This window comes from Ochotona curzoniae, unplaced genomic scaffold, assembly GCF_017591425.1.
Source record: "Ochotona curzoniae isolate NIBS_2020 unplaced genomic scaffold, NIBS_Ocur_1.0 patch376, whole genome shotgun sequence".
NCBI classification, from domain to species: Eukaryota; Metazoa; Chordata; class Mammalia; order Lagomorpha; family Ochotonidae; genus Ochotona; species Ochotona curzoniae.
In genome coordinates, this window is record NW_024466946.1 from 1 (window position 1) to 114,538 (window position 114,538).

Sequence of the window (114,538 nt, forward strand, 5' to 3'; positions counted from 1 at the left end):
AGGAGGGAAAGATAAATAAATAAACACACACACACTATACCTCTACCTACCTGAAGGTACTGGAGACCGGCCAAGGTAACAAAGATTAGCAGGTTCTAGTTCCAACAAGCTAAACTAGCCCCACTCTTCCCTGTTCCATTCAAGGATTTTCTAGTTTGAATCTGCAGCTCACAAACTGACAAACTCAAGAGTTTGTGTTCAGCAATACCCAATTATTATGGAGAGAAAATCAAATGATGAATATGTATGTACTCAGTAAATAATACAGCACTGACATAAGTTATACACATATGCCCGTGCAAGTCTGTACTGTCTGTCTCTAAAAACTAAGCGACTCTCTCCTTTCCCTTCGGAAAAAGTAATTCATTAACCTCACAAACATAACTACAGTAAAGAAAATTCTTAGCAAAATGTAGATACTTCAAGAACAACAGACTACAAGTTATAGTATGTTTTAAACCTGATGCTAGGAAGCTTGGCAGTAGCCCTAAGTTATAGTAGAATCTCAAATCAGTCATTTAAATATTATGTGCCTTAATTTCCTTTCCTTGGAAGTGAGAATATTAGATTAAACCTTTTTTATAGCTCCTGTTACTAAACATGATGCCATCTCTCAGCACAGGGCTAATGTTTTAGGTAGAACTGCCCAAAATCCATGGCTTGATTGGGCTGAGAAGGTAGGGAAATTACAAATAATGATTTACATACAATGGAATTATACCTATAATTTACCTATTGGTGAACAATACACAAATACTTGACTGTACTTGGCTGTTCTTTCTTTCTTTTTTGACCACTTTGTTGTGAATTTTTCACTGACATATACATATATATATATATATATATATATATATATAGTTTCTCTTTGAAATAATTGGCTCAATTGCAGCCCTGAATCTCCCTCTTCCTGGATACTTACAAGGGCCATGAAAATGCAGCACTATACCTTTAATTTGCCCATGGCCATGATTCTTATCACTTTGATTCAGCAATTTATCCACTTTTTAACCCATACCACTAATCTGTCACTGCCAATTTAATCATTTCTTAGTATAAGTTATTCAATGCTTTCTTTATCTGATAAATTCTGCAATGAGTGAATGATACATTCATGTTGTTGTGTCTTTAATATTCTCATGTCATAAGTTGTGTATTTGATACAGTTTTATTCTATCTCTTAACTTTGCCACCCAATAATCTGGCACTTTTTATTTCTGCCTTAATTTTGTCATCAAAACAATATGGCAGTATTTCGTGACTCAATTTCTCTCCTTCTCTTATATGAAATCCAGAAGTCTGTTCAGTGATTTAAAATGACCTTCTCCAACCATAACCATGTCTCTCCTTATTCAGTTGCATATACCTATCCCTGTGTGTGCATTTTTATCAAGCAAAAATTAAGGAAGGAATTAATTTTGAATGGTATATGGTATTTTTAAAGGTGAATTAAATATTTTACTCATTGATTTAACAAACACTGTTAAATATCTACTAGATACCAAATGGGAGTACAAATCCAGAGATAGCAAAGATGAACACAATTACTTACCTACCTTCATGTAGTATATTATCACCATAGGGGACTAAGAAAATATTAGCGCTACAGGACAGCAGTTAAAGAAATACTGTGCAAACAGATGGAGGGGCAATAGATTCAGAATGGGCTTCACAGAGGCAGTGAATTCTGCCGACAAATTCATCATAGCCTGGGACACCAAAATAAAACCTACATATACTACTAGCATTTGTCAGAGATACATATGATCCAGCTAACTATTGTAATTATTCTTTTTATACATATCAGTTATTATTTTTATCAAGTTCCTAGTAACAAAATATTGTGTCATATGATTCAAAAATGAATTTTCTAAACCCACTGAAATATCAGTTTAACAGAAGGATAAAATGATACCAAGCCAAACTTTTGATTGTACAGTATATTAGAAGTAACAGATTTGAAAAAGAAAAAATAAGAATTCTGGCTCTAAAGTCTTTCAGGACTTCACAACATCACTTGCTTTTTTAAAAAATGGACAGGATTTATTCCTCAAATTGCTACTCAGACATAGCTACTTAAAATATCAGCAATTTTATCACTTGATAAAAATAGTGGACATACTAAAACGAAATGATTTATGTTACACTGAACTTAGAACTTTTATAGTTTTGAAAACAGCAATAATAAACACAATCAAGAAGAAAACTCGGAATCATACCTGAAGAAGCTTCCAGTCTCTCCAATCTGCTGATCAGCCAGTCAAGGGAGCCAGAAAACTGAGCACAGTTTTTACGATTCCCTCTAATTAGAGCCGCTGCAAAAGATACAAAAAAATTCCATACTTATGTCATTTTCTGTTTCAAAAATCAAAGTAAGCTAAAAGGAGTCCTAAAATGTTACATTAAAAAGTAATCGCCTCCCCAACTGCAGGCAACTGCCTAGGTTGCCTTGTACTTTAGCAAATAAATGTTACACTACTGGGAGACAAGCAGCCAATGGCTAGCAGCCAATATTCTGGGCCTGGTTAATGCTAGTATGCCAGTATACTTGTCCATTCTTTTTTTTTTTTTTCAGATATGAAGATATGTGGGAGGAAGTTGGGGAGTCCCAGGGAAGTTGAGACCAGGTGGTTTAGAGAGAGGAAACCAGAGGACATGTATAGGTCAGATCAGTGTACCTACCCATGTGGGAGATCTGGGCTAGGACAGGTGGCATCACCTGTCATGTACCAGTGCACACTGAAGCTAGAGCTGGGGGGGACCTGCCTGGCAGGGACAGGCCACAGTATCCACCAGTGAGTGTTGGGCCAGTGGATGGGCCATAAAAAGCTGGGATGTAAAATCAACCTGAACCTGCATATGAGAGAACCAGGTGGGGGGAGATTCTGTAGGGGATATATGAGCCCAGCCCTATGAATCTGTAGTACTCATTAGTTTGCATGAGAGCCAGGGATGGTGATGGGCCAAGCTAGGCGTGACAATCAAAATCAATGACACTCATGAGAAACAGGTTTGGGAGCAGACTAGGCTGACCCAGGTTACACTACCCACAGATACATGGGAAAATTGGGTCCAGGGGCAGACAGAGCCATAGTACCCAACAGCATATGCAAAGGCCAAGACTGGGTGTGTACTATAACAGGCAGGGGTCTAGAACATGCCTGTAAGTGTGAGATCTTGTGCTTCCAGTCGAGCAATTTGGGGAAGTCCCCTACTAGGCTGAAGCTCCTACTGGTGAGCACAAGAGCCAGGGCTGGGGGGTGAGGCAAGCTAAGTACCTCTTGTCAGCATACGTGTGTGCTGACTCACAGAGTATGCTGGGCTGAGGCAGCCCAAGTTTTAGCATCCATTGGTACATGTGGGAGCCAGGAAAAAGTGTGGGCTGCACCAGGCAAGACTAATTCATTGCTGGGTTTATGTGAGAGCATAGATGAAGGCAGGTTGGCAGGGTTAGGCCACATCTACCTGCAAGAGTTGGGATTAGAGGTGGGCTTGGCTGGGCCTGGCAACACTGCAGCATCTGTTGACCAGTGCCAAGACAGCCATCAAGATCTGGGCTGGGAGTGGGACTGGTGTAAGAACTAAAAAGACTCCCTTGTTAGGTTGCAGCTTCCACTGGTGAGTGAGTGCAAGAGCCAGGACTGGGAGCAGACTGGAGTGAACATAGCTGTAGAACCCCTCAACATGAGTGTGGGTTGGGTCCAGCAGCAGGGTATACTGGCTAGGCCTCGTACCTGCCAGTGCTTGCAAAAGCCAAAAGCCAGAGTGGCTACAGGATGGGATGGGCTAGGTTTTGACACCTATTAGTCTGTCTGCATGAGAGCCAGGTTTGGGGGGTGGTCCAGGAAGGGCTTGACTGCAGCATTCATTGGTGAGTCAGAATGAGAATGAGCCAGCTGCACAGGGATGCAATGCCTGCCAGTGAATGCTGGGACAGGTGGCAGGCCTTGTCCCTGGGCACCCACCAGTGTGCATGAGATCCAGGACTTGGAGCTGATTTGACATGGGAACTTGGGGAACTCGCCTTTTAGGCCACAGCTCCAGCTGGGGAGTGTCAGACCCAAGGCTGGGCAGCCCAGGAAAGATCAGGGTGCAGTATAAACGGGCATATATATGGGCAGGGTCTGGAGGTGGGCTGGAATGGGCCAGTTCATAGCACCTGCTGACAGATGTAAGAACCAGAATGGGCTTGTTCCCACCAGTTCACATGAAGACTGGGACTGGGGATTGGTGGGGCTAGATTAGGCTGCAGTAACGCCAGCATAAACTGGGAATTGTGGTAGGCCAGGCTACAGCACCTGCTGGCAAATGTCAAGGTGAAGTAGGCCATGCCAGATTGGGCTGCAGCATCCACCAACACATGCAAAAAACATGGGACTGGGGGTGAGCATGGTAGGGGAACATCAAGAACTCCCTGCTGGGCTACTGTTCTCACTGCTGACATAAGAGCTGAGATCAGCTGTAGATCCAGCTAGGTAGGTCTATAACACCCATTCACCTGCACATACACTGGTTTCGGGGAGGGTCAGGCTAGCTTAAGCTACCACATAACTGGCTCACGCAAGAGCCATAATAATTGTGGGTCAGCCACGCTTTGCCATAGCATCTGCTTGCTAGTGCTGGGGCCAGGTGCAAATCATGTCAGGCTATACCTCAGTATCCCCTAGCAAGCACAAAATCCAGGATTGGGAGTTGGCCTAATAGGGGAACTGTGGGCATTCTTCTGCTGACCTGCAGTTCCCACTGATGATCATGAGAGCAAGGGCTGGGGATGGTCCAAGCTGGACAAGGCAATAGCACCCAGCAGCATGCATTTGTGCTGCAGGCCCCACTAGTGTACACAAGGGCTTGCTGGGTTTGTGGTGGGCTGAGTTTGGCTAGGCTACAGTACCTACCAGTTTGTGTGGGAATGGAGCTGGGGGTAGAACTCACTGTACTGCATTCACTGGTAAGTATGTAGACTAATGTATGTGATGGACTGAACAAGACTCACACTAGCTGGAGCATGCAATAGTCAGGTCTGGGCTTACCCCAGGCCATGTTTCTTGGGTAACCAAACTATATCGCTGTACTGAAAAAAAAAAATCACAGGATATGTAGTCCGAACTTGGAATGCATATATCAGGACTGGGTCTCCTCAGTTGCTGATGCCTGTGCAGTGGACAGTTATGTCCAGACACACATGGGAGACATGAGAGAAAGCTCTTCTAAGCCTTCTAAGACAACAGAGTATGTCAAGTGCCACATCAGAGGATGGAAGGCAGAAGAGGTTGGACAACTCTCCTGGGCAAGCTTCGCAGCAAGTGTCTGGGTCTGCGGATGCACTAAGGTGGACCTTGTCGACCAAGAGACATTATAGAAATGTCTCGGAACTGTCAAAACCATTCAAGTAACCCCCTTGAAACATTCTTCTCCACATCAATCTCTAAAATGACATCGAATGACCATGCCCCATATCCAGGTGTTAATGCAGTTTGGCAACAAAAAGTTGTCCCTTCCTCTCCCCCTGCCAGATAACACCAGATAAAGAAAAAAATTGAAACATCTGTCCCACACTCCTTCCTCCATAACTTGACCCTCCACACCTTAATCAGAGGCCCACATACGCATACATCCTTCTCAACTGCAAATAACATTAACAATAAAGTATAAAAGAAAGAATAAATCATCTTCACAATGCAAGGGAATCACCTTCAATGAATCACAAACACCAAAAACAAAAACAAAGGATGACATTAAAAGACAAAAATTTATTAGTGGGAACTGAAAAGAAACATTGCTCACCAGAAGAAATATAGCTTGAGAAGATGACATTTCACACTGGGAAGTAAAAAAGAAGAACGGTAACAGAAGTCCAGGTAAGTCTGAGCAGCGGCATGGGCAACTGGATCCCCCAGACACTTGGCTGTGGCTGGGGGTATCTGTGCTGGCCAGGTTGCCTGCTGGGGATCCTAGCTCCCAGCCACTGCTGCTAGGCTGGGGCAGGGTCAAGGTTTGTCCAAGCCTGAGGTCTGAGAATTTCCTCCATCCACAGCAACCATGCTGGGGACAGATCTTAGACAGCTCTGGGCATGCTCAGGACCATGGCTCTGCCCACCACAGCCATCTTGGTGGGTGAAGTCAAGATAAGTCTGAGCAGAAGCATGGATAACTGGATCTCCAAGACACATGCCTGTGGCTGGGAGTAACCGTGCTAGCCCAAACTGCCTGACGGGGATCCTAAGATCTGAAGATCTTTATGGGTCAGATTGTACAAGTCCACATGGAAGTCCTGGGCTGGGCTTGTTAGCATGGAACATGGCTGACTAACACACGCCCATGCACACAAAGCTATGGCTAGGGGCCTCTTTGGTAGGGCTGGATCCCAGTACCTGACAGTGAGTGTTGGATCAGGGGATGGGTCACATTAGACTGGGCCATGACACCAATCACCACTCAAGAGAACCAGATATGGGGTTGAATTCTGTGGCGGATATGTGGGCCTAACCCAATGGAACTACTAAAACTACAAGTCCTGCTGGTTAGCTTGAGAGTTGGGATGGTGATGAGCTGAGCTAGGCATGACCATGGAACTCACTGATGCTCTCACAGCTGGGGCTTGGAACAAATGGGGTAGGTCCAAGATGCAGCACCTACACGAACACCCTAATACAGAATGTGGGGCAGGACATGCCAGGCTGCACCAACTCATAGAAAGGCCAGGGTGAAGGGGGAAGAACATGTCAGGTAATGGCCAAGCACGCGCTGGCATGCGTGAGATCTGAGTCAGGGAGTGCCCCAAGCAAGGGAACCTGGGAAACTCCCCTAGTGGGTCACAGCTCCCACTGATGAGCACGTGGTCCAGGCCTGGGTGTTGGGCAGGCTGGGCAAGGTAGCCCTATCCCTTGGCAAATATGAGTTGCTTTTGAAAGGGACCAAGCAAACCATAGCCCACTGGCAAGTGCAGAAACCAGGATGGAGTACAGGTCATGCCAGGCTAGGCTGCTACACCTACTGGTTTGCATGAGCCAGGGATGAGAGCAGATTGAGCAGGGCCAGGGTACAGTACCCTCTAGCAAGAGTTGGGAGTAGCAGCTGGCTGGGCCAGGTCAGGCTGCAGCATCCAAAGACAAAGATCAAGACAGGGGAGGGGCTATGCCAAGTTGGGTCAGAACAACCACTGGCACATACAAGATGTGGCTGGGATCAGGCCTCATTGGGGAGCTAAGAGAATGCCCTGCTGGGTTATGGGTACCACTGGCAGATGCGAAGGCCAGAGTGAAGCCTGTTGTCTAGTCTGGGCATGGCTGCAGTGTCCCTTGGCACAGGTCAGGACTGGGTCTGGGGTACGCCAGACTAGGCTAGACTTTAGCACCAATTGGAGCTCGTGAGAACCAGGATGGGTGTAGAATGGGCTAGGCTAGGTCTCTGTCCCTGCTGAGCCATGCGTGAGCTGTGTCTGGGTATGGACCAGGCTTGGCTGGGCTGTAGCACTTAACAGTAAGAACCAGAATTGGTAAGGGCAGGTCGGGAAAGGCCATTGTTTCTGCTAGAACAGGAGGTAGAATAAGCAAGATCCATGGACATACCGGTGTGCATGAGATCTGGCATTGGGAGAGGTTCTGATGGAGGAGCTTGGGCAACTCCTCTATTGGGGCACAGTCCCTGCAGGTGAGCACAAAAATCAAAAAAGGAAGCAGCCCAGACCAGGCCCAGTTAGAGTATCCACAGGCTTACATTTGTCTCAGGACTGGGGGAAGCCAGACTAGGCCATATCATATCACCTACTGGCAAACCAAATGCCAGAATGGTGTGTGGATCATGCCAGGTTGGGCCACAATGCCAGCCAGTTCACATTAGGGCCAGGATTGGGGGCTGGCTGGGCTGGCTACGCTGTAGTCCTCACCAGCTTGAACTGGAACTGAGAGTGGCCTGGAATGGATCAGGCTACAGCACCCACTGACAAATGCTGAGGTGAGGCAGCCCATACCAGGGTTTCAACACATGTGAAACCCTGGGGAGAGTGGGCAAACCCTGTAGGGGGGTTGCAGGGAGTTCCCCTGCTGAGCTACCATTCCCACTGGTCAGCCTGAGAGATGGGATTGGGGGCAGACCAGGCCGGGCAGGGATGTTGGCTTGCATATAAGATGGATCGCGGAGAGCCAGGCTGGGTGGACTGTACCTATTGGTACATGCATAAGCCAAAGTGGGTGAGGGTTGGCTGGGCTTTGCCAGAGCAGCAGCTAGTAGATGCTGGCACAGGGGGGAAATTCTGTGGAGCTAAACTGTAGTACCACCTGGAGAGTGCAAGATCCAGGAGTGGGAATGGGCCCATTAGGGAAACAGTGGGCACTTCCCTCTTGGGTTTCCACTCTGACTGGTGAGCACGAGAACCAGGACTGGGACAGGCAGAAAGTGGCACCCATCAGCACATGGGCTGGATAGTGGGGCTGGTTGGTTTGAACTAGGCTTCAATGCCCTTTGACGTATATAAGAACTGAATGGGATGTGGGACAGACAGAATCAATCTGCAGTACATACTAGCAAGCACAAGAATCAGGGCAGGGGATGGGCCTGGTGGGGGTTATTGCAGGTTGTTCCAACTAGGCTTCAGCTCCCACTGATTTGTGTGGAACCTTAGTGTGCAGTGGGCAGGATTGGGCTAGGCTGCAACACCCATTAATTTGTGTAGAAGACAGGGCTGGAGACAACTGACCCAGCAATTGTGACTAACAGTGTGCACCTAGGCCAATTTGGGCAATAGTCTGTGTCGGACCCTGTATTGGCACACATATACAAGAATCAGATCTGGGATCACCTCAGACGAAGTTTCTTTGGGGATCTCCCCAGCTGAACCACTGGACTCAGGATTCCAAACATGGATTAAATTACAGCTTCCACGGTCTGACTGTGGAATGCATGTGTCAGAGTTGGGTCTCAGTGGCTTCTACAGAGCAGTAGACAGCATATCCAGATACACATGGAGGATACGGGAGTACACTGGAGTCTGCAGAGGACACCTAGTACCAAAACAGAGGACGGAAGACAGAACAAATTGATCGACTCCCCAGCAAAGAGTTGGAGGTGAATACATGGGCAAAGAGAGACTCTAAACTGGACTACTTCAGCCAGTTGTGTCTGGAGAGATTTCATTGTGATTGGAGCGGCATGATTGGCAGCCATACAGAACTGCTGAGCTATCAAAACCACTCGAGCAGTGCCCTCAGAGCATGCCCACATTGAAGCATGCCCCACATCGGGGACCCTGGTATGGCTGGGAGGCAGGGTGTGTTTTCTCCCCTTAATTCTCCTCTACCCCCCTCTGGATATAGAAAGGAAAAAACACAATGTCAAAACAATGGCTTAACCCACTTTCTATCTAGCACTTGTCTCTTTGCACCCTAATCAAATATGTAAAAATTATCAAAATATCAAATATGTAAAAATTATCAAAAATGAAATTTTTACAGAAGTTAAAAAAATAAAATATGGCTGAGCAGCTAAAAAAAGAATGAAGGGTATCAATGCATAGTCAGTTCATTTGGGTACTAACACTCATGACTTTTAATTAGTCATGGGACTAAATTATTTCATATCTCTCAAACCGAATGTTTTCACTTACGTAATGAAGACATTAAAAGTGCATCAGTTTCCCTACAAATGTCCCATGGAACATGAAGAGAAGTAACTAGAAATTATCACAGTTTGTTGCAAGTAGAAGTAACAAACTGACATACATAATAAATGGATGGAAAGGCTGACAGCATCTCTGAAGAATACATTTTTCTGTATCTCTTCTTCCTGTGTAGAGATTTCCAATGCATGTTAATCTTGATCTTTAAGACTGAGATCTATCTGTAGCAATGAAACTTATTCTGACTTTATATTTTCTATACCACTTTTGACTGAGAAACCTTTCTTTTTTTAAAATTTTTATTATTACAGAGAGAACAAACTTTGTGTATTTTACATGTAATATTTTAAGATGATGGCCATATTTCCCCTCTCTTTTCTTCCTTTCCTTTAATTTTTCTTTTTTTTTTTTTACCAAAATATCTACTAGATAATGAGCACTAATTTTTTTAAGAAATACATCTAGCTGAAGGCCATGGAGAAGTGAGCCCTTGAAGAACATTTTGAGATGTAGAACTGCCTTCCCTAGGTCAAAGTGGGGAACTTCCTCTCCCACAACAAGAGACTGAAAGAAGAAACTCAGGAGAAAAGAGAAGAGCATGCTCTGTGATACTCATCACAGCAACCCTATTTACTCATCAAAGATTGGGCTATTAAAAAAAATAACAAATTCTCATAATAAATTTGTATGCAATAAAAATAATTTTGAATATAATCTGTGAAGAGTTAATCTGTAGCCAAGTTATTACACAATCTCATTGAGTAACGAGGTGACAACAACACATCTTATGGGAAAAATAGGTATCCAAGCTAACTTAGAAAAGATACAGGCATATAAAAGAAAGCCTTTCAACTATATAATTTATAAATCTATAATCTTGACCAAACTAATCTGCAAGGGAAGGAAGACAGAGCTGATGCCTCAGAGGCACGCACATGTACACCAACATACACAAAGATCAAGTATGCATGTGTGCATATGAGTGTGCAAAAGGCTTGTGATTTGCACAATGTAATATACTTTTAAAACCATATCTTTTAGAATTTATTCACTAAAGTGGACAGTGAGGTCTAAAAGTCATTTATACTTTCTAATTATTTGCAATTCTTGTAATAAAAAATTTATTAATTTGGTATTATGCCATAGTGGCTTAAGCAGCTACCTACAATGTTGGCATCCCATATGGGCACTGGCTAGTTTCTGGCTGCTCTATTTCCCATTTAGCTCCTTGTCAATGGTCAAGAAAAGCAATGAAGATAGCCCATGAGTGATTGGGCTCTTTCTATCCACATGGGAGATTCAGATTAACTTCCTGGATCCTGGTGTCAGATATTCAAGCTTCATTATGGTGGAATCAACGGATGAACAATCAATCAATCAATTTCTCACTTTCATTCATATACTCTATCATCCTCATTCCCCCCCTCTCTTCTATATATCACCTGTCCCTTGTATATTTAAATTTTTTATTTAAATGCATCAGGCACTATAGCTAATGTGAAGGGAACTTAAAAAAATGCAAATATAGTGCTATAGCTTATAGGTCTTTCTGTTATATTTTAGGCTCTTTTGAATCTGAGGTTTTCTCATGTTATGCCTTTCCACGGTACATGAAACAGAGATCTTACGTCTTAGTTCCCAGACTTCTACATAATAAGAATATTAGTAATTGATCAATCATAGTACATCCCATGTACAACAAAAACATTTTGAGTGAAGTTCTTAAAAACGATGTGCCAGTACATTGAACTCCTTTGATCAATGCCAATAATTAGCTAAACCTCCAAACTTCTATCCTATCAGCATATGTAATGTAGGTAACAGTGACAATTCATGGCATAGATAGACACACATAACAACCTGATCTAATGATATTTTCATTTTATAACACTGCAAAAGCAATATGCATCCAGCTGAAATTGTGCTTTGAATGTTGGACAACCACCCATTAGTCACAACGAAATTCTATAATGTGCTGAGCTATGATATTCAGTATATTAGATGTATTAAATACATTAGAACTTACTGTATCTTTAACTTATGATAAGTGATTCCAGATATTACCCTATTATAAACTGAGGATCATCTATATTATTATAATATCCTGTGTCTTCATGCTTGACTGGCCTTCCATAAAACACTCATATAATCAATTATAAATGAATGGAGGGTTTAAAATCTCCCAAGAAAACTCCCTCACTTTTAAATTTGCACAACAAATATTGATTACCCGCTTTGTGCCAGGTCCTATCTTAGGTACTGGAGTCAACGCAGAAATCAAATGCCTTTTCCTCTTGGACTTGACACTTGGAGCCTTCCAATACTTTGAAGATGCTCAAAACAGCATGGAACATTAGGGGGTGATAAAATTGAAATCAACATTTTTTTTTTATAACTTCTTGATTAAAACGAAGACGATCCTAAGCCTTGAAAACTACACACTCAAATACACATGTGCACAAATGTTGCTGAGGAAATTAAGAAACTAATGTTATAGAAGCTTCTTGGAGCAGAACAAGAATTCTCCCTGTAGCTGGATGACCCTATGAACTTGCAGTTTGATGACTTCTGCCTAGAAAGCTTCCAAGGTGAGATCAAAGACTGACTGCTTTGCTGCCTCAGCCTATACGACTGTATTTCCTAAGGAGGCTTGAATATCTCTCATGAAAGTGGCCGCCATAGGGCCCGGCGCGGTGGCGCAAGTGGTTAAAGGTCCTCGCCTTGCACGCCCGGGATCCCATATGGGCGCCGGTTCTAATCCCGGCAGCCCCGCTGCTCCCTGCCTGTGGCCTGGGAAAGCAGTCGAGGACGGCCCAAAGCTTTGGGAGGAAGAGGCTCCTTGCTTCGGATCGGCATAGTATCGGCCGTTGCGCTCACTTGGGGAGTGAATCATCGGATGGAAGATCCATATCCGCCTTTCCAATGAAAAAATAGTGGCCGCCATAGTGTCACTGGGGTCCATTAAGAGCCATCAGAATAGGCTGGAAGACTTCAAGAAAAGGAGTCTGCACACAGACAAAGAAAAGCAATGAACAGAGTCTTACAGAATAATCACTGCCCTGCCATAGGAACTATATGAAATAGGAACTCAAACTGCAACAGTCACCTGCCAAATCCAGGAATGCCAACCTTCATTTTCTGACCATGGTCAGAGGGCTTGCAACCAAACAGCCAAGGAAAAACCGTACAATCTCTTTCTCCCCTTCTTTTACCCTGACCCAGAGTCAAACAGAAGTTTTGTTGTAAAGGAAAAGAAAAACAGCAGCATGGTGGTGATCATCTATTCTTCTTAAGAGAAATTAAGACTGGAGGAAAATCATCAGTTCGATTTCCAAGTCTGTTCTCACATACATACTATGCTACTCCTCCCCAAACACATCTTATTTGAATTGCCTTTCTGGAAGGAATAAGAAGGATGGACTCCTGATAGCACAAATCCCTATTAAGAAAAAAGGCATCTCATCAAACTATAAAATGAATCTCCATATTAAATATGTTAATGGCTGCCACTGTAATTTGATAGATAAGACTACTAACAAAAAGGAAACTAATAACATCTTGTGTCTAAAGTGCCTCCCCAAGATTTCCTGGAGAAGAACATGGGGACTATCTGCATGACCAATTGATGGAATAACATCTGGTTGGGCAGGTGTCTAGACCAGGTGCTTATTTCCTGCCTTAACTGGCCTTTCCTGTGTTTTATGCCATTTAGGAAAACCAGTCTCCCTGAAATACTAGAAACAATAATCTGGAGATATAAAAGAAACTCTAATTGCTAAATCCTTTTCAAGTCTGCAAGGATTGAGAACCTGGTCATTTTTGCCATCCGAAAAGAGGAGCAACATTCTTTCATATTTTGAATCTTCAGAAAATAAGCATTCACAGCTTCTCAAAGATCCATTCCTCAGATACATTTGGAAAGTCATCCTGGCTTAGAAGCCTCCCACAGATAACTGTGTGGATGTCAGAACAACACTGTCTATAGCATCCTAAGGTCTTGCAGATGGTTGCTCATAAATCTGCTTTTGTCATCTCCACCTAAAGCACATATTCCATATATCCATGTCATATGCTAAAATTGTTATAAATCATCATTTCTACATTCTTCATTTTCCTCCATGCTAAATGGAGGCACCATAGAAAAAAGGAAAGCAAAAGAATAGGCCTCTTGGTTTACAGAAAACCCCAAGAGAGGATTCAAAATCACAGGGAGGAAGCTCAAAGAATTTGGAGTTGATAAAAGCTTGGCAACCAAGTAAGGCAGGACAATTAGCTAAAAGCATGTCATCAGACTCTACTTATTGCTTTAGGGCTGATATTTCTCCAGTCAAACCATTATGTGCAAGGCTACCTGCATTACAATTATACTAAATTAGGCAAAAATTATCATCAGCAGGTGTTTCTTCTTTTACATATCAAAACTTGAAATCATTTTACTAATTATTTTCTGGCTATGAGATCTTTTTTTAATAAAAGCAGAATGTTAAAAGACATTAAATGAATATATTTTAAAAAACAGTTTAGGATCAGCATTGTGGCATAGCAAGTAAAGCTGCCACCCATGATGCCAGCATCCCAAATGGATGCCAGTTCAAGTTCCAGTTGGCTTGACTGTACTCCTGCTCCCTGATCTCAGCCTGAGAAAGCAACAAAAGACAGCTGAACTGCCACCCAGGTGAGACACCCAGAAGAGGCTTCTGAACTTGGCATGTCCAAGCCCTGATCATCACAGACATCGGAAGAATAATCCAGGGGGTGGAAAATCAATGAATCAATCAATCGATCTCTATCTCTCTCGTGACTGATCTTTTAAATAAGTAAATAAATCTTTCAAAGCAGTAACAATTATAATCCTATCTAAATCCCACCACAGAATTAAAAATATATTGCATATAACTGGAGAGATTCTCCTTTTCATACTTACATGTAACTATTCTAATCTTTTTTTATTAAGTTACAATTAATGTATTGTTTTTCCCCATCAATTGCCTAACACTGGCCAATATGCTAAAAAAAAACTTAAATATAAAGTCAATGCTTCTTCATAGAATAGGATATAACAGAATACATAGAAAATGAAAAGTAAAAGTTCAAGATTCCACTTCCTAGAAGTGACCATCTAAAACTTTCGTGATACATGTATAAAAATATACATTTATCTACACATTTTTAATTCTACACAGTTGTAATCTTACTGAATACATGATATATGTTTTGGTTTATTTTCTCTTAATATCTCACCACATATTACCATACTATAAACAGCAGAAATCTAGTTTGTTTCATATAATTTTCCAACACATGCTGCTTATATACATTACACTACATGAGTATCCTTTAGTTCATGTAACCAATACCCTATTGATAGGATAACTGTTTCAATTTCATGCTATTCCTAAGTAATTTTACAGTAAATACCCTTTATAGTCAGATGCATAAATATTTCTACAATTCAATCTCTCTTTTTAATAAAAGATTTGTTTATTTTTATTGGAAAGGCTGATACACAGAGAGAAGGAGAAAAAGAAAGAAAGATCTTCCATCCATTTGTTCACTCCCCAAGTGGCCACAACAGGCAGGGCTGAGCTGATCAGGAGCCAGGAGCTTCCCTGGGGTCTCCCACAATGAAGCAAGGTCCCAGGACCTTGAGCCATCTTCCATTGCTTTCCCAGGTCACAAGCAGGGAGCCAGATGAGAAGTGGAGCAGCCAGGACACAAACCAGCACCCATATAGAGCCAGAAGCCTCCCCAGAGTCTCCCACAATAGAGCAGGGTCCTAGGACCTTGGGGAGTCCTCCAGAGAGTATGTCAGGAGCTGCTGCGGATGAAGCTCAGGTGGCTATCACAAATGCCAACTCAGAGTCCATGAAACAGATTCTAATTCTAATGCTTTTATCCAGTAGCTAGCAGCATGCTTCAACAGGAGGAGGATGAAGGGAGCCAGGCAGGAAACTAGACGAGAAGTGGAGCTACCAGCACCCAAACCAGTGCACATAAGAGATCCTTGTGGTCGCAAGGTGAGAACCCAGCCATGAGACCATCATGCCAGGCCTAGAGTAGATGCATTTTTTAATGCTTTCAATATACAGTGATCATAATCCGTAGATATGAAACTGACAGCTACAGAGGATCAATTGCAGTAAGTGAACACGAGCCGACCTACACGCTGTTAAGGACTCAAATATAAGTAGTAATACTGCAATCAGAAAATGAGTAGAATAATAGGATGCAACATCTTCTGGCTGCAAAGAACTATACGGATTTTTTTTCCCCTCTATTTTGTGATGAGGAAATCAAGAACTACTGTGCATCTATAATAATCATGATCCTGTATCTTTATAATAAGGTTTCCCAGAATTCCCCCATATCATTTCAAAAGGTCCTAAGTGAAGCTCCTTTATAAAAGAAAAAAAAATACTTGAAGCAGAAACTGGAGAAGATAATTTTACTTTTGTCAACAGAAAAAGGATATTAACAATAAGTGCACATAAATGAAACAGAAATAATGAAAGAGTAATTAAATGCCATGTTAAGTACCTGATGTTTACTGCCAAATTTAAGCCACATAACTGACTGAAGTTATTGCCAATTTATAGATAACATTTGTGATAAAAACAGGTATCACTTTTTCGTGCCTGTAATTTTTTTTAAATGCCACAGATCAAACTCAAACAATGGGATAATAACCTTAAAACAGCATTTTTACTTCTTCCACTTGCTGGCTGAGAAAACAGCACCAATTATGTTGTGTAGCCAAAGTCACCCTAGTGACAGAGCTGGGATTAAGAGACCATGACAGACACTGAGAGTGTCATTTTCTCATGAGTTGTTGCCATTAGATCAAATGTTATGATTCTGTTTTGCAGGAAAAAGAAACTCACAGAAGGGTGATCAGGCTGGGTTTGGACAAGCGAACTACAGATATTGGTGGGAGGTCTCTGCAAAGTATTTCCTAAATAATTCAATAAATGTGTATTAACTGCCTTGCTAGCTGAAGCATGTTGCTAGCTGTGGATAAAAACATTCCAATCAGAATCTGGTTCATGGACATTGAATTAGCATTTGTGATAGCCACCTGAGCTTCACGCACAACAGCTCCTGTCATACTTTCTGGATAACAGCTTGGCAGGCTGAGGGTTTGATCCCAATTTCAGGAACAGGCTTCCACTCATTCAAAGCCAGTGTAGGTAAACTTCACTTCCCTTGTGAGAATGACTGGATTGGTAATATCATTAGCCATGGCTTGAGCTAATGAGAAGTGAGGGGTGGTCTAATGGGGCATTTAGAGAAATAGTATGTTCTATTTCTGGAAGATAACTTTTAGGAGCAATCTAACTTCATTTCTCTGTCAGTACTAGTAAGTGACAGAAACCAGCTGGTGACATAAAGGGAAGCCAGCTTTGGAAGAAGCTGACCCTAAGTAAGGAAGAGTGGAAACATACAGAATTGTTTATGGGAATATGGACAAGTTATTGGACCAAATGCAACCATTTGTGTGAGGCTGCAAACTCCCTTTGCTATTGAAGCTACTTTGAATGTAAGCATTTCGTTATCTCCAACTGAAAACATCCCAGTGGATACATCTCCCCACTTGCAATGAGGATTTAACTTCCTATTTAAATAGGTTACCCATCTTAAAATCACATTTCCAACCATACTGAAGTAAAGTCAAACCACAAAACTAATTATGGTGAGGAATTGTGCTAACACCCACCAAGCCTCCAGCATTTTGTAGAAGCGTTTTAATGCTGACTCAGTAAGCTCTAAAATAAATTAAATGCCCAAGTAACTCTGCGAGTTCATAGAATATACAAGCTTGAGGGAGAAGTGGTTCAGAAAGATAAAGCTTAAGTGTCAACTTTGCTGGAATGAAATTTTTCTTCTTTTGTAAAAAAAGATGATACTCATAATTCTCTCTGCTAATATTTTTTGCCATATATATCTGAGTACATGACATACGGAAGGAAACAACAAATGGAGACATTATGATGGGAAAATATAACATGCATATTACCCAGATTATCAACCATAAAATTCTCTGTACATTATCCATTCTATGCTGAAATACATGGAGATGACCCTCCTCTTTATTTTACTCACATAATTTATCCAAGGTTTTCATATTATAATATCAAGTGAAGCAGTTAGAGCGTGGTGTTAAAAAATTCTCATACTTCAATCTCCACTAGTTTCATAAATCCAGTGCTATAGCACCCACGCTTCCAATGAAACAGAACCTTTACAATTCTAGCAGCACAAAATCCTTAGTCTGATGATTGTTGCAGACAAAAATAATAAATCTAGGTTCCCATCTGGCTTCAATATTCCTGGCGTGATTTACAGAAATGCTAACCTTTGGGTTAAAAGACCAAAATAGCATGTATTCAAATAGCACAATAGCTCATCCAACTGAAGCATATCAAAAACTAGCAGACACAAAGGCTTATTTTCTAAATAATATGACTGTAAAAAATTAATAAAGTTCTATTATAGTACAAAAAATAATCAAATATTTGACTACCCTTCATTCTTCATTAAAATACATGCTCTCTTTCATGCAGATGAGTAATTTCTGTCAGGATTCAGCCATTTAATTAGTACATATCCACTGATTATCTACTGGGTACCGGACATTAAGTTAAATAACACAGATATAAAAATCAGAAACTCACTGTTCTCTTTCTTGAAATCCAACACAAAAACAAGACAGGAGATAAACGCTACTGATGCAAGCAAACACTAAATGCAGAGAAAGAAGGTAAGATTGTGCTTAAGAATTGGAAGGAATCTGAAGAGCAACCAGCAGATAGAAACATACGAAAGAAATCTTGAAGGATATATAGGAATTTCAGAAAAGGTGAGCCTAAGAATTCAATAGAGATGTGAAGTTCAAGAAGTTATCATATGGTTCAAAGTGGAGGAGTAAATAGTGGAAACACACACAACTGGAAGGGTTAGGTTGGGCCTTACACACCCGGAGAAGCACAGTGAACTTCAGTTTCTAGAAAGATAAGGAAATAGGATAATTATCTAAACAAAAGAAAGTGAAAATTAACTGTAACACACTAGATAAAACCAAGATTTGGAGGTAAGGGCTAGAGAGGAGAAAAAGACTCCTACCCATGGTGGTTTTTGTCATAAGGCATTGAAGCATTATTCAAGATTATCTTTTCAAAAATATTTGCAGCAAGCAGCCCTGGAAAGAGATCGTGTTCTCTATAGAGAGCAAAGGACAAGCAGGCTTATAGCACATTATAACCAATATGGAACCTTGACACTCGGGATTTCTTCTCTGTAACACAATCCACTCTGTGCAGTTACCATTTGTTCCTTTCACATTGTCCTATGAAAACTGGGGACCAGAGAATGGAATTTTTATAATAATGCTCACACTCTGGCCACAGTCATTGTATTAGTAATGAACTGTACCACTTTGCCCAGACTGTAGTCTAACTTCTTAGGGTGCAACTGGGAAAACTTCATATCCTTTACAGTTCTTGACAAGAGACAAAGAGGCAAGTAGAACAGTTCAGACCAAAATATCAAAGAACTAAATCTGCACAGAGCCAACAGGAATTCAGAGTAAACCATTTTTCTGTATTGCTTACTGAAAATGTCAGGCATATCTAGAAGTTGCCAAATGTAGATGCTAGAAACAAAGGAAAAAGAAGCAGGTCCTTGACGTGATGGGATTATAAGAAAAGAGACCTTTGTAGGATTAACTCTAGAACTCAAAAGAAAATACTCAACATACATCTATGGGAAGACAACTGATTAAGAGAGTGCAATGGGAAGCCTTGCCAGTGTAAAGCCACAGCCAGCTGCAATTCAGTTGAGAATACCTCAGGAGCAGTTGGTATGGAAACACACAGGCCAGGTACTCCCTAAGCCTCACATTTTAATAATAGATCCAACAGAGGTGCCCCTTACAACATGTCGTTTACTAGTAAATCTCCTCTTGTTTTTAACCTGTAAACCACATCCTGCCTCAAACCCTTCTTCCTTATACCTATGTGAACCTCAGTCTTTAAAAATCCTTTGATGTTAATAAACTTTGGGCTACTGACTGATGGTCAATAATCATGTGTATAAGGAGCGGCTCGGTGCACAAAGTCCATCACTCATCAAAGGACAGCACACACATCTCCATACAGACTTCCCTCTAAATGCCAAAACTACAGTCTAAATGTAACAACAACAAAAAAAATCTACTGCTTCTTTTTAACCAAAGGTGAAAAATGCACTGTCGTGGCTAACTTCCTCGCTTATAGATGGGCTTAGACACTAAACATCATTGAATCTAATCCAACAAAATTTAAAATTTTAACTGTTAAGAGGCATGTTATAAAATTACTGTACCTGATACAAGAGCACATTACATTTGTCAGCCTCCAATGCCTTGAAAACCCAAACGTAGTTCTTACCTAGCAACTCATACAGAGAATTCAGAATGGATTTCCAGGACTCCCCCGCCTCTCTCCCAGCAACATCAGCAAAGTGAGCTGCACTGCTGTAGACATGCAATCGGTCTACACACTCAAGCACAAGGTTGATCATTCCCTGCAAGGTTCAAAAAAAAAAATCACCATCACAATTTCACTTCTACTCACAGGCAACAAATACCATGCTGATTGGGACAATATATCTGACATAAAGCAAGTCTGTTAATCACAATCAAAATAAAATCATTCAAAGGACAAGAAATACATTTGCATGTGAAATGAAGTGATCTTCAAATAATTCAAATGAATTTTAAGAACTGAGTGCTATTCTCAAACAGCACATGTACTTAACACTTAAATCTGCAAAATCTCCTCCTAGACTAACTGAAACAGTTAATTGTGGCATTTGCTGTTTTTGTGACATAAGCATAATGGCACACCTTCATTGATTACTAAGCTTACAAGCGTGTTGCCATTATTATTGGTTTATGTGGACAGTTCCTTGGTTTTCATGTCACTGTGGTTACTGGAAAGGTCATTTATCTTGAATACATGGTAAAAATCTCTTCTAAGCATTAATGTCAATTTCAAAGATATTAGAAAATAGCTTTAGCACCAGAATAAAGATTTAGAGATTATAAGAATCCATCAATGCTCAGTAATCTTTTCCTTAGACACTTTGCTAAAGATTCTTGCCCTCAGGAAAAAAAAATCATTATTCTCCATATAACGTACACTGAAAAAGAGCTGCAGCTCTCACTGAGCTAGCCTGATACACTCCCCATCAACCAGAGGAGCTTCACAAACTCTTGACTTCACAACTCTAGCTCCAATAACAGCATTCAGACACTAGACATGTCACGTTGTCCTTCCCTTATTCAGTTTAAAAACTGTGATATGTGGACCAAGTGCAGTAGGCTTGTAGCTAAAGTCCTTGTCTTGCATGCACAAGATCCCATCTGGGCACCTGTCTGTGTCCTGGCCACCCTGCTTCCCATTCAGCTCCTTGCTTGTGGCCTGGGAAAGCAGTCAAGGACAGTCCAAAGCCTTGGGACCCTGCACCTGTGTGGGAGACCCAGAAGCTCCTGGCTTCGGATTAGCTCAGCTTCAGCCATTGTGGCCACATAGGGAGTGAATCAGCGGACAGAAGATCTTCTTTTCTGTGTATCTTGCTTTCCAATAAAAATACCATTTTAAAAAAGCATGTCATGCCAGCTCATCTTAGCACTGCAAGCTGGAGCGAAGTGACATCAATCATGAATATGTAACACAGGCTAAAGGAAAGGGTGGGTTTTTCCATCCACCACGGCCAGATAGAGCAATTTCCAGAGTGCTCTGTCCAAGACAGCTTCTACCACCTACACCAAGTTCCCTTAGGATACTGAAACCTACTGAGTAGTCTGGAAACCCTGATGTTTAAAAAACTATATTAATTTAAGTACTTTAATGTTCTGTATTTATATAATCACCAAGAAGCCAACTCTAGCACTGAGAAATGACCACATGACACATACACACTGAGCATACACACACATGAAAAAGGAAGATGTTTTATCTTTTAAGATGATCATTTATTGACAGAGAAATAAGACTAATTTTCATATTCTACAAGGCATATTTCCCCTATTTGTAACACAGCTGTTACCCTATGCTTGACACCATAAGGCTGTCCAATAGGTGCAGAAATTGCTCCATCAAGAAGCTGTTTCCCCTGGGAAGGACAGAAAAGAAAAGAGCACTGGCAGCCTTACCTCTTCCTGGAAGAGGTTCTGTCGGTTCTTCAGAGCTCTCAGTCGGTTCTGTTTGTCCTCATGCTCCAAGTGCTCATCTGGTGGGTGGAAGTAGCCGATCAGGTCTTGCAAACTCAGACTCACTGACTCAATGGGCAAATCCACTGAGGAGGCCTTTACTTTCTTGCTGAGAGAATCAAGGCCCCTAAATAAAAAGCAGAAACAGTTCTTTTATATCTATGATTCACAATTTTATTAGTTTTTACATTTAGGGATGATTTCACTGTAAATGGAACATATAAAACATTCTGTCTTTTCCTCAGGAAGCAATAATAAAAAACATTTATTCCAGACATGTGTATGTTGTAATGTGTATATAATGTTGTGCTATAAAAACCATTATCTGGAGCCATTCATGTAGAAAAAAACTAGGTGACTAAAAGAATCAATGCCTATAAAACCAAAAGCTTACTTAGGAACCAACTGCTTTTCAATGTCAAGCAATGTACATTCTCACATTTCAGCTGCATTTTTCCAGATTCACAATCTGACATTTGCTTACAGTTTGCTTGCTGAAAGGGGTTTCTTCAGTTTTGCTATCAGTGACACTAGCTTACCATTCCGTTTAACTCTTGACAGTTAGAAACAAATCCTCCAATGATGTTACCATGACATTTGGTTAGTAACTACACAAAAAAATATTTCAAGATGTTCTATTATCTCAAAGACATGATTTAGAAATTAATACGTAATGATGTGTTTTCCAGGCTTCATGGGAAATCATTCGGCATTTACTTTCTGATCCTGATTGGGCTCCCTATGACTTCTTTTTGCTTCTTAATCATAAAAACAAATATACAAAGCGCCCTCGTCTTTTTTTTTTTAGGTAATTATGTGACATAAAGACTGCATTTACATAGTTAAATTCCCAGGACTCTTAAATTTCTTGGAGATGGACTAAATGGCTGGTATTATTACATATAAAAATGTGTTAAATTGATGCAGTTTCTTTTGAGAAATTTGCATTTCATTTTCATGTGTTAATTCCATCTTCTCATGCACTGTATGTTGTACCTTCCTGTGTGTATTCACATAAGAGGACAGAACTCCCCGCTTGCTTACAAACCTGAACATGGCAGTACTACCATCATCACTTTTGCCAGGGGGCGAGGGAACAGAATTCACAGATGTGAAATCACAAAAGAAAAATGAAAATGAGAAAAGGTGAAAAGATCTTGATTTATATTCTAATAGGTAAAACAGAGATATCTGAATAGATTTTTTTCTGATTGCTTTTTGTTTACTTACTAATTTTATTGGAAAGTAAGATATACAGAAATGAGGAAAGACAGAGAGGAAAATCTTTCATCCACTGATTCACTCCTCAAGTGGCCACAATGGCCAGAGCACAGCCAATCCAAAGCCAGGAGCCAGGAGCTTCCTGTAGATCTTCCATGTAGGTGCAAGGTCCCAAGGCTGTGCACCATCCTCAACTGCTTTCCCAGGCCACAAGCAAGGGACTGGATGGGAAGCAGAGCTGCCAGGATTAGAACTGGCACCCATAAAGGATCCTGGTGCATACAAGGTGAGGACTTAAACCACTAGGCTACCATGCCGGGCCCCTGGTTACTTATTTTTTTGCATAAGAACACATTCTAGGGCCCTGCACGATAGTGTACCGGTTAAGGTCCTTCCCCTGAACACACCAGGATCCCATATGGGTGCCGGTCCTAATCCCGGCAGCTCCACTTCCCATTCAGCTCCCTGCTTGTGGCTTGAGAAAGCAGTTGAGGATGGTTCAAAGCATCGGGACCCTGCACCCGTGGGAGATTCAGAAAGAAGTTCCTGGTTCCTGGCATCGGATTGGCGCAGCACCCGCCATTGCACTCACTTGGGGAATGAATCAATGGATGGAAGATCTTCCTCTCTGTCTCTCCTCCTCTCTGTACATCTGCCTTTCCAATGAAAATAAATAAATCTTCAAAAAAAAGCACACATTTGAATAAATTTTTAAAACAGAATCTCAGCATCAAAACAAATGTGGGATTTTTAAATCAGTCTCTATATATTTTGCAAATGTGCACAAATTAAATGGATACCAATATTTTAGTCTGAAAAAACACAGTTGCAAGTAGTATATACCTACTGAAATTTGAAAGCCTTCTAATATTTTTTAGAATATAACAGAAATCTTTTACTTAAAATAATGTACTTTCCACATTATTAAGTATAAATACTGTTCAAAGTTTCTGAATTAAACAAAAATTATATGGACACAAAATAGTGATTACTAGAGGCTAGGAGGGATTGGGCAACAGAGGGAGTTTGAGTATCAGGTTCAAAGGCAGAGTTGGATTTAGAGAACGAGTTCCTGGTGTTACACAGCACTGTGGGGACACTCAAGTTCACAATAACCTGAATATATCAAGTAGAAGAAAGAAACCACAAGCTTTGTCAAAGTCAAAAGAAGGTTCAAGTTGATTACTTTGTTTTGATCAATATGCCTGTATATGTCTAATGAAATGCCACAATCAAATCTGTAAATACATATAATTATTAATAAAAATTTTAGCTTCACTAAGAAGTTTCTGAATATATTAAAAAATTACATAAATGCAGGACTTCTAGTAGAATATGACCATTTAACTAACATCCATGTTTTATGTATATGATTATCAAGACAACTAAGGTTAATAACCACAAAAAAGAAAAAACGAAATAAAACAAAAAACAAACAAGGAAATAAAACAAAATGAATTTTAATTTAAAAAAAATATGATCGGGCCCGGTGCAATGGCCTAGCAGCTAAAGTCCTCGCCTTGAACGCGCCCAGGATCCCATAGGGGCGGTGGTTCTAATCCCAGCAGCTCCACTTCCCATTCAGCTCCCTGCTTGTAGCCTGGGAGAGCAGTGAGGACGGCCCAAAGCCTTGGAACCCTGCACATGTGTGGGAGACCTGGAAGAAGTTCCTGGATCCTGGCTTTGGATCGGAATAGCATCGGCCGTTGTGGCCTCTTGGGGAGTGAATCATTGGATGGAAGATCTTCCTCTCTATCTCTCCTCCTCTCTGTATATCTGACTTTCCAATAAATAAATAAATCTTAAAAAAAATATGATCTGCTCAGTTAAATATTAGAGAAAGAAAGAGGTTTTTGTGTTGTTCATCCATGGTTTTGTTAAGGAGGTTATAAGGAACTAAGACACTTAAAAGGTAGATTTTTGATTCCTAAGAAAAAAAGTGGAATATGTCTGATGGATTGATAGTACAATGAAATCTAAAAGAGAAATACATCCATACACAATTAGCAAAGAGATGTTAGACTCACCTAAATAAGCACTGCATATGTTATGTCAGATTTCAGTTAAGTTTCAGCTGCTTTTTGGCAAAATAAATTGACAAGGACATGTCTACTTCTTATGAGACAACAGCAACAACAAAAACAGGCAACTTAAACAGCATAAACACAACACAGCACATTTTTTACAGGACAATGAATATCAAGGGAAAAGGAATCGGCACTCCTGAGAGAGGAGACACAAGGTGCCTCTGGAGCTTCCCAAGTTCACTGCCTTGAAGAATGTGCAGGCCACGGAGAAGCTGAGAGAAGCTGAGAATGCAAGGCTAATACCATACGAACAACTCCCTGAGTTGAAGAGACTTTGATAAACAATTCGGGGGATCAAGGAAACTTGAGTTTATAGACACAGCCCCCCCCAAAAAAAGTCACCCAATGGAGAATCCAGGAAATCTAAACAAGATCCCCTCAAACACGTAGTCGAAGGACAGCCAACACATCACATGAGAAAGCTATCAGAAGGAGGAAAAGAAGCTCTTGTAAGATTAGAGAAACAATCACTTTCCCTTACAGAACTGAACTAATCCCTTCTCCACCAGCCTGTGTGAGAATCTCGTAATTCACTTGACATTGGTTAGAACACACAGAGGATCTTGCCTCAATAGCGGACAATAATAAGCCACAGACTGAACACGGTTCTACCTATCAAAAACAAGCAAAAAAAAAATGCTAAAAGTTGGACCCCAAAAGAATTATACCAAAGTAACTTAAATGCACTGCAGAATTTTTCCATTGCCCAAGAAAATGACATTGTTGGCAACTATACATGTAAAGAAGCATAAAACATAATCACCAATCAGGAGAAGCATCAACATTCCAAACTGTCAATCTTGATTTGATACCCAGTGAAAACATCACTTCAAATGAAGGCAAAACAATAATATCTTTCAGACATACAGACCTGAGAGAATTACTACCAATAGGAATTTCTTTATAAGAAAGGCTAAAAGAAATCCTTCTAGCTGAGGAAAATGATTTCCCAAGGAAATACGAATCCATGAAAAGAATAAATGAGTATTTTAATTCCTAATTATGGATATTTTAGATGTGCTTATTATTTTTATAACTGTTTTCCAAATCAACTGGCTGTTTAGATATAGATGATTAAAACGGAAAATGGAGTTCATAGAATCTATGTAAGGAAAATAAATTATAAAACAGTGAACACTGGAAGGGAAGTAAACTACATCAATGTTCTTACTTTAAGCAGGTGATAAATAGTTAAGATGAATGCTTGAAGCATCAAACAACCACGGAAATGAAAATATAGAGTTAGAGCTAAGAAGCCAACAAAGGAGATTGTGTGAAACCATACAAAACACACAATCTGAAAGGGGGAATATGAACAAGAAGCAGCTGTGTAAAATAATAAAGATTTTCAAAGAGTTCATAAAAACAAGTATAATGAAAAAAAAACCTATATACAGATTGTAAGTTTTTTCATCAAAATAAATTATTCTTTCAATTCCATTTCCCTTAAACTTTGTGAGATACTCTGCTACAAAACAAAAAACAATTAAGCTTAAGTATTAATTAAATTTATTAAGCCTATTGTATTCATGAAAATGAACACAATTATAAATACTTATCAAATTAAATGAAAACCAAGATCCAATTCTTTATTTCCTAAGTGGAAATTAAGAACACTACATATTGCCTAGTATGATCTATTTGAAGCTATGTATTGCCTAGTACAATCTAAGCCCACAAATAAACTAAAATGAAAAGAATTCAGATAGAAAAAACGAGGTTGACGTCAAAGAATAGCTATGTGGCTGTATTAATACCAGAAAATATAGGTGGAGCAAATAATGAAATAAATGCTTAGAAAATGATGGTAACATCGCATACACAATACGGAGGGATGGTTTATAAAAGAAGCAGGAAATATGAAGTGGAACAGCATAATCATGAGTGGCAAGTGTCTCCTTTTTGGAGCACCAAAAAGTTTCAGGATATAACTAACATAAAAAGTGCTTTAAAATTCTTTTCAACATCCACTATGTTGGGAAAAATACTTAAAACTTATTTATGATGACAGGAAATTAATATTTGTAACATAACCAAGATTTAAAATGGTCTAAAAGAAATAATACCAAATAATATGGGAAACATTGAAAGAAAAATATGTGATGAAATAAGGTTAACAAGTATAAAATACATCCATTTTGAAATTCTCAGATAAATGCAAATTTTAAAAATGTATAATGAAATTCTTTTTTAAGAAATGTATGTTTGTATATTGATCTAAATCTGCAAATCTGTATATGTACTGTTACACATTTGCATATAAAATGTTTATATTTATATGGATAATATTTATTAAACTGTATAAATGTTCCCCATCACAACTGCACAAGCTAAAGTTACAATCATCATCAGAAATTATATTACCAAAAATATATTAACAAGTGTGATTCAGTTTGTCAATACATCAACATTTTCATTATAAAGCAGAATCATTTTATTGCTTCAATGGAATTTGAAAATGAGCAATTTTTGACAATTACTAACTGCATTGTAAAGGGAAATTAGATAGGTCCAACAAATGGACATGTTTTAGAATAATCCTGATCTGTGCTTAACAGTTAAAAACTACACAATTTCTAAAAGCACAATCTCTTTTTAGAAGTTCATTTAAAAGGCATAAAATTGTTTAAGTATACCTTTATTAGTATGTTCTGTCAAACAACCATAGTCTCATGACCATGTCATATTTTAGAAATGTCTGTCAGTAAATCAAATAAGGAAATAAAAATAAAATCCCAAACAACCACAACAAAAGCAAAAGTACCTTATAAATCTATTGAAAAGGAAGACGGTGCTCCGGATAACTCGCGCTGTGCGTGATTCTTCATGCTGAGATCTAGATAAATTTAAACCATCGTCCATGTGCCCTTCATGGTGCATAATAGCCTGTTCAGAGATAGGAAAAAGGCCATTATTTCCAACATGTCTTTTCCAAATCAGAGTAAACGAGCAGTGCATTCCTAAAGATGAGCGATAACAGCAAATTGAATCCAAAGGAAGGCAAAAGGAATTGTAAACTTGTTGTATTTAGATAAAATTATATATATGCACAAGTGCCTATATAAGCCATATATTCAATATATCCACTTTGTTGTAGTTTTAAAAGATGATTCAATAAAATGTATTGAGTTTAACAAAACAGAAACCTGAAGTATAGACACATATCAAAGCAAAACTGTGAAGAAGGAAGTAAAGAAAACATTACACAGGTACACCAGTGGCATAGCACTAAATGATGTCTCTAAATGATGCTTACATTCTAAAGAGTGAATGTATTGGTTATCCTTTCATTATATTTTATATTTTAATTATTTTTATATTTTTTTATCACACTTTATATTTTAACTCTCTTGAAAGTGAAGCAGCAAAGCATACATATTTCCATATTTATTTACTGAAAGTGAGAGAAAGAAAGCAACTGGTTTATTAACCATATGGCTACAATGGCCAGGGCTGGGCCAGGCTGAAGCCTGAAGGCACGGGCTTCCTGCAGGTCTCCCACACAGGTACAGGGGATCTGCACTTAGGCTAACTTTTGCTGTGTTCCCAGGTGCACCAGCAGAAAAATGGATTGAATTGGAGCAATAGTATCTCAAGAAGTACCTATATTAGATGCTACCATCATAGGCAGTGGCTTAAACCACTATAATACAATGACATTCTTTTAAAAGAATAATACACTATCGTGAAGCTGAGTTTACACTGGGAATTAAGTCACTGTAGCATAGCAAGTAAGGCCATTGTCCCTGTAACACCTGCAAACCACATGGGTACTGGTTGAGCTCTGGCTGCTCCAGCTTCTGATTAAGCAGATTGGTTATGTGTTTGGGAAAGCAATGGAGGAGCGTCCAAGAGCTTGGTCCCCTGCATGCATGTGGCAGACCTGTAAGAAACTCCTGGCTTCTAGCTCCTTGCTTCTGATCAGCCCAGCTTTAGCCTTCATAACTACCTAGGTAATGAATCACTGGATGGAAAATCTTTCTCATATTCACTTACACGCTCTGTCTTTTCTGCCCTCTCTGTACAATTCTGCTTTTGAAACAAATAAAATAAATCTTAAAAAAAAAAATCTATTTTGACAGAACGTTCACTACTACATCAGCCCTTCACTTTGCAGATGTCAATGTAGTTCTCCAAGACTCATAACTGTGCAGTGTTAATGTAGCTGGAGAAATGGTTAACACCAATTCAATTCCAACCCCAGACCTTAAAAAAAAAGTTTCCACTGGAGAAACATGGAGTGCCTACAATGGTTCTAGCATAAAGCTAGATACTAACACCAGTCCTCAGATTATAGGAAACGAAACCAGAAAGCCACAAGGTTTTTTCATCTCTGGCCCTTAAAATGCGCTGAGCTGAACTTGTTTATCTCTAGATCTTTGGCCTCTGGGGACCTGAAAACAAAACAGCTTCAGAATTTCAAACCTGAACACAAAACAAAAGAGACAAATGTCATGAATAGTTAGCTGAGTTAAAGAAGCCATGCTGTATGATTTCAATAATATGAGATATGACATCACAAAAATCAATCTTTGGAGGGAAAAGATCATTGAGAACATTGCCCCTGGGGAAAAGGAAGCTTGATTAACCCAGGAAGAAATACCAGACAATCTTCTGTGGGAACTGGAAAGTTCAAAATGGAGAGAAAAATATAGTGTATTTGTTGGTGGAACTCTACAGTTAAGTTTCCACAATTCAATGATATCTCCAAGTTCTTAAGATAATCTTAATCATCTCCTGGGGCATGACAAGTGGATAGAAACAACAAAAACAACAGTGAGAAAGAATTACAATGCTGAAAATGGAAGATGGACACACCAGGACTCCTGGGGTTTTTTTTCTCTCTCATTTCATTTACTTCATATTTGATTTTTCTATTAATAATTTTGTATCAACCAGGTTCACTTGTAGAAACTAAGGAATACATCAGAAATATCAAATATATCCGAGTAATTGTATACTGAAGTTTACATACTTATATCAAAGACCTTGACAAGTGATTTTCTCATCATAAAGATGACGACTCTGGAAAGAATAATGTCTGAGATTCTCATCCAACTCTCTGAGGAAGATGCTACAGGGATTCTTACAGCCAAACCCCATTAACAAACATCAGTCTCCAAGGTCACTGAAATAAACACTACCCATTCTAAACAGATCACAGTAATAGTGACTAACCTATACTAGTTGTGTATAAAGCTTTTTGATTCATATTTTGAAAATTCAATTTCTGCCTCACTAAAGCCTTCCTTTCCAAGTCTCACATTTCCAGAAATAGTGTCTTGTTATGTAGCTTTGTGCACTGTGCCGCAAGTTGTATATAAAAATATGAGCAATCTACTGCCATTTATGCCCTTAGGAACTCACCATTAAGACATAGGCTAGAACTCTGCTTTCAGACCAGAGATGGTCTCCCCAAGACTGTTGAATTTATCTGGACAATAAGATGCTAGACTCTACGCATGGTACATGCTTGCAATGAAAGAATCATGACTGCATTTGAACTGTACTAGTGCAACAAGATAGAGGAATCCACCATGGGGGAAGGGTATGGAGAGGGGTTGGGGGAACCCCAGAGCCTATAAAACTGTGTCATAAAATGAAATGGAAAAAAAAAAAAGACATGCTAGAAAATAACAGAGTATACCTAAAATTCAGGAAGTTATATACATATTTTATGAATATACAAAGGTGTGGCAAATAAGCTGAGATAGTCAAGAAGAACTTCTAAGGTAGTCTTTAAATTTCACCCCCGACAGAAAGGAGTTAGGGGGGCAAATGTTTTAAAAAGCATTTCAAACAAAATAAGCAGTCAAGACTGAGGCACAGAAAGGTGCAATGGCATTCAGAGGGACTGATAGGGTGTGCTGTTAAACAAAACTGACAAAAGAATGGGGGGATGGAACTTGGGGAGGATACCACATCATTATCAAAAAGTGTGGTGTTTGTCTTCTAGGTAGAGGAATGTCAATGAAGGGTTTAGAGTATCATAAAGGCTAATGTAAACTAGGCTCACTAAGCCAGAATCCAAAAGCAAGTACATTTAGTCAACTAATATTTATATGCATGAATGCTATAACACTATATACATCAATGATGTATTGTCTAGAAACAGGTCACCTTACAGAGATCTTCAGCAGGTGGCTGAACAGGTTAACTACCTTGTTTTTTCTTATAACATTTTTTATTCACAATAAACGAATAAATTGTCATGTAAACTGTGTTTGACATAAACGTACCTTACGTTGTATAGATCCCATTCTCACTGATTTCACATCCACAGACTGGTAAGTAAGCCACAGGCCTGTATCTACATGTTGTATGTAGCATATGGAGTCACCATATTTTATTTCAGATGTTCCCATGCCATCAATTTCTTTTCTCACTCCTACATCCAATTTTTCCTAAGCATAGAGAAAAAGAAAGTAAGCAAATATTTTTAAAATATTACAAAGTATGAGCTTTAACTTTTTACCCAAAACTTTAATTCAGCATCTGGAACTATAATTTCCAATTTGAATTTCAGAGATCTGAAAATCAGAGATTGCTAAGCAAATCTCCATCTACTGTCTGAGTCCCCAAATATAATAAATATTTCTCTCACTTCCCATTTATTTATACTCCTTCTCCAATAAGCTCCTTTTTTATTTTTCTTCCCATGTTTAACTCTGATCTTCAGCAACTTGTCACATCTTCAAATTCTGCACAGTCCTTAAAACAGCAAAGAAGGTATAATACGTTTCCTTCTTGTGGTTTCTTATCTTTTCCTTCCTTGCACTCACTTCCTTGTTAAATTTACCCAAAATTTCTTTCATCATTGATTGACTCTTGTTTGAAATTAAGTTATGATTATACAAAAATTTTTGAATATACCTACAAGGATTATGACTACTCTATCAATCAAAATTAAATTAAAAATAGCTGAAATTTTTAATACAAAAAGGTCAAGGCCATGGAAGAAAATGTACAATTATCAACCAAGCTTTTATTAAAATAACCATTATGCAAATGTAGAAAAGCTACTCTAAATAAGTTAATAAACCATTCTAATTTCATTCTATAAAATAAGTTAAAACTGCTAATCTACTTATACAAGCCCCATCAGTAGAAAAATTAAATTCTGGAGAAAATATCACAAGGTAATTATTTATTCAGAATAAAACAAGCAGCTTTTAAACATTTTTTTAATCCAAGGAAATTGGTTTGTAGTCCATTTATAGGTTTGTGGACTGCAGTTAACAAGTCACATATTTATTATTTGTAAAGTTGTGTTTTATTTTTTTTAACAGGTTCACATCATTCTCTAGATTTAACACTTAATCGTGATATTTTAAGATGACTATGTTTAATACTTCTTTCAGTCATGTAGGAACTTGTATGGTGCAACAGGAAAAGGTAGTGTGATCAGTAGCTGAAACACAAAAAACCATTCATGCTTTTTGCCTCTTATAATTATTGTCATTTTCTATACCACAAACTTAGAAAAATTCAGATGAAAATGAGTCAGTAGCTTTTAAAACAACAATTATAAGCATAGCACAATCCAGCAGTGACATACAATAAAAGCATTTAAGACAATTGCCTGTTTAACTAAAGTATCCAGATTAGATAAGCAGTAAAAATACCTGTTAACTATATTCATATATCTAAATGAGTTATCTTTACATGAGACATCACTTTCTAATTCTGTGTTTGTTTCTGAGATACTCTGCTTTAAGAAATGATGGAACAATTTAGCTATTAGACAAACCCTCACATTATAAATTTTGGGGAAAAATATAAAATTAAATTAAAAGCACTTGTAAGGGACCATATACTGGGAAAAATTGGATAGATTTCTCTAGAAAGGCAAATAGCACACTGGCCAGATTTGTTCATTCAATACCTTTTGCTTCAGGTAAAGCCCTCTCTGTAATTTAAGCTAAAGAAAGCTGCTGTCCCATGAGCTTGTAGTATCAGAGGATATACTTCAGTACTCACTAGCAATCAGAAAATTGGATGAGTTCAATAAATCCTTGACTAAAAAGATACCCAAAAATCTTATAAAATTTGTACAAATTCTTGCTGACTGCAAGAGCAGGCACACTAAAGGGAAGCCTAGTATAATCGAAAATGAAAGGAGTACCAATGGCTCAGTAACAATGGCACTGAAACTGAAGTTTCCATCCAAAAAGGATAACTCCCTGTAAGCCAAGGTCACTCTTTAGAAGAAAAAAATAAATAAAATTCAGAACTTCCTATGATATGTCATTTCTAATATCCCAAATAACATTGAAAATAAGGAGATATGAAGAAACAATAAGAGCCACACTAAAAAAGCTAAACAAAAACCAAATTTCTTTTTCTAGTTCTTGAAGAATCTAATTTTCAAGTAGATATTAAAATGGTTCCAGAAGTAAAAAAAGATTGACCTAAAACTTTTTAAGTGACAGTCTGATATTAAGCACACCAAACTGATTTTAATGTGAAGATAAAACCATCTGAAAGACAAGAGCCTTGTTAAGTGCCATATAGGCATCAGGTACAACAAATAAGACTCATCAGGAAAGCAAAACTAGCCCCATAGGATTGAATTCCTTTTTCTTTGTTTGTTTCTTTTTCAGATTTAGTTTACTTGGAAAGCCAGAGTTAGAGAGGGAGAGACAGATCTTCCATCCACTGGCTCATTCCCCAAATAGCTACAATGGCCAGAGCTGCGCTGGTCCATAGCTGGGAGCCAGGAGCTTCTTCCAGGTCTCTCGTGTGGGTGCTACTTTCCCAGATCAAAAGCAGGAAGCTGGTTTAGAAGTAGAGCAGTTGAGACAGAAACTGCTGCCCATATGGGATGCTAGTTTCAACAAGCAAAGTATTAGCCTGTTATACCACTGCACTGGCACACATAGGATTATATTCTAACTATAGGGACCAAGCAGTTAAGATAAATTCTTCTAGCATTAACTTAAATCATTTAAAAATCTATCAAAATTATTAGTCACATGACTAAATGGAAGAAAGTAAAGGCTTTCATACTTGGAAGATAGTTTTGCTTGGTTGTCTATTTGTGGTTTTTCTCTTTTTAAAGACTGGTTTATTTTTCTTATTTTAAAGGCAAAATTACAAAGAGAACAAAAAGGGAGATTTTCCAATTCAGGGTTCATGCACCAAATGGCCTCAACAGTTGGAGCTCGGTCAATTTCATGCCAGGAGCTTCTTCCACATCTCCTGCATTGGTGAAGGGCACAAACAATTGGGCCATATTCTGCTGCTGTCCCAAGGACATAAGCAGGGAGCTGGATCAGAAGTGGAACAGCCAGGACATCAGACAGGGACCATATGGGATGCTAGAGTGACAGAATTTTAACCTTGTTATGCAACAGCATCAGGCCTTATATATGGTGTAGTAGCTTAATCAACTTAAGGTACATTATAAAGTTAAGAAAAACTAAAAATTAATAAGGATTTTTTCCAAAAATGTGCTCCTTTGTAGTGCCTTTATTGTGAAACAGTGACAGTGACACACCACAGAGATTACTGAAGCTGACAGAGAAAGCCAAGATTAGTCCAGTTAGGATAGAGATGCAAAAAGGAAATTGCTCTCTTTATTCCTGTTGTCAGAAATCTCACATGCAGACACTGCAGTGAATGAATTTGTAAAGAGAAAGGCTCTAAAGAGTTTCTCACGTGAGCAGCATTTTTGGGAAACCCATTAGCAAGAGAGAAACAAAGTCCCAGAGCCTTAGGTATAGCCTAAACACCCCGCACAATCACCTCCCCTTGAGCATGGACAGGGTCAGCAAGAGTATAATTAGGTTACTATATGGCAAGGATTTTGCAAATATAATTAAGACCCTATTAATTGCCTTTGATTAAATCAACTGGGAGATTACCCTGGTTGGGAGGCAACAGACAAGTGAGCCCTTTTAAAATAATTAAGGTTACCCCGAGCAAGAGATTATTACTTTTATATATACTGCTTTTACTTATAAAATATATTTTTAAAATGTATAAATATTTATACATAAAATCTATCTATATCACTTTCATTACATTTTACCAGAAAATTGACCTTATTTACCAATATCCCTGGGGTTTCCTCCTCCCTGTGATTTTATCTTCCTAACTCCCTGTGGATAACAAATGCAGCCCAAAGCCAAGGAGTCTGGCCTGCTCAGAATCATCCTTGGCACTCCACAGAGTCATCATCAGGCTCACTTGACCCACCTAAATTCGTAAAGCAAACCTCTGTAATAAATCATTTAACACAGGTATATCTCTAACACGCTCTGTTTTTTTTTTTGTTTGAACTCTGAGAAATCTTTTATTAACCACAGAAGGTTGCCTTGAGGTCACGTTCATGCATACTGCCATTAGAAGAAAATATCATAATGTTCTTAAAATTATATTTATAATTCATGATGAGTCTTTTAAAGACTAATTGAAAATTAAAATATGGTAAATTTTCTAGTAAAGATGTAATTAAAGTGATAAAACAACTTATTTTTCTCCAAATTGCATTTTTCTGTGAACAAATGCAAACTTCTAATTTTCTATACACACACACACAAAGGCTTAACAGGGGGCAACTATCGCAGGCGTCTGAGGAATGAACCAGCAGATCAACGATCTCTTACCTTGCCTCCCTCTTTTTACCTACTTACCTTCCTTTCTTTCTATTAACCTATCTATCATAATCTCTCTCTCTCTGGCTTTCAAATAAATAAAATAATTAAACTAAAATGTTTATACAAATCAGCATAAAAACAATTCCTATCATTAATTTCTGTTTTTATAAAATGCATCATTTTGTATTGTTACTAATACCCTTTGAAAGAACTTTACTGCAAACATTAATTTTCAAATTAACTCTGAATAGAAGATTCTACCACTTTAACTTCTTTAATTCTTAAAACATTAATCATGTAATTAATTATTGAACAACTACAATAGATGATCTCAGATGAGCAATATGTCTTCATTGCTGTTAGAACTGAAGCTTATTAAAGAAGGTCCTATTTTTCCTATTTAGGTCCAAAGACTGGATCTGTTAAATAACTTTTCTATTCCTCAGTTTCCATTACTGCATAATAAAGATGTAAAAATTTCCTGTAAACTTGATAAGGTTGCACGAGTATTAAATGATATAGTAAATGAAATGTACTCAGATACCATCTGCAAAATCATCAATTATATACTATTACTCTTATTTTCATTAGGAAACTTAAAATTCTTCAACATTTTCTATACAAAACAAGTAAGTAACTCCAATAAACATAATATGCTAAAAACTTCAGGGGCCTGGTGCACTGGCCTAGCGGTGAAAGATATTGCCTTGAATGCACCAGATTCCCATATGGGTGCAGATTCTAATCCCTGAAGCCCTGATTCCTATCCAGCACCCTGCCTGTGACCTGGGAAAGCAGTCAAGCACAGCCTAATGCCTTGGGACCCTGTACCCGCGTGGGAGACCCAGAAGCAACTTTGAATTGCTGGATCAGCTCCAGCCGCTTGTGGCCCCTTGGAGAGTGAACCATCAGACAGAAGATCCTCCTCTCTGTAGATGTGCCTTTCCAATAAAAATAAATAAATCTTTTAAAAAAAACTTCATAATAAAATTGGTTTATGCTATTTTGACATTCTCTTCATCACTCTTGCAATCTCACAACATCAATGTGATTTTTTTGCCATTTCCCTAACAGCTAGGGAACCTGAACATTTTTTTGCATATGTCTATTAGCAATTTGAATTCGTTCCTTTCAAAAAATGTCTGGTCATTTCCTTCACCCTTTTTTAAAATTTTTTATCGGCTTTGATATTTCCCTTCCCCTTTTCCCAAATGACCATTCCAACGATACCCCTTATATCATTACAATAGTATAGTCCTTCATAAAGAATCATAAGTCCATCATTCTGCGATTTAAGTGTATTCTGACGTTGTAGATATGGGCAATGGCAGAGAGCCCAGAATCCCATTGTCAAGATATTTGCAACAGTGTTATTTTGAGTCCCTCTTTGATTTGGAAGTAGAAATGCATACTGCATTGTTATCCTCACATTTGGATATGATAGCCTCTATTACACAATTAGTACATATCCCATTAAATGAAAGCCATAAAGCAAGATCAACAACAGAGAAAAACAGAAAATTTACATGATACATTTGTATGATAAATATGAAGTTAAATAACATGCCACTGAATGAACAATATGTTGGTAAAGAAATAAAAAAGAAAATCAAAAACCTTCTCAAAGCAAACAATACTACTGTGTGACCTATGAGTCAATGAGGAAATAAGAAAAAAAGTTTTTTGAATGAATGAAAATAATAGCAAAAATATAAAAACTCATCAGATGTAGCACAAACAGTACTGAAAGAATTATTGATCTTCTATTTGCACGAAGGTTGTCTTCGTCAGAATATATCATACTTGTCCTTTGGGGATTGATTTGTTTCACAGGGCATAATGGTCTCTAGTTCGGACCATCTGTTTGCAAATAGTAAAACTTGATTCTTTTTCGTGGTTGAGTAGTCCTTCATGGAATAGATGTACCACAGTTTCTTTATCCATTGCTCTTTGGATGGGCATCTGAATTGTTTCCATGTCTTTGCTATTGTAGATTGTGCTGCTGTAAATACAGGATTACAGATCCCTTCCTCATATGCAGAATTCATTTCCTTTGGATATATTCCAAAAAGCAAGATAACTGAGCCATATATCAGGTTAATTTTCAGTTCTTATAGGAGTCTCCATACTGACTTCCACAGTGGTTGTACTAGCCTAAACTCCCACCAAAGGTGGGGAGGGTACCTTTTCTCCCCACAAACATGCCAGCAGGTATTGTTAGTAGAGTTCTGAATGTAAGCCAACCTCACTGGAGTTAGGTGGAACCTCAATGTGGTTTTCACTTGTATTTCCCTGACAGCTGGGGAGCCTAAGCTTTCTTTCATGTCTGTTAGCCATGTGAATCTGTGCTTTTGAAAGATGTTCATTTCCTTTACGCATTTCTTCACAGGGTCATTTGTTTTGCTGTCACTGGTTTCTGAAGCTCTTTATAAATCCTGGATATTAGTCCTCTATCAGTTGTGTAGTATGCAAAGATTTTCTCCCATTCTGTTGGTTGCTTCTTCACTTTGTTGATCATTTCCTTTACTGTGCAGAAGCTTCTTAGTTTGATGTAGGTTAACACAGTTGCTTCTTTTATTATACTATTTGTAAAACCTGTGCAATGCTTTCCATTGAGAAATACATGTTCATATTTTTCAACTTCTTTGGGATTTATTTTGGAAAACATTTTGGTAGTAAGCTGTTTCTTTTCATTTTTCTACCTCACTGTCAGAAAACTGAACACCATTATTATAGGCACCAACTTTTCTACTTGAAAAGGTATTCTAGGGCCCGGCGCAGTGGCACAGTGGTTAAAGGTCCTCGCCTTGCATGCCCGGGATCCCATATGGGCGCCGGTTCTATCCCAGCAGCCCCGCTTCCCTTCCAGCTCCCTGCCTGTGGCCCGGGAAAGCAGCAGAGGACGGCCCAAAGCTTTGGGAACCTGCACCCGCGTGGGAGACCCGGAAGAGGCTCCTGGCTTCGGATCGGCATAGCATCGACTGTTGCGCTCACTTGGGGAGTGAATCATCAGACGGAAGATCTTCCTCTCTGTCTCTCCTCTCTGTATATCCGCCTTTCCAATAAAAAAATAATAATAAAAAAAAGAAAAGGTATTCTATCTGCAGATGGCTGTTGCTTCTTTTCTGAATTGTTTTTTTTTTTTCAGTACTGAGGTGCTATAAATGGACAAACTAGCAAATTCTCATCTTTCTGCTTAGTCAGCTTAAGGTAGAAGTCCCTAGGCAATAGCTTCACAGTGAGATCAACTGGCTTTTCAACTACAGATGCAGAACCAATGTGACCCCGCTCAATCCCCACTTGGAGGTACACTAAAGCAACCGTGTGGGGAGTCTCTCTCATATAGCAAATATCTGGACAGAAATCTTCACAAGCATATCCATTGCATACCACAAGCTTTGTGTGGTTCCTCCACAGAGACTAAAAGCCTACACTGGATGTCTTTCCTGGGCATTTCCAGTTAACTCATAGAATCAGTCAGGCATTTCTTTCCCCATTCTGTGTATTCCACAGCATCACTGAGACAGAAAGGCATCCAGGACACACTATTTTGATTTCATCAACATTTATAATAGTTTGCTTTTATATGTATACAGACATACATACATAAATATTAACATATAATTAATATTACTATAAAACAACACAGGATCTGACACTGTAGCATGTTGGGTTAAGCCACTGCTTATAATGCTAGCATCCCATATGGGGACATGCTTACATCCCAGCTGCTCCACTTCTGACCCAGCTTCTTGTTATTGTACCTGGGAAAGCAGTGGAATATGTGCTTAGTGCCTGCATCCACATGGCAGACTAGAAGAAGCTTCTGGCTCCTGGCTTTGCCCTTGTCCAGCACTGGTTGCTGTGGCAATTTGAAAAGTGAACAAGAAGACTGAGGAAATCCCCATACCCATCATTCGCTCTATAACTCTTCATTTAAAAATAAAAACAACCAAAATGCACCATAATGGGTAAAATTCAAATAAATAACACTGCACACTTTTAGATACATGACACCATCATATACATAATGGAAAAATACCTATTATATATTGTCAAAGAATTAGCCAGATACATGTGGATCCATGCTGACCATTTCCTGTCTGGTTCTATACTTTCCTTGTATTTCTCTATCTGTTCTAATTTTTTGTGGGGTGGGGGGGCATGGAGCAACCAGACAGGAAATGGTCAGTGTAGATCCACATATACCTTACTAGATAGGACACAAAGATTAGTACGCCTCACTAAGGTATTGAAGATTTCTCTGCACTCCCCTCCTAAAACTGTTCTGCACCTCATCTGTTGACTAATGCCTTGTTAGAGTTATAAGCCAGTTTAAACTATCCTAAAATCTGCCAAGTTCAGCAAAATTATGCCTCAACACTATAAACTGCTAAATACTAAAATGAAAATAGACACAAGACAGCTGAATAGTACCCTATAGCCACTTTAAGGTGTATAGCAGCCAGTTCTGTGTATAAACAAAAAATGAAATGTCAATGAAGTAGTCACAGGATGTGGTTAAGAACTTGCATGGTTTTAACATATTGATTATTCAATACCATGTCAATTAATTCCATAATGTTGTAAACTGTTGTTGATGTTGTGCTGGGGCTTTCAATTGATTGGGATGATATTCTGCCAGCTCTACCTTTAGACCAGAGATGGTCTCCCCAAGAAACTGTTGAATTTATCTGGACAATAAGATGCTGGACTCTATGCTTGGTATATGTTTGCAAAGAAAGAATCTGGACTTAATTTGATCTGTAATACTACAACAAGGTGGAGGAATCCACCACAGGGGGTGGGGGAGCACGGGGAAGGGTTGGGGGAATCCCAAAGCCTAGGAAACAGTGCCAATAATGCTACGTAACAAAAAAAAAAAAAAAGAAAGAAAGAAAGAAATAGCCAGACAGAAAGCTACACTGAACATACAAATGTAAATACATTTTTATTTACATAGTAAAAAGATCCTGAAGAAAATTCAACAAAATATTGATATTTTACAACTAGATTTCTTACTCCTACACATTTTTCTGTGTTCTTTGAAAAAATATAAACTGTTTCCAAAAATCAGAACAAATCATATGGCATTAGAAGCCTAAAAGAATTTTAAATGGCCATAGCTGACCAAACCCTGTTATAATTATTCATCTAAATGACATGTTTTCTTATTTCTATAGTGTCTATGAAATAAATTATGAACAGTTTGAAAAACTCATGTTTATAGTTAGAATGATTGATGCTATTTGCTTCACTTGATGCAAAAGTCTGAACCATGAACATTTATGCAGATACCACATAGTTGGCCATCTCTAATACCTATGAACATATGAGTTTTGTGAAAAATATCTAAAGTTTAATAAATATTTGTGATTATTTGCCAGTCCAATGAGTTACAGAATACCATTTTAAGGTCAATAAAACTCAACTAATCATATAGAAAATTGATCTTCTTAAAAGGAAATGATAGATTTTAATAAAACTTGAGGAAATTTTACCTAGTTTACATTTTTATGGAAAAAATAAAACTGGAATCTAATCCAAAATGTTTAAAAAAAAACAGAGGTATGGTATTACAGATCTCCTAAGCCAAATCTGATCTTGCTTTGATATGTTATACATAGAAATGTTATCCTTTTCTCACTAATTAGCACTGCTATCATATATCCAGACTGAAATCAAATAAAACAGAAAGATTAAATCCCTAGAGTTCTCACTAGTGAAAAATACATTTTTAAAAAATGAGCTCTACATAGTATGCTGAAGGTGTGTATACCAAATGATGATAACTAAGCTTGGAAACACACATCAAAGGTATGCCTTTTTTAATTGGAGCTTACAAGTTTGCCTAAAATGTAACTCAGCAGTTGAACACCATGTCTATCATCACACTCAAGTTCCACAATCTTCACTCTTTTAAATATAGAAATATGTAACTATAATAAATGATTCATTGGAGTTGAGAAAAATCTGTGGGTGAAAGGGTATGTACAAAAGTGTCTGTGGGGCCTGGGGGCGTGGCCTAGCGGCTAAAGTCCTCGCCTTGAACGCACTAGGATCCCATATGGGAGCCAGTTCTGATCCCAGTAGCTCCACTTCCCATCCAGCTCCCTGCTTGTGGCCTGGGAAAGCAGTGGAAGACGGCCCAAAGCCTTGGGACCCTGCACCCATGTGGGATACCCAGAAGAAGTTCCTGGATCCTGGCTTGGATCGGCATAGCACCGGTCGTTAGCTCACTTGGGGAGTGAATCATTGGACAGAAGATCTTCCTCTCTGTCTCTGCTCCTGTCTGTATATCCGACTTTCCAATAAATAAATAAATCTTTTTTTTAAAAAAGTGTCTGTGAGAAAGATCCGAATATGCTTTATCTCTGTAAGGTTATATTCAGCATCACAAGTCTGTAACAAAAGTACTGCTAACATCTAACAAAACAGAGAGGAGCTGGATGTAGAAGAACTACAGGACAAGTGCAATGCCAGGGCAGGTTACACCGGTTGTGGAAACTTATCTCACCAGAAAGGAATGAATGGAAGTTAACTGGGAACTGAAAAATTCCTGTACCATGTAAAAATCATTTGTTTATTTCTAGTCTCAAAGGAAATGTGATACTGATACCATTACAGCGAACCCAAACTGATCTTTCACTACTTACCTTGGAAGATCGGAATGTAAATGCTGTTGATTTTACATCAGCTTTTTCTTTGTCCATGAGGAGAAGATTTTTGTCTTCCATGAGACTCAGATATTTTCCTGTTGTGACATGGCGAAGTCGGAATGGCTGGCCCCATCTTATGTGGCTTCCACTCCACCTAAAAAAGAAATTAAAAAGAAAAAATAATTGGACTTAATTTAACAACAAGCACACTCTTTTTATCATATTACATCTATTTTTGATGATGTTTACATTGGTAACAAAGATATATGCTCACGTTGACCACTGATTAGGGTGGGAAGGGTCAAGGAAATGGGGGAAAGTAGTGGAAACAATTGTTTTCTTTTATTTATTTATTTATTTTTGTGTTCCTGTATCTGGAAAAGAGGGAAAAGAAAGGGAGAGAGCTGCTCCCAGCGCCTAACCACATCAGTACTCAGGGATGGGGGATGGCTACTCGATGTCATCACAGGGTTCCTGATGTACTGAAGTACTGATGAAGTGATTTTGCTACTTCTGAGATGTTGAGTTCGTTGCTCCAAGGTTGTAGAAATCCTTCCAAACTCCATTAGCTAACATAGTTCACCTTACAGTCTCCACTCACATACTTGCTATCAAAGCTGAACTGGGAGAGTTGCCCAATTTGTTCTGCCCTCCATGATACTAGATATTCTCTGCAGCCTTAATGATCTGTTGTGTCTTCCCATATGCATCTGGGATGTTATACAGTCTTCAGCAACTGAGGAGTCCCAGTTTTGACACATGCACTTTACAATCAGACCACAGATTCTGTGATTTTCCCCATGAGTTTTAAATTCAGCTGTCCAGTTGGGGAAACTCCCCAAAGAAACCTTATCTGAATTGACCCCAGACCTGACTCCTGTGTGTACCAGCCAGTGCAGGTTTCCACTCAGTCCATCACCAATATTAGCCTACACACGAACTGGTTGTTGCAGTGGCCTAGTCAAAACAACATGCATACTCTTAGAAGTAAGAATTAAATGTCTGAGCCAGGCAAAGAACATGGTGTTTTGGACACATTGTTTTATTTGATGGTATCAAAAACCATATCATATTGGTGATATAAACTTCACTGAACAATCTGAAAAACGATAATTCAGAATAATTCAATAATACCTCATGTGACTCAATCAAAGATAAACAGAACTGAATCAAACTCAAGGTCTTCTCATTTTAAATGCAATACTATTCACACTACAGACTAATCTATGTAAAGATAACTAGGACATTCTGTCTCAAGTCAATTTGTAATCATTATTTACAGATATAAAAAGTTCAACTTGAAACAGTAATTTAGAACTTACTAGTTAAAAACTTTGGGTATATTTATAGAGATTTAAATAGTAATATGGTAAATGACTAATACAACTAACTAGGTGCATGTATGTAACTGAAGTATATATTTAAAACATACCGACTTCTCAAAAGAAATTTATCCCTGTGTTTTAAATTGTAGACCAATGATACTATTAAAAACCTATAAACAAAAAAAAATTTTAACGGTCAACAGGAAAAAAATGCATTATATTATGCAATATGGTTGCCAAGAAAGGATAAAAATTGAAGCTATGATCATTAAAAATCTGCTCTTCAGAATGACTTTCAGAAAAGAAAAATCAAACAGGCTGTTCTTGGGTTGCACAGAGTTCTTTGTCAAATGGGAGTATTGCATACAGAAACTGTGTTCTCAAATAAAGTGCAATGACGGCAATTCCAGTAGGCATGGCCTGCTGCTTTAACGGAACTCTGCAATGTTAGTTTGCATGCTTAAAATCAAATCATTCAGAAAGAAATAAGAACCCATAGGTGGGAAATTTGCCATGAAAATTGATTTAAAAGGACAATAGTGATGTCAAATTTTATATTAAAAAAATAGTCAAGGAAAAGGAGCATTTTTTCAGAGAAAAATGCTTGCATTCTAAAAAGAGCACATATTGTAAAGTTTCCCATGTTAACAGCAATCAGAAAATAAAACAAACAGTATAACTTCTAAATACATAGTGGAAGATTTTTATCCAAAAGTAATAAATCAAACTATGTTCTTACTATTTGCCAAATTTACTTTATTATCAATTAACTTGTATTTTTTGTAGTCTATAAACCAAGAAAACTTAAATACTGGTCTTAAGAAACAATAAATCATTTCAGTATTGTTTGCCTTAGATTTTAATATGATACCAGAATTAGAATTTTATCATAATTAAGTTCACGTTACAAGTCTTTAATTATATATTCAATTAAATGGAGGCTGGCATCCCATGTGGGGTTTATTCTACTTTCGATCCAGCTTCCTGTTAATGTCCTGGGAAAGCACTGGAGGAAGACCAAATCCTTGGATCCCTGTGTTTACACAGAGATCACAAAACAAGCCCTGGGCTCCCAGATTTGGATTGACCTAACTTTGGCCACTGAGGCAATATGGATAGTGAATGAGCAGATGGAATATCTTTCTGTCTTTCCTTCTCTAATTCTGAAAGCACAATTTAATGGAAAATTCTACAACTAAATTAATGAAAAATATGGTAAACCCTGATAATAACATATTAATATTAAAACAAATGTCTGCTAACAACAGCATGTCAATGCCACTTAGGTTTTGTAAAAAACAAGGTTTTCAAAATTCTCCTATGATAAATATATTATTAGTAAACAACCATGACACGCAATTAATATTAATTTCCTTTATATAAGGAAGGAACTATTTACCTATTTTTCCAAATGGTGAGTCACCTTGTTTGTCTAAATTTACTTGAAATTATTTCAAATGGAATGGTGGATACTGGGTCATTCTTTGTGGTATATGTGTTAACCTTCAATTTTGTAGATATGTTATTCAAAGAAGCAGAATTTAAATGACATAGAATATAATGAAGCTCCTATTGCAGGAACTACAAGATAACCCATTTTTAGTATTCTTATAACTTCTCACTGGAATTAAGTAGGAAAAGTATTTTCTAATAAATGTAACTCTACATTAAAACTATCAATTGAAATACATCTAAAAATATGCCCAGAATTCATTTTCTTAAACCCACAGTCATGAAAGACAGGCATATTTATGCATCTTAAAACACAATCTGTTTTATAAAAGCAACAAAAGTAAATTTCATTAAATGATACAATATCGAAAAGTTTGTTACTGAAGCATTTCAGTTTTCATATTTTTGGATTAGATATAAAACTGGGCATGTTTTCTCAAACACTTAAAAAATCTTGAAAGCATTGGTATTTTGGTTCTAAGTGTTACAGATAAGGCTTAATCAACTCATATTTATAATACACTGAAAACTATAGTCTATCCATCTTTTTAAAATGATATCTGTCAACTTGATAATAAGGAAGTACAAATCTTTCCAAATTATTTTCACAGAATATGTTAGCAAAACCAACAAGGGCACTATTTTACTCATTACAGCGGCAATCATCTTGACTAAAAGTCTAAAAATACAGCTATTCCAGGAGGACAGCTTCCCTCTTCAACCCATGGAGCCTACAATCCTAAATCAATGTCTTCAAAGTATAAGAAAATAGGGGAAAAAAACACATTGAAAATACTGCTTTTTAGATAATTACCAATAAGAAAAATAACCTGACAGAAATTTTAATTATGTTTAAAATAGTTCAAAATAATAATGTTAGAAAAAATTCTGCATTTCTCCAAAGAAATTAGAAGGCAATCTCTACAGTTCATGTATTTCACCAAAAAAAAAAAAAAATGCAAGCATATACAGTGCTATGGTCTTTTGTTATAATGAACATGCAGTATCTCTTATTAAAGTTTATATGTCTTATTCCATTATCAAAGTATTTGTAGGTGAAGACAGTGAATGCCATTAATGATTTCTTGTCCTATCCTTTATATTCAAGTTCCATTTTAAACTCACCATTACAACATTAAACTCTGAAATGTGAAATGTGTGACAAGCTTTTAAATATTTGTCCTGTTTATAAACCTTACATCACCATGTTCTCACAGCACTCTTCACCAAGTTCTGTATGATACTGAATATAACGATAGTACAAAAACAGAAGAGGCTATCGGCATAAGCAAACTGCACAACACTGCTGCATGTTTCTCGGATTTACCACCTGGTGATCCAAGATAAATCTAAGCAGGGGAGACGAAAAGGGAAAAAAAACTATGACTATCAAATGTTCATTTGTTTGTCCTAGTTGTTAACATGGTCATCTCACACGGAAGCAAAGGTCATGATCCCTCTGCCACAGGTATGTGTACACAGAAGCAGCAGGTTGTATTTAGAAGTTGTACTTACGCAACCCTGAGAGTCTCTAGTCTCCAAAGCGACCTTGCGTGAACAGATACGGCACCACCTTCATAATGAACAGTTCTGTTCAAACAAAACAGGCCAGTTTTGAGATTAATCTGTTTCATTCTCAAGACTTATTTCAAGCTATGCAAAAGACAAAAATCAATAGGAAAACCTCTGGATAAATAAATCAAAACTTTTTGGCAGGAAACATTATAGCTCAAAATAACCAAAATAGTACTAACAATAAGCTTAAGTACATCATGAATAAAACTTGGTTTAAGCCTATCCTCTTCTTATCATTTTCTCCCTCTAATCCCATTCATTCTCCCTATGTCTGTCTCTCCTCATCTCCTCCCTACCAAAGAATTGATTTCAGCCTTACTCACCTAACTTAGGTCTGTGAAAGTAGTTATCAACTTTAAGCATAATAAAATACATTATTAATTCAAAACAGATAAAATTATCTGTGGCTCTAAATTTTGCTTTAGATATTTATAACATACTAAAGAAACACAAGAACAGTTCTTAAGTACAGTAATTTGTAGTTTAAAATCTACAACATATCAAAACATAAACATCAACACAAAAGTCATAAAAGAGGAATTTCTTTGGATATATACTAAATACGCCAAATTTTAAATTTTTCACACTAGAACTTATTATAAATTTCTAGAGATCACACAAATTTATTCCAACGATTTGAGAATGTTTTAAGTAAACTGAAGCATATACACATGTTCTGTTTCTTTCCAGAGTATTCACTGTTTCTTGGTGGATCCATCTTAGCACTTGAACACACACAAGTTTGTCCTGCCTTCTTTCCCTTTTTCTAACTCACTATCACTACCCATCACTTCTCACAGCACTTAAACTGTGCTTCCAGATCCACTTCTACATTGAAACACATTTTGTTATGGCCATCAAATGACCTTCCTGTTACCAAATCAAATGTCAAATGACATACTTTTTTTTTTAATATTGTGTAAACTGTCTTGATAGATTTCTGATACCACTTTCATCTTCCTTTTCTCCTATTACTTAGATGTTTCTTCTTATTGTAACTATTTTTACTATAGAACTTTCCAAATATACACAAAAGCAGAATATTAAAAGCAAGCTCCAAATAGCCAACATCATACATGTCGATCAACGTAGGAACATACAACCCCACCACTTGGGACGGCCACATTCAATGCCAGAGTTTCTGGTTCAAACACAAACTTCGGAGCTCCTCATCCAGCTCCATTTTTAAGGTGCCTGTGAGATGATATTCCCAAGTGTTCAGGTTCCTGCCACCTACATGAAAAACCCCAGATGGAGTTCTAGACTCCTGACCTTGGCTTGGTCCAGCCCCAGCTATTGCAGATATATCTGGGGAGTAAAGCAGGGGATAGAACATATCTCTTTGAGCCTCTCTTGCTTTCCCTCTCTGTCATTATCCTTTTCAACTAAACAATTATCTTTTTAAAACATGGTACAGGAATGTAAATGATACACTTTTACTGCACAATAAATCCTTTATAAGTCTTTTATAAAAATGAATATTGGAAGAAATGTACTTAAATATGAAGAATGTTCTTGAACAATAAATTATTAATTACAAAAGAGAAATCATAGAAAATTTAAGTCTAAAAATAAAACGTGGGGCTTGTGTTGTGACAAAGTTGAAGCTGCTGCCTGCAACATGGGCATCCAAATAAGAGTGTCAGTTCAAAGTGCAATTTCCTATCCAGATCCCTATGCATGCTTTAGGAAATCAGCAGATCACTGAAGTCTTGGAGTCCCCTGTGCCTAGGGGAAATTTGAATGGAGTTCCAAGCTCCTGGTTCAGCTCTGGCTGGTGCAGCTCTTTAAGGAATGAATCCACAAATGGAAGATCTCTCTCTCTCTCTCTCTCTCTCTCTCTCTCTCTCCTTATAACCCAGCATTTCCACTACAGGCTTTAAAAGAAACAGCTTTTCGGCCCAAAGCTTTGGGACCCTGCACCCACATGGGAGACCCGGAAGAGTCCTGGCTTCAGATCGAAATAGCATCGGCCGTTGCGCTCACTTGGGGAGTGAATCATTGGATGGAAGATCTTCCTCTCTGTCTCTCCTCTCTGTATATCTGCCTTTCCAATAAAAATTTAAAAAAATAAATCTTTTAAAAAAAAAACAGCTTTTATGATAAATATCATGAATATATAGATCTTTATATATTTATAATTCAGTATATGAAGAATTATTTAAATAGTTTATTCTTTCATGACATGTATCTTTTGAATTGTTTTGGCTCTTACATTATAATTGTCATAAATATATTTGTAGATTTTAACATATTTGTATTTTAATATATGAAAAATTATCATTCAGATATTTTTCTTTCATAACGTAGTTTTTAAAATGTGTTTTTAGTTAAAATTTTAAAACCCAAATGTAAAGTCAGTAAGAAAGTTGGCCCCTCCTTCCTAACTAAAACATTTTTAGCTTTATCCTGAATAGGTTTTTGTTTTGGATTTTTTTCTTTCACTATTTTTCAATGTTTCATTGCAAGATGCAGCATCTAATGACTTGTTTCAATTAGTTGGTGATGATTCCAACATCTACACTATTATTTTGAGGTTCTCCCAAATAAATACATAGCATATACAGTATGTCAATGGCTACTTATCAAATCATCATGGCCTATTTCAGAATAAAAATTGGCAACACAATGTCAAAATGTGTAACAATGTGAATCTCAGTCTACATAAAAGACACTAGTCATACTCACTTATTTAGAAGCCAATTCACTTAGAAGAATAAAACTCTTCCAAGGAGTTACACTGCTTTCCTATATTGCACCTCTAGAATGCAGCAAGACAGCTATTTTAAAGTCTAACAAGTTTATCAAATGATACTACTATCCTTAAATTTATACAACTAAAGGCAGGCTGACACTACGAGGAATACACACATCTCACATAAGAATACTTCAATCCAAGTCCCTAGCTCTGCTACAGACTTCAGAACCCTGCTAATACATATCCTGTGAGACAGCAATTGTTGTTCTAATATTGCCATTCCTGTCACTCACTCAAGAGACCTGGTTTTGCACAGCTCTGGATGATTTGGGCATTTGAGGAGTGAACTAGTACATGAAAAGCATCTATGTCTCTTTCTATCTCTCTGCCTTTTGAATAAATAAATCTAAGATAACTCATATAACTGAATGATGATCTTTAAGGTAACAATATCTTTTGAGCCAATGATCACAGAGTTTTAATGCAAATGAAAGCAATGGTACTCAAGGAATAAAACTCAAGGAAAGGTATGGATATAAAAATAAATGTACATGCAATTTGGTTTACTCAAGAATCTCTCTCAAAGAATATTTCCCAAATCAGTGTTATAAGCTATTGAGAAAAAAAAGTTAAACTGCACATTGATTGCATATTTAAACCACATTTTCTTAAAAAAATAATAATCTACCTTATAAATAAGAAAAAATCAAGCTCACTATAATTTCATTGACTATGATTTTTACACTGAATGACTAACAAAACGAGACCGTTCAATAGCACTTAGAAAAACTCCAGGCTTCTAGCTCTAAGTTATGTCTGCAGAGCACATTATCTCCTCATGTAAAACACATTTCATTAACAAACTCATATTTCAAACTGACCACATAAAATTGCCTCAAGGGACCCTCTAAGCTTCTCCTAAGCACAAATTCTTTCAAGTAAATCATCAGTTCCACTACTCATAACTATTATAATAATGCCCATTGCAATAAGTACAGTTGGCTAATTCTGCATTGAGAGCAATAAAACACAATTTAAACTGTATCTCAATTGTTAAATCACTTATTTTTTGGTTAAAAAAACAAGTAGGCACTCTGACAGTTAAATAGGTTCATCATCAGAGTCCAAGGCTCAAAAAAAGATTAGTATTAGCACATTTATAAAAGCACAAATCCTGATAGCTCTTTGTGGCCTAGCAGTTCAGTATATATTTATAGTAAATTTTTATAGGATACACAATTTTGATTAATGGAATTTTTTATCAATGGAATTTACTACACAATTGCAGACATATTCTTCACAAATGATCTGACACTGTAAAGAAACCCTTGTCCTCTTCAGATAAATGTTTTTCCTCATGTGAGCCCTGTCACAGGGACCTGTTCCAGGTGCATCAGTTATGAGCTCACAATTCTTCCCAGGGGACTAAGTCAGTAATTATTTTCACATTTGATCACCTTTCTGAAGATGACACTTTCTCACGTTCACCTGTGCAAGTAGCTGGATTTCTTTATGCCTCATTTTCATCATACACAAAGTAAAATCTGGGAGTCCATGTTATACTGCACAGCCCTTTAAGTTAGCATCCCATGTCAGAGCAATGCCTAAGTGTTGGCAGCCCCACTTCAATACCTGGCTTCCTGCTAATCTTTCTGGGAACAGCAGAGCACAGCCCAGGCACATGGGTTCCTGCCACTACATCAGAGACCTGGCTGAAGCTCTGCGATCCTGACTAAAGCTTGGCCAATTTAGGAAGTAAACCACTGGATGGAAGATCTCTCCCTCTATAACTTCCAAATTCATTGTAAATTTAAAAATGCATGTGTGTATTAAGTTTCATCCAATTTTATCTTGCTAAGTGCATGATTTTACCATCACAAGATAGACCCTAAACTGTAAGGATCCCCCATACTGACCTTTTAAACAACCTCTACTTTGTCCTTCAAAGTTTTGTCATTTCAAAAATGTTGTAAAAATAGAACCACACAGTAAAAGCAACCTTTTTAGATTGATGCTGTTTATCAACATATTGCCTGATGACTGAATGAAGCTTTCTTTATATTTTGGAAGCCATTCCTTGTTATCGCTGAGTAAAAACCTGTACTATGGATATCTAGATAGATCCCAGGTATCAGCTATTTGAAAAAATTTTATTCTATCCTGAATATTTATGGTTTCTATTCATACTACAGTGTGAATACAGTTTTCATTTCCTTAAATCATATGCACAGAAGAGTAATTTGTACGTACATGATAGTGCATGCCTTGTTTTAGAAGAGTAGCAAAATGTTTTCTATTGTGACTAATAATGAGTGATCCATTTTCTCATTAACACAATTTGGTTTTCAACATTTTGTCATTGTGATAAAGTATGCAGTGCTATGATTATGGTCTTAATTTCTTTTACATGATAGGAAACGATAGTGAACATACTTCTACATGCTCACGTAACACTTTGTGTGTCCTCTTCGGTGAATGGCTTTTCATGTCTCACTAGTTTCTAGTTGAATTATCTGTATTTTAATGTTGAGCTTGGAGAATACTTCCCACATTTTAAACATTATTAGTTTTTTTTCAGATATGATTAAGATCTTCTCCTAGTGTAGTCTGTTGTTCCTTTTATCCCTTTCAAGAGGATTCCTAAAGAGCAAAATTTATCATTTTGATCAAAAAACTTTTCACCAGTTTTCTTTAGTAAACATTTTTTTTAAAAAAAAGATTGCTATTTTTACTGGAAAGTCAGATTTACAGAGAGAAGGAGAGACAGAGTGTCCGCTGGTTCACTCCCCTAGTGGCCACAATGGCCGAAGCTGAGCTGTCTCCCGCATGGGTACAGGGTCCCAAAGCTTTAAGTCATTCCTGACTGCTTTCTCAGGCTGCAAGCAGAGAGCTGGAAGGGAAGTGTAGCAATTGGAATAGCAACCAGCATCCATATGGGGTCCAGGTGCATGCAAGGCGAGGACTTAAGTCACTAGACGTCAGGCTCAGTGAACATGGCTTTAATGTTGAATTGAAGAACTATATGATTTGTTTTTTGTCTGAAAATTTTTGTTTGTTTTCCTAAAAGTACATGTTTTATATGTACCTTAAGTCCATAATGCATTTTAAATTATGATTTTTATAAAATGTGAGATTCAGCTTAAGGTTCTTTTGAGCGGGGTATATGGATATACAATTGTTTCAAGTCTTTAAAGTCTGAGGAAAATTTCATCTTTCTTTTTCTGCCAGAGGCAATCTGTCTCCTCTTTTTGTCAAAGACTTAAACCCAACAAGCTCCTCAGATTTAGTCTCTAAGGACTAACAGGGAAAGAAATGCCTTATAGAAAACTTCAACTTTCTACCAAGTCTCCAAACACCGCTGAGGCAAAGTACAAGAGCTCTTGGACTTTTTAAATGAGAATAAAAAACAAGGGAAAACACTGGGAGATAACATAAAAATTTGGCATGTTTGCAAGTATGTGAATTTCATAGGAAAAGTCTGTAGCATAAAACAGATCTGCAAAGCCCAAAATACGCTTTTATTTAAAACGTTGTTCAAAGTTAAAATTCCTGCCATAGGCTCATGTACTATAGAGTCAAAGTGAGGCCACTCCCAATACAGAAGAAGATTTAGCTGAGGTTTTCAAGTCATAGTCCACAAAATAGTTTTTCACTCAGTCAGGTAGGCATGCTGCTTTAGTAAATAACAATTCCAAACAACTTCCAGAAATATCTATAGGAGACTTCAAACTCTAAGTCAACAAAGAATAATCCCCAGTTCAGGATCCCTGTTATTCTCTCAGATAATCCACAGTGAAGTGAATGATTCTTTTATCCCCGTTTCTTTCACAAATACTACACATACACATACACACATAAACATACACACATACACATACATGTGATTTCTTTATAGATATGAGAATGAATGGCACAACCACAGCTAAAAATTGAATAGAGGAGAACAAGCACCCCAACACGGAGGAGAAATGATGTTGTGGAATAAATACCACTTATGTAAGGAGGGTAAGACTTTAATTCTGGCATCAACTGTTTCGATGTATGATCAGATATTGATTTTCTATCTCTGAATCTTTTGAAATCAGAGTCAGAGAAAATGACTCCACAATTTCACATGTACAGTTGGGATCAAAAGGCAAGTTTAAAGTAATTAACTAATGAGACTACAACTGCCATTTCAAAATCAAAGGTCAAAAATGACCCCTGTTTTGCGTGATTTTTTCAAACAGTAAAACAGTAAATTATATTTTTCTATAATCTAAATTTTGAAAAGACAGGCTGTAAATGCATTCTCTAAATCAGATAAACATTCGCTTTATCTAATATACAACATTGTGGAGATCGTAAAAGACCTAGCTCCTTAAGACAGTGTCCAGGTAACATTCTTTAGAATTTTTTGGTCTCTTTTTTTCAACTCAGCACACAGGGTCTACATTGCAGTATAGTGGGTAAAGCTACTTCCTGTGACTCTGCATTCCATTTAATGGCCAGACCAAGTCCCAGCTGCTTCACTTTTGATCTAGTTCCCTGTAATGGCCTGGGAAAAAGCAGTGAATGATTGGCTAAAGGTTTGGCCCTATAACATCCATGTGGGAGACCTGGATTAAACTCGTCCTAGCCCCAGCTTTAGGCCTGAGCCACTGGGGCCACCTAGAGAGTGAATCAGCAGATGAAAGAAAGTAACTCCAGTTCTCTCTCCATCCCTTTTTCTGCCTCTCCCTTTCTCTGTAATTCTGTCAAATAAATAAATGAATAAATAAACAAAACTTGAAAACAGAGTAATACATATCCAAATTTCCAGGTTCCACAAGCCTTTCCATAAACATTAAAGGGATCAAGATAATGTTATTAAAAAGTAGGCTCAGAATTATAGTTATTTCAAAGTGAAAGCTTACATGTCTCAATGTACACATTGTCACTGAATTTTGATTTCTAATATTTATCAGATGTAGGGGAATGCTTGGCTGAGTAGCAGAACCATAGGCAGCTTGTCGGGGTCCTCCCACAGTGTAAGAGAAATGAAGTCCATGCCTAACCAGCATTTCAAGAAGTACTGAATATTTATACAAAGGTTGAGGGCACAACAATAATTCCATTCAAGTTTCTGCACAAGAGAAAATAGGTATGTTTTGAGATGACACACCTAAATGGAATGAGAATGAATCAGCAGGGATTTAAAAATAATAAACTCACAATTCAAGTCAACACTGAAACAATCAAATAAACAGCATCTAGTGCAGAAAAACAATGCAAGACATCCACTTTTACATTTCAGCCCATACTGAAACAATGTGACTGTAAAACCATTGGGATATTAACGAGAAGAGGCTTTTTTTTTTAAATCAAAGATATTATGTATGCTGAGTTAATAAGCCAAATGTGGACAAGTAATGCTTTTAAATCTTAATTGAAAAATTGGGACATTTCTTATTTTTGCTGATTTCTAATCTATTGTCTCTTTTCCAAGCCACTTAAGATAAATGCATCAAGGGACTGGTATGACTGCTCAATGGCTAAGTCCCCAAACTGCAAGTGCTAGCACCCCATCTGGGCACTTGTTCATATCCCCAGCTGCTCCACTTCCTACACAGCTCTCTGCTTATAACCTGGGAAAGCAGGGGAGGATGGCCCAAAGCACCTCCATGGGAGATCTGGAACAGGTTGCTGGCTCCTGCTTTGGATCAGCTCAGCTCCAGCCAATGGAGTCATTTGGTTAGTGAACCAGCAAATGGAAGATTTTTCTGTTTCTCCTCTCTGTACATTTGTCTTTCCAATAAAAATAAATCTTTAAATCTAGAGCATAAAACATAATTTGAATTTTTATTGAAATACCGTAAATAAAATTCCCAAGAATGTTTTTAATCCTTTGTGGTAAAAGTCTAATTTTGAAAGTGGTCATTCTTCCCGGTCATGCCCTGAAAGTGTGACTAGACCAATCCAGGCTCCTGTACTGAATCAAGTGCCCTGCATTCCTTCCAAGCAATGGGGAGTTTCAAGTTTGGGGGGAAAAGTGAACCTATTTAAGGGAGAAAAGGCAAACATCAGGAAATACATCTCCTTTAAGACTGACTCTTCCTTTAAAAGGGTTCATCTTATACCAGGACATGAAGGACGAGAAAATTAAGAAAATCATTTATAGAAGTCTTCATCTTTGATGATTTCAGAATAAAACAGAGCAGGCTAAAATGACCCCTGGTAGGTAGAGGCCTAAAGGGTACAAATTACTTAAAAGGACATTAGTCATAAAGTTGTGTACATGATATAAAACATGCATCTCTTTCAAAGCCAGACTAAGAGACTGTTATATCAAAGTCATTGGATGTCTTGTCAATTATTTACAACTAAACTTCACTAATTGTTGTAACATTAAGGGGGCATGGAAAAAAACATTGTCATGCACGCACATGATGGAACTTTGTTCTGCTGAATCATATTCTGGAAGGCAAATGCACAGTCACTTCTAGATGTTGTCAAACTATGATTTAATTGTCTTTAATTTGAAAGTAACAAGATAGTTCAAATATACTCCAAAAGTGATACCTAATATAATAAAAGCAGAACAATTTCTCCTTCTCTCTCACAACATGAAAATTCTGTCTTATTTTCTCTGCAGCTTTTATCACTTACTGTATTTTATTTCTGCAAACAATGGTACCAGTGTATTTATTAAGACATTTTTATTTATCATCATATATCCCTATTAGAACATAAAGATCTTGAAAGGAGGCATTTCATGTGTTTTTATACTCTAATGTATCTCACTTCCAGAACTTGATAGCCATGTCAAAAATTTTTATTGAATGAATGAAAACTCTATATTAAATCCATTTCTAAATACAAACACTGCTTTTGAAACAATGTTTTTCCCTACTCTTGGCTACCAAATAAGTCAGCAATATTTCATAATGTGTTCTTATAAAATTCATTAACTTTATAACATACTTAATTTACACTGATTTAACTCATGTATCAGTATATGTATGCATAAGAAAAATTCCTTTGTTAATGTTCTGTTAGTCACATAAAAATGGGCAGAAATAATGAGATACAATCCAGAGATACAATTTAAAACATAAAACATTCTCCCACATACAATATTTCATGCACAAAACAGTAATTGGTAATCAAATTTAAAGCTTCCAGAATCAGAGTAAAATAAGGATATTCAAAACTCTTAGAAAATACATGTTGTGAAAAAAATTATGCTTGAATTTTGCATTTTGGCACCAAAATAAACATATTTCTATTCCATTTTTCTATAAACTTTCAGAGTCCTTCATATTTTCAAATAAAAATAACACATTACATTGTTTAACCTACTGCCAACAATCTGTTTCTCTTTAGCTTCTTCTACTTCACTATTTGACAAAATCTCAATATTATAGTTAACATTTAAGGCATACCTCCCTTTCACCTGACTGCTCACAACTAACTATATGAGTAGTTCTAGAGCCACGCATCTTTCCTTGAAAAATACCGAGACACTTTAAAGACAATGAGATATCACTTCACCCGTTAGAAAGCCTATGACCAAAAGGCAACAAATAATGGGATTGGTGGTCTGGCACAGCAGGTAGATTACAATGCAAGTAACCCTTACGGGTGCTGGTTTGAGGTCTGGCTATTCTACATATGATCCAATTCCCTGCTAATGTACCTAAGAAAGCAGTGGATGGCCCAGCTACTTGGACCCTTACATTCACATTAGAGGCCCAGGTGAAGCTTTTGGCTCCTAGCCACAGGCTGCCCAGCCTGACAATTGTGGCCCTATGGGAAGTGAACCAGTGGATGAAAACCTTTCTCTCTCTCTGTCACAACAATAAAATGAAAAATGCTGGTAAGGATGTAGAGAAAAGGGAACTGTTACAAAGTGTTGATAGGAATGTACATTATTGCAACCACTGAGAAAAAAAAAGTACAGAAATATCATTAAAAATTACAGAAAATTAGCCATTTTGAATTGTGCTGTTACAAAGTTGTAGGTTGCTTTCATATGTAGATTTCATTTCATTTGGACATATTCCCAGGAGTGGAATAGCTGAGCCATAGGGCAGATCACTTATTAGCGGTCTGAGCACTCCCTATACTGATTCCATGGTGGCTATACTAACTTCACACCCACGAACAGTAGAGGAGGGTATCTTTTTCCCCACATCCTCACCAGAAGGTGTTGTTTATTGCTCTCTGTATGCAGACCATTCTCACTGCAGTCAGGTGGAGCCTCAGTGTGGTTTTGCTTGTATTTCCCTAATAGACAAGCAACTGGAGCATTTTTTTTCACGTGTCTGTTAGCCATCTGAATTCATTCTTTTGAAAAATGTCTGCTTATGTCCTTAACCCACTTCTTCCCAGGGTTAATTCTTTTGATATTGTTGAATTTCTGAAGCTCTTTGTATGGATATTAGTCCCCTATCTGTTGTGTAGTGTGCAAAGAAGACATGAAACAATCCAGATGCTCATTAACAGATGAATGGATAAAGAAACTATAGCACATTCACTATATGGAATACTCAGCCATAAAAAGAATGAAGTCATACCTTGCAATAAAATGGTCCTAACTGGAGATGACTATGCTTATGAAATAGGCCAGTCTCAAAGGACAAATATATAAATACATACAGATAAGTGAATATATACATATATTCTTACAGATAAACTATAAAATGGAGATGAGCATAACAGGGAGTTAAGATACATTGCAGTAGGCATCTCTATTTCCAAATAAAAGTAGGACTCCCAATGAAACATTTAAATATACCCTTACAGGATGATACTAGCTCTTTTATCTTTGTCTATACCCATCATGCCACAGTACACTTAAATGGCAAAAAATTAAATTTAAAACTGTTATAAGGAGTTTTACTACTGTGATAATAAGGGGGAAAATGGTGATGGGGAAAACAGGAAGGGAGAGAAGGGAATGAGGAACTCCTATGCATATAAAACTGCATCATGGAAAATAGTAACAATTTTAACAAAATTAAAAATTCCCACAGACCAGGAATCCCACTACCGGGTATATATTCAAAAAATCTGGAGTCATTGTATCGTGTTTATGGCCACATTCATTGCAGCATTGCTTCCTAATAGCCAAATTATGTACCCAAGGTGTATATCATTAAATGAACAGATAATGAAAATGTATAATATAAATTCAAAAGAATACTATTAAGTCATAAAAAGGAGTTAAATCACTTGTTTGTAGCAAAATGAGTGGACTTTGAGTAAAACTTCCTAACTGAAATAACCCAGATACAGAAAGACAAATACCACATATTCTCGCTGATATATGGACGCATAAGAAAAAGAATGAGTGAAGAAATACTGATTATTAGAGCTAACAGGGGTAAAAGATATAGACTTAGGGTTAATAGGGAAAGTTGGTCTTGGTTCATTCATTTTCACAAATTTGTCAAACAAATGAGATGTACTAAATAAAGTTAGATGCGTTATATAGATTGTGACAAATATATCGTTCTAGTCCCAGATGTTCATGGCAGCAAGTATTTTAGTCCAACAGTTTAAATGGCTTAAATGGCTGCTGGGATTCCCACACCCCTTATCAGAGTACCAGTTCAAGTGATGACTACACCATTTCCAATCAAGCTCCATGATAATGACTGGGAAGCCGTGTTCCTGATAACCATGTGAGAGACCCAGAGGGAGTTACTGATCCCTGGCCTGGTTTCAGCCTGGCTCAGCCCTGGCTATTGCAGTCATCCGAGAGTGAGTCGGTGTATAGAAGGTATCTCCATCTATCCCTTTTGCTCTACCATTCTTCCTTTCAAATATACTGTAACAATGGAATAAGCGGTAACACAAATTCATACATTTTCTCAGAATTTCTCCAGTTTTCAAATTCCTGTCCAATAGTCAAACTATTTCTTATCTTAATGAATCAGCATATTCATTTTAGAACATCAATATGCATCTTCCCCAGGGCAGATTATATCAATTCAAGAAAAACTGCCTCGAGGCCAAGCTGTTCTTTGCTTCCCCAGTTCCTGAGACACTGGCAATGACTCACAATGAGAACAAATAAGCATGTTAAAGCATTCCAAAAATGATAGTAATAAAATTTAAATAGTAAAACTTCCTATAAATTTACAATTCAGGAATTTTTATTGGCATATTAAATAGTTGTTCAATCCCACTATATAATCAAAACAAATACAATTCTTTGTTAAGCAACAGCTCTAGGTTCCAAGCTGCCCACTTCTGATTGATTCTATTCCTCAAAGCATCATCAGAGAGACTTCGACTTTAACTTTACTCATGCTAACCAAGCTATGAAAAGAGGTGCAAACAGGAACAGGCATTTAGCCTGCGTTTAAGACGCTGGCCTGGGTTCAAGTTCCTGCTCTGCTCCTGCTTCCAGACTGCTGCTAATGTAGATCCTAGGAGGCAGCAGGTGAGCACCCACATACTTGGGTCCCTGCCACCCACATGAGAAACAGACTCTGGGTTTGGCCTGGCACAGTCATAATCACGATAGACCTGAACCAGCAGACAGGTTGTCTTTCTTACTCTCTGTCCTTCTGCTTCACAACTATACTATTTTTTAAATGAGATACACAAAATTTATTCTTATTGCCATAAAAATCTAGAAAGAATCATAATTACTGACCTGAAGACATGCTGAGGTTATACTGATAGAAAATTACCAACATGAAATCAGAAATACATTTTGAGAAGGGCAGGCTTAAACATGCATGCAGTAGAAGAGTGAGTTCATAGCAGTATAAAACAGCTCTGAAATCTTTGCAAGTTTATCTCTGCAATAACAAACTATGCATTAAGTATTTTTTGTGCATTCCCTTATGTATATGTCTCCTATACTCAGAGATAAAACAAACTGCATTATACAGAGTGGATAAACACATACTGAAACAAGTTAAGCCACTTGCACTAGTTACACAAGAAACAAAGCCAAGACCCTTACCCAGATCTAACTCTGTGGACCATTTACTTAACCAAAAAATTCTGAAATCTGTGTGAAAAAATCAGAAGGTATCTAAGAATCTCTTCATCTGACTACTCCATTTAGGAAATCCAAGAGTGAAGTTAAAATAGATTCTGCTGGAATCAAAATGACAGAATAGGATATAGACATATTTAAATAGAGGGTGAAGCAGATAGGCACATTCAGGAAATAAGAGGGGGCAGAATAATGGCAGAGGAGTATCTGAAGCCTGAAGGAAACGGGAAAGCAGCAGAGAAAATGGTGTGGTGTTGCAGTGACCAGATAACCCCAGTGGCAGTCAGCAAGCAGTATTCTATGCTCCACTGGCAGCTGGAGTTACCTCAGAAGCCAGGTTAGAAGGGGAATTCACTGGGAGCCCAGAAGGTAAATCCAGGCAAAGAACTGCTCGTCCTGCTGATCTATTTGATAAGGAACAGAGACAGAGCAGCAGACCCCAAGCAGGTGGTATAGGAACAGGGTGGATTTCATAGCACAGATCCCCTGACCAAAGCTGCATTGAACATAATTTTGTATGGGAAAGCAAGGCTGTGGGACTGGACTATGTATGTACTGAACTGGAAAGGAACTCATTTCTTGTTCAGTGCATTGCACTAATGGGGTATCCTACAGGTTCCAACTGAAATACATCTGGATAACCAACGGACTTAACAGCCAGCAGATCCAGAACTCCACCAGTGGCATACTGGACAACAGTTTGTACAGTGTGGCAAAGGCTGAGATTGGAGGGACAATAGTGAGTATGCATGCACTGAGCTGGGAATGAACTCACTTCCAGCTCAGTGCATTGCATGGGTCCCTCAACATCCAAAGGGTCTAATTAGGTCCAAGTCACTTTCACACCTAATCACCAACAGATTCCAACAAGATCAGCACTACCAACAACCTAGTTATTTAAGACACTTGGTATCTCCCTAATCCTGGGAACTGCTCAAACTGGAAGTGGGAGAAAACTTGTACAGACAACAATGTAGCTACAGAACAAAGTCATAGGAAGTGAAGAGTGGTAAGCCAGGAGCAGGGGCTACCAAAACCATGAGGGAAGCCTAACACAAGTATCCAGACCTGAAACTCACTGGAAGGAGTGGCATAAGTAACTACAAACAAACAAACAAACAAAAAAGAACCAAACACAAGAAAACTGAATGGTAGACCTGTGGGAGACACAGCTCAGAAACCTGCCCCAAAGAGAAGAATTTGCTAACCATAAGTACAATGACCAACAGCAAAAAAAGAAATAGAGGTACAATGAATATTACTGAAGACTCCCTACAAAAGGAACAAATGTACCTGCCAATCTCAGAGTCAAAAAAGGAATAAATCAAGGAAGTGGGTGATAACAAATTCAAAACACTTGTTATAAAGCTTCTTAGCAATAATGAGAAGCACATAGAGGAATTCAAGGAATATATCACACAGGAAATAGCAGCACTGAAACAAAATCAAGCAAAATTATTAGAAATGAAGGACACAATGGAGCAAATTAAAAATTCAGTGGAAAATCTCAAAAGAATGAATGAGGCAGAAGAAAGAATCTCAGAATTGGAAGATATTTCTTGCCACAATGGGGAAACAATTAAAAAGCTGGAAGCAAAGCAGAGTCAAGCTAAAACAAATATCCAAGAATTAAGGGACACTATTAAAAGGCCAAATGTAAGAATTATGGGAGTTCCAGAAGGTGCAGAAGGAGAAGCTGGGTTTACAAATGCATTTAATGAAATAAGGTAAAACTTCCCTAATCTAGAGAAAGAATTGGGAAACAACATCCAGGAACGGCACAGAACCCCAACAGGGTTGACCAAAAGCAATCTTCACCAAGACACATGATAATCAAGCTCTCTTTAATTGAATATAAGAAAAGATCCTTAAATGTGCACATGAAAAAAATCAATTGACATACAGAGGAATGGCAATCAGACTCATAGTTGACCTCTCAGGAAACTTTACAGGCCAGAAGAGAATGGAGCAACATATTTCCAGATTCTACAAGCGAAAACTAAAAAAAAAAAAAAAAAACTTGTCAGTCCAGAACAACATATACAAAGTTTTTTTTTTTTTGTCTTTGAAAATAAAATAAAATTCTTCCACAGTAAAGAAAAGTTAAAAGAATTTGCCTCCGGAGATTATATGATGGACTATGTCAATCAGTGGATTCTCCAATGACCTCATTGTGCTTGGAGTGGTCAGAGTGGCAGCAATTCAGATCTGCTGAACTATCAAAACCACTCTGCTGGCTCTACCTTCAGACCAGAGATGGTCTCCCCAAGAAACTGATGAACTTATCTGGACAATAAGATGCTGGACTTTATGCCTGGTAGATGCTTGCAATGAAAGAATCTCAACTGAATTTGAACTGTGGTAATGCAACAAGGTGGAGGAATCCACATGGGGGAGGGGGGTTGGAGAGGAGTGGGGGGAATCCCAGTGCCTATAAAACTGTCACATAATGCAATGTAATCAATTAAAAAAAAAGAATTTGCCTCTTCCAAACCTGCCCTACAAATGATAATTAAAAATGTTCTCTTGACAGAGAAAAGGAATAGTGCCCACCAAAACCAAAGGCAAATGCGAAGAACATCTCAGTAAAATAACAGAAGACTAAATCAATGAACAACCCATTGCTAAAATAAATAGGACCAAATTATCACCTTATTTATATTAACCCTGAATGAAAATGGCTTAAACTCATCAATCAAACATTATAGACTGGTAGACTAGATTAAAAATAAAACCCATCTATTTGTTGCCCACAGCAGACACATCTCGCCAACATACACCAGTGGAAATAATATCTCATGGATTTTGATGTTTTTGTTTTTAGTTTAATTTCTTCAAAACAGTTTTTTTCTCATGTTAAATTCTTCACTGACTCATAGGTCATATAGTAGCATCATTTTCTTCAAGAAGGTTCTTGGTTTTCTTTTTCATTTCTTCAGTAACACATTAGTCATTCAGTAGCATGTTATTTAACTTCATGACATTGTAAATTTCTAGTTTTCTTCCTGTTGTTGATTTTGTTTTGTGGCTTTTCATTTAAGGGGATGTACAGTACTTTGCAATGGAGACTACCATATCCAGATGTGAGGATACAATGCATTATGCCTCTGCACTTCCAGATAAAAGATGGACTCCCAATAAAACTACTAAATATATCTTGACAATGAGATGCTGATCTCTCTGCCACTGTCCATGCCCATAGTGATAGTCTTCATACAGTTTATGAAGAACTATACTATTGTAATAATACAGGGGAAATCAGTGTGTGTGTGGAGGGGAAGAAGACATGAAGTAGTGGATAAGGGAAATCTCAGAGCCTATGAAACTGTAGCATAATAATTAAAAAGGAGGGGACCAATAGATTCTGCCACAACCTATAGCTCATAACTCCATTAGAATACATTATAGCTTTAAAAAATTTATACATATATATATATATATATATATATATATTTGTCTTTAAATGACAAAGAGATAAAGAGAAAGGCAGAACTACAAAGAAACAGAGCTAGATTTTCCATACACTAGATTGCTCCTCAAAGTTTTGGGCCAACAAGGGTGGGGCCATGCTGAAGCCAGGAGCCAGGAAAACCATTGAGGTCTCCCAAGTTGGTGGCAGGAGCCCAGGAACTTGTGCCATTATCCACTACTTCCTAGGTATATTATCAGTAACCTGCACCTTAAGTTGAGACAGGACTTGGTCTCAGAGACTCCATATGGGATTCAGAGACCTAAGTAGAATCAACCTACTACAACATACTCTAACCCCAGGCCATGAACATATCATGGTTTTTAACACAATTCCCCAGTACTTCTTTCTTTTCCATGATGAACTTCCCTGGTTCTCCAGCTACCATTCACTCATCTGACTCTTTTCCTTCTTTACATATCCAGGGTCCATTCTCACCTTTCTGTCTGGTTCATCTATTCCTACACTTTCCCAGCCTTTCTATAGCAAGGCAAGGCCCAAGCTGATACTCCATTTCCCTATTTACAGCTTTCCCCTCTGCATATGAGACAACATATGATAGATGTTCCTTCCTCCAACTACTCCCCATTCATTTGTGATTCACATTCAACCCAAGGCTTTTCGAATTTAAAGACTCACATAGCCCAATTTCACCCTTGATGGCCCACAGAGCCTCTATACTCACCCGTGTCCAAAGCTGAATTCCACCCTTCACTTGAAAGACGCTCTATCTTCTGCAATCCTGAGTACTATATGTCTTACCCACACCAGAAACATCAGGTTGCTTTGCATTTGATACATTTCCTCACACATCAAGTTCATTCCCAAACATGACAGTTTTTCGTGAACTACAATCAGTGAACGAGTGAGAGACAGTGGTCCACTTTCCCTTATGCTTATGGGAACAGTCTAAACAGATATACTCTCAAATGAGAAAAAGCAAATGAAGGCAAAAACAAAACAAGCAACATTTGGTGTCATGGGAACAAGTACCAACCTTCGTTGTTCTTCTCCATGTTCTCCTGAGGGGACAGTGAGACATTCATCCATGTGTCCATGCAGCAACCTGAGGACATCACCACCAATGAGATATCCTGTAGGATTAAGGGCCATTAATGTTTGGACAATCATGGTCTGATGTTGATAGCTGGACATTCTATCTGGTCCAATCTTCTGCTTTCACAGACAAACAGCTAGAGAGGCTCAAGAACCTGGCTAAGGTCAAAGAGATGGATGGTATCAGTGGCACTTTAAGAGTGCCCCAGTTAAGAAGAGTCCCATTAGAACACAAGGCCACAACCACATTGAACATATAAGTATGTATTGATCAGTTTGGAACCTACATCAAAAAATAACAATAGCAATAGCAGCAAAATAAGTAGACATTTCCCCAGGAAAATCTGCTGAATAAAAATGAGTGTGATCTAGGCACAACCCTTGAAAAAAAAAAAAGCAATGTTGACATTATCCTAACTGAGCAATACCCTGAGGACACAGAATTGGAAAAAATAACTTTTGGAAAGCTAGTACATGCAGCTCCACAACAAAGCTAAAGCTCGCAACTGCATAAAAATAAATCTTTACTTTTAAATAGCAATTTAAACAAGATTCTCAAGTGCCATGTGTATGCATGACAGACTATTTAGACACAAGACAACACTAATGATCAATCAGCTCATTATCACAACCACATGCATCAAGGATGAGCACTCTAATTGAAGCAGAGTTTTTACCTTGGGCGGCTTCACTTCCTGAGCTGATTGGGGCCACACTCCACAGTGTCTGTTGGAAGGCGGCATCCACATGCAAGCTGCCATTACCATAAGACAGGTGCTGTATCAGGAGAAAAAGGAGGCAATGCTTCAGGCTCTGGTTAGTTTTAGTAAGTAAGTGCTTCTGGCAACTCAAACTCCGCACTATAGATTTGAACATGTATATGCAAAGAGAACATCTATTTCAACTCTGCCACTCAAAAATTGAAGACTGGTGGCAATAAACAGTAAGAGTTCCCATCTGACTTCAGGTTTGAAGCTTCATTTTGAGTTACTAATTTAAGACAGTAATCAGAAAATGTACAAATGAATATCACTGTGATAGTTTTTCTACAGTGACACAGGGCAAATATATTTGACCAATGTGTTTTATGAAATCCTTTAGGAACTATTACTTGCATTAGATACCAATGCATTTAATGGTTATCTATCAGCAAGCTATTAATTTTCTGGAAAAGATAGAAATTTCATGTTTTCCCTCTAAATACAGAAATGTACTAAAATTATACAACTTGCTTCCTGTAGAATATTGAAATATGAGTTACCAAATCTGAATGAAAAAAATAAAATCATAAGCACAGCAATTGTCATGTTTACTCATCAATACAGGGTCTTCACGTTTGTATAGTTCTGAAAAGATAAAGGTTTCCTTCCACATTACAACATACAACAGCAAAACCGAGGAAAGGCATTCTCCAGGTAAAAAATTTACAATTATATTTACAAGTAAGTCCCTTTATTCCTTCAAAATCATATTCCAGCATCAAGCACAAGTAGCTGAGGCAGGAGCTGTGATGTTAGGTAAAGCTGTACACAGCAACCTCCTCCACCACGACACATCTTCTAGAAGAGACGGTGCCAATTAGTCCTCCAGAAGAGCTTAATCCGTTGAACACTACAAGAGGTGTGTGCATGTAGGGGTATGTGTGTGTCACATTCTCTGTGTGTCTGCCTTTTAAGTGAACTGAAAATAAGAAAAAGAAATTAAAAGCCCCCAAATACCCATGTGAATTAATTTCTTAACGCAAGCTGCTGATGAAGAAACAGTTTCCAGAGGTAAGGAGAGTTCCCCAGGCCTGTTAGTTACCAGGTTTGATGCTAATGAATGAATACATATGAAACTCATCTTTACTTAGGCTTTAATATGTGATAATGTTTGACATATTCTAATTGCCTCCATTTCAAAATCCTTTTACTAATTTACCTCTTGCTTTGTCAATTTCTCTAGATTTTTTTTAAGATTTATATTTACTTTTATCTCTAGATCTTTTTAACTGATTCAGCCACATAAACCCTTGGATCATCAGCACCATACTTTGTCACTACTACTAATAAACTCCAGTGGAAATCTGAAACCACAACCAACCATCCCTGGGTAGATATTTTACCTTGTGGCTTAGATGCCAATGAGTATACCACATGCTATATATAAAACATAAGTTTAATTGCCAGTTCCAGCTCCTGACTTCAGCTTCCTGCTAATACAGCCTTCAGCAGACTTAAGGGATTATGTTCCTTTCCTTCACGCAGGAGACATGGTTTGCGGTCCCAGTTCCTGCCTTAGCACAGCCCTGCTGTCACAGGCATGCAGGGAAATGAATCAACAGGTATAAGTACATCCATCTATCTTTTTTTCTCTTTATTTCCCACTCCTTCCTTCTCAAATAAAAATATAAAATATAAAAAATCTTTACACGCAAAAGAACCTCCTTTATCATTTCTAAGCTATTTGGTAACATTTATTTATTTTATCACAGTATATTTCACACAGTTCTATATGCATCTGGTTTGCTTTTTCACTAATGTAAGGACCAAAATCAAGTATAATGTGTCCTGGGTCTTCTTGTTTCTGCTACATGCTAGGTTTACAGAGACAGACAGTAAAATCATTAATTTCATTACCAAAGTCAAGTAAAACTTTAACAAACTCATCGGCTGTTTCACAGTTCTATAAAAAAATTACAAGGGTTTAGCCTTGTGGCACAGTATAGAAAGCCTCAGCTTCCAATGCTGGCATCCCATATGGGCACCAACTAAGGTACCTACTGCTCCACTTCCAATCTAGCTCCTTCCTGATGCACCTGGGAAATACATGGCAGATGGCTCTAATACTTAGACCCCTGCACCCACAGGGGAGGCTCAGAAGAGGCTCTTGGCTCCTAGTGTAAGTCTGACTAGTCCTGGTCATTGTGGTCACTTAGGGAGCAAACTGGCAAACTTTTTCTCTCGCTCTCCCTCTCTAATTCTGCCTTTAAACTAAATAAATCCTTTATTATGCTTTGTAATGTTTTCAGGAAAGAGAACTTTAACTGTCTAAAATATACCTAGGAAATTATTTGCTAACCTTAGTTAATGCAATGAAAATACTATATATAGTTCTTTTTAATACAAAGCATATCAAAATTCATCACGTCATTGTTTCCTCACAACAAACTTGATGCTGTATCTGATTATTAGCATCAACTTTGATTTACAAATGAGGAAACCAAAGCCCAAAGAATTACATGACTTGCTTCGGTAGTTAGTGACAGAATCAATATTAAAAACATGGGCTCCTATGAGGTTCCAAATTTTTTTCTCCTTCAGCGCACAGAGATGTCCTCCTGTCAAATAAACTATGCTACAGAGTTCAAAGGACAAGTTGTACAACACAAACGAAAAAACTGAACAGCTTATACTAAGATCAAAATAAAATGTGTCCAGTTTACATATTGAAAAGTGTACTAGTTATTGGTTTGCAAGTACAACAATAATTTAAAATGTACATCTGATCAAAATGTATCAGTTCAACAAAAAACACATGCACATATTTCCACCTAATAAAATGCTAACACTTCATATTTTCCAGTGTCTGATTCATGTATTATGTTGTTGGTTTCTGATCATTCACGTTGATGTCTAGAAATTTTTATGTTGGCTATTTATGTAAAGATTACAATTCCCAGATTTTTAAAATTACTTTAAAATACTTTATTTCAAAGTTGACAAAGTATTAGGTTTTAATTTTCTGAAAATTCCCAAATGTGACTAGTAAGTAAAACCACAACTTGGAAATAAACTGGCCTCATAACCAAAATAAAAATATCAATAATGACAAATGAAAAAGCTTCTTCAATCTCCCACTTCTATCCTATATCCTCTGAAACTCTGCAATGACAGCCTCAAACTATTTTTTATTTTCTCACATTTTTTAACATGGAACTATCTCTCACATTAATTTGCTTTCCTAAATATCAAAATAGGTAATCAATAAGATTAAAATTAATAATAAGGCTAAATTAAAGCCTTTTCATGGGGCTCAAAATAAAACCACAGAATTTTGATTTCATGATTAAATCATCTTTACATTCTATTAATAAAACCATCAATAAGCACTCTCAATATCATGAACATTCACATCAAGGACGTTAAGAAAGCCCAACTCCACAGACCCAGGAGCCACATTTACTGTCCTGTCACATTACCTTCCTACTAATAGAGATTTATTTTTATATAACTCATCAAATAGAGATGCAGAGTTGCTTAGAAGCCGTTTTCCTAAATCAGTTGCAATATAACCCTAAATAGATTCTTTCATTGGCCTGTCATTTATCATATTGCAAATCCATGACTGTACTTTACACACTTACCAGATACCTTTCAGAGGACACGCTGACTAAAATGAGGTCATCTCCAACTCGCACTTTCTCGCCCTCTGAGCGCTGCTTTGAAGCAGGATGTATTGTCCACCAGCAAGCCTCACCTGCACAGTGGTAGGATAGGGAACTCAGAGAGACACATCTTCCTTTAAAATCTAGTGTCCTTTGCAGTAACACCACTCACACAATTTTCAAAACCTTAAGATTTCATGCAGCTTAATCTTAGACCATGAAAATCAGAAGAATTAAGCCAAGTCAGCATAACATAACACATAATGAACTGCAAAGTTTCTTCTCACAGTCTTGAGTCTAAGTTCTCAGAAAGGCTAGTACCTTTTCTGCCAGTAAGAATTAATTTGTTTATACTAGCAAAGATCAAATTCCCCAATCCGATTTGATGCATTCTTTATACAAATTACATACTTTTTTCACTGTTACTATTGCTCTCTGGGAAAACAGCCAGTTTGTTGCCACTTGATTTCAAAACACATTTGAGGTTTTGTGATTTGACATCTACATAGTATCTTTTTTGTTAACAAAAAAAAAAAAAAAGAGAGAGAGAGAGATCATCTCAGTAGACTTGGGATCCCCATTGAAAAAAAGGACATGAAAGTACTGTCACCTAAAAATCTTACTCATCTTGTCCCATTTGCCTTGTTGTGTTATTGCAAAATATGTAGCTTCTATTAACCTAACTGCAAAATTTAAGAAAATTCTACCACAGGATAGAGTATGAAAAGACTATATATATTAAATCAAATAATTACTTTTACATCAAGTCAAGCATAATTCTTATTAGGCCTGAGTATATTCCTCATTCTTTAGCCCCATTAATGATGGTAAATGCTTATGCACCCATATTTCAAATTACTCCCCCTTACTCTAAAAAACTAAATAGGGCCCGGCGGCGTGGCCTAACAGCTAAAGTCCTTGCTTTGAAGGCGCCAGGATCCCATATGAGTGCAGGTCCTAATCCTGGCAGCTTCACTTCCCATCCAGCTCCCTACTTGTGGCCTGGAAAGGCAGTCAAGGATGGCCCAAAGTTTTGAGACCCTGCACCTGCGTGGGAGACCCGGAAGAAGTTTCTGGATCCTGGCTTTGGATCTGCATAGCATAGCATCAGCCATTGCGCTCACTTGGAGAGTGAATCATTGAATGGAAGATCTTCCTTTCTGTCTCTCCTCCTCTCTGTATATCTTTCTGACTTTCCAATAAATAAATAAATCTTTGAAAAAAAAAGCTAAATAATTTTTTAGTTCAAACACTAAAGATAGTGCTTTTATGACATTTGTTAAAAAATAGTTATCATTCTCTCCCTTTACTCTGCTTTATTTTTCCATAACACATTTCTCTTAACTACACAGTGCCAAAATGTAAATTTCATAACAGCAGGGAAACATATATTTTGTTTACTGGTGTTTCCACAGATCTTACCAACATGTTTTAAGTACTCAATCAAGTCTATGAATGAGTAAACTTATCAAATAATACTTCTTGAGCATTAGTATAAACGGTATGTCTAACATAAACCACAATCTGTGGTTATGTCTAACATAAACCACAAGTGTCACTTTACCCACTCAAAACACATTTTCAGAGTTGGAGAAATTTTTTATTCTTTCATTCAAGCAATATAATTTTTTTGTAACGATTGCCTCAGCAGTTGGGGATATGGCAATGAACAAAGAAAAAAAACATCTCCCCTGTAAGTCTAACTCTGATGAAGGCAAGCAGACAATGCACCATTAACGTAATTAATCATTCAGTAATTCATAGTAAGTAAAAAGCTATGAAAAATAGAGAACAAGGAGATAACAATGTAAAGTGACTGGCTTCACTATCACGTAATTACAAGGTAAGAAAAAAATTCTAGATGACATCTGATTTTTCTTTGAAGGAAAAAACATGAACTTTTTCACTTAACTGTGTTGAAATACACTAAAATTAAAACACCAGAAAGATATAATATAGTCTCTATAATATAAAATAAAAATCCAAATAAAATATTCATCTTGATGATACCTGGAATGCCAGGAATTTCTTAGGCAAAATGAGGTGCTTTTCTAGGAAAACAAATAGCTGGGCTGGTAAATTCAGCTTTAATGTTAACCATTCATTTGTGAAAAATGTAGAGAAAATCGTAAGTTTTTTTTGTAATTCATGTTAGGGGGTATTTTAAAGAAATGATGGAGGGATGAAGTGGTAACTTGAGCTTTCCCTTGAAAAGAACAGTTTAACAGTTGGACCGTTTGCTTCCATTGCTTTTTCTACTCAACTTTTTTTTTCTTTTAACAAGTCCATAGATGTTCACTGTAAAAGATAAAAATGAGCAAGTAGTACAGAGGTATAAAGAAACAAATGTAATGTAAAATTTTCAGGTCACTGAGAACAATAACCCAAATACAAGGATTTCCTTTTTTGACTCTCCAGAAGAATTTTCTAATAGGAAATTTCATGGAAAAACAGAATCTAAAGATGAATTTATTCTAATGTAATTTCTATTGTGATAAATAGGTAGCATAATGCCCTGTCTATCCAAAAAAAATGAAGAGATTCTCATATTCTTTGCTTTTTTAAAAAATTATTTTACCTGTTTGAAAGGCAGAATTACAGAGAGGAGGAAACATGGGGAGACAGATCACGAATCTGCTGCTTCACTCCCCAAATGGCAGCAACACTGGGACCTGACCAGGCCAAAGCCAGGAGTCAGGAACTCCAACCTGGCTTCCCACGCACAGTGGCCCAAGCATTTGAGCCATCCTCTGCTGCTCTCCCAGCTCAATTAGCAGGGAGCTGGACTGGAAACACATTTGGAATTCAAACCATCACCCATGTGTCATCACAGGTGGTAGCTTAACCCCTGCACTACACCACAGGCCACAAGATTTTCATCCACTACTCTTTTCTGTGAAAACTGACACTAAATATGCTGTATTTTAATATGGAAGAAATATGCAATAATATTTGACAAATTAACCAAAGTGTGTTAATATGACTAATGCCAAGAAAATTTAAGAGATAATTTTCTACCAAGTCTAGTATGAATATCCAACATCCAACTAATTTTGGGGAACAATCAGGGATAATATAAGCTTTCTCATTATATTAAAAACTTTAATTAGAAAGTCACTCTTTTGTTCCTGATTATGTGATGCATCTCCAACCATCAATTCTCATATGACTTCTTCCAGTCCATTCCCTGGCCAGCTGTCTTTAAACACAGCTTTATTTGTACACAATGCTTACCCGTAGTGTCCTCTTGCAGGCCAACATCAAAAGCCAGTTTGTCAGTTGAAGACCGAGAAGTGGAGAGGCAGCACAAATACTTGGAAAAAAAAAACAGTAAGACTGTATCTTTACTCTGACATGTTATTTGGTAACATGTTATTTGGTATCTCTGTTGATTCGACTTTTCCTAAAACTGTAAATACCATGCAAATCCTAGGCTTTTAAGCACTTGTGCCACAAAACAATGCTTACACCCAGCATGCAATACAAACAATAGTAGAAAGGAAATGGGTTATTTCCTTTCTTGAAAGACTGAGGGAATGTGCTCTGTCAGGATAACAAAACAAAAAATTGGAGATGTGTTTGTACATCTCCCATTTCATGTAATATTCACAATTATGAGTAAAAGGACAACGGGAGGAATCTTTATTCCAAAGCAAAAATGTGCAAATGATTCACTTTTATCTTTCACTTTTATTTGCATTGTAAAACCTAACTCATTTGAATTCATCCTAAATTGATGTGGGTATGCAGAATGCTGCCCTACAAATTTTATCCTATTGCATACCCATGTGTATTATCCTAAAAGTGACCCAACTTTCAGACAGCCATTTTCTAAGGGAAACCTGACCTTGGGTTTCCCTAACTGTATTTTCACCAAGTTAAAGTTTAAGATCATTCTTCCAGCCAACTCCCTGACCCTCACAATAGCTTCAAAATTTTAGGTGTTACAAGGACACAAAGACGAATGTGATGGGAGCTGAAACATTTTATAACTTACAGTAAGCAGGTATACTGTTGGTAATAACAGGAGTCTTGCTAAGGGTACCCAGGGACAGTATTGAGAATTTAATAAGCCAAACCACAGTAATCCCTCAGAATTATTGGATAATCAATGCAAAGACTGAAAAAAATTATGACTACAAACAGGGCCCATCCAGGTAGGTGGGTTTCCTTAAGTGTGAGAATGCAGGTAAAATATATCTATTTTTTCGTTTATTATTTTAATTTCATTAAGAATGACTTTAATACTTCACATTTATGATGTTGGCTATAGATTTCATATTGATATTATTTATCATTGAGGAAATACCCATCAATGCTTACTTTTTATTAAGAATGGGTGCTCAACTTTACTAAAGATATTCTTCAGAACATGTTGAAGTGATCACAGTTTTCTTATCTGACCTATTCATGAGATGCAGCACAATAATGGAAATGGTATTACTGATTTCAGAAGGATTTTTCAAATAATCTCTTATAATTAAATAAAGGTCTAACAAAGATATAATAAAAAGTATTTGCATAATATACTTCAAAGGGTATGAAAATGAAATTAAAAGAAAGGTATATCTTCATTAACTTTTAATATTTATTAAAAACACAGATATATGTTGCTTTAATACTTAGGAAATAAAAAATGAGAAAATGAGGCCAGAAAGGAACCCAATGGGTAACAAGCATAAGAAGGAATTACTGCTGTAAAAAAAAAAAAAAAGAAACCTACCTGGGAAACAAAAGAAATAAGTGAATAAAATTGACATGAGAGCTTATAGGTAGATTTTCCTTTAATCTTTTATGATAAAAGGACATTTGAATTCTCCAATAAGATAACTATTTAAAACAGAATCAGAAAAGAGAAATATTTGTTTCTTATACTTCTCCTAAATCTCTACCAATAGTAAAATCATGAGCACAGGGGTCACATTCATACAATGGTAGAACTGCAGGGCCTTAATCATCTGTTTCATCTCATAAATGACAAAAAAAATCAGGTACGCATCCCCAAATGAACAAGCAGAATCAAATCAAATAAACAAACATATCTATTTACCATGCCACTGTAGGAATGACGCAGCAGTATGGCATGTCCATAAAGGAGTGTTCGATGCCCACCACCTTGAGCAGTCTGAATTAAAAAGAGAGGAGAGGACAAAAACACACAAAAAGAACACTTAATGAAGTTAATATTCTTTTTAACATCCAAGGAAAGTTAAGTGCCAAAGGATGAATTAATAGCCACTTCAGAATAAAATACTGCGGAAATACTTAAATTGGAACCAGTCAAGAAAAATTCAAATGTAGGATTAGCATTTAATGTAGTTCTTGAAGGGTTTCAGTGAAGAATTACCACAATCCATAATAATTTATTATAGTTTACATAGCTATTACCTAGGCTCCTGTTATGTTATGGTCCCTAAGTGTAAGAAGCATGGTACTTTGGCCACCACTGTATTGTCTATCTAAATGCCTGGCAACAACAGCAACTAAGTTCATGATGGTTCAGTAAATCAATCTTTCTAAAATACATACCTGATAATATAATCTCTTTTAAAGACTTCTCACTCTGAACAATTTCCTTCTAGGAAACAACGGAGTGTTTCTGAAATTGAGGCTTTCCTGTGAATCAGCTGGAGAACATGTTTGCTGAAACACAAATTCCTGGGTGGGTCTCAGCACTAAGACTATGTGCCAACAGGTGTGAGGAATTTAAAGGCTAGTCCCATTTCAGAAATTCCCAGGTGCTGCTGATGCTGCTCTGAATTTTGGGCTCCTGGCATCAGCCTAAGCAGCCCTGGCCTTCAGGGAAGAGAAGCACAAAATTCAGGTATTTTCTCTCTCTTTTTGTGTGCCTGTGTTTTGTATTTCCCTTTCTGCCACCTACTTGCCAAATAATAGTTCTTATAGAAATTAAATTACAAAAAAAAGGACAAAAAAAAAACCCCACCAAATTTTCTTTTGACTTACTATGGCCAAGAATAACTTTTACTTTTTTTTCTGCAGTTTTTTTCAGGAGGAAGAATATTATGTAATAGTGTAAAAATAAACACATATGAGTGGATTTTGAAAGGTCAAATCTTCCAACAAAATCCAAGCAACACTCCTCTACATATTTTAAGCAAATTTCCCTTGACTTTTTAATATTATTTTAAGGTAATACTAGTAGGAATTTCCATGCTTCTAAGGTTTCCAAAATTTGAAAAAAAATGCCCATTACAGAATCTATTTTATAAGAAAAAGCTTTCATTTAAATACATATTTATATTTTTATGTTGACTAAGGCCAGAAACTATAAAACATAAATTTATGAAAGCAGTAAAGGAGATCAACTAAAGAGGAAATTACAGACTTTGTTTAAGTCTTATTTGGTTTCCTTGTACTCTGCATTCTTTAAATATGTTTATAATATATAGTTTCCTATTAATGTCCTATTATTGGTTGAAGGCATTTAATTTATTAACCACACATCATCTAAATAATTTAAGATTTCTTTTTTTTCTAACCTTGCCATGCATAAATTGCATGCTAGTCAAAACAGGATATTACAGTTGTTCAGAGTTGTTTTTTTATTTTAATCAGTCATAATTTACAAGAAGATTTCCCCTGACTACCATAACATACTAGTTTAGATATTAGTACAATGAAATATTAAAAAGGGGCTTACTAATTCAGGCAATACTAAACCACATCCCGACTACTAAAACTTACAAACCACAATATAATTAGAGTAACATAACTTCTTCCCAAGTACTCACATACGTCAGCCAAAAAGCTTGTAAGTTTATCTTTCCCGTAGTAGTACTTGGAAAGCTGCAGTTAGTTGGTTCAGGGAGAAAAAACTTCTTTGTGCACAAACCTTATTATCTCTTGAGAATGATTTGCCAAGGCAAATGTGAACAGCACATGACGCTCAGGAGCAGCACGGGAGGCCAGAGGCTGGTGCCTCCACCTATATGCACATCCCGAGAAACAGCAGAGCCTCCCAACACTCCACCATCTTTAACTAAGGAGTCACACAGCAGGACTCAGAACAAGTAGAAGAGTTTGGTACGAAATACAGACACCTGGCAAAGCCAGGATAACACGGGTCCAGACAACCACCTGACACCAAATGTGGGCTCACTTGTAATGGTGTCCTAACAAAAGTCTCTGGAGAAACAACAGATGAGACTAAAACAGTGGTAACTCATCACTGTTTACTTTTGAGAAACAGAAATATGCCCCTACAACCCAAAAGTATCCAATTTTGTTTCTAAAAGGTTCATCCCTTTTTGGGGATTAAATTCAAAGCAAATGACCATTCTTTTCCTTTTAAGTGGTTTCAATCACTATAATTGCTCGCATGTGCCTGCCTCCTAATCAAATTTCAACATAACCTGACCACCCAATGTAGGTATGAAAATCAACCACTAATAGTATGGACTCCCAGCAAAAAAAAAAATTACACCCTAATTAAACTGCCGTCAGCTTATCACCTGGTTTAAATTGATTCTACTCTACACTAACTTTCTTATTGATCTTTACTTGAATATTCACTTGTCAAGGAGCTTTAGGATAATCTGTTTCAGTTAACTATTCAACTTACCATTCCCCAAGAAGTGGACATGAAATAAGTTAGGGAACTGGAGTACGGATGAAGTGACAAACATGATATACTCAAATTGAGCAAGAAAAAATGAAGCAAAAATTCTCTACCACACACCCCAAAATAACTACATTCTATCCTTGAAATCCTTCTGCATATATGTCTACAATGATATAACCATATGTTTATTTTTTGTTTCTCTTCACATTTTATTTTTCTATTTCATTGAGAAGTGAAAAGAGGTTGATCTTCAGATTTCCAAGTATAAAAATTTCCTATTACATTTATACACAAGACTCCATAAACATATACACACACATTATAATCCTTACAGTGAATAATCTAAATTAGAAATCCATAAAAATATTCTAGTAGCAGAAACTCTTACTGATGGTTAATATAATGGTATCCTGATGATTTTTTAAAATGTGGTTGCTATATTTAAATTTAAGAGTTTCAGATTTTAACTTCTAAAAGGTTTAAATGTGCAGGAAACTTCTGTGACTTAAAAAAATTAGAGTATAATCAAGCTAAGAAAAAGAGCACTACATTATTATAACAGAGGATCCAATGTCTTACCTTCATCATAAATTTCTGTAGGAGCATAAGGAAAAAAAGAAAAAGATATTAAACATAAATAATTTCAGATACTTAAAGATTTAGACTCCATTATTCTAAATGGTATATGTGAACAACAAACATAACACTCACTGTGTGTCCCAACAAACTTAGTATCAACTACATGCTAGAGAAAAGCTGTAGCAAGCAAAACTCATTGAAAAACATTCCTAGTTTGTCCTTTCTGTGCAAACATGCCACTATATTTTAATGTGCGAATGAATTTGTAATGTATCCAGCCAAGAGAAAAGGTATTATCTTAAACTTATCTGCTGATAATGCTTAAAAAAACTTTCATCTAATTAAAATGCAACGGTATAAAGAGTGATTAATTAATTTTAGTAAAAGTAGTGAATTAGAAACAAAATGGACTGCCAACTAGTATGCAGCAATGTATTACTCGTATTTCATGCAAAAAACAACAAACATTAAATTTTGTGAGAGATAAATTTCAAAAAAATAATGAAGACATGGCTCATTTTATTTTAACATGACAGTCTCCTCTCATGAATGATATCATAATAGCTTTATTTCTTCTAGAATTCATGATATCTATCCTTCATTTTTATTTAGGCCTTTAACATTCATCTGATTTCTCACTCTTAGTAGAGATTGAAGATTTTTAAAGAAATAGGAAATATAATGCCAAAGTTCTAACCTGGAGTTAAATTAACTTGTTAGAATCAAGTTTAGATTTTGTAGAGAAAAATTTGCATATTCATATTTAAGGAAATCAACAGAAGTTTTTGGATGTAAATGTTTCTAAATAAAATAGCTGTTGCTCTGAAAAATACTGACTCACCAATTTGCGTATTACTAAATAAAAATTTTATTCAGACTAAATTTTTATTTTTAAGATTATAATTTGTAATGAAAATAAACATGTCATTCTTGTTTTATAAAATATAGCTGTATAATTAATTATACTTTATAGGTTTTATTAATAGCAACATCAGGAAGCTATTTTTTGAGGTGAAACTAACCAAGCACAAGGCCACATGTGGTCCATTAATGATGGATATATTAGCTAATGAGGGATTACAAAAAATAACTTTCAACCTTGATTCAAAGAAACACTAACGTGCATCCTTTTGCTGTAGTACATTGCCTAGATCCTTTCTCTATGGCATTTTATTTCTAACTGACCTAGCTTTGGAAACTTAATAAAAAAAGTTCTCAGCTTGATTCTGAGAGATAGTTAAGATTTTAAAATTGTAGTAGGAAGAAAAAAAATGATCAGCAGAGATAGAAAAACCTCTTATTCAGAATTCCTAAATACTGCATAATAATCAAAGGTGAAAATGTTCATCTATACAATGAGAAGGAACTGCATATGAAATGGTGAAATGGACAGATATAATTTTCAAAAAACTAAGAATATGAAAGATTATTTCCGGCATTACTGACCAATGACTTATTGACTTACATGCTAGACATTAACCAATAATATTGTATTAACAGATACTGCAAAAGGACCATACAAGGGCAAAGAAGAAAACAAATTCCATAAAAAATAAATGATGGATATGTAATTTTAATATAAATGGAAACACTGCAGAGGTGTGATGAAAAATCAACTAACAGAAAAAGAGTAACTGAAGCTCCTTTAAAAATTGATAACATGCTATAAAAGGATAAATGCATACATAAGATAAAAATTGAAGGCATAGAAAAATCATACTTATGCTTATAAAATTTTTTAAAGATTATTTTAATCATAAAACTATAAGTTAAAACAAAATGAGAAATAATTATAAGTGCGATTATGGCATAAGAATACAGCATTGATTATGACCTGCCTTATCTTTTTTGAATGATCACCATGAGATGATGATAAGAAACACAAAGGAAAATTTCAGTCCTTTTCAATAAAACTGGAAGTGGCAGTAATTCAATCCCAGTTTTGATTTGATTACTTCAGAATGATACATTGGATAAAGATCCAGACACCCACAGGAGTTGGTGAGCATAGCTATATATATGTTATATTATCAGGAAAATAAACTGCTATGATTAAATCTCAGCATAAATATGTCACTCTTGAGCCAAATGGAGCAAAACAGCTTTTGGGCCTTTGGCATTATTCACTGGATATAGAGTAAATCTGTAAGAACAAAGAGATTTTCTTAGCAATTACACATCATTATAAGCAAAAAACAAAGAGTAGCAATTAATTTTCGAATGCATAAACAAACACCGGACATCAAGAGAATGTATAATTGTATTCCATTTGTTATTGGTGCAAAGAAAGAAATCACAATCCAGACAGTGTAGGAAAATCTCATCTACCATAGTTAAAGACTCCGTTTGACCTTGTTCTTTTTTTATTTGTATTTAAATTTAATAAAAGTGAAAACTGATTTTAAAATCAATACTTTTATATCAGCACATATTATAACTTTTATGGAAATGTCTTCCTAAAAAAATTATATAGGTAAGAAACTAGAAACAGGCAACAAGCATGGGGGTGGAAGTCAGGCAGCACTTGTCATTAAAAGAAAATGACAATCTGAGAAAGTAGGGCAAAATTTAGGCTTAGGACACTTGTAGCATAAAATTACTAGTCAAGAGGAAATATGTCATACACTACCAGGAACTACCCAAGCAGATTTAAGTCTTTTTCCTTCTTTGCTAACTGTTCTATGCATGAAGAAGTTAGGATTCTCCATAGTTTTCAAACAAACTTTTTCTTTTTGAATAAGAAAATACTGAAAGAACTTGGTTATACTGAAACACTACCACTAAAGACTTGGATTTGTCAGTGCCTACATTTCATTAAAGATTCTTCCCATATTTTTTAGGAGACAAAAGAAGTGCAACATTAACAATTCCAAGTCCCATACATATGAGAATGTAAATACACATGATCAAATACCATAAATGGATATATCATTATGAAAAAACTCAACTAATGCTCTAACAGGAAAATAACCTACAAAAAATGGTTAACTTTCCAGGGTTCTGTTGATGAAAATATGTCTAGACCACATTTACATGACATACATGCTAACTGTAGGTCTGAAAGCAATGTGATTTTCAGTCAATGGAAAAACACTTATTATGAAATGATGTATCCCAGAGAAATAAAAACTCATATGTCTTTCAGGTTGATGATCTGCATTCCTACAAAAGTTTTAAAAGAACATATATTTTAAAAAGATCTGTAGCAACTATTGTTGGAAACAGTGAATTTGGCATATAAATGTGTGTATATGTATGTGCATGTGCATATCCAGTTCATTATAAGAATAAAGGGAAATAATTTCAGAAAACTACAATAATTATTAACATTCTTATCTCCTTACATGCTAGTAAGTCAAAGAGCAGCATAAATATACAAAATAGGAAGCAGATGAATTATTTCGGATTTTCTTCTCAGTTTTACTCACTGAAGAATTTTTCTGTAGCAAAAACATATTGACCTTTACAGAGGATATATGGGTAACAACAATCTAGAAATATATAAAGATTTCCCTAAATTCAGATCACTACATACATATAAAAATTTTCTATGGCATTATACAAAACATTCTATAGACATTTTTCACACAATTTCAGACATGAGTAAAACTTGGTAACATGAAACCATTTTACAGGCCCTCACATAACAATGGTTATGTGTGAAAACCCTTTTTTTAATGACTATTGAGTTAGGGACCACGTGACACTATTACATGTTTTAATAATTAAAACACCTTTGATACACTTAAAAAAAAACAAAAAGGAAGTGTAAATTCACGCCATATCTGGTCTATAGTCAGTCCTCCAATACAATGTCATAATATGTTCCATCTTGTCTTATCCCTACTCATGGCCTCCTATCCTATCCTGCATGTTGAATATCATCACTTCAGTTCAGAAAAGGACTGGGAGTAAAGGAGATGGGAAAAAAAGCTGACTATCTTTTTAAAGCCAGGACTCAGAAATACTGTTTGTTTGTTTTTTTTTTAAGATAGAAAGCAGCATTTGATAACTCAGAGGGCTTATGTTTGAAAAGGCACACATATGTTTGAACAGACACTGATGGAAGAGAAACAACTTAAAGAGGGGAAAAATAAAGAAGGGGAAAGACTGACCTTTGATGAGGCTATACAGAATTATGTAATCCAGTATTATAAAAATAACATTAACTTTATTAAGCCCTGAAGGTCTTAAACTGGGACAGTTGGGTATACTCTAAACATGCAAGTAAAATATACAACTAAATAGTATACTTGGGTCAGAACAAAACAATGGCAGGTGCTACAGTAATCCTAAATCATACTGATTTCCTACCGAGGCCAAAGCGCTGGTTGCCAATCTAAGCATTGCCCTTAGCTTACAACCCATCTGCCTGCTTTCAGTGGGGTGGGAAGCAAAGAGGCAATATATCAGAGAGATGCTGATAGGCTCAGGGTCCTGTACCACCACCACCACCAAGATGTGCCTTGCCTCAAACCTTACTAGAATGTCTTTGGGAATACCCATCTCCAGGAGGTGGAATAAAACAGACTTGAGCCTGACCATGCACAGAGACTGGGAAGCAAGAGGCTGGCTGTACACTCTAGGATTGCAACTGAGAAGGGGTTGTGACATCAATAAGCACAAGCATACACTGGACACAGCCTGGCTGGGATTACTGTAAATGTTAATAGATCCCAGGGTAGAGAAGCTCCCATTGATCAGCTGGTACTGATTTACTGACAGCCAAGACAGCCACAGGTCAGAGATTTCAGGTATTAGGAGCCCCCCAACAGAGACACCTGTCAAATGTTCCCAGAAAAAGTAAACTTTAAACAAGTGGCAAAATTTACAAATAATGCTATGATTTTAAAAAGATACTTCCCACCAATTCTGCCCTTTTCCTTCGTCCAATACTCCTGATCGTGACAAAGCTTCAGACATAGATATGGGCATGAAGAATTTAGCAGGGTGAAAGGCAAAGTCTCTTCTGACATGCACTCCTTCCAGGTCCATTTGTGGAAGCAGTCTCAGCTAACCCAGATATTAACTTGATTTAAATTCTTAGTGCCATATTATTACACAAGATAGGGCATTTTAATTAATGAAATGAGACTTGAGATGACTTGATGTGACTGCAGGGTGTTTCACTCTCTGAATATTAGAGGTCATGGGATTCATTTTAATTTAACCTAAGGGACAGAGAATAAGCCCTAAACAAGGGTTTGAATAATGGTGTAAGTGAGCAGAAGATTATGTAAGTTGGTATTGCTTTTCATGGCTTATATATTACAGAATATGGATTTCTAATCATAAAAAAAATTTTAATTGTATAGGTCTCCAGAAACAAACAGAAATAGCTCAAATTTAAAATTCATGAGACCTTGGAGTAGGAATGATGGTTCAAAAAATAAATCCTGTCTTCAGTGCCAGTACCCACATGAGCACCAGTTCTAGACCTAGCTGCTCTACTTCTGATCTAGGTCCCTGCTTAAGGTGTAGGAAAGCAGTGGTAGATGGCTCAAGCCCTTGGGCCCCAGCCCTCATGTGGGAGATCTGGAGGCAGCTCTCTAGCTTCTGGCTTTAGATCTGTTGACCCCTGGGTAAGGCCCTTGGCAGAGTGTAACAGCAGATGGAAGATCTTTGCCTCTGTCTGTAAATCTGCCTTTCAAATAAAACAAATATATTTTAAAAAGATAAAATTCACATGACCAACATTGTGGTGTGGTAGGTAAATTGGCTGCTGGCAATGTCTGCATTCCATATGGCACAAGTTTGAGTCCTAGCTGCTTCACTTCTGATCCAGCTCCCTGCTAATGCTCCTGAGAAGTCATCAGAAGATGGCTCAAGCCCTTCAGACTCTGTTCAATACGTGAGACCCAGAAGAAGCTCCTGGCTTCCATTCTGCAGCAGGAATGGTTGTGGTCATTTAAGCAAATGAATCCATGAGGCAAAAATTCCTCTCTGTCTCTCCCTATCTCTGCAACTCATATAAGAAATAAACTTTCAAATAAAAAAATTTAAAGACATAACAGTAGGATATAAAGATACACCAATTATCAGTGTCCTAAAGTAAATCCAGCATTTATTTTTGTATGGTATCTAAATGAACACATTTTCAGCATCAATAGGTTTTACCATTCAGAATAATCATATTTAAAAGATGAGTTTTCTTTTAGAAGCTAAAACACTATGTCGAGATGCCCACAGCCCATATTGGAGAGCTTGGATTTGTGTCTTGACTTTACTCCTGATTACAACTTCCTGCTAATGTTCACCCTGTGACACTCGAGATGGTGGCACAAGTGCCAGCTACATATGTAGGAGATTTGGGCTGAATTTCCAGCACCTGGCTTTAGCCTGACTGAGTCCAACCCAGTCTGGTCACTTGGGGATTAAACCAGCAGATGACAACACTGTGTGTGTGTTTGTGTGTTTTGTGTGTGTGTATGTGTGTGTGTGTGTTGCCTACCATTGTCAATCTCTATTTTTCTCTTCATGCCTCTCAGGGAAAAATATTTAATTACTATTAATCAAATAAAAATATTTAAAAACAGTAAAGGAACAGTCAAAATTTAACCCAATGAGAAAGGAGATTACAGCTCATAAAGAGTACACAAAAATCTACACATTTAGTCACTGGCAAAACAGGTCATGATCTTCAACTCCATTATATTTCTAAAACTGTCTCAACACTAAAGAGCAAACTTCAAGTATTTGCATTAAATAAAAAATAAATTCCAGGTGTGTAATTATTATGAAAGTAACAATGAGAAAAGTAACACAGTGCAACAGAGCAGGACAACCAAATACACAGAGCAGCAAAGGGGGATGTTTTCACATATAGTGAAAGTATGTATTCTCTTTATTTCCTAAAGAATCAAAAGCAGCTTGAGTAGTTGGTCAAGGATCAAGCTAAATACAGCACAGAAACATTTCAATGGAAGCAAAACAATGCAAAGACAACAGAATAGAAAGGGATATGTTTGGGGATCTTGAAATTAGGGGAGTGGAGACAGAGGTGACAACCTTGTTCCTCAGAACAAAGAGTCTTCCATTGCCAACTCAAAAAACAAATGTGCATCAGGAATCATAAGTTTAATTACTGGCACAGAGGAAGGTATAAAATCTCAAAATTGACTACTATATAAAAATTCAAATGGTTTAGTTGGAAAGAGGTACAGGAAGAATGTAAATTATCCCCAAGAATAAAATAAAGTAGAATATTTCAAAAGTCACTATGATTTGATCAACACAAAAAGGTCAGGGACCGAGAACAGTCTGGGCAGATCCAGGCTGAAGCACTGGCATATGCATCCGAAAACAGGGTGTGGAGTGGGTTGGATCACAATCTTCACCAGCTCATACAAGGCCAAGATAGAGGGGCAAGCTATGCCGGGCAAGGGCCTAACACCCACTGACATGTATGAGAATTGGGTCTGGGAGTGGGCCATATGGGGGAATGTGGGAAGCTCCCCTTGTGGGTCACAATTCCTGCTGGTAATCACATGGTCCAGGCCTGGGGTTGGGCAAGCTGAGCAAAGTAGCTCCAACTGTTGGCTAATGTGTGGGTTGGTTCTGAAAGGGGGCAGACCAGGCAGGGCTGAGCAAACTTTAGCTCACCGGCAAGAGCAGAAACCAGGCTGGAGCAAAGGTCATGCCGGGCTAGGCTGTTACACTAACTGGTTTGCATGAGCCAGGGATGGGAGCAGATTGAATAGGGCCAGGTTCCAGTATTCACCACCAAGTCGGGACTGGGGGTAGGCTGAGTCAGGCCAGGCCTCAGTATCCAAAGGAAAATGTCATGACAGGTGAGGTCAGAGCAACTACTGGCACATGGAGGATCTACGGCTAGGAACAGGTCTGGTTGGGAAGCTAAGTGGACACCCTGGTTCAGTTGCAGTTCTCACTGGTGAGTGCAGGGACCCGAGTGGGAGCTGAGTTCTGATATGGATATAGTTACTATGCCCCTTTGCACAAGTGTGGACTGGGGCTGGACGCACCGAGCTGGGCTAGACTCCAGCAACAACTGGTGCTCGTGAGGACCAGGGTAGGTATAGGTAGGGTTAGGCTAGATCTCTGCCCCTACTGGGCCATGTGTGAGCTGCATTTGGGTATGGGCCAGGCTTGGCTGGGCTGTAAGAACCAGAACACGTTGAAAGCCAATCAAGAAATGTCACTGTTACTGCTAGGACAGGAGGTGGAATAAATAGCTCTGCCCATGGACCCACTGGTTTGTGTAAGCTCTGGCACTGGGAGAGGTTCTGATGGAGGAGACTGAGAAACTCCTCTGGCAGGACACAGTCCCTGCAAGCGAGTGCAAAAACCATGATAGGAAGCAGCCCAGACTATGCCAGGGAATGGCACCCACCAGCACACATTTGGTGCAGATCGGGGGCAGACCTAAGCCAGTTCACATCACCCCCTAGCGAATACGAGCACCTGAACAGAGCATGGATCGGGCTGAAATACCAAGCAGTTCACATGAGGGCCAAGACTGGGTGCCAGTTGGACTGAGCTAGGCTGTAGCCCCCACCAATATGAGTTGGAATTTTGGATGGGCCAGACATGACCAGGCTAGATCACCCACTGGCAGATGTTGAGGCAAAGCAGGCCATGTCAGACAAGACTGCAACACACAACCAGCACATGTGAGAACCAGGGGGAGGAGTGACCCATTCAGGGGGCAATATAGGGTTCCCCTGCTGGATCACCACTCCCACTGGTGAGTGTGAGTTTGGAGGGAGGCAGACCAGGTGGAGAAGAGCTACAACACCTGTTGGCCTCATGTGAGATACATCAGGGAAAAGCCAGGCTGGGTTGACTGTTCTTACAGGTTGGTTAGGCTCTGCCACAGTATCAGCTAGCCAATGATGCCATGGGGGGCAAATTATGTCAAGTTAAACTGCAGTGCATGATCTAGTAGTGGGAATGGGCTCAGTAGGGAAAGATTGAACACCTCCTTCTTGGGTTACCACTCCCCCTGGTGAGCATGAGAGCCAGAACTGGGGTAGGCATGGCTAGACAGAATGGCACCCAACGACACGTGTGTGGTCTAGATAGTGGGGCTGACTGGACTGAACTAGGCTTCAATACCCATTGACATGTATGAGAGCTGAATGGGATATGGGACAGACTGGACCAGTCTGCTGTACATACTGGCAAGAATGGGAACCAGGACAGGGAGCTGGCCTGGTAAGGGTTATTTTGGGAGTCGCCTATTGAGACTGCAGCTCCCACTGGTTTATGTGAGGGCCGATTGTGCCATTGGAAGGATTGGGATGGGCTCCCACACCCATTGGTTTGTGTAGAAAACAAGGCTGGAGGCTGAACTGACCCAGCAGTTACAACCACCAGCATATACATAGGCTGATTGAGGTAACGGACTCTGCTGGACCCTGTACTGGCAAGCACACATAAGAATCTGGTCTTGGATCACTTCAGATGAAGCTTCTTTGGAGATCCCCTCAGTCAAACTGCCAGACTCAGAACCCCAACCACGAATAGAATTGCAGGTTCCATGGTCCGACAACGGAGTCCACATTCAAAACAAAGCTACCTGGCTGGCTCAGAGGGAGCAGTGGACAGCATATCCAGGTGTACATGGAGGATATGGCAGTCCACTGGAGCCTGTGGAGTATAACTAGAACCACAACAGAGGAGGGAGGACAGAACAAATTAATTAACTATGCCAGTCATGTGTTGGCAGTGAAAATCTGGGCAAACAGAGACTCTAAGGTGGACTATGTCAGTCAGTGGATTCTGAAGAGATTTCATTGTGCTTGGAATGGTGAGACTGGCAGCAATTCAGAATTGCTGAACTATTGAAACCACTTGAGCAATGACCCCTGAGCATGCCCCACATCAGAGACCCTAGGATGGGTGGGAGGCTGGGTGGGGCTTCTCCCTTTCTTTTCCCCTTTCCCCTAGACACAGAAAAAAAGAGAGAGAGAATGTGGAAACAATGGTTTTACCCATTTTCCTGTAGCCCTTGACCCTTTGTGCCCTAATCAATTATGCAAAGATCATCAAAATAAAATAATAATAATTTTTAAAAATACAGAAAAAAGCACAATTCCCAAAAGCCTGTACCAAGACATCTGGCTTCCAAGTTCAGAAAAAAAAATATGGAAGATAAAATGAAGTCATAAGGTACATAAACTTAGATTGAGTAAAAATGCAACAGTAAGACATTGATAACCCTACTGTTTTGTACAATTGGGGACACTAATACTGGGGAGATACTAATACTAATTCCCCTTCAGAATCTCAGCATATTGAGAATAGAAAAAGGACTCCCTCCCACTTTGCTTCTAGTTTTTCTGTCTTTCTTTTTTCTTCTTCCTTACAGATGGAGAAACTGAAACCAAAAGTAGTAGCACTACTTTCAATGCTGTAATAACACCTGTACACAACTTGTGACAAGGTTAGCCCTTAAACTTCGTCTTGTAACTACGTTTCCACATGATACAGCTAGTGATTCACCTTCACTTTTTAACTGCCTTTTTCTATAGCAAAAGTTTAAGGCTAACCGATGGGATTTTGAGATTAAACTTTCATGACTTTGTGGCTAAAGGTACAACATAAACATCATCATCATCATCACCGTCACTATCACCATCATAATCATCATGTTATCCATTGATCCAAAGCATATCATCATTTCAAAGCCAATTATATTAAAACTATATGCATGAAGAATATTTTAGTATGTTCCATTATAGATGAAGCAAAAACAAAAACATAGAAATCTAGTTAGAGGCCTGTAATATATATGTTCATCACAAGAGAGTAGTTAGTTTGAATACAAATTATACAAGCCACATCAGAAAGCAAAATAAAAAGATTAGAGGCAACAGCAAACATGCACTTTTAGATAAAGATTTCATTGTAAATACATGGAAACACATACCCATTTTTCCACATCAACTTGCTGTGGAAAGAAAAAGCCAAAATAAATAACAAACAAACAAACAAACAAATAACTACCAATGCTTCAATCTCTGTCACTTAAATTAATTTAAAAAGTGGTCCCTGCATCAAAATGTTTCAAATTCTAAAATATAAAAAAGTACTTAAGTTTCAATTAAGCAAATTCAATATCAGACAATAAATAAATTTAGTAATCAACATTTCAAAAGGCATTATACTAAAAATGCAGTAGGTATATGAATAATCTGAAATTTTTGAAACTAAAACTGACCATTTACCTAATTCCCAAATATAATATGCCTAAAATTCTCTAGCTATGTCAGTTTTAAAAAACAAATTCCAACTCTAATTTTGATCATGATATTTAAAGTAAAATTTCTCTTCTCCTAATATTCCTAATATTAAGTAAGTTCCCTAATTTGAAAAAGACATGCCTTGCCAAATAATTCAAAAACTATGTGGGAATTAAATTATTCTTAAAGTTGTATTTATTGATGAATAAATGTTGGTTTCATTATTATATGATTCTTTAAGAAGAAACAACTGTAATTACCATTACACTATAAAGATAACTGAAAACCATATGTGAACACACTCTGTCTTTCACAACATCCCAGATTTTAGAGCAAATGGATCAGAATAAAAAGCTCAATAGTGAGGAACATACTCAGTATCAAAGATCATTGTATTTACTATACCCCCTTATTATGAATGTGTGATTTTCATCCTGTTATAATTGAAGCATGCCCAGGATCTTTATTCTTTTAAGTGTATTTGTACATTTTTCTTCAGAAAGTTCCTTAATCAAGTACAAATCTAATGCTACTAAGGTGGAAATTTTGGCCAACACTTCAGTGAAATGAGTGGAAATCACTCTTTAGCAAGCATAATTTCAGAAGATAATATATACAAAGTATATGACACACAGAATAATAATTTGATCATGACATTAAACACATAATAAGCCTAAATATGTATTTAGAATTTTATATAGGAGTAGTACATAGTGAAATTGAGGAAGTTACTTACAGAGAATACTTTGACTTTTTAAAAATTTATTTTATATTCATAAAAACTTCTTCTAAACCTCCCCCTACATCTGTATTTGAAAAACAACATATTACTTTTTTAAGAATACTATACAGAACTGTCTGGTTTTCATTATAAGTTTTCAGGATATTCTGCTTTTTTAAAAGTCCTCATTCTATATATTAAATTACTCCAGCAATGAATCCAATTCCTTTAGATCCTGGGACAAAAGGAAACAAAAGCAACTTGTTCAAAACAGTACAATTATCATATAATTTATTTCCCCAAAGGACAAATTTTAATATTTATTTTGTTCAAAGAAAAATAATTCAAAAAATATTAAACAGCTTCATTTTCATTATCAGGAAAACAGTATCTATCATACTTTAGTGATAACAACAATTTATCAAAGAAATCGTATCAGCATCATATTGGCAAAACCCACACAGACACACGAACCAAGCATTGTGGGATTTTTCCAAAAGAATCTGTAATCAAACGTTAGTTAATATTATCAGCAAGAGCAGCTCTCCAATGAGTTATATTACATAAGAGAAGCACAGATTCTTAAACAGAATTAGTGGCAATAATGTTTCAGACTGAATATTAAAATACCCAAAGAAAGGTTTAGCAACAGCATGTACTGGAAATGAATTACCAGCTGGACACACAGGACAAGACAAATGACCCACGGTGTTAACAGACAAACATACAATAAAGTTGCACTTAGGAATAAGCAATGCAGACTGATTTCATGACATGTCTTTCAGGTTAACACAAATCATTTCTTGGAAATCTGAAAAAGGGAACAGTATATGGAACTAATGAAGGAAGAAGAATAAAAATTCACAATCAACTTGCCCATTGTTAGAAATTATACAATCACAAATTCTATAAAATACATGACAACATTTTTAATAATGTATTATCCAATACATAAGAATTTTAAGAAATATACTGATTTGACTATTTTAATAAAAATATTTTAATATTCATGGGAAATTATATCAAATATTCTATCACATTAACATGAATGAAAATAACAATCTTTTTTCAAAAGTATGATTTCATTCAAAGGAAGTAATCGTCACTTAAATGTCAATTTTATTTAGCAGAGATTACATAGATCCCAGTTCAAAGCCAATTAATTTCAAATTGTAACTGGTGAAAGGTGGACAATTCATATTATCATATACTCATATATGATCTGTTTTTCGTATCCATATATTAATTATACACATGGAGCACAAAAATACAAACTATTCCATAACCCTAAAAAAAAAGAGTTTGGTTGCTTTTCCTGGATTGCGCCATATTGTTTTACTACTAAAGATGGCGAGTTCTATTATAATTAAATACAAACTATATCATATATCAAAGAGTTGTAAGAGTTCTCTTGTGATTAAAGAGAATTCATTCTAAGACCCCAAGTAAATGCCCTTGGGAACTGTGGATAGTACCAATTCCTACATATACTATGCTGCTGTTTTGTTTGGAGTTTTAATGTTGTTTTGCATTTTGTTTTTAATTTCCTATGTGCCCTGCAAGAGTTCACCTGTCCCTGTACATTTTATTTTCAGGAAATCTCTACACCACTAACTTTATGCATTGGAGCTGTTAAATAAAAACAAAAAAATCACTTGAACACAAGCACAGCACAGATGCAATCCATTTGATAACCCAGGTGGCTACTAAATGACTAAAGGGGTATTGGTATATACAATGTGGATACACTGAACAAAGGGATGATTCAAGTAGGATGGTGCAAGCCTTCATCACACTACCTCAGAGCAAGGTACAACTTAAAACATATAAACTGTTTACTGCCTTAATTTTCCTTGTAATATTTTCACACTGCAATTGACTGGATAATTTAAACCCTGCAATTGATGACCATTATATACCATGTGTCAGGCTTTGAATCCTACATTTCCATGAAATCTTAGTGTCTGTGTTTTATATATGAAGTAACTAATAATATAAAGGCATTATGAATCTAGCACAACAATAAAATATCACACTAAATGATGCGGCTGGAACTTGTAATTGGGTTTCAGAATACACAACAAACACAGCACACATTATCCTAATTCTCTTTGCTTCAAGTTTTCAACTTGCATTTTGTTTGGAATTTCTCAAAGTAACATCAAAATAAGAAAATAGTGCAATTTACACCTAGAGATGATTATAACATCAAACATTACTTAATTTCAGTTGTTTTAACCACATGCCTGGTTTTGTTTATAGATAATTATATTACAACAATAAGAACCCAACACAAATTTCAATTTTTAATAATGAGTATTATACAAGTTACTAAAATATTTAATGTGCATCAATGCCCATTATCCTGCTGTTTAATTTTTTTTGAAGCAATAAATTACAGAACAGTGAAAAACAAAAAAGTGAAAAATCTCTAACTTATAAATAATTCTCCATCAAACGTGGATTGCTAAAATCAGGGAAGAAAATCCTGATGATTTCCTGAATTCCAGGCATTAAAATATACTGAAACCATTTAGATTTTTTTAAAGTTCATTCAGTTATCATTTAGAAATTATACTTTAATACAGACACATGAAACTAAAAAGTCACAAATATGAAGCTTACTAAAAACCTTACTAAGTAAACTCAGCAGCAGTATAACCCCTTCTCAAGGTAAGTATTAATGCTATCACCACTGATTACTTTCGTTTTTTTTTAATTTGAAGAGTTTGCATTCTTTTCTATTTAGCCACCACAACTGACATTGAATTTGCAAATTCATTATGTTGTGTGAATGCCTTTGCAATTAATTCATTTTCAAAATTTACAATATTACAATGTATGAAAATACAACAATTTATCCATGAACACTTGAGTTCATTTTAATTTGGAGCTATTTCAAACAATTCTGTGATTAAGCATTCTTATATTCTTGTTGAATATAGAAATATATTTCCTTGAGACATATAACAGGAATGTAACTTAAAAGGATTTATACATGTTTGGTTGTATTACATATTGCCAAGCAGTTTCCAAAATGATTGTATAAATTTAAATTCTCATCAACAGTGCATAAATTTCACTTGCTTTATAACCTCACATAAATAGTTTTTTATTATTTTTAATATAGTATAGTCTTCTTAATTTAGCTATTATAGTATAGGTATAATAATACCACACTGCACTATTAGTCTGCATGTCTCTGATGTCTATGTGATGAAACAAATTTTTACATATTTTTGGACATTAGAATCTGTAATATCATCAAATATTTGTTCAAGTCTTACACAGTCTTCTCTTTTAGACTGCCAATTTTCTACCTGATTCATTGGAGTTCTCCAAACAAGGTCCTGTGTGCGCATGTATGTCTATATCTACATATATATCTGAATGCATATCTACACTTGTATACCTCCTATCTACCTATATCCATTTGTTCCCAATCTGTGTCCTGCCTTTTGAGAACCCTGATGAATAATCTTAACTGTGGTACAGTTATCAAACTTTCTTTCATGTTAAGCTATGTTTTGTATGAAGAGACTTTCCTACATTATTTTCTAGAAAACTTGATTTTGTGTGTGTGATAACAGAGAGGGAGTCAAAAATTTTCCCTTCCTTTGACTCCATCACCCCAGCAGTGGGAAAGAATCAGTCAAGAAAAACAGAACACTTTGTACACGACACTTACATTTTCATCTACCAATACATAAAATGACAAATGCATAGCTAACACTATTCCATTTTGGCCCATTTTTCTATTCTGTACTAACATGGAACTATTTAATTTTTATAAAATTAAGACAAGTTTTGATAATCAGTAGGCAGATATGCCATTTGTTCTTCCTTTTCCACATCCTATTTGCTAACATTGACCTTCTTTATTTCCCGTGTTCCCAATATATGAACATGAAATATTTCCTCCAAAATGCTTTTCAATTTTCTATGTAATAGCCTGCACATGTTTTAGAATGACTCAGAAGTGTGTAATGGTGTACTACAGCATTCACCAGACTATTTCCACACTATGTGCCAGTAATATATACCAAATCATTAAAAACCTTAGATGTGGGAAGGTTGAAGAGACTGAAATCCCAAGACAAGAGAAGGGTATTAGGACGTCCTAAGAATTTGTTGACCCATTTTCCCTTTCAGGGCATTCCTGGGGTACTGAACTAGACAAAAGAATAAGGAAGAAAGAAAAACCCCTGCAAAACTTTGCCTACTCTCAGGTAGCTTGGGGGAAACAAACATAGTTCACAACCAGAACTTGAGGATAGAACCAAAGGTAAAGGAGACAGAGGAGAAAGTCTCTCGCCCTGAAAAGGTTTACCGTTCAAGTTATTTTCCGCTTCCATGGTACTAGAGAATGAACTAAGTTACTTAGCAGGGAAGCAGTTGAAAGACTCAGAAGTGTAAAACATAACTACATTCAGATTACATGAAACAACACTACCAATATCTTGTGAAGTTTAATCTTGAGCTACAGATAGAACAAAATGCATTTCAATACTTTTTTCAGAAACAGGATCTCAACTACAACCCCTGAAAATTTTATGTATCAGGAAATCAAATGATCCAGAGGACAACTGAATCCTCACCCTAACACTCAGCTTTCAAACAGGATTTCAGGGGGAAAAATGAAAAACTACAATAACATTAACAATTGCCGAGACAACAGAAAGATACAGGCAGAAGATCAAGACGTGGAACCTTAAATTCTGTGGAGATAAATAAGAATTTCCTACTCTGAAATCTCTGCCAAATCAATACAGAGAGAAACAAGTTCTTCCTTACATATTGGAACTAAAATTTAAAACAAAAATGGGAAAACAAAAACAAAGTAAGAAAGATATGCTCATATGCTTCAGCACTGCTGCAAATACAATTTTGTCATACTGTGTTACATATTTGTCAAAATAATGTTTAGGAATATTATATAACTGTAGTTTTACTCATCTATAATTACTTTGCAATTTACTGTATGTGGGTTAATTACTCATTTTTCCATTTGTTACTGTTTATAATGCCTGCCTTTATTTCTATTAAACTATGGTCATTTTGCTTTTTGTTTCTTGGGACTCTTCATTTCCCAGAGCTTTAAGCCCTTGGCTGCAATGTATACTGAACCTGTTAAAAAAAATAAAATAAGGTAAAATAAAGATATTTCCAGGCAAACAAAATTTTAAATAATTTAGAAGTAGAAGAAACAATTGTTTAGAAAGAAGAGAAATAAAACATTAAGAAAAAAAATAGCTGCAGGAAGAAATGATGACTAACAGTAGATGCATGTCTAAATTTTAAATGAACACCAAGTACATAAAATAATCACAGTAATGACTTTGGTGACTTAATGTGTAATAATAACAGCACAAAAGAGGGGCGGGTGTAAAACTGTGAAGTACTGCTGTATGTTCCTACTCTTTCTAGAACACAGTACAGAAACAGTCCAGTGAGAAGTACAGTAGAGCATCACACACCTCGGAAGCATTCTTAAACTAAACTAAGACATCCTTAACTAAACCTGCTGTCTTTGGGCCTGCAGGTATCCTTCTCCCCCATTCGTACATATGACATAATGACTTACGTACTAGTAATTTATTTAGATAAGAACTTATATATTTACTTAATACATACTCTTGTTGGAACACCAACACTCACCTAAGTTAATATTTTATTATATTTTCGTAATCCATGAGTTTACCCACTGAAACTGGAAAAACAATATTTCTTGAGAACCTACTATTATAATTTCTGTTAAGTACTATCAAAGCTGTTCTTCTTTCCAAAATTACTAGTTGCATTAATGAAAATTCATTTTTATTTATTTCTCTTTTCTTATTGCTTTTACATATGCTTACAGACAATAAAGTAACACATTCACTAGGCCTCAACCTGAGGTATTTTAAAGCACATAAGACTACAGAATCCTTTCTGCCATCAGTTTACCACAAATTTAATTAAGTAAATGAGTTCAAGTAATTCATTGAATTATAGTTAAGTCTAATTTCCTGGCTAAAGTCTGGTACTGTATTAATCAGGTACAATTCTCTCATTTTTCAGATCTGCCAGATGATGAAGAAGACTTGTCAATAACACAGTGAACTTGCCAATCTTATACACTAACATACATTACAGCTTAACTCAAGAAAAAATTGATCATTTTTATGCAGAAGTTTAAGCTGTTCACTTCTAAAACTTAAACAAGGTAAAGATTTTAGAGGATTAAGATCTAGTTCTTCCTAAATTATTCCTACTTTAAAATATGAACAGTTCTTCTAGTATTAGTTAATAGCTTTATGATTTTGTTCAAATCTTCCAGAACATACGCACACTGTTAAGTTCCAAATTACCAATACCTCATTTCTGAAAGCACAGTTTCTAATTTTAAAAATTCAAATGCTTGAGGGCTAAGTAAACAACACAGTAGCTTTTCTCAGCTATGTTACTCATTAGAATTACTAAATTCAATTAAATACCATACATTACATCACTTAGGGAAATAAATATGAAGAATATGAACCATGAGCGGAGAGAAAGCAATGTGACTAGCCTCATTAAATATAAAACATTTATAAAAAAATGGGATTAGGGCCTAGCGCGGTGGTGCAGTGGTTAAGGTCCTCGCCTTGCACGCCCGGGATCCCATATGCGCACCGGTTCTATCCCAGCAGCCCCGCTTCCCTTCCAGCTCCCTGCCTGTGGACTGGGAAAGCAGTCGAAGACGGCCCAAAGCTTTGGGACCCTGCACCCGCGTGGGAGACCCGGAAGAGACTCCTGGCTTCAGATCGGCATAGCATCGACCATTGCGCTCACTTGGGGAGTGAATCATCGGACAGAAGATCTTCCTCTCTGTCTCTCCTCTCTGTATAACTGCCTTTCCAATAAAAAAAATAATAATAAAAATAAATCTTTAAAAAAATGGGATTAAATCAGCATTGCAGGACACAACAACAGATTGATGTGACAGAATATTCAGTTAAGATTAACATATTTGAGAATGTGTACAAATTCAATGTATGATCAAAAACAATCACAATAAACAAAGAATTAAATCATCACTCATGAATAATGAGAAGTCACTTGTTTAGCTGCTGGAAAAAAAAAACTGAAGTATTCATCTCAAAATCCAGAAAGACTATCTATAAATAACAATAGACTCCAAGTAATAATAAACTCTAAAAACAAATTTGAGGTCACGTTTAAGGTGGATATTATCTGATATTAAAATGCTTAGGTCAATATCCAGCCCTGCTCTTGACACCAGCTTCCTGCCATTGCAAACCCTGAGAGACAGTAGCAATGTCTCAACTGAGTGGACTACCACAAGCACATGGGAAACACACGGAAGTCCCAGCTCATGGCTTTGGCCCAGCTAGGGGATGTTTGGGGCAGTAAAAAAGCTGATGAGAGCATTCTTTGTCTCTCTCTCTCTTGCTGTACTCTTTACCTCTCACTTTCTCCCTCTCTCTTACCCCTCCATTATTCCCTCCCTTGCAAATAACTAACTAAATGAAAGTTTTAAGTGAAATATATACAAAAAAAGCAAAAGACTTAGAAAAACTAACAGCATATCACATAAACAAAGTCAGAGGACTGCCGCGATGCTACTTCAAGGTTTACTGTAGGCTAGAGTAATCAAAGTAGAGCGGTGCCACTGAAAGATGGATCAATGCAAGAAATAGAGCCTAAAAACAGAACTACACAAATACTGCCAAAATAACAAAAGCAATAGAATGAATGGAACTGTTCCATTAATTTGGGAACAGTTGGGCATACAAATGATTTAAAATAAATCTATCAATGGATTTGAATATCTTCACAAAAAAAATTGTTCAAAATGGATCACAGGCCTAAATATAACATAGCAGGAGAAAAACCTAGGCGGAATTGTGTTTAGTGATAACTTCTTAGATACAGTACCTAAAACACTACGAAAGAATGACTTATACATTGGGTTCATGAAATTATAATATTCTACTCTATGAAAAATATTTCTAACTAAATTAAGACAAAAGGCCACAACCTGGGTAAATAATTGTAAAATACATCTGGTAAAAGATGGGAATGTAGAATGTACAAAAATTCTTCAAACTTAATTATAAGGAAAACAGTCCATTTAAAGTGTACAAATGATCTAAAATGTTAACTCAGTAAAGAATACACCAGCAATAAATAAGTAAACGCAAAGACGCTTCACACCATATGTCACCAATGAATTGGAAATTAAAAAAGAAAACCAACAACAAGATAATGAGAGGACTAAAATCCAAAACAGTGACATAAATGCTGGCTCTACTGTTGGTAGAATAAAACAGAGAACAGTTACTTTGAAAAAAGTTTGACAATATCTTACAGTAGTAAATATATTCTTCCCATATAATATAGCACATTCTTTGGTTTACTCAAATAAGTTGAAAACTCAAGTCCACATAAATTCCTGTACCTGAGTACATAGCAGTTTTTTTGATAATGGACAGTATTCGACAGCAATCAAAGACTCACATGAATGGATAAATATATTATGATGGAAAAGGAGCTTGCATTGTAAATATGAACTTTCATAAGTGCTTTATTGGGTATTGGAATAAACCAAGATACCATGGTCAAAGATAAAAACTGAGATTGTCTTTACCTTGTTCCCAAATAGAAGTGCTAGTGTGCACACAGTGCATGTGATAATGCACATTCCTTTTCTGTCCTGTCTTAGAAGAAGCATCCCTAACGCCTCAGACTTACTGTTACCATTTATGTTATGCAGAGCTTGGAGCACAGTTACTCATGTTGTATCTTCAGAGTGAACAAATGCAATTAACTGCAGTTTATGAAGCATGGTGTCTTCGTTAGTTACCTATAGTTCTATTGTCTCTGCTGCTATTTACCTTTCAATTGGCTCTATCCTTGCACTAACAAATTTCATTGGTAAGTAAGATTTGAGATACTTATCTCCTTTTAGCCATATAATACAATAATTTCTCTTTTATTATTTATTATTTTTGGATTTTTTTATTATTAATGGAAAGAGAAATCTACCAAAAGAAGGAGAGATATATATGGGATCCCGGCGTGTGCAAGGCACGGGGCCCAAATATACATTTCTTATTTACCCTAGTATCCCAATATCAAGGCCATTCTGCACATAGATGGTACACCAACCTTTACATTTATCAATGGCTGAAGGGCAGTTTAAAACTTCCATACTCAGCAAAAAGCTACAGCAAATATCTACACAATCTTTGAGCTCAGGATCTCAACATTATCTTGGAAGCAGCATAAAGAGAGACTGGTTGCACGATCAATACTACCCTCAGTATATCTGATATGCCCATTTGGTCTCTAAAGCTCAACTTAAAAGTTTCCTCTGCTCTTTGTTTAGCAGCTCCAAGATTACCTGTTTGCAAAAAACAGTAGTTTCTAGAATGAGTAACTAAATCGAAAGAGCTGCTTGAACTTCTTTGAAATCTTCTGATCTGGAACTGTGTATATGTGCGCATTGCTGCTTTTTTCTATGAAGAGGATCTATAAAGTGGATTCCCAAAGCCACCAAGTTTGGGAAACATCATCCAATTTCTCTTCTGGTAACAGTGACCGTGCTGTGACAACAGCTATTAGCATGAACTGTGCAAGATAAACAAAAGTTGCATGGTGATGTCATATTAAAAATCTATTTTCTTAATTCCCTTTCCAGAAACATTGTATTTCTCCAACAACAGACAGGCACAGTGAAGAGAGCTACTGAACAGGTCAAAATCTCTTTATATATCCAAAATTGTTACTATACTAGCAGAAACATAATTTTTCACAAATTCTTAGCCCCTTGATATTTGGCCTGTAAATGCTCATTGCCATTCAGTATTTACTGCATATCTAATACTTCTGTATTAGATGCCCTGTTCAAAACATAAGTTAGACTGGAACTGAGCACGGCAGAGGAAAATCTCAATACTCCTTGCTTTTATACTTGACAGGAACAAACAAATCAGGGACACGGTGTGTTTCAGAGGTAATAAGTATATCACCAAAATAAACTAAAATATTTGCTTTAAGAAAAATAAACTTATAAGAGAAAAATATTTAGAAGACACTGACTCAAGAGGTAATAAAAAACTTTTAAATTATCAGTAAACCATGGAATAGTATCAGCAGACATTTACAGTATAAGCCTTTTGCTATCAAATATTTACACATGAAAAATATTTTTCTTACTATAAACAAAAAATGAGGGAGATATCCAAATTAAATGACACTAATCAAAGACTATACATTTAAGATTTGTAATATAAAACAGTGCTTAACTGTGCCTTTGTGATTAAATTACATGCTGAACACACTGTGCTCATTATTGAGTTTGATGCTACAGTCCCTGGAAACCACACCACTCAAATGCACAGAAATAAATACTGTTCAGTTTTTTAGTGGAAAGTTATCATTCCAAACACAGAAAGATGGTTACAGAAGGTATCTACAAATGGAAGATGTATATTTCAACTGCAGACATACTGCCATGCTCACAGGAGTGATAAATTTACTCAGTGAACATTTTTGGCTATCAGTCTTTCAGGGGATTATGATCAGACACATGTTGACTTGTTTTTCAGATAAGGGCAGATACATAGTTATGCACAGCAGCTTTCGAGAAAAAGCTAGAGAAACAGCATATCAATTACTAAATCTGTCAATTTGCTGGCATTATAACCTCATTCCTGCAGCAGGACTTTTATGCTTTTTCAGACATGTCCCTTGAATATGAGTCCCTGCTATCCACATGGCACACTTGGAGTCCCAGACTCCTGGATTCAGCCCAGCACAGCACTTGCATCCATTTGGGGAATGAACTACTATATGAAAAAGCTCTCCTTCCCTCCCTCTCTGTAACTCAACCTTCCAAACAAATTTAAATATTAGGAAACCATGTGTTACCCTTAATTACAATAATTTATTTTCAGGTCTCCTTACTATTAGATTGCCAAACATCTCAAGTGCAAGTATGCATTTCTTACATATCCCAGTATCCCACCCCTAGAATTTACAAAGCAATCTTACATACTTTTATAGAATAAATGCTGTGTAAATCTGTCCAGTTGAGAGGGGATACCGATAATCTGTTTCCCAGAAATGGTGATAGCTGAACACAAATTTAGATTTTTACTTCTCAGATAAGAACTCCACTTGCCAGTCCTGCTTTGGCTCAGGAAGCGGGAGCATCCAAAATATGAGTAAATGTTGCCAATTAGGGCATAAGGATACTAACTGCTTCTACTTTGTACGGTAGCAGAAAGTGTTAGAAATTATCATACATTTACACGTAAATCTGTCTTTATTTTCCCAAATTGAGATATTAGCTTTTAGAAGTATCTTTCTCTCTCCCTTCCCTATGGTAAAAGTTAGTTGCTAATCCAGTTTTCTCTTGCCAGGGTGGACGGATATGTGACAATGGCAAGAGGGCCAGCTTACCAGAGAGTTTCTGGTGGTAGAAATGCCTCTCTCTGGCATAAAAAATTAACTGGTTTTCATTACTATGGACAATCTTAAATTTAGATACCATTCCTGAAATTGCTACAGTCATCCTGTAATAATGCAGACTTCCAGCCTATGAATCAACAAAGCCAGGCAGGAAGAGAATAAAGACGACTACAGAAACAAGAGCTAGAGCTATGATCAACTGAACCAGAATCCTCCCTTTTTTGAAGTTTGGTATCAATATTTTTAAAAATGTATTTATGTTTATTTGACAGTCAAAGTAACAGAGGATGGCAGGACACACAGAGACAGAGAACCGTCTATTGGTTCACTCCCCAGTTATTCCCAATACCACAGTAAGGCAATGCTGAAGCCAGGAGCCAGGAACTTCACCAGGGTCTCCCACAAATATGGGAAAGGGACTCAAGTATTTGGACATCATCTATGCCTCCCAGGCACACTAGCAGCATATAATATGATAACATTTACTTTAAAATGTATTTATGCATAATGATTTAGATGGTCATAAACCAGCCTTTAGTTGTAGTTATCTTGCCGGAAGAGAAAAGATCACTAGAGGAGTATTTTATCAGTATTATGTTATAAAAATAAAATGTTCAAATAACAGGAATTTAAGGTATCACTGAAATTTAAGCTTATCTTCAGATTGCATGGTTGGCAATCACTAATTACTTTTAACAATAGCATTAATCAAAAAATAAATAAATGGGGATATGTTAAAATGTAATTTACTGAGTTCCTACAATATTCCAGGCAGGCATCTTGCTGAAGCATAAGTAAAATTAGCGAGTGTGGTGTTCTTTTTCATTATTAAACAATAGGAGGTTTCAGTCTTTGAGTGTGAGCTCTTCAAGGGCAGAAATCAACTTTCTATACAGTATTTCGAAGTATGATCATGGTTTTACATCACAATTCTGTATTTTAATGGAGCTTATGTATGTATTTTGATAGCAATTTATGATACATGGAGTATTAACATATCTGAAAATGGATGCAGATCAACTGTATCAAATAAATTGTACAAGTGTCCAGAGAGCTAATACATGATATGAAGGCTACAATTAGTAAAATTATACTGCATTAGGATTCATCCAGAATGGGCAACCATAAGAAAGAATAGATACATTAAAAAGCCTTGATATGGTTAACTTTTTCTGTCTTTAGTCCATAATATTATGTTGTACAACTAAATGCAGTAAGATTTTTTGAAAAGCATGAACTCATTTATTTTCTGACCCTTATTCCTAACCACCTATAAACCTTATTTTTTAATGATATATGGAATAAAAATAAATAATGTATGGAACATAGTTTGTATCACATAAAGTACAAAAGTACAAGATTTGGAAACTCTCCTTCATGTTACCGCAACTCACCATAATAAGGAGAAAACAAATAGAAGCAAAGCACGGATATAAAACGTAGAATGGGTAAAATGTTAACTGAAAGTCTGATATTTGGGATGTCTGCCTATAAGCTTGGATAAGTCTTTCAGATGTAGGGATCAGATGCCAAAAAATGTATGAAGACCTGTAAAGTAACCCATTCATACTGTTCAGAGCCACCACACTTATAGTTATTTATTACAAGAGTCACAGCAAACAAAGGCGGGAACCTTCAGAAAACCGGACCTGTTTGTTCATGGTGACTCCTGGTACATTTTATTTTTGGCCCAGGGTTTGGAACTGCTTTCCCCAGCAGGATGAGATCTTATGGGAGTATACTGAAGTATAATCAGTGCAGCAGTCATGAAGATGAAGGCAGTATACCCACTGTGATTCCTGTGCACTGGTATTATTGTGTACACTGAAATTATTGCCCACAACATCTCTATGAGAGAGGTATAACTGTTTTTTCTTATTTGTATATGAGAAAACTGAGGCACAGAAAGGTTAAGAAACTTGCCTTACATTACCAGGAACTGAATTCATGGTGTGTGCTCTAGAATCTCTGCCCTTAACCACCAGGCGATGCATCTGGGTCTCAAACCTCATCTCCTGCCCATGCATTCATAATAAATGCTCTCTGATGCAAACAGTTGTCTAATACTGGTGTGTCAATGCTCAATAAACACATTTTAAAAAGTCATCCATTATGCTGATGTCTAAAACCATATTTTAAAAGTTGGATTCACCAGTAAATTTGGTTAGTTGCTTCCTGATGTATGTTTTTAACACTGACACAACATGCTTTAAATAGGCAGGGGTTTTCTTAGAAAAATGATGTAAGTGTATGAATGCTGCACATTCTGTATCTCCCTTATTCATAAAACTGTATGATGTATAGCTCTATTAATTATTAAGTTATTGTAGTCTTTTATACTTTTAATTAGAATAAAGTACATATTAGAATAGGGAATTTCCTACATTTTAACACAAAATAATAAACCATTTTATCAAACTGAAAACAATCATTTCAGTAATACTGGATATGTCATTCATGGTCTTCCTGTGTTATCTTTTATTAAAATTTTCAATAACACCATAATGAGATCCAGTGGTTACTTAGAAAACAGTCGAAACGATATTTAGTAGTTTTAATAGTACTTATTATTAATGTGTAAATTATTCTATAAAGTCAAAAAAATTCAAAAGAAAGACAAATCAGACATGCTCAATTCTTTCCATGTGCTCTCATACTATCACTGCTTCTGGGATACACATAATTAGACCGTACTATCTTTACCTTTGTAGTCACAAAGCAATTGATGGCAAAACCTACAAAGCTTTCTAAAGACAAAATTTTCACTGCTCATAAACTATATATGATAAATACATAAACCATATGCATATATATTCAAAACATTTGATTCAAAGTAACTGGTGCTAAATTAATGCAGTTTTCAATATTTCAGAACACACATGATTTATTCAGTTGTTATCAATTTTTAAAGTATCAGTCATAACTTAGAGAAAACTACCAATATCCATAGTAACGAGAAGTATTGTATGTTGAAACGATTGAATAACACCAGTCACCAGCACATAGCATAAATTTCAACTCATTTCAGCATCAAAACACAGGATGTAATGATGGACAAACTTGGTTCATTTTGCTTTTGCAAGTTCAAGTTTCAATGCTCTATGACTCTAAGCCAAAGAGAAAAGAGACCAGGTACTACAATTCTCCCAGAAACAACAAAACCAGAATGCAGAAAGGAACAATGTTGCATTTTTAGAATATACTTTTCTAAGTAGAATATACAAGCCATAAATCTCATGCATGGCATTAAATAAAAGCAATGCCTTTTAAACAAATGAGATTCATCAAATATATCAACTTTATATTATCAGAAAATTTTAATGTCATGAGCCTGAAAAACAAACTCATCCCAACATGGTCATGTCATCTCTCACTAGATATCTGAATGCACACGAAACAGAATCCTTAAAATTAAATTTGACAGGGGCTGGTGTGATGGTTTAATTGGCTAACTACTCCACCTGTAAGCACCAGCATCCCATGTTGCTGCACTAACCAACTAAAGTTGCTGCACTAACCATCCATCTCCCTGCTTGTGGCCTGAGAAGACAGCATAGGACGGCCCAAAGCCTTTGGACCCTGCATCCACGTGGGAGACCTGGAAAAGGCTCCTGGCTCCTGGTTTTGGATCTACTCAGCCCTGGACATTGCAGTCATTTAGACAGTGAACCAGTAAATGGAGTCTGAAACTCCTTTTGTCTGTAGCTCTGCCTTTCCAATGAAAATGAATGAATGGATCTTAAAAAAAAAAAAAACCTAAATGGGATGTTAAAAAATTAAGTTGAGGGTAGGTGGTTAGCCTCACAATTAATAAATTTATTTTCCATAGTAGAAAACCTCAGTTCAATCCTGATCCTAACTTCCTTCTGGGAGGCAGTTGCTAAAGTAATTGGATTCCTGCCACCCATGTGAAAAATCTGGATTGTATCCTGCATCTGGGCTTTGATCCTATATGTTTACCTGAATTTCGGGAGTGATTCAGTGTTTGGATAGGACTCACTTATTCTTCCTCTCTCTCTCTCTCAAATAAGAAAATAAATAAATAAAATTTTTTGAGTGAGAAAAGTGTTCATGAATGTCCTATGAGTTAACTCATATAAAAAGGGGTTAGTACAAATTCATTAACAATATTAAATATGAAACAATGATCTGCAGTTTGAAAATACTATCATTAAGTCCTCATTACAGCAAATTTAATGATAACTAAACTAGCCATGCCCCATGTGCCAGGATCAGTTGGGAATAGCAAGAGGAAGGTAGACATGCATTACCCAAGTCTCAGAATAGCAAAGAAGCTGACAGGACCATCAGGAATTATTAACAGTACATCAAGAGAGACCACAAACATAAGAAAATGAATAAGTAAAATAATAATGAAAGTCATTGTGAAAGCAACAATGACAATGTGCTAAACACTCTACAGATACCATCACTGAATGCTGCCTTACACACACACACACACACACACACACACACACACACACACACACAATGTAACTAGAGACCACTATGCTTGGTGGAAAAAGCCAGTCCCAAAAAGACAAATATTTTCCCTGATTTATATTAACTAATATACAGAGTACAAAAATATGTAACAATCTGAGGGATGGCATAAAAGGGTAATCCTCTGCCTGCCACACCAGCATCCTAATTAAATTTCGGTTCAAGTCCTGGCTGCTACACTTTCAAGCCAGCTCCCTCTTAAGGGCTTGGGGAAACATAGGAGGATGGCCCAGGACCTTGCATTCCTGCACTCACACAGAAAATGCTGAGGAAGTTCCTGACTCCTGGCTTTGGACTGATCCAACTCTGCCCATGTTGCCATTTTGATAGTGCATCAGTGGATGGAAAATGTTTCTGCCTCTCGCCATCTTTCTCTGTAAGCTCCTTCAAGTAAAAATAAATAAATATCTTTAAAATGTAATGTATATGAGTGAAATTGACATTCTGAGATTTATTGTTAATAAGTGTTTATACTCTTGACAAACAGTAGTTTTTCTATTTACTACTTGTTGAATTCTTTAGTGGAAAATTAAGCTTGTGATTACACAGCACATTCAATGTCACCATAAGACTTAAAGAACAAAAATGAAGCAGAAGAGAAGGTGGAGTAAAGAAGGGAGAAAAGGTAGCGTGGGAAGTATTATACTCTTAAAATTGTGTGTATGAAATATATTAAATTAGTTCCCTTTATATAAACTAAAGAGCAAGTACTAACCTTCCCTAAGCAACACAGCTAATAGATGGCACAGCTGGTAATTTCCAGCAATTTTCTAATACAGAAAAGGCCAATTTTTAATCCTGGGCTTTATCACTAGAATGTGAAATAAAGCTGAGAAGTAAGAGATGTAACACCTCCTCAGAACCTAGGGGAGGAGCAAAGGCACAACAGAAGCAGTGTGTGCATCCAGAGAAGCCCAAACGTAAGTGGGCCAACAGTCTTTTCCTCCTCTTTTTCCAAGTGCATCATCTCCCTCCTCAAGATCTTAAAGGTGCTGCAAGTGCCTACTGCAACAAGCCTGGGCAGTTCTTGGCCTAGTGGCTGTCAATGGGCTTTTGGTAAGAATAAAAGCTCCATGAGATTCAATGCAATTTACATATCTAACTTTTATGAGCCAAATCTCTGTCTTATCACACTTTCTAGATTAAACAGACATTTCAAAAACATCCATTCAGACAAGATTTGAATGTTCTGGTGCCACTAAAATATTGGCTGTTTTAGTAGCAGTCATAATAATTAACTCTTTTGAGAGCCAAAACTTTCTAAATTAGGCACAGTTCTCTCCTTTTGCTATCAATATGCCCATGATTTGCTTCATTACAAGTGACAGGGACTTCTTAATAGTTTTTCTTTATTTTCATGAACATCATGCATTTATTCACAGTTCTAAGAGTACAAGTAAAATGGTGTTTAACCATAAAAAGTTAGGGTGTGGTTCCAAACAAAAAACTGTACCCTAGCATCATCAATATGTTTGTCTCGCCCCGTGCTTATTACAGTCTTTTAGACATTAAATAGTATCAGTATCATTCAATTTAACTTAGAATAAAAAAGAATTCAGAAAGAAAACAAGGGTTTGTAAATAAAGTTGATTATGAAAAAAAAGAGGAACCGGTCAGATGATACATAAAGTTCTTTTTGATGTACTGTTAATTTGTAAGGAGAAAAAAAAAATGACAAATGGTGTTATAGTACAATTTACATTAACAACCATGGATCTTTCTGTAAATAAACCTATTGAATATAATTTATTAAATTAGATATAGCAATTAGTTTGATAAAAGAGTTCACTCTAAAAATTCTATGATGAATGTAGAAGAGCTATACTGAGACACCAAGAAAGAAGTTATGAAATGATACCTCTGGAATCCAAAAGGCTTCTTTGGCTAGAATGGACAGTAGCACCCAATGAACACATTTAATTGACAACATATTTGATAATTACACGCTTCTGAGACTAAAATGATTGTTATAGTAAACAATATCCTTCCCCGTTAGGAAACACAATTCATTCCTCCAGTTACTCCCTAATTCTGAGTTACTCCCCAGTTACTCCCCAATACTGAACACACCAGGATACCCCTCACATTCACACCGTAGGGATCAGCAACCAGAATATTCTGTAACACCATGGCTACAAGTCACTCGTATAAATTGGAACCGTCACCAAACAGGCTATTATCAAATTTGCTTTGTAGCATTCTTAACTATAATAAAAACTACTTAGAAGTTTAGAAATGATTGTTTTTCCCTAAAATAGAAGAGTCCTTAATTTTCAGTACTTTATTCAGAAAAGTCACTTGTAGCCAAAAGTGACTATCAGTTTCATAAGTATATTTTTTTCATAAGGCAGATTTTTCTCAAATTATATTTCCCAAATAATGTGTATTTTACTACACTGGACTTCAAAAGCCGTAATATACACATCACATAAATTTCATTTCACCTTTGACAGAAACTTCACAGATGGAAAACAATTTTTAAAAATCACTTTATTTAAATGAAATTACTGTGAGAAGGGATAGCCACAAATTCTACTTAACAGCTTTAAAAAATATTTTAAATTATTTCTTCTGGAGCTGGTGCAATAGCTGAATTGGCTAATCCTCCATTTACAAGCATCAGCATCCCATAGGGATGCAGGCTCATGTCCCAACTGTTCCTCTTCTCATCCAATTTCCTGCTTTTGGCCTGGGAAGGCAACAAAATATGGGCCAAAGCCTTAGGATTCTACACCCATATGGGAAATCTAGAGGAAGCTCCTGGCTCCTAGTTTCAGATCAGCTCAGCTCAGATCATTGCAGCCACTTGGGGAGTGAACTAGCAGATGAAAGATCTTTCTCTTGTCTCTCCTTCTGTCTGTAAAATCTGCCCTTTCAATGGAAAACAACAACAACAACAACAAAAAACCCTTCTTCTATGCACAAAATATTTAGTTTCCTGAGACCAGCCCAAAGATTTGGGGAAGATAAAAGATCTTTCAAAGTTTTTAAATTTAGAGAAAGCAACTTAGCAACATCAAAATTTAATTTATGGCAATTTAGTCCTAAGTTGGTTACTACCAAAACAAGTGAAATATCAATATATATTTTTCTAGATTTTTACACAAAAGAAAAATGATCTTTTTGTAAAAAGGGGCTTACTTTTCAAATTTTATAGGCTTTAGGGATGTTAAAAATCAGAAAAGGTGGAACCTGTGAATCGGGATAATTTTAAATCCTTAAATTAAGCATATCCTAAAGGGGATGAAAACAGAATAAAAAAATTTAAAGAAAACTTCATATGTTTTGGTTTACTAATTTCAAACGTCAGTGTAACCAAAGTCAACGTGAAAAATTAAATACACACATTATGTGTGCAGTTTTTGTACACTAAGTATTTAGTCTAATGTCAAAAATCACTAAAGTTCCTCACATACATTTAAGAGAATGGTACAATTTTTTTTTTGCTTTAATTTTATCTTAAATTTTGAATTTTATGGTACAATTCTGTATAGTCTGGGATTCCCCTTCCCCCAATTCCCATGAGAACAGTACAATTTAGAATGAATCATAAAAAATTTAAATTATAAGCTCCATAACTCTAAAAGTAAAAACTGCAAGTGTGAGAACAATGGCACATCATGATGGACCACCCATTGTTATTAACCTAGGGGTTTTCATTTTTCAATCTTTTCATTTTTTCCAACCATATCAATGATAAAAAAAAACCAAAAGCAATATGTAGATTAATAATAGTAAAATAAATTTTTCTGTGTGACCTCTAGAACTATTATAGCTTATAAAACCTTATACTGTAGTTATCAGAATAAAAAAGAAAGTATCAAAACACATGATCATTTAGCTTACAGCTTATTGTAATCTTTTAAAAAATGACTTCAGAATGGATGATACCCCAGAAATCAACCAAGCCAAATGGATTTTTCAAAGAAAAATATTTGCATTAAGGGACAGAATAAGAATCAACTGTCAGAAGGAAATGTATAGCTGTTTGTGAAATTACAGCTGACTAAAGCTGCATCATCCCAGTTTCTTACCTAAAATATGCAACAGTGTCATGAAATTCTATTAGCCAAAAGAAGCCTGGGACACAATCACATGGTAAAGGCATTTAAAAATTAAAGTTAATGATAATAGCCATGCATAAAACATTTGGTTAAAACAACAATGACAGCAGCTCTGAACATGGAGAGAAACAAACAAACGTCCAACGAAAACTTCTTTTAGAAACCACTGATGTAAGCATGAGGCTAAGGAAAACAATCACACTGAGCTGTGTATTTTTATCAATTCACTGATTTCTTTAAAATATGCAAGACACTCCAGCCTGCTGGATCAGACAGAAAATCAAACCTATGAAAATAAAAAGTAAAAGACATTGACATTTTAGCAAAAGAACATCTCCAATATTGGAGAAAAAAATACACAGACAGCATCTCAGTTCCTCAAATCCTGCAAGTCAGCAAAAACCGAGTACTTGCCCCTTCTGATTTCTCCACTGTGTTAGCCAGCATCTCCTGCAGGGCCCGGACTGAGAGAGACTGTTCCAGCACAAAGGTACAGATGGAGAGGTCTGGAGGAACATTCTGCATGGGAAGAAGGACAGTCATGAGCAACAGCACAGTGCACACAGACCTGGTTTGCTACAGCTGACTCCAGTGTCTTTCACAGAGAAATACTTGCCATCCCCTTCTAAGGGTTCCCAAATCATCAGAAAACACTACCATGACTACTCATGTTTAACATGTTTCACTCACACACACAGCTGCCATGTATCAAATGCTTAGTTAGATGCACTGCACCAAGTACCTTTAGGAAACATCCTTGTTGCACCAGGCAAGGATTACTACTGTTGTTGTGTGGACAGGAAAATACAGAAGTTAGATTGCTTATAACAACTCCCAGGAGTATAAAAATTTCAGGACAAGATCAAATTTAGGTCTATCTGATTGTTAAGCATACATTTTGAACCTACCAAGCACCATACTAAAAAAAAATAATAAAGAACAGAAAACAAATGCACACCTCAAATTAATCATGAGGCTGAGCAAATACAATTGAACTGGGATCTACATACTTCTAAGAGTGGGGAAGCTTTTACTGGCCAAGGGCTATCTGAATATTTAAAATATCATGTGCTGGCCACAGAAAATTCCCAACTTAAAAATCAGTCTTTTTTGATTTACTGAGTTTCAGATGCCACTTGTGCTTGCCTTGGTAGACCCAGACAAAACAATTTCTCAGGCCTTATTATGGTCCACCTGTGGGCTGGATGTTGGCCACTCCTGTTAGGTCATCATTCGTTGCTCCCAGAAGCGTTACCAGAAAGCTGGATCAGAAGTGTAGACTAATGAGAATTTGAACCAGGTAATACAATCAGGGATGCACAATTCCCAAACCATGGCTTAAGAAGTTGAGCCACATCACCAGCCCCATTAATGCTCTTTAATATGGAGACAAAATAAATTTCATCAGGATATGTGTACTTTGGCAAAGGTAACAACCTTCAAGCTAACAGCACTAATTGTGCACTTTAAAAAAATAATAAATTCAAACTGTTCTCCCTAAATAACCTTTGCAGGGAAAATTCCCACAAGTACAATCACAAAGCAGCCTCTGGCTTCCTGGCACTAGAGAGGCTATGGAAAATCAATTAGGTTTCCCACTGAGTCATCTATCAAACCATTTGGCCACCTAACTTAACCACCTAACTCACTTAAAAACCCACTGAAACATGTCCTTACCTTAACTGAACTAAAACCAGTAGTTCATATAACACAAGCCACATTAAACCATCCCTCTGGTTATCATTGTGTAAAATCCACTTTAACATCCTTATGTCTTTGCTCATTTTTAAAGATTTTATTTTTACGGGAAAGTCAGATCTACAGAGAGGAGGAGAGACAGAGAGGAAGAAGATCTTTCACCTGATGGTTAACTCAAGTGGTCACAATGGCCGGAGCTGCATCAATCCAAAGCCAGGAGCCCAAAGCCTCTTCCTGGCCTCCCACACGTGTGCAGGGTCCCAAGACTTTGGGCTTTCCTTGACTGCTTTCCCAGGCCACAAGCAGGGAGCTGGATGGGAAGCAGGGCTGCCAGGATTAGAACCAATGCCCATGTGGGATCCTGGCACATGCAAGGTGAAAACTTTAGCTACTAGACCACGCAGGGCCCTGTCTGCTTATTTTTTTTTTCTTCCTCAGCCTAAAATATTCTTTTCCAGGTCTGTACCCATGGAAGCAAGTACATGTTTAAAATCACACATAAATGAAATCTACAATAAACACATTTTCCTTGAAGAGAAGTCAGACAGCATGGAAAAACTGAAAATCTCCTTTCATTTTCTCTTCTTCCCAGAAGTACCCACTCTTGGCTTTTGGGTGTGCATCTTGTCAGGTCTTTTTGCTATGCTCATATAGAAACATATTGGAGAACTCTGCACAATTTACAATCTTTAAGTTACTAATATATCATGGATTTCACCATCTATCAGCAAACATGTATCTTCTTTATGCAGAATAGATGCAACCATGTTGTCACTTAACTGTTAGATTGAGTCAAGTGTTCAGCTACACACACATCCATTTAGTTTACTACCAACAACCAATATCAACCTAAGATAATTACTTAGACAAGGAAAGTGCTCAATATTCGAAGACCTGACTTCCAACTATGGTTTCATCTGTTTTGACAAATTAAGCAAACACATAAAGATACAGATCGTGCTCTAAAGACATAGGGTTCTTAACTTTGTTTTCTTCTAATATTCCCTGGTTTCTATGATGAAAGGTTAACAAGTTTACACACTGTCTTTCAACTGTGCTCAAAAGTATTGCAACACATATTTGGAGGATTAATGATGTATTACATTTTAATAGTTTGGCATCAGATGGCAAAGGGCCCAGCACCGAACAGTAATCAGAAGTCAAGTCTGACAGGTCTGATCTTATTCACTTAGGAAGTGGAAAAATACCTATGTAACAGAATTATTCTGAAATTGAAGCAAGAAAATCAATGCATCTAAACTGGAAAATTCTTGTACAGTGAATGAAAACTGCCTCAGATTGAAAGCTTAGCTTCAAAGAAACATAAATTAAGAGAAAGTCTACTCCCACACCAAGAAATGTGAAGACAGTATAGCTGAAAACTCAGCAGATGGTCTGAAGCTGAGGCAGGTTTGTTTTTGCTCAGCCTCCCATCTGTTAAGCAACCTTTGGCAAAACAGTGTTAACTACTGAGGGTCAACTTCTCTCCAGAGTACAGGGACATCAAACTCAAGTCTTCTCCAAAAGATAAAGTTGCTTGTTGTTAATCTACCAACTGGTGACATAAAACAGGCAAAATTTCACCTACCAGATGGCAATAATATCGTTTCAAAATGTTTACACATTCTTAAATGACAACAAAACAATGGCACTGTATCTTGTTGACTTATGTGAAATATTGTGAAAGGGAGATATCAACCAAGATGTTGAGGAAAATCTTAGTATCTTTTTTTCCCTTCATATTTTTTCAAAACTCTAATCATAAAATTTTTACCATATTCCCACACTAAAAATGTGATGCCTAGAGATTCGCACCTTTTCATGGGTATTCATAGTTCTGGGTAGTTGCTCTGTTGTGTTTCCTTTATCAAACTTCGCTGACTTTAACAAGAAATATCTTTTCTTACTTTCTTGGACTAGCTTTATGAAAGACAGGCTAAATATATACTCCAAACAGATGAAGATTATATGTCTGGGTTTCCCCAGGCCTAAGTGCTTTGAATTTTTAGAAAAACGCAAGTCACTGCACTTGGCATTCTTACCACTATTAGGGTCCAGGTGGGAGAATATATATTAGCAGATTTAAATGCATGGTAATTAGCAATACATCGCCACCTCAAAGAGTCACAGCTGTACCAATTTAGCAACTAACAATGAAATTCTCCTTTGAATTAACAAATACACATATGGTTTTTTAGGTGTTCACTTTGCTCTCCAGAATCCATATTTTGTATACCATTACATACATAACATTAGGTGGATATGACATTCTATTTAATAGAACAAATATTTCAAAATTCTAATACTCAAATGTTCAAGTTTAAAGCTAACAGTATACTAGTTTGATGCTCCAAGCCATGCCTTTCTCACTTAGATTCGCCAAAGAGCTCAGGGCAGATTTGTTCACACACATTTTGAGCAGCAGGCATAACTGATGAGCACACAGTTACATGTTATTTTGAAAATAATACAATCAACAAAATCTGGGGAATAGACTTTTGCTGTGAATTGGACTTTGTGACAAAACACAGGTAGCTTAAAAGCCACATATGCAAACTAACAGTTCAACTGATGTAGCCTTCTCCCTTGGAATTAAGTAAAGCTAACCTTTTCAGGCAGACCAATTTCCACTCCATTTTTCAAGATAGTAAATATCAACCTCAATAGCTACAAAAAGGTTTTCATATTAACTCTCCAGATGGTAGGTAGATGCCTGCTTATGTAGGTGGCATTTAAAATATAATTTCTAGTTACTTATAAATTTGCATATATGATCTTCCAGGAAACTGACTCCATGTCACAAAAATCTACTTCAACGTTTGTAGCTTCACCAGTAAATTCAAAGTTTGGTGTTATTTGAGTAAACAAGAAAATGCTCCAAACAGCATGTATAAAATGAAATTTATAAGTTTGTTTCACTACAAAAAAAGTTTGGAATCTATATGTAGTTATTTTTTTTTCTTAATATACATGTTCCAACAACTTTCTGAAGACTTATTTATAATGATAAATGGACAAATAATCCAAACAAAATAATTAATGTAATATTTGGTCTACTGTAGTCACAAAAGATAAGCAGTTTAAAATTTCACGGAAAATATATTTTATGAAAAACCCATTCATGGATTTAAAATATTTTTGCACCAAAACAAACACCTTTTAATCTCATTTTTTTAACTCCCTAAAAATCATTTCTGGAAATGTCATTAAAAAAAGATTACTTTTATTTGGAAGGCATATTTACAGAAAAAAAAAAAGAGAGTAGACAGAGAGAGAGAGATCTTTCAACCACTGTTTTACTCCCCAAGTGGCTGCAATGATCAGAGATGAGTCAAGCTTCTTCTGAGTCTTCCATGTGAGTTCAGGGCCCAAGGACTTAG

The 114,538-nt window shown here is 36.8% G+C and overlaps 1 protein-coding gene across 1 annotated transcript; it reads right to left on the reverse strand.

Annotated features, from left to right (window-relative positions):
* Nucleotides 1–2,204: 2,204 nt before the first annotated feature.
* Nucleotides 2,205–77,523, reverse strand: LOC121167487 (ryanodine receptor 2-like; the record flags this gene model as incomplete). The annotated part of the gene is made up of 13 exons (XM_040996926.1): nucleotides 2,205–2,312; nucleotides 20,035–20,170; nucleotides 21,804–21,987; nucleotides 27,933–28,054; nucleotides 31,408–31,572; nucleotides 42,426–42,582; nucleotides 46,721–46,795; nucleotides 64,923–65,019; nucleotides 65,659–65,758; nucleotides 69,327–69,439; nucleotides 72,582–72,660; nucleotides 74,398–74,472; nucleotides 77,509–77,523. Coding segments are annotated over 13 exons (1,426 nt in total), but the record flags the coding sequence as incomplete, so codon positions are not given.
* Nucleotides 77,524–114,538: the final 37,015 nt, after the last annotated feature.